Here is a 144,179-nt window from a genome sequence, read left to right on the forward strand (position 1 = left end):
CAGAGATACACGCAGAGACAGAGATACACGCAGAGACAGAGATACACGCAGAGACAGAGATACACGCAGAGACAGAGATACACGCAGAGACAGAGATACACGCAGAGACAGAGATACACGCAGAGACAGAGATACACGCAGAGACAGAGATACACGCAGAGACAGAGATACACGCAGAGACAGAGATACACGCAGAGACAGAGATACACGCAGAGACAGAGATACACGCAGAGACAGAGATACACGCAGAGACAGAGATACACGCAGAGACAGAGATACACGCAGAGACAGAGATACACGCAGAGACAGAGATACACGCAGAGACAGAGATACACGCAGAGACAGAGATACACGCAGAGACAGAGATACACGCAGAGACAGAGATACACGCAGAGACAGAGATACACGTAGAGACAGAGATATACGTAGAGACAGAGATATACGCAGAGACAGAGATATACGCAGAGACAGAGATATACGCAGAGACAGAGATATGCGCAGAGACAGAGATATACGCAGAGACAGAGATATACGCAGAGACAGAGATATACGCAGAGACAGAGATATACGCAGAGACAGAGATATACGCAGAGACAGAGATATACGCAGAGACAGAGATATACGCAGAGACAGAGATATACGCAGAGACAGAGATATACGCAGAGACAGAGATATACGCAGAGACAGATATATACAGAGATACAGATATATACAGAGAGACAGATATATACAGAGAGACAGATATATACAGAGAGACAGAGATAGATACAGACACAGGTAGATACAGATAGTTTCCTAGCTGAGTTACAGCTTTCAATATGTCGAGGATGGTTCGTGTAGCACGTCAACAGTAAGTATTGTCACGTGGTAGTGACGGTGAAGAAAGCAGCAATACGGTGGAATACAAAACTAGCTTTTATTGGGCGAACCTGTGCCCACAAAAACAGGTTACACTTATAGCACAACGATAGCGGCGAACATGGTCGGCGATCGTCGGAAATCTGATCAGCGGGTCAAGCGCGTCGGCTTTTAAAGAACAGTCGTCGAATGTTCCAGACTAATCGTTCGGACCCGCGTGCCTTCCACAAAGTTCTACACCATTCGCGTCAGGCGTCAGGCGGAGTCCCAGTTGTTGAATGTCGCGATTCGTTCGTAGGTCTCCAGCCATGATTCCGGGTCTTCAGTCACTGCTCCATGGAAGGTTGGTGGGTCCCGAGGTTGTTGTAGGACAACGGGGGACGCTGGGGCAGCCATTGGGGTTGTCTTGACCACGATCTTCTTTGTCGTCTCATGTAGAAGTCCGTGCTCGGGGGGCAGTCCTTGCAGTCTGCGGCTAGCACGCTGGTCTTGGACGATGTTGGTTCTGTCCTCGGGCTTCGGGCTTGGATCGCGGCTTTGCGGGGGCGTTCGGTACATGAACGCACAAGCACCTCCACCAGATGTCACGTGGTAGTGACGGTGAAGAAAGCAGCAATACGATGGAATACAAAACTATCTTTTATTGGGCGAACCTGTGCCCACAAAAACAGGTTACACTTATAGCACAACGATAGCGGCGAACACGGTCGGCGATCGTCGGAAATCTGATCAGCGGGTCAAGCGCGTCGGCTTTTAAAGAACAGTCGTCGAATGTTCCAGACTAATCGTTCGGGCCCGCGTGCCTTCCACAAAGTTCTACACCATTCGCGTCAGGTGATGAAATCAGCTAACATAAGGTTCGGCGACAACAGACAGCGGATAGAAGCATCGATAACTTTCCAGAAACTTCGGATACATGCAGGCGCGTCCCACGCTGTGCGATTACATTTGTTAGGCGGCGAAACGTGGTTGCCCGATAAAGATAAGTACACGTGTCAGTATGTTTCTCCTGGTATAAATACGGACTGCTTTGATTTGCCCTGGAGCCAGCTTCTAGAGATAGTGAGAGTTTGCCTCTTGAGTGAATTGAGGTTGCCTGTAGCAGCGACGGGGATGTAGATGATTGTGGACGCTTGCTGTGAGCGCGGCTTATTGTACGTAAGCTCACTCAGGCATGAAGTCCAACGAAGTTTCCTCTTCAACCGGTGGTTTGTGGCCTCGGTGTGTCCACCATCGGATTCCATGTCGTCCACGTCAGAGCAGCTCGATGACTTTGGCAGAGTCACGTTCAGATGGTCGGGCGGTGCAGATCGACTAGCAGCTTGGAGGCCAGCCCCCAACCTTGGCGGCAGAGGGGGCGGTACATCCGTCATTGCTTTTGATACTGTACCCGCCACGGAGGCGTCGATACACACAAATTTAACTGAAAAACTAGAGCGAAGCAGGAATATGGGTTTAGTTTGGTTTGGCGCCTACGGATATGTCTCAACCCATTAGGGGTGATCGGCCATGAACCGGGCGGCAGTAGGTAAAAAGCGAACAATACTTCAACAGAATTTTGTGATTTAAATATGATACTAAATGAATAATAATCCTTCCTTAATAATCCTTAAGGGAAGCGTAGCAGGGGGCGGCAGAAAGTTAGGTGAGCGGATGAGATTAAGAATTTAGCAGGGACAACATGGCACCATTAGTAGATGACCGGGGTAGTTGGAGAAGTATGGGAGATGCCTTTGCCCTGCAGTGGGCGTAACCAGGATGATGATGAATAATCGTTAATATGAATTTTCAAGCTAGATTGCAGCAGCTCATCAAGACCTCATCTTCTCCGTCTTCCCTCATCGTGTTCTTCGCGTGGGTAGTAATGTTGCAAAGTTATGAGATAATGGCTATAACATATTTTTGTTACATGCAGTTTTAGCAAGTGGCTCCGTATGCTGACGAGCGGAAAGACGTTTCACGTAAAAAAAAAAAGGAATAAAGAACTTCTCGAAATTTCCCACCCAAAACTACTGACGTATGCAAGTTCTCTCAGAACGTGAAAGTAGTTTCACTATGCAGGCAGAATGGTATTCTTGATTGAAATATATACCCGTATCGCGGCTGGAGAGAAGAACCTGACTGACGCCCTGCCTTCTAACCGCTGTCAGGATTGGGGGCTCAATCCCATCGCTCGTGATCCGTTGTCAAGATTGGAGTCAGGCATGAATTAGAAGGTAGCTGGCCCATGCCGTCGTCCAACTTATCCACGCTGAGGACGTTGATGAAGGGAAGGACTGCTTCTCATCGAGAACGAGGAATAAGGGTTTATTTACAATATTTACATGCAGTTCATCAGTCTAGCATGAATTCGAGAGAAAGTACGTCAGTCTAACACGACTGCTTGAGAGAGTGTATCATTCTAACATGACTGCTTAAGAAAGTGTGTCGAGCATCCGCACAACAGCGGTTTATAAACACTCGGTCCCCCTTTGAGTCCAAGGGGACGGAAACGTTCGTCCAGTCATTGTAAACACGCCGCCTCTCTCCGGGACGGCTTACACGCACACACAGGTTCACGGTCCGGTCCGGAACCGACGTCACACGGACTTCGTAGAACTCGGAGCTGAACCTCGCAGCTGAACCTCGCAGCGCGGCCGGGTAGCCATTGTCCTGCGTCTTGGTCGGCGCGTGGGAAAGGGTCCCCGACGACGTTCCCGCGGCAACTCCCACGCTCGCGGCCGACCCGGTTGGCGGTGTAGTGTTGCGGCACAAAGCCTGCTTCGTCGAACTCATTCAGTCACAACGGCGACGAGGCTAGAGCGTAACGGTGGCGTTCCTTGAAAGTTGACGCCGCCGTCGTCGCAACTGGCTGGCAACACTTGCACCTCAGCTGGGCCGTTCTTAACACCGCCGCCTACTGCCCTTCTGCTTTTAATTCGGCTCTGCACTCATCTAAGATGTGCCGGAAGAAATGGCATGCCTACGCAAGGCTCAATATTGCAACAAAAGAATAAGGCGGAGTTGCCAACGGCGACACCAATCAAACCACCCCAACAACGGGGGAACCCTAACACACTGAGACAAACGACACACGAAGCAGGACCACGGCAACTCCTGATCCGAGCGTAATTACCCCGTTTGGTCGACGACCAGATGCCCACGGAGTCTGTGAGACGGCCTGAGTTGAGCGCATCCGTGGGGAACAAATGCCGAGCTTCGAGAAGTAGTTGCGGCCGGTGGGCAACCAAGATGTATAACTGCCCCGCGAGCGTAGAATCTCTCCTGGCTTCCGCAAACGAATTTATACTCTCGCCGTTCGGGGCTCCAACGCTATGCGAGGAAAAGAAAAAAAAAAGGAACCAGAAAGCTCGCCTTCGCGCATAGTATTCGCTTCAATCGTTTACCGGTAAAGATTACGCTTGCATGAGCGCTGCAGTTGCCGGGGAGCGGTGACTGCAGTCCAGAACTCACCCACCACCACAAAATAGTCTGGGGCCCGGGACACTCCGAATTAGAGGGCAACAAGAAGGCGGGTGCATTAGCTCGTGAACTTAGCAACCAAGCAGCGCAAACCGTCCCTCAGTCGCACTGCCCATACCAATATTACTTAGGGAAATACTGGCCCTCCAACGTTTCTCGCGTCAAAAATACGCTCCTCCTCACAAGACCCTAATTGGGGAGGAAGCAAAAGATTTAAGTACAGACGGACACGTATCCGAATTTTTAAAATTACATGCCATTCAGAATGATCGTGCGAGCCTTCCTTCTCTGAGGGAGGATGATGAGGAATTGATGGTTCATAACTAATTTCTTATAATTATTTTTGGCCGTGATGGATTTGGCCACCAGCGTTGCAACGCGGGAATATTCCGAATTGTATAACTTCTAATAGCCTAGAAATTTGACGGGCGTTTCCCTACTCCCTGCTTCTTGTAGGCATATTACGTCGGGAGGCATTGGTGAAATTTGGATATATCTCTGGAGGGGCGCCGCGCATTTATGAAACGTGCGGCAGTTCCACTGCAAGATATCTAGATCTTCAGAATTATGTGCCTTATTAGTTGCCACCTCCGATACCCTAGTTGTCCGTAACGTCTGGCGCGTTTGTGGTGCGGCGATATGCCAACGATGTCGGGTTTTCTGCAGGGCTAGCGCTGATGCGTTTTCTCGCCTCGCTCCTAATGCTGGTTAGGGAGTCGTGTACAAGTATGGTGCAAGAATATCACTAACAGCAGCAGACTGAAGTGGCCTTCCACACTACACACTGCTTTCACCACTTCATCTGCCTTCATGCACGAAATAACAAGTCCTTTTATGCAAATAGTATTGTCGAAAATCTTTAATCTAATTTCTTGTGTTCCCTCCCCTTATGTAATATCACGCAAGGGTTTTTTTAAGGAAATAAAATGAAAATGATACAATAAGAAGATTAACACCCATAGGAATCTTAAACGGGCGCTTTTAAAATCCACACCAACTGTTGTACCCTTCAAAGTGCTCCTCGCTAACGATCGTGTCTACAAAGTATTACACCGCTATGCGCGCCGAAAACAGCTGACATTTGTAACCAAACGCCGTGCGCCCTTCTTGCAGCCACCGCGCTCCCAGTCGGAGCGGCGACATCAATCGCACAAGTGCGCCTTGTAAGAGTTGGGGTCGGGCATGAAATAAGTGGTAGCTTGCCCATGCCGTTGTCCGACTCATCCACGCTGAGGACGTTGTTGAAGGGAGGGACTTGTTCTCATCGAGAACGAGGAATATGGGATTTATTTACAATATCTACATGAAGGGTAGAGAACGTTACATTTAATCAGTCCAGCATGACCAAAAGAGAAAGCACACCAAGCAGCCCGAAACAGCGGCTTAAAAACCCTCTGTCCTCCGTAGATCCCTAGGTGAGGGAAAACTGCCGTTCAACCTTCGTCAAATGGGAGCGTCCAAAGTCACCGTAGTCGACCCGCCTTTGAGGGGGAGGGTTCACACACTAACTTCCGCACTTTGGTTTCACTGAACACACCGAGGGGAGTGGGTCGTCGTAGAAAGGGGTTGATACGCTTGACCCGAGCAGGCGCCTCTTGATTTCAGAGCTGACCCCGCAGCTAGCTGCCGCGTCCGTCTATTGACTGTGACGACCTCCGGGGCCCGTGAGAATAGCACCGCAAAACACCCTTTTCCAGGAGCTCTCTTGCTCCAAGTAGACAGTGAAGTCGACAGCGAATCAACCAACAATACACGGTCCGCCGGACGTGGCTAGACTCGCTGGCACCGGGAAAGGTTCAAAGGTCGCTTCTCCGAAATCGCTACTTCCGCAGGTCGATCGAAACAATTGTAGCGGGCCGTGAAAGGTTTGCAGTTCAGTACCCCTGCAGGCCGATCGTAACAGCTCCTCCATGGCCCGGAAAATCTCGACTGGCCAGTGCTGATAACCGCTGGCAGGCAGAGAATGGCTGGTGGCAAGGGGGGGGGGGGGATGCTTTGGCTTGCAGCGACCAACTGTGAAATGATGACACCGCCCCAAAACATCCAACAAGGACAGGCAACTGCAAAGCGAACCCCACAACACGGCGCTGCGCCGAGATGACGTATCTTGGATCTCACTTTAGACCCGCTAGGCTTCAAAGAAAACATAAGTGCAGAAACAACAAATCCTGCATTTCGCTACGCCAATTTTTAAAGGAATTTCGTGCTGACAAATTCAGCAATGATGGATGAAGTCCTGCTAAATGAGAGGGGATCTTCTTGGCTCAACAAAATTATCAATAACAACCCCAAAATTTAGGCTGGATCCCTAAACGCAGAATTCAAATTAGCCTACTCAAACCATCCGCATTGCTATGCAACTTTCCCTTCTTATATCTAACGGAGAAGTTGTACTCTTGAAGAGTGAGGCTCCATCGGAGCAAGCGGCCATTTGTGTGTGACATTTGATTGAGCCACGTCAGAGGACAGTGGTCGGTCTCGAAGATGAACCTTGCTCCGTACAAGTAACACGGCAACTTCTGGGCTGCCAAAGCTAAACAAGCACATTCCTTCTCTGAAGCGCTGTAGGCTTCCTCTCTTACAGTTAGCTTACGGCTGGCATAGAAGATAGGATGTTCCTCATTATCGTCGCCAACCTGACTAAGTACCACGCCCATACCACTGTCGCTTGCGTCGCACTGAACTATGAATTCCTTTTTGTAGTCTGGCGCGCGAAGCACAGGATGAGAAACTAATAGCGTTTTCAAACCTTAGAAAGCGTTCTCTTTGTCCTTATCCCAGTGCACGCTATTCGATGCTCCCTTTCGGAGGACGTCCATTAAAGGACTTGCTATTTGCGAGTAATTCGGAATGTACCGTTCATAGTAACCGACAAGTCCCAAAAATGAACGAAAAAGCACGAACTTGGCAGTAGAAAGGATAATCAGCGATGCTCCCATTGTGTACCAACCCTTAATAGCCACATGAGATATGATATTGCTTCCTCGCCCGCCAGCTTGACTCACCTGAAAAGCGAAATCCACCTGTTTGCTAGACATATAGCAATGAGCAAGGCAGATTTTGCGAAATGCATCAAGAAAAGCAAGCTTGTGCGCCTGATCGCTGTGTTTGTCTCTTAAAGAAACGCGAATACTAAAGCTGCAGTATTTTCACGGCTCGTGAAAAGCTCGCATGATTGCACACAAAGCACCGATGCAACGGGCGCAATAGCTCAGTGCCTCGGAGCATCTCGGAAGTAACTGAACGCTCATGTATGTTTCACACTTTCGGACATGATATCTCGAAACTGATGCCCCGGAATCTTATTTCCAATCGATGCGTCTTGCAATGCCACCGGCTACAACTCGCAAATTGCAATATATGGTGTAAAGTAAAAATAAGAAAATAATTTGCGATTTTTTGTTAATAATTTGAAAATGTAATTCGATTTCCTGTACTAGCTATGTCCGCCTCTTCGAGAAATCCAACTCAAGAAGAAGAATTGGGCTACTTGCCACAGGCGATTTTTCGAACTTCCGTGAAACTAGATATAGACATATACGCCACTTAGGGTAAACACTGAATTGTAGCCGTTTCGATACTATACACACATACTCGCAAAACCGCTCGATTTCGAAGTTTTTATTGCGCTTTTCGTCTTGCACATGTGCAGCAGATTTGTCTTCATGCAAACCAACCCCAAAATTGAATGTAGTGGAGGACTCCGTGGTGGAGGACTCCAGAAATTCCGACCACCTGGGGTTCTTTAACGTGCACCTAAATCTAAGTACACGGGTGTTTTCGCCCCCATCGAAATGCGGCCGCCGTGGCCGGGATTCGATCCCGCGACCTCGTGCTCAGCAGCCCAACACCATAGCCACTGAGCAACCATGGCGGGTCCCAAAATTGAGAACGCAAACGCACGCATATAAAAAGGCAACGCTGCGACCCAAGCGCCATTTGCAGAGTGCAGGACAGGGTTTTTGCAAGCAAGCGCAGCTTACGCCACGAGCCATCATTTGCTTCTGGCAATCGCTACATTCAAAATAGATTCACGTGGGTCGCGAAGAAAGAGGTCCAGAACCAATTGTGATCGACATCCAGAAGAAGGGTGGTCGTCGTTTTGATTAAAGCATGACTAAGGCGAGAACAAACACTGTCAATAAAAATACATTCTTTAAATAAAAGAATGCAATGTTGATTTCACGCAAACAAAATGTGTTTCGTAATCAGTTCTCTTAGGTCAGGTGCTCAATTTATCAGTTATAAAGTGTATCTATTCCTTAGTGCGTCCTGGATAAAAGGCGTTTGCGTTGTATGAGTAGCAATGCTGTGCACTCTTGTGGTATTCGCAAAGGCACGCTCGCAAACTTCGTCTACTACAATATGCCGCCTCCCATGTTTCCGTGTTTTGGCCCTCCATGTGTTCTGTGAATTGTGGTTGTGCCAATTTACCGATTGATAAGTGCAATATTTGAGGTGGTGTTTGCGAGGTTGCTTTCATTGCTCTTCACGTGTTGTGTTAAGGCTAATGAGGTGTAAAGGCTGAACAAGTGTCCACTTTCGCTTCCTTCGCGCGGCAGCGGTGGTCGACGGGCTGAGCGGCCCTTGCGACGATGAGGTCAAACCCAAACACCGAATGCTTTCGTCCATATGCAAAGAAGCGGTGCTTTGTAGAAGGTCGCGATAGGATGCGACACCTGTAGGGTCGGTGTTTGGATGCATCGATTTTCCTGTTGAACAGGTGATCTCCACTCAACCGTTCATCAGAATGAGTATGCATTTACCATGCACTGCCTAGTGGAATGCCAAATCGCGTCTATTTCCAGAACATATTAATTATACTGCGTTAATCGCAGACCTATATCGCGCCATTGACAACAAAAAGTGACGTCAAATTTTTCTACTTTTTTGCGTTGCTCTTGACGCCCAATGCCCCATTGTTAACGCGCAATAATTCTGCGAACAACTCACACCCTTTCTTGTAACTCCGCATTTGTGGGCTCTGACGCTTGACAAGCACAAGTTTTCTTGTTGGACCCCATGTACTTTCAATTGTTCTGATTGCGTGTCGTGCAATGTAAAATACCCATTTGATGTCGCATGGAACGATGCGAAGTATTATATGTACCGCACATCTACACACGAGAATAATAAAACTACGAAGGTTTATGCGCAAAAGGAATACAAGTTAGTAGAAGGTGGAAGAATATATTTATTATCTTAATCACCAAAGAAGTAGAAATTTTAATATTTCTTTATATGAAATGATCTAATAAGCCACAAAATACACACAAAACTCCTAATTTCGCCACACACGAAGTGTAGCGGCCCACACCTGGGCGTGTCGCGCCTACGTGTCTGCAATCAATCTCTACTCATGTGGCCTTCCTCGCCACACCTGAGGCATCCTCGTCGTCCTCCACAGTGAGCAGTGGGACAGTCTCGGCTCATGTGGCCTTCTTGGTTGCACTCGTCTGTTCGGCCGGTGGTGCTTCTCGCTGATCTGCCACGCTCCCTATGGCCGACGTCCCCGTAGATGGTAGGGAGCTCCCCCTCATGTGGGTTTGCCTCACGCAAGCAGACCGCTCCAGCCTCCAAGGCGCCTGCGTTGGGAAGCTCCTTGCGCCAGGCAAATCCCACGGCGCCCCAACCTGCGCCTTTATAGTCGCCGTTGTCAGAGCAGCCATCCGCACAGCAGCCCAGCAAGAGACACGAGAAATTGTGATGGTAATGGAGGCCCATCCGTTGCCTGACTACTTACCACAAGGCCGCTGGGCGGTTGCTGCTTCCATTCCAATGTTGGCTCCGCGCCCACAGCTTAGCCCCGAGAAACCGGCCGTGAAACTGATCCGAATGTCAGCCATGACCAAGTGTTCTTCACGTCGAAGCCCTCTTCTTCTTCTTTCCTATACTTGCGAGCACCACGTGCTTCTATAACTGCTCTAATTTCTCCTGCAAGTATTACGAAATGAACGCCTAGGGTTGTGGAATTCTATGGGCTTTTGGTGGTCATTTTCTATGTTGAAGTTTCTGAAGCTGATGGTGAACGCTATTCTGGTCGTATGTTGTGTCTAGAAAAAATATATCTACTTAGATTATTGGCACTTAGCTTGCCAGCTTGCTTTCAGAATGCAACAGAAGTAGTGATTTACTGCTGAAGGCCGAAGGTTCTTGTTACTGCGAATAATTTACGAGATAATTCTTGAATAACCAACCCTTCCTTAGCCGGAAGTTACATTGCGCATCAAATTATTGATTTCCCTCGGCAACGACGACGAAAAAGAAACTTGAGACGAGCGGGAGCTGCAAATGTGTCAAAAATAGAAATAAAAAGCTGCGCGTGCAGGAGATAAGCAAAGCACAATACGCAAATATCTCAGCACGAGGCACGTGCTGCCCTCACGCGCTTTGCGAACGCAAACCAAAGGCGGTGCACTTGCTTAAATTAGACGAAAACATAAGTTCAAGCAGTAGAATCGGCGTGGCGTACCGCCCACTTAATTTGTGACTTGATCAGGAAACAAAGATGCGTGTTAGTTCGATGCCGTTTTGATGATGTTATCAACCAAAAGCGGTGAATGCGCCAGTTCTCGTAAAATATTGCCGGGCTTCGTTGACTCCCCGATTCAGTTCAATGAATTACTGCGGCCAGCAATTGGAGCCCTGACTTGTGGATGCGTCCATCGAGTGTGATGTGCAATCTAGAGAAGGAGTCCCAGTAATCGTATAAAGCGTTGAGGGAACTCCAGCTCCACAAGAATAATCCCTCGAAATTACTGGAGAATGCTAAGAGACACTGTCACTGGTTAGAAGGCGCGTTGTCATAAATGCGACGCCACGTACGGAAATGTATGGGGTGATTATTTTGAAGTTTTACGAAATTTTTAAGAAGTTCCTGTTCCAAAAAGAAACAATTCAAATGTAATTAGAACATAATTCTAGTCCTTCAGCTGGATTATTCAGAGAGGCGGAAATTACTTACAAGAGAAATCGAAACACATATTCAACTAATTAAAAAAACTCAATTGTTAATTACTTTACAGGACCGAGGGCAATTTACGAATTCCAGCCGGTGAGTTCGCAAGGCGTATCCACTTGAAATGAAATTCCAGACTGACACCCCGGTGATATGCGCCCTGAAATTCACCGTAAAAATGCGCTGTTGATGTACTTCTTTTTTAATAAAGTATTCTCCTATGCTTAGAAGCACAACAGTAACTGAACGCTCATGTATTTCGTCCCACACTTTAGGAAATATCTCGAAACTGGGGTCCTGGAAATTAATTTCAAATGAATGCGTCGTGCAATCTCACCGGATACAATTCGTAAATTGCAATGTGCCGTAAAGTAATTAAGTTAATTAGTGAATTTTCGTTAATTCGCTGAATGTTTTTCGATTTATCATGCTAGTAATGTCCGTCTTTTCGAATAATCCAACTCAAGGACAAGAATTGTGCTACCTGCCACAGGTGATTTTTAAAAATCCCGTAAAACTACACATTCTTAGACATACGCTACTTACGGTCAACGCCTAATTATACTTGCTGTGATAACATACACATGCCCGCACACCGGCTGTATTTCGAATTTTTTATTGCGAATTTCATCGTGCACTTGTGCTGCACATTTACCTTCACGCAAACCAACGACAAAATTCAGAACGCAAACGCGCGCATATGAAAAGGCAACGAAGCGGCTGGCCGCTGCCTCTGCGAACCAAGCGCCATTTGTCTACTGAATGGTTTTGAACTTTCCTAGCTTGAATTTATGCAACAAAATTATGGATTTTTAAATCCATTATCTGAACGCATAAGTAAAGTCTGCCCGACTCTTGGCCAATCCCCGTGAGTGGGTATGCGCCAAACTCATCAAGGTCATCATCATCAGCATCGTCATCATCATAATTTGCAGACTGCGGGACAGGGTGTTTACAATGAAGCACAGCTACCGCCGCGAGCCATAATTGGCTTTTGATAATCGCAACATTCCAATTTATTCACGTGGCTCTCGAAAAGACCAATCGAGAACCAACTGTCATCGACATCAACCAGGAGGGTGGTTGGTGCTTTGCATAACTCGGACGGGAACAAACGCAGTCAATAAAAAAACAGGCATTAATTAAAAGAATGCCATGTCTATTTCATGCAAAAAAAATTTGTTTCGTGATGAATTTTCTAAAGTGTGGTGCTTACTTTATTACATATAGATTGTATCTATTCTTCAGTGCCTCCTGGAAAAAAAGCGTTGACGTTGTATGAGTAGCAATGCTGTGAACTCTTGTGGTGTTCGCAAAAGCGCGCTCGCAAACTTCGTCTACTGCAATGTGGCTCCTCGCATGTTTTCGTGTTTTGGCCCTCCATGTATTCTCTAAATTCTGTTGGTGCCAGTTTAACAAATGAGAAGTGCAACATTTGCGCTGGTGTTTGCGAGGTTGGCTTCATTGCTAATGAATCGTTAAGGCTGACCACGTGTCCACTTTAGTTTCCTACGTGCGTCTGCGCTGGCCGACGGGCTGAGCGTCCCTCGGGACGATGCGCCCAGAACCCAACAACGAATACTTTCGTCGTTACGGAAAGAAGCCGTGCTTCGTGGAAGGATGCGATAGGATGCGACACCCGCACGGTCGGTGTGCCGCTGCATCGCTTTCCCTGCTAAACAGGTGACCTCGACTTCAACCGCTCATCAAAGTGTGTGCAGTTACCACTGCCTATAGTGGAGAGCCTAATCGCATCGAGTTGCAAGACATATTAAACATACTGCATTAATCGCAGTCGTATATCACGCCATTGACTACAAAAAGTGACAATTTTTCTTTCCTTTTCCTTTTTTTCGTCGTTACTCATGACACCGAATGCCCCATTCTTAACGAGCCATAATTGTGCGAACAACACGCATCCTTCACTGAAACTTCGCATTTGTGTGCTTCGCCGCTTGACAAGCGCACGATTTCTTGTTGGATCCCATGTAATTTCACTAGTTCCGATTGCGTTCCATGTAATGTAAGTTACCCGTTTGATGTCGCATGGAACGATGCGAAGAACTACACGCGTGCCGCACATATACGCACGAAAATATTAAAACTACGAAAGCGACCACAGAAAAGGAATTCAAGATAGTGGAAAGTATAAGAATATATTTATCAACATCATCTAAGAGTAGAAATTTACAACTGATTAAATCAGCTATTATATATGTCACAAAATACACGCAAAACTCCTAATTTCGCCACACACGAAGCGCAGCGGCCCAAATCTTGGTGTGTCCCGCCCAAATGTCTGCAGATCAATCTCTGCTCATGTGGCCTTCCTCGCCACACTTGAGGCATCCTCGTAGTCTTCCAGAGTCAGCAGCGGGACAGTCCCGGCTCATGTGCCCTTCTTGGTTGCACTTGACGCAGGTTCCACCGGTGGTGCTTCTCGCCGATTTGCGACGCTCCCAATGGCGGACGCCCCCATAGATGGTAGGGAGTTCCCCCTTCTGTGGGGTTGCCTCACCCCAGCGGTCTGCTCCAGTCGCCAAGACGGCTCCGTTGTGAAGGTTCTTGCGCCAGGTAAATCCCATGGCGTGCCAACCTGCGCCCTTATAGTCGCCTTTGTCAGAGCAGCCAGCCGCACAGCACCCGAGCAGGAGACACCAGAAATTGTGATGGTAATGGAGGCCCATCTGTTGCCTGACTACTCACCACAAGGCCGCCTGGCGGTTGCTGCTACACAGGCTCCGCGCCCACGACCTAGCCCAAAGGAACCGGCAGTGAAACTACTCACGACTTCAGCCATCATGCGTTCGATCTTCTCACAGATTTTTTTGTTTGCCCTCTGCCACTGGCTCATACCCACTATGGGGGATTGGCCAAGATGCGGATGGAATTAGAAGGCGATTAGTAGTTCTGAGAAAACGACTGAGATAATCGAGAGAGAAGCAAGAGAATAGAAAATAACATATAATTATAAATTCAACTATAAAATTTTTTGAAACAACTAATAAACTCTTCAATGGCTTGGCAAGCATCCTTGTGACGTTGCCTAAGAGAGGAGGCGCCGATAGGAAGAATTTCAGAAATTGTGAAATTCACTCCAACTTTCTAAATGATGTTTCTAAAGACTTTTCCTCGCATGTCTAAATCTTATTCAACATTAGAAAAAAAAGTCAATTGTGTCATCTTCACCACAGAACGGACACAACGGGGAGGGAGCCAGACCAGCCATGTGTTGATACGATTTTAAGGAAGATATTCGACACCACAATGGAGTGAAAGTTACCTCAGGTTTACGAGTTCTAAAGAAATTTCTGCGCCAAGGAAATAGTTGGTTTTAATACTCTGCGAAATTACTTATAGCAGGGTTTAAAAAGTAAAGCATGATAGCATATCATGATGTCGTGAATGTCTTCTTTCTCTGCTTTCGAACACCACGTGCATCTATTACTGACCGAGTTTCTCCTGCCAGAGTTGTCGAATATTGTGAACTTTCAGTGCCATTTTCGATGTTGAAGTTCGTGCAGCTGATAGTCATAGCTAAAAGGAAATATATTTACTTCGATTGTGACACTTACCTCGCCTGCCCACATTAAAAAGGCAGCAGTAGTTACTGTATTACTGCTGGCGACATAAGTTCGTGTTACCGCTCAGAGTTCACAGGTTGAATTCCTTAATAACTGACTCTCTTGCAGCCAGATTTGCATTGCACATCAGGTTTTTTTTACTGTCCAGAGTGAAGATGACGATACAGAAACATGATAAGAGCGGGTGCGTGTGCAAAATAGAGAGAAGAGCTGTCCGTTCACGAGAGAAGTAAACCACAATGAGAAGATAATTCAACACGAGGCATGACGAACGCGGCAAAAGGTGGCGCACACACTCGAATTAGCGGGAATCAAAATGCACGAGATCGAATTGCCCCGGCATAACGTCTATATGTTCTGGTCTTCATTAGAGAACATGAAGAAAAAAGAAGTTTATGGCGTGATCACAAAACAAAGATGCATGTATGTTTAATACCGTTGTGATGACGTCAGGTACAGTATTCTTATCAACGAAAACAGCAGAGGCGCGAGCACTCGTGAAGAAAATTTCCGGCTACGGCGACGTTTGGATTCTATTCGGTGAATTACTGCGAGCAGAAATTTAGGTCCTGACTTCTGGTTTCGTTCAGATAATCTAATCTGCGATCTAGAGAAGCAGCCCCGGTGCTCGAGTTCGTATGAAGCACTGAGATAATTCCAGCTCCGCAGAAAAAAAAAAATCCTGGAAGCTCCTTGAGAAAGCTAAGAGGCACCCCCTCATGTTGAAGAAGCATGCAGCAACAGACGCATATCTGTGCGCAGTGCAACATATTTGCGATCAGAAGGTGCGAGAGGTTGCCAAACGCCTCTCGAGGTGGCCTTCACATAGTCCACTTCTCGGTCATCCCCTTTTGTGGATATGCGCCACTCATACATGAAAATCAACTGAACCCAAATCAAATAACCGCGCCTCGATCAACGCACACCGTCTGGCTGTGCGCGACTGAACACGTTGTGGACAACGCACAAGCTGAAGCCGACCAAAAAGAAAAAAAACACGGCATTGACATTTGTCAGCTTTGTATGCAAATATTTTGTCCGACTGCGCAGCGCACATTAAAGAGGGTGTTCTATCAGCACCCTATTTCAATGTTCTTTGGAGGAGGTTTCAGAAAAAAACATAGCACCCCTACAATCAGCAAAAAATGAAAATCTGTAAAACAGTGTATATATAGTCTCCGCACACGGACAAGAATGGCAAATCTTAATCACGGCTCCTAACCTCTCATCTCGAACAAGCTTATTGCCTTTAAGAAGTCCCTCTTAATTAACACCCTCTGTGATACGTTTACACTATTTTGTCTGCACAGTTTCTGGCAAAGTACGATATGCGAAAGGTATGCCGAAAGCCCGTGACCGAAAAAAATCACTTTTTAGAAACTGTAGCGTAGGCATTGTTTAATTTGTACGTGGATTAGCTGTGAGTGGACCATTTACTGCAAACTGCAACTACTTACGCCTATTACGAACTCCAATTAATTACACCCGTTGGAATCTATGTTGGAATCTGTAAAGCGACTCTTTCGTGAAGCGGTTAGTTTAATACCATAAAAGTTATTTTAATAACTAATTTAAAGTACCATAATAGCGTACAATTGTCGCTATTATCATCCTTCGCAACATGTAATTTCATCCGAAGTGTGTTTTTTATGCCTCGCACAGCTCACAAATTAACTTAAATGTCGTACAGCGTTTATGTTTATACACTACACTGTTCGCAAGCTATGCCGAAATGCAAGCAGCAATTCATGCGAATGTACACTGTGAGATGTGGACGCAGTGATATCCGGCGGACAAAGGGCATGTTTGATGTTTGTAGAGAGAATTCAGTATGGTGATTCAGGAGAGTTGTATGCTGAGAGAAGTACGACGCAAAAGACAGTACGCACCAATCGTCTGAAAGTGCTACTTGTCACTGGCAGAGAGAATACGTGTGATGATGGCCTTTTGGTTATATGTACGCATTGGGCTGTGTTTGGAAACCGAGGTTCGAACCCATAATTGATGACGTAACCTTTTTTTATGTGTGTGTGTGCGTGCGCGGGCGTGCGCGTGTGGTATTCGGCAAGACAGTAGCAGCAGCACAAAAAGAAAGCTTCACTTTAGAAGCCTACAAGATGGATGCCAATTAAGATGGAAGGTTGCGACAGTTGTGGTGTGGATAAACTACATCTTACGTTAATTAAGAATAAGTCCGGTATCTTTACCGGCACTGTTTTATCCTTAGCATACCAAGTATCAGAGGACGTTAGCTGGGCATTTAAAGTCGGAGAGCATTGTTCCTTGGCTGCGGAAAACATGTATATTTGGCAATGCACTTTGTTAAATGATTCGCTTCTTCGGCGCAGGCATATCTAAGCCCTAAGATTAATTCGGTCAGGTTGGAGCTCGCAGGGTCTGCACGGTGCAGGCTAATCACGTCGAACGAAACACAGGAACAAAGAGAAGAAAGGGGAGGCCGCCAAAGACTGGCTTTTCGTGTGTTCTTTTTGTTGCGCTGCAGCAGGCTGCTCCGAGACAACAGAATGCTAAGTCGCGACGCGTGCGCTGGTATTTTCGCACGCACTCGCGAACCTTGGTGCTCTGCGCGAATGAATGTGACAAAATGCGTTCATTGTTTACGGCCAGGCCAGCGGAGACCCGTGGCAACCGAGCAGCAATCAAATACGGCGCCATACGTGGCTTCTTTGCCCCGCGCTTAACGAACGGGTTGGGAGCCGCCGAGGTAAGAATGGCGCAAGTTGGGAGCCCGGCGTTTCTTTCCTGCGTCGGTGGCTCCGGAGTATTGGGAGCGCCCGCGCTCGGAACAATTGCTGCGCGGCTTGTGCCACAGGGACAAAAGAATGGTTGTGTGTGCGCGCGCCGCCGTATCCCGGCCCATGCAGGAAGCGGGAAAGACGTGTGGCTGCCCGCGAACAAAGCAGGGCCCTCCGCAGAGACCTTGAGCGCAGCGTCGGACTCGAATGTTCCTTTTGTTTGCACGGCACACACTCATTTCTCGGCATCCAGCAGGAAGGTACGAGTTCTCTCCTGGCGTGTCTTAAAACCCATTCACGCAGTTAGATCCGAGCCCGACACACACAAAATTTGCCCCGCTGGTTTTCCATGGCTATCCAGGATCCAACGTCGCCGCCGGCAGCCACAGGATAATTTGCTATAAGCAGTTACTGTGTTTCTGCAAACGCTCGCGTCAATCTTGTGCTGCCTCACGATATGCGAGTGCTTTCACGGGAGAAAATCTCGGATTCCAACTTTTATTCAAGCGAAGCTTGTATTGCCTCACTCGTGTCGGTGTTGCCGTACGAAAAAACTCACGCCGCACGAAAATAAGAATTGCTTGTCGGGCTGCGGATTCCAGCCACCGACCTCCGGTTTGCGAGACCGCCACGCCAACCGATTCAGCCACTTTCGTTTCATCGTAACCTCCCTTGAATGCGGTGTTTTATACGCATGAAGAAGTAGACGCAGTTCTAGGCGCGAGCCAATCGCAGGCGTCCCCTTCCTCCGGAGGGGGGACAGGGTGTGATCGCGTCTTCGCTCGCCTTGCGCCTGCCGTTTCCCGCCAGTTCATGCCCGGCAGTCAGATGGGAGGCCGAGTTTGGTTCGTTCTGCCGAAGTGCTGGCTGGCATTGAAGGAACGGCAGCGGGAGCGGGCCGCGCGTTGGGCCGAAGTACACGGGGCGTTTGATGAATGCCTCTGGGAAGCGTTTTTACAATTGCTAGTAGGTACAGCGCGGCGTGGCGTTTCTCACGGCGCTCGATGTTTCTGCGCAGGCGCGAGTAATAGCGTGCGAGAGAGAAAATCTGGGGGCCTTTGCTCCTTGAATATGTGAGTCTGCCTAGGTACTACGGAGGAGGTTTCTTAACGCGTGTTGTATGTGTTCGTCCCCTATGCGTGCCGGCATTGCGGAGTGCGGTCCAGTTTGTTTGAATTGAATAGATATAATTACCTCCAGCCACGAACTTGCGACGCTAAACCGCGCCCCGCGACTTCTGCCGGCACGCCTATGGACAAACCCATACAACACGCGTGAAGAAACTCCTCCGTAGTGCCTAGGCAGAGTCGTATATTCTAGCAGCAAAAGTTCCCACATTTCCTCTTTCGCACCCGCTCTTACTCGCGCATGCGCGCAAACGTCCGTCGTCTCCACAAGTGCCACGCCCCGCTGTACGTATACTAGGAATTGTAAATACGCCTCCGGGAACGCGCTCGAGAAAGGGCTCGTCGCCGACGTGCCGACCTTGCCGTGAGGGAGCGCGAAACCGAAGCGTTACGACAACGAAGAGCTGCGGATCCCGAGCTTCGCTTGCACCCCTCTTCACAGTATAGTGGAAGGGCGGTCAATGTTTTTTTTTTTTTTTTCGGAATACAGCGTGATCACATGAGTCACTACCTTCCTTTCAATTCCCGTCAGAAAATACCTAAAGGCGTCTCTTTTCTAAACGCTGAAGCCCGACTACATAGTATATTCTATTTATTATATCCCAGAGACTTTGCAGTATTACAGAGGGGACCAGACGCATGACACCAACGACAACAGCTATTGTGACTACAGAGTAATGCACGCCGGAGAAACATCGATAAACGCGCACTCACGCTCACACTCTCATTCACACTCTACCCGCCGTGGTTGCTCAGTGGCTATGGTGTTTGGCTGCTGAGCACGAGGTCGCGGGATCGAATCCCGGCCTCGGCGGCCGCATTTCGATGGGGGCGAAATGCGAAAACACCCGTGTACTTAGATTTAGGTGCACGTTAAAGAACCCCAGGTGGTCGAAATTTCCGGAGTCCTCCACTGCGGCGTGCCTGATAATCAGAAAGTGGTTTTGGCACGTAAAACCCCATAATTTAATTTTAATTCACACTCTGACACGCTCACATGTAGATCCCGCACCGGGATCAGCAGCTGGATCGGGTTTAGCAGCGCAACGCCAAAGCCACTACGCCACCACGGTGGATAATATTCAGAACAAATTATGTTAGTTATGATGATTCTGAAAGTAGACGAATCAGTGGCACAGGCAGATGAATGCGGGAGGTGATCTCTCCTTTCTCTTCTTTTTTTTCTCTTCTTCTTCTTTCTTTCTCTCTTTTTCTTTCCTTTTTTTTTTTCTTTTTGCAGGACTTGAGCAAAGCATGCCGCCGGCTATCAAGCTAGGCGAGATGTGTCGTCGATTGGGCGCATGAATTACTGAACCGAACTGCAGCTGTTCCGAGGCGTGCTCGACATGGCAATAACTATATAAGCCTCGTACATGGACACATCTGCCCATGGTTGCAGCTTTTCCAATTGACGTGCCTGACGAGATATAAGTGGATGAAAAGAGAAAAGAAGTATATGCACAGGTGGTCTTACTTGACAACGGAATAGTGCGAGACGAGGAAGGCGGTGCAGCAAGAAATTCAAAAACAAAGTATAATTACTACATAGCAGTCATATTCAGAACAAGACAAGTATACAGGACTATGCAGTGATTATATCATTCTTAAATTGATGTAAGACATTAAAAGAAGTGTCGGGCTCGCAATTGTGTCCAGCGTTTTCCAGTCTATACTTCCTTTGCACCTTATGCATTTGAGTCTTTGCTTGCGCTAATGGTGTGAGATGTGAGATGAAGAGAAATGCTTACGTAGCAGGGAGACAGACGTGTAGGTGAAGGCATAGTGTAAGACAGTTACGTTAATGAGGATTTGATTGAAAAGCATTCACGTTTTTACACACTTAAAGATACTGTTTTACCTACAGTATTCGGATCTCACGTGTATTGTACGAAATAGGCTAGCAATTTGTGGTTTCCAAATTTTGACAGTTTATCCCAAAGTTTTGGACAAACTGTATACAGCATATTCGGTTTACTGTTCTCACTTGGTTTTTGACAGTTGAAGTCGGTTCGTGCATATATACAAGTAAATACGACCTTTGATGCCTAATACTGATCTCAAGATGCATTTACACACACGTGCACCCGCACGCACGCACACCCGCACACACGAAAGCGGCGAAATTGAAGATGCTCCATTCTATATATTTCAATCGCCTAAATCTGAAGTAACGATCACCTTGAGAAGGACACAAATATCCTCCTTTTGTAGTGTCGATTTCTGAGTGGAATTCAGTTCCTGAAAATATATCGCGCTTCTAAGACCCGGTGTGTAAATTTTAAAACGTTCAAACTACCCTGTTGCTCAGTTTTACTGTGGTTTTGGATGTTATTTTATTGTACTGTTATACAGGTGTTCTAGCTGTTGGTGTTATTTTATTGTTTATATTCTATGTGTTTCCATCTGGTAACACATTTCCCTGTCCTGCTTGGGCCTGGGCTTGCGCCGGTCTGCAGTATGTATGAATAAAAAATAAAAGTCGAGTGTTTGTTACGTTAGAGACGTATGTCGAAGCACAACAATGAAACAAAAGAAAACAAAGTGCAAAGCTTTACACACTTGAATGCTCAGAAAGTGCACATTGCCTTCAAATCTCAACACGAACGCCGAAACTCGGCTTTCTGTCTATCAAATTATTGATTTTCTTATTCAGGGCTTCAGTTATATCCTTTGTTTTTCTTGGCGTCAATTGCAATGAAACTCCATAGGTGTTTTCTTTAGTAATCAACTATTGAAGTCCGCCAACGAAATCGAATGTTTCTGGGCAACAAACGATCAGGTGACCCGCTGCGCGGTATAGCCCAGGGCCAGTGGCTATGGCGTTGCGCCGCTGAGCTCGAGGTATGGGGAACCAGCGCTGGCCATGAGGCACTACGACAGTTTTAGTGTGCAACTAAAATAGGCTAACACCGTCCGGCAGGGAGGCTACCAGGATGGCACAACATTTCAACGATAGCACACGCGCGCCTGTATCAACGTTTGCTTAGCCTGATGCGTCCAGCCAAGTTCTGTCCGTGGCCATGCGCGTTACATCGATCCCATGCGCTGCTACGTCCTATAGCACGTCGATGTGAGGAGCCGTGAAAAGTGTCTCGAGATGATTGGCGAAATCGCTGACACGAAATCGCAGCGTGTGCTAGTGAAAACTGTGTCCACCGCTCGCATAGGATGCGTGTCAAACCTTTATTGAATTATGGGGCTGTACGTAATTACATTAATTTTATACCTGCATGTATACATTGCGAAGATACATTCGGGGTCTGCACCACGTTTCGCTGCGTAGTAAAGACGCTCTTGTCCCGCGCGACGCTTCTTTCGGGCCTGGGTATCCTCGACGCTGAGTGCGCACTTAGGAGCCATTTTGCTGGCGCGTTTTTACGTGCTCCTTCTGCATACGAGGCCAGCACGCTGTTGAGACGCCAGCTCCAAGCGCTCTCTTCAGGCTTGGAACGATTGTAATGTTTACACTATCACAGCCCGGCACGCGACCTCCACATGCGTTCGAACGCTGACGTGGATCGGTATAATGCTTTGCCTAACAGGTTCGATCAGTTCGAGCAAGCACAGAGTTCAAGAAAGGCATTTAACAGGCGCGCGTATCGTCTTCTTTCCGTCGTAGCCTATAAGCAGCTGTCGTCGGCAGATCTAGTATAGGCAGCTGAAACAGCCGCAGCACCATCTGGCCAGCGCCCGCGGCGCCCATACGGCATCCATGCCTCATAATCAGGTCGTGGTTTTGGCACGTAAAGCCCCAGAATTTATATTACAGCGAAGATGTATAGACTTGGATCTTGGAATTTCTCCGTCGACAGAAAGCATATGCTACGAATTGAAGCGCAAAGTGCCTGTCTCCATTGGAATTACGCATGCGAGACACACCCCAGCATTCGTTTTAATAGAGAAAAGCACAAAACAAATGTCAAAACCAAATAATAGATAAGGCGCGTTAGAACAATGCGAAGCACGTAGCGTTCACCGCATGCGTTTCCCAGTAGAGATTACGTTTGCATAACCTGCACTTGTCGGGAGAGAGAGAGGGGGGGGAGGTCAAGCAGACTAGCGTCCGGTTTACTACCCTACACTGGGGGAAGAGAAAGGGGAAACCGAAAGAGGAAAGCGAGATAGAGGGAATACTGTGTGTGCACGCAGCAAAGCGCTTTGAAATCAGTCAAGTCCAAGCAAGTGCAAGCGGCAACTGTAGCATACGATGCAGGGAGTGACGTCACTACACTTTCATATGCAAAATAATTTGCGTAGCAACTGTTTTTCCATGTGTTGTGATAGTGCTATGGGAAGGTCACACGTAGAGCTCTCGAAGAGCAGGGTGATCATGATGAGCGGCGACGGGAACAGCAACGTCAATATGCACAACAGCGTCGTTCTCAGGCTAGGCATGACGCAGCGGTTCCTACATGTACAATTAAAGCAGTCCACGTACGCACAGTTAGGACGCCTGAAGAGCAGCGCGAATACGATGAGCGCCGAAGGGAACAGAAACGTCAATATGCACAACGACGTCGTGCCCATTTAATTTTCTTGCTGTCAGTTATTTCATGTAGTGCATTGCTCAATCGTTTAAGGCTACGTCGCATCGGTCTATGGGATCAGGTGATGCCCCAGCTTCGCTGGCAAATCAGCTTCACAGCGTAGATTGGAGCCCAATTTTTTTAATTTAGCGATCAAGGGTTGCCGCTGCAATTCATGCTTAAGTATGACTTTCCTTCTGAACATGCAAGTATGCAATCGCCAATGATTTCAGGACACTCGACAACTTGAAAGCAGTAAATAGGGAAAGCTCGTTTCTTACATTCTCAGCGTTGCCTTATCGCTCGATTCCACGAAACGTGAACGATATGAAAGGCGAAATACTAGTTGCGCCTGAGGCAACCACGATGAACGTCAGCAGAACGGCGAACGTCACACTATCGGAAGATAGAAGGTCAGAAGAAAGTCGGGAGGCGAGAAAGCGCTCGGAAGAGCGTGACGCCCGACCTTTACACACGATTACGAAGTGTTTTTCACATGTGCGCGCGCGCTGAAAAATTAACGGGACACTGATGCTCGTATTCGAAGCCATGGAGTGTCATCGTGAACTGAAATGACTCCCATGGGTGTTTATGTGGTTATAAGTACCACCCTTATACCGAAAATAATAGTTGAAACAGCCTTTTTCGATTTTTATGCTATGGATACATACCCTTACCAAGTATGTTACTCGCAACATTACGCTGATTAATATCTTTGGATGAAATTAGAAATGTTGGCAATTCTTGTGTCGCCAGATTCTACCCCTTTATTAAACGTTTCTATATATATATATAATTATTTGAAGTGGGACACCCTGCATGCAAAGCGCGATGTCTGCTCTTTCGAGTGCATTATTTCTCGATTCCAGGTACAAAGGCCTCCAAAATGAGGAACCGGGCGCCAGGAGGGGGTCAATCCGTAGATTTATATATTATGCTCCAACGACATCTCACTCATGGTTGATAAAAACAGGATGGGCATTAGCCAGACTGTAGCAGCGCGGCACTCCGCACACAGTTCAATGTCCAGCCACCTGTCACGCGTATCTCTGCAAGGCCCAGCTGGGATATCACTTTAACGCATTGAAATGATGGAAGGCCCACGATTCCAAATACACCCATTTCAGCACAATTTGCGAAGTAATAAATAATAATAACCAATGCATGAAAGGCTCACCCAGAAGCTCGGAACGTATATCTCAAACTGCAGGAAATACAGTAACAGCTGAAGGAAGTTGCTTCCACGAGAAAATGCCATCTCCTTCATCTTTTATTGACAAAAAATAGGGTGTTTCGATATCTAAAAGTACAGAAGTGGACATAATAAATTAATAATTCTCATGATGTCTTGCGGTTTATCGGTGCTTATTTTGTCGTATGCAATTACTGGCATATGAAAGGAAGCAAGCTGTTTCTAACAAGCCCACGTGGCTCACATTCTTTTCGTAAGTCGGGAATTTCTGTGCACTGCCCAATATATTCCACTCGAACACGCACATATAACGTCTTGGTCCACACGTCAGTCGTAAGCAAAGCTATTCTAAAAAAAATATTTGGAGATTTTGTTCTGTTTCGAGGTTTACGACCGCAAGCGAGCGCATGTGATAAATGTTGCACAAGGTGAACAGGTTCAGCAAACGTATTCTTTCACTATGGCGGTCCGGGTAAACCACGACTGTCAGGATTGGGGGCTCAATCCCATCGCTCGAGATCCGTTGCCAAGATTGGAGTCCGGCATGAATTCGAAGGTAGCTGGCCCATGCCGTCGTCCAACTTAAACACGCTGAGGACGTTGATGAAGGGAAGAACTGCTTCTCATCGAGAATGAGCAAAATGGGTTTATTTACAGAAATTAAATCAGTCTAACATGACTGCTTAAGAAAAAGAGTGTCAGTCCAACATGACTGCTCAAGAGAAAGTGTGTCAGTCCAACCTGACTGCACGAGAGAAGTGTGTCGAGCCTCCGCCCAACAGCCGTTTTTAAACGCTCGGTCCTTCGGCGATACAAGGCCGCGAATGTTCGTTTCGTCATCGCAAAACTAGCCGCCTCCCGCGACAAGGTGACGCACACACACACGCAAACACACAGGTGCGAAGGACTGGAGCCGACGACCGAGGGGAGTCGTTCCGGGAAGCTCGGAGACATCCTGGGTAGCTCGTTGTCCCGCCGCGGCTTGCTCATGCGTAGCGAAATCAGGTTCGCACTGCGGACCTCGGGTACAATAGTTCGTCCGTCGAACCCGTTTCGTCACAACGGCGATGGGGCTGGTGTATGGGGGCGGTTTTCAGCACAAAGCCCGCTTCTTCGAACGCAGTCTTGCTGCAGCGACGGAGAGTGGGGGATGCGCGCCTTGTCCCCCAGTCGTAATTGGGTGGCAATTTTTTCTTGCAGCTCGCCATTCTTAACACGACCAACTCGCCCAAGCCTCTACCCTAATACGCGTGCAAACAAAGCTGGAAGGCATAGCTTGGCGCTGCGTGCACGCGGCCTTGCGCTGGTATGCATTTACTGCACTTTAGGCAAACAGCTTTTCTGGTGCACCACTGTTCATACTGCGTGAGCTTTTCGCGCAAGTTTCGGTTGACTTTTACTCGCACGTTATATCGTCACGCTGTAGTGACGATGAAGAATCGAGCGCTGCCGAAATTGCGAGTTATGAATCTAACTGATCTATCTCTTTATTGGGCACACTTGTGCCCAACAACGATAGCGGCGAGCACAGTCGTCGACCATTAAATCGAAATTCACGGGTCAAGTTCGTCGGCCATTTATACGTGTATCGCCGTATGTTCCCCACAATATTGTTGTTCGCGTGCATTCTAGAATGTACACACAATACTTCTTGCGTTGCGCGCGCAATCCACTAGAGGACTCCGCTTTACGAATCGGCAACAACATTCGAGAAATTTCGTATACAGCAGGTGCATCTTGCGCTGAGCGATAACGTCATATCAGTAATAATCCGGTTGAAAAACGGCCACTGGTGAAAAGTAAAACAACTTACGGGCGTTACAATATGCTCGTGCAGCTTTCTATACAAATGACGCGATGACGACTAACACTGGGATTATATACTTTCGGAAGGTGTCATGGCACATTTTTAGTTTGTTCGTCTGGAATACGTGGCCGAGACACTTGTCCCGATTCTCTATCTCTTGAAAAAATCGCTCGGTTTCGGGATATATGGTGTGACCTTTTAGCTTTCGGCTCTATCATTGCTATATCTATCAGTATTTCTACACAGCACTCGATGTTTGCACGGAACTCATCCGCCAGGCATCATTGCCTGACCAATTGGGCATGTATTCATTTGGCAGGCTCATTTTGAGTCTCATGATTACCACTGAGTAGACGTGCTATACAGCGTTAACAGGTTTCAATTCTACACCTGCAACATGTGCCGGTCTTCAAGAAATTGATTTAGCTCACTTGCGAATCTTATTAAGTGCACGATTGATGAGTACTTATGTTTCGCACGTTTTATCCGCCTATGAGCATAAAACATCTACAAAGTAGCACTGGCACAGCCTGCGTAATTTAATAAAATATATATTATTGTTGCTGCTCTTGGTAGAAGTATAGATGAATGCGCAGTATACTATATCAGACGAATTACCGAGGCCAATATCCTTAAGATTTACTTATGGCCGCAGGCTTCCTACTTCTCAGTTGTAAGCACCGGCTAGTAAAATATTTGCCAAATCGATCAAAACCGAACGGTAACATGTGTTTGGTCATCCGCATATGACCCCGATGATGTACTCCAAATTATAGCGACGCCGCGTTGCCATCACCGGCCGCTGTGCATGTGAACGCACGCAAGCATTTGTGCTCTTTTCTGCGGGCTGCAGTTGTGGAGTGCTTAAAGTGCTCGGCGGTTATCAAAATATTGTTGTATCCTCGAGAATGTTGCTGATGTACTATACTCCTCTTGACGCACTTCGTATACCTCTGATCCCTCTCCCCCCTCTTCTATTATTTTCGAAGCGATTCAAAGGTGCGCATGTCAGCATGAAGTCTTACTTAACGAAATTCGACCCAAGGGAAAATTTATACCAGTCACTTTTTTTCGAGACCGAAACGTTAATTTCTTCTTGCGCCCAGTTGCATTGAAATTCCTATACCTGACTTGGCGGAAGATGGCACTTTAGAAGAAGGCATTATTAATTGTACTCATCGCACTTTCTTTGCCGAATGCTTCGTTTGTAGAAAGAAGGTCATTGTGCTTGAGACGCATTTCTGTGGTAGGCGAAAGCGTGCATGATGACCGTGTCATCTCCCTTTCCTGCACGCGATCACCTCGGGAACAGAGAAAGTCCGAGAAAAATTCGACGCGTACCGCCCGATCATTTTTGACACTCTCCTCAAACGGAGGCCACAATTCGTCGTGTGCATTGTAGGGCCTGTGTACTGTATTATTCTGTTGTTCCGCAGAGTGACCTTAGAAGTATACGTCTAACCGGAAAGTGGCTATAGCGCGCATCCTGGCAAACACGCGCTTTATACTGCGTATATGTGCGCTGTCTGCTCAGTGTTTGCGCGACAGGTTTTGCGATAAACCTAAAGCCAAAAAAAAAAAAAACTTAGTCCATTTGTCATAAGCGACGGCATAGTAAGGTGAAGATGCGCTCCGTTATCGAGATATAGTTCTTTTTAGCGACGTAACAAAATAAAAAGTGCAGAATGCGAACAATTGTGCTGAAAGATTGATCATTGAATTGATAGTCAAACCTGCTGGTGGTGCTGATGACATTCTCATCTATCTCCTGTAGTCCTGCACTGAAGTTGTGGCACACTATCTTGTAGTTACATGGATTTAGTTAATGTAAGTTCCAAACAAAATTGATGCCTTACTTTGCTGTATACGCCCGACAAGTGGCTCGGTGGTTATGACGTTCCACTGCTGCTTATCTAACAAGGTTGCGGGTTTGAATCCCGGTCAGGCGGATACACACCAATGTCGGTGGAATGCAAAGGCACCTAAGTACTGAAATTGTAATTCCAAATGGTCACTTATGATCACGAGCCTTCCACTGCGGCAACACTGGTATGCGGAACTTTGTTATCACCAACATCGTCAGCACCTTTTCAACGCATTTATGACGTTGTCCTGAACCGATAACTGATTTCATATGGTGATCACATTCAAGTAAACTTATGTTCGAAAGAGAATTAAACGAACTAACTTTCCTTGCATGGACTATTGAGAAGAGTCTCTTTTATTATTATTAAATGTGTGTGCAGGAGAGGTTGGCATCATGAGTGACGCCAGCTATTCCTTCTCTTAGGCAAACAGTAATTATACAGAAATTGGCCGGCTAAAAGAAACAAACGAGAGAAAAAATGAGACAGTACGTAACAGAGATAGGCCGGCTAAAACCGACACAAAAATGAGATACAGTATCAGCATAACAGATAAATATACCGAAAGCGCTAACGTAGAGTTCAGATAAAGTTGAAATTGACGCGTGGTACGTCACCCGAGTCACCTCTGTTGACTTTTAAAGTGCTGCACACAAGTGTTGCTCCACGTCCGTCCGCGTGCTGTTGAACGACTGTCATGGGACGAGTAGCGTAGCCAGCACCACATCAGGGCGCCATCACCCGTTGTATTTATTTATTTAAAAAGAAACAGACACGCCGCCGAAGATCTCATGATTTTTGTTCATATATTCTGATCTCCTCAGTAACACAACCATTGGTCGCGATACCGCTATGGCCCACTCGCGTCCTCAGTGATCCGCTGCGAAGTTCCACCATCGCTACGATGGTGGAACTTCGCCAGTAAATGGAAACACCGCGAGTCCACGCGGCTGCCTCCACCTCACGGGCGCTCCTCGGTCACTTGGTTTCAGCGGGACCGACGCGTCGAACGTACGACGTGCCCGCGCGAAAGCCGGGAATCCCCCCCCCCCCCCTCCAGGACGCGCAGTCTCGCACGTGTATCGTCCGCCCGCTACATCGGGGTCAAGCAGGCCCGCCGAGCGCGGGTCCCGCCGGAGAGCTCCAGTCCCGGAGGAACATTGCGCTGAGCGCGAGCCGCACCGGCGGCGTGAAAAAAACAGCAAACGTCACCGCCGCGGCCCCCGCGGCATCCCGTCTGACGGGTCCTCTCACCAACCTAGATTTCCCTCGCCCCACCGCCACTCATGGTCGAGCGCGACGGCCGCACTTGGCCCGTGCAGTCAGAGTTCCGCGCTCGTGCCTCGGCCACACCGGTGACCGTGCCTGGCCCAGGACGTGTTTCGCGTGCGCCGCTGCCCACCACTACTGCGCTTCGCCCAACGGCATGCTTGAAGCGCGATAGCGCTGACAGACCCACTTGTTCCTCAGCGCCGCACCAACCGCCACCCTGACGCGCAAAGGGAACCGGAGAACCGCAGGTGAGCTGCCGTCCAGGACAGCGTTTCGCTACGTGCGCGTTTGACGGCGCCCGCAAAGTGGCTGGTCTGTAGTATGGCTATAGCTTAAGGGAAACGAGAACCCTTAAGGTATAACCGTTGTTTCCACTCGAACGGCACTTTACGAGAGTGCGTCTGCCTTTTTTTTTCCGTCACGTTTCTATGCAACCCTTCCCTTCGTGTTGACGCGGCAGTCGACCAACCATCATTAGCCGAACTTTATCGGATTACGCGCACCCGAGGTGGTTTCCGCACTGATCCAATGCGTTTACAGCTACATGAATCGTACTGCGCAGGATACTGGCGACTTTCCTGCTACGACGATCTAACCGCGTATTGTAACCGAAGCCTATGTGTCGCTGAGCATTCGCTTGTCAGAGGACTTTTGATTGCACGCAGCCGCGCGCGCAACCATGTTTGATTGCGCAAATATTTTTCAACTGTGGAAAGAGCGCACGAGATGATGGACAACCATTGGAAACTGTACGCACTTGTACTCAAAACATTTGCGGCGCTGTCGAGACGCATTAACATACCGAGGCAGGGAGTCAATAACGACAGTGCCGTACGCACGAGGAAGCTGTGAGTGCATTGATTCGTCTCATTAGGCCAGCAGTATGCAGCGTGGGTCGTTCACCTCCCGTCAGTGACCACGAATTCACCCGGCTGCACGTATGTCGCGCGCCGTGCGTGAGAGCGGACTTGAGGGGGCCGGCTTATGTATACACCACTTCTGAAAGTTCACAGGCTATATTTTTTTTTTTTTTTTTTTTTGCCGAAAGAGTAGTGTTTGTGCGTGCGAGCCAGATTAGCCGAAAGTCTGCGAAAGACCGATGTTTCACGTAGCCACTCCTGTATCCCGTCGGCACCACGCTTATTGTATGAGGAATTCTGTTTCGAGGCTAAGTGTGTGCGCTCTCACGAGCGCGTCGAACGGTGATAACGGGAAGCACTGGCGATCGCGCAGCGGTCCGAGCAGAATGGCGAGGTACCTCCTTGCCCTCCCGCCTCTCCATCCTCTATTTTCGGCGCTTACGGCATGTACAGTGGAGCACGAATTGCGCCAAATAAAAGGGGTCATTCGCCCCGACGACTCTTGGCTCCGGCACGAGCCTACGCTCGACTCGCAGCCCCCTGATTCCTGCTCCATTTCCCTGACCCTCCCGTGGTGCGTGCTCGACATCGATAAAGGCCCCCGGGCAGAGAGAACAGTAGGGCTTCCCTTCCTGATCTCACCCCGTGACCACATGCGTTTACGGCACGCCGCTACGGCAGAGGCATACGGCCGAGAATCACGAGCTGGTTTTGGTTTCCCACAGTGGCACGTGCGTGTTCCTGGGTCGCTACTCCGGGAGCCACGTTTGCAGTATCGTCATCGGCGCATTGATGCTGATGATTGCGTACAAGTGCGTGTCGTTCATATAAATTATTGGGGCTCGCTATGAGGGCGTACAACCTTTGTTAATTTCTTTTCGAAAAAAGAAAGATACCCTTCTCTAAAAGGTGCAGTTCCTTACATAGTCGTGGACTCAATCGGCGGTAAAGTGTACACGAGTAAATGTCGAATTAAAGCAGCGAACAAGAGAAAGGAAAATATGCTATATTTGCAGAAATTGAATCTATTTTCCATCCGTTATACACTGTGAACCACGAACAGGACCAGCAAAACTCGAGAATCCAATCATTGACGCACCACTCGAGGCACACGTATCGTATAACTGCACCACAATGGCGCACCACTGAATGCATATATAAGATAAACGCAACTACTGGTGTCCTACACAATTCAAAAGGTAAATGTAAAAGAAAACTGCATTGCGCTGCATTCCACGGAAAAATGGCGTGAGATCAGTAAGCGGTTTTTTTTTTTTTAGTGTGCGATTTAGATGCCAATATTTGCCTATGATGAGGCAGTGAGTACCGGACAGATGGGGTAAACTGCGTAGTCATCACAAGCGAACACGTGGAAGCTCGACACTGGTGAGCCTTCATGTAACTTCGAAATACAATGCCACTGGCTGTTGAGGAAGAGAAGATAATCAGGCACAAAAACACACAGCAATTAATCCTTTTTAGGATATCTGAATACGGCTCACATTCAAATAACGCCGCCTCGCCTAATATACATAGAAATAGTTGACATACATACATACATACACACACACATACATACACATACATACATACACACACACACATATATATATATATATAGCTATATATACGTGCAAAAAGTATGTTGGGAAGGAAAAGCAGACGACGTTAGGAACGCGGAGAACGAAATACTTGGAGAAATTTTCGAGAATCCATGGGCTAGCAAGAAGCTTGTTGGTGAGATGAAGGGGTCCAAGTGATAGGGTGAGGAAAGGATGGAGCAAAGTACAATTTGGATTGGATGCATACACCCGAAGGCCTAGAAGTTTACAAAGGAATGGAAGGAAACAAAAATGAGAGTGGCACAGGCGAAAACCAAAACATGGAGAAATGCACAATAATATGGAAACAAGTGAAAGGAGGAAGAAAGTTTGTAGAAGCGTGAAGGACCTCCCTCGGATGAAGCAGATTGAGAGAGCTCAAGGAAGGGCATATAGAAACCCTGAAGATGCACAAGATAACAAAGACTTCTCAACGCAGAGTAATTCAGTATGAATTGTCTAATGCACTAATTACGCGGCAGAGTGGGAGGGGAGACCGTTTATTATACAGCGCCGCCATTGAGCGCCTTCTGGCTTCTCCTTACCGATAACTGATGACGTGCTGAGTAAATGCAGAAAGACATTGTTTTCACTTTCTGAGGGGAATTGTTATTCGCCAGTAATGCAACGCATTCAACCGATAGCGCAAACGGAACGTTAGGGCTAGTGACCATTTACACGCGGCCCAACACGATGGGGCAGATCGAATGCTATGGGCCCGTGGCCGTTTTCAGATGGAGCGTTACCAGAGTGCGCGTCCTATATTTTTCTTCTGTTTTTCTTGTAATAGCAGATCAATCTTGCAGCTTCAATAATGTGTAATCCGTTGTGACGGTGGTTATATGCGCGAGCAGTATGTGGATAACATTGATTTCAGTGCCATTAAATAAGGAACTCTTTTCCTCACTGCCTTAAAGTTTTGCGCCCGAGGTGCTTTGGTGTCTTGCTCTTCAACGAAAGTACCGTCAGTTAAATATATTTCGTTATGCTTTATGTGCTCAGAACAGGCTTAACGCCTTTTTAATTCATATGCTTGCCACGATACAGGACAATGTGTTTGCACGGCAGACGTTCTCGGTTTATTATCATGACTGCATGCGCAGGCGATTGCGATTACACGAGCCCTGACTAGTTGTCTGCTCCTGTTGATAAAATGCGGAATTCCGGGCGAGAAATGTTCGTTAATAAGCACGACCATGTGGCGACGTCAGAGTGCACACGAGGACACTCAACCGTTCCTCACTTATAATCGCGACTGTTCATATCGGAAGCTAAATATCTGTTTTGCAAGGCTGAGTAGCACAGTCCGTAAAAAATAATCCTTCGTCTGTGACAGATAATTATTTGCTAAAACGAACCACCTGCACAACACGCGAACTCGTGTTTCTCCTTATTAGTGCTGCAGACTATACACTGATATTGCATAGTGTCGAAACATACTTTTTCAAGTGTGCCACGCCACACATAGCTTCGCATGTGCAACGTATTAGCATACACAGTCAATAAAATTTGTACAAGCACGTTACCCTTTTGTGGCGATTCAGGCATTCGGTCGCACTAAGAAGGCGTTGTATGGCGTCGGAGCTGGTAGCGGCATATCTTTTGCGCTCCGCAAACGGTCTATGTGGTAGCACTGACGAAGAACGGAAATGCAGCTGGACCAGACGGAACTTCAGTAGAAGCCTCAAATACTACAGAAGATGGTGTAAACGTATTGTGCGACATCGTGACCGAGATTAACGAACATCTCAAAAATAATAGTAGGGAATTCTTCCAATCTTCAGGGACGACAATCAGGACTGCAGGGATTAGGTTGGCGTAAGTCTGATCAGGATGCATCAAGTTCATGTCGCTTGAGGCCGAGGAAGATTTCAAATGGATCGTGGGCAGAAAGCATGCGAAGAGAGATCGCTATCTTAGCCCAAAAGTTTATATTCATATCTGGAAAGTCCACTACCGATACAATCATAGGCATAAGTGATAGAAAAGTTCAGCTAAAATCCAGCAGCAAGATCTACGTTGTCTTCACTGGATTAAAGAAAGCCTATGACTAAGTGCCAATAGGCAGTTGGTCTGAAAGTGCATTACAAAGAACGTCCCAGAGAAGTACGTACTGCTGTTCATAAAATTAGCAAGAAATAAGGACAAATGTTGGCAACCTCTTCGGGGAAAGTGAAAGCTTCGGACTACCAAATGAGCTGCAAATTGTTTCGGCAGACCGGATTTTCTGGCGGAACATCGTGGAGAAGCACCTTTGAACCATCCCTTATTTGTGCCGAGGGAGAACGTTATGAATACACTAATCAACTTGCCAAAAGAGTGCGGCTTAACGTTGCCCGTGTTTCTACGCACCGTGTCCTTTCCGGCGGTTCGACGCATACACAAACACGCATCTGCTCTGGTGAGTCCATAAAGTAAACTAGGCTGCGTTCGTTCTCTCGCGAGTACTGGGTCAGAGGTCCCGGCTCACCCGTTGTGGGGGCGCCGTGACTGGTGACCCATTGACTGCACAGAACATTCTTCCGCCTGTCAGCGATGCAAGTCGCCTTTCTCTCGTGTCTGCCGCACGTGCGTCCTTTCGCCTGGCGACTACCCTTCCCTTTTTTCGCCTCGGGCTCAATCTGCGCTCCTGTCACACACGCATATACGTACATGCACACACAGTTACCCCTCTCCACCGCTCACCTGCGCCGGCGGCAGATCTGCCGACTTCCTGGGTCACGTTTACCGTCGCTATAAGGTGCATGGCGTTCAACGTCTTCGCACCCTCCGTCCTGTTACGCGCACGCGCAAGACCTCTAAGCTTTGCAGGTGAAAGGACGTTTGGAAAGGGATGCGCGCATCGAAGGTCTGACCGACACTGCGCGCACCTATCTGCTGTCTCCAGAGCAGGTAACACAGGAATGAGGTTTCAGAGAGTGAAAATGTGGGAAATGTATTTCATGACCTTCGAGGGATGACACCCTGACAAGCACAGTCCTTTTGCCTATCCTACCTTCTGGACTATCGCCTCCCACTCCTCTTTGATAGACCCCCGATATTCGTCCTATCGCTCCCTTCAGGATGTGTGGAATGGGAATATTTTGTCGGCATAGGCGCCAAGAAAAGCATTTTGTTTCACTCTGGGCGCAATATTATGAAGCGCAAGACAGCCTGGTGGCGTCGCGCTGATTGGCGAACATCTCTCTCTCTCTCTCTCTCTCTATTGCTCCTTTCTTTTTATTTACTTGAATTTTGCACGAATTAACTGCGGCCGTTCCATATACTTCCATAATTTTGCGCGGCGTGCGTCAGTGTGCGAGTTCAAGTACCTTAAAGCACCGGGAAAAGCAACTCAGGTACCGCAACCACCTGCAGTACTCCCTTGCCTTTCCGACAAAGTTAACTGGCTTGCGAAGCAAGTTCGGCGCGGCTCGACATCCAATCAGGAACCAATATAGTAGCACGAGTTTTCCTCGCCTAGCTTCCTTTTCCAAGTTTTCCTCTCTGCTCCACATCCGCTACCGACGGATTTCCCCCTTGGCTTTCTTTGCGATTGGCGAACCAGATCCCGCGGCCGGCGCGCGCTGGAAGTGTTATTTAGGTCTACGGAAGCTGCGTGCTGTATACGGAAGCGAGCTGCTATTAGCAAGGGTGGCACTAAACACATCTCGACCACTGCATTTCGGCCGAGCGTCTTTTTCGAGGCAATCGCCTCAACTGCGTCTTTCAAAAAGGGTCTGGTGCACTGCCAAGACTGCAGGTATGACTATTCGCATTTTTAAACGTCGGCTTCCTCATTTTCTTCTATGTGAGTGTTTCACGTAACTTGAACCAAACATTATAAAAAATAGGGACATCGTAGGCGAATGCGACCAACGGCATATTGTTCGCAGCCAATTTGAGTTACCAAGGATATTTCTTGTAGCGCGCATGTATATACGTCAGCATCTTCGTTGTGAAGATGTATAAAGCTGCCACGGTCGCAAATGACAAGTGATAGGCCGGCGCTGAAAGCTGATGGAAACACTTCGATACGCTTTTGTTTCCTTCCATATAATTTATTTACCCATAAGCGTTTCATAAGGGTGTTTATGAGCCATAAACATCCTGGGGTGTTACTTGCGTAGGTTTTTTTTCCTTTCGCCCCCACCGAAATGCGCCTGCCGAGGCTACAGGATCGAACACGCGACATGGAGCTCTGCAGCAAAGCAACGCCAACGACTTGAGAACGCTGCTTCCCGGGTGCATAATTGCTCAAAGTGTTATACCCCGCGGACTTTGTACTGCACTAGAGATAACCTCGTTGAGACTTGGCTGTGTGCGTTGTAAACACGCGTCTGCGACATTTCCAAATGCAACTCATGTCTCGAAGCGACCATTTATAGGAGCACGCATAATCGAACCTAGTAGCTAACTGCACACGCCAAAGAATATTTCTCAAAACTAGTGCGAACGCTATTCCCTACGTTGCGCCGACCGTCGCTGAGCCATTTTCTTTAGCGTCGCCGTGGAGCGAAGAAAAACGAAAGTTCTCCCGCCCACTGTCACTGCGATTCGAACTCATGCGTCAATGTGCATCTGCAGGAGCCGGACGCGATAACAACTTGATAATTAGTGCGAGGTTTCGGCCCCTCCTCACATAGACTCGTAGAGTGGAGTCGTATCTGTGCACGCATTCCGAAAGCCACAACAGGCAGTAGTGCAGCGGACGAAGTTGTTTGCATCGCAAAGATCTTCTCAAGAACAACTTTTCGAGGCCACGGCAACAACAAAAATTATGAGGTTAAACGTCCCAAAAACTGGCACAGCGGTTTGCGAGAGTGTTCGCGAGAGTGGTTTGCGTAGTGGGGAACATTGTATTACTTTTGACCACTTTATACCACGCGCGCAAAGCACCGTACATGCACGAGCGTTTTTGCATTTCGCCCCCATTGAAATACGACTGCCGCGGCCAGTAACCGAACCCGCGACCACGTGCACAGCGTCATAACCACTGAGAGACCGCTGCGAATAACAATCAACACCACAATCAACAACAAGAAAGAAAAAGAATCAGAATCGGATGAATCGTGATCTGCAGTGACCACAGGATGGTAAGAACTCGAATTAGCCTAGACTTGAGGAGGGAACGAAAGAAACTGGTACACAAGAAGCCAATCAATGAGTTAGCGGTAAGAGGGAAACTAGAGGAATTCCGGATCAAACTACAGAACAGGTATTCGGCTTTAACTCAGGAAGAGGACCTTAGTGTTGAAGCAATGAACGACAATCTCATGGGCATCATTAAGGAGTGCGCAATAGAAGTCGGTGGTAACGCCGTTAGACAGGAAACCAGTAAGCTATCGCAGGAGACGAAAGATCTGATCAAGAAACGCCAATGTATGAAAGCCTCTAATCCTACAGCTAGAATAGAACTGGCAGAACTTTCTAAGTTAATCAACAAGCGTAAGACAGCGGACATCAGGAACTATAATATGGATAGAATTGAACAGGCTCTCAGGAACGGAGGAAGCCTAAAAACAGTGAAGAAGAAACTAGGAATAGGCAAGAATAAGATGTGTGCCTTAAGAGACAAAGCCGGCAATATCGTTACTAATATGGACGAGATAGTTCAAGTAGCTGAGGAGTTCTATAGAGATTTATACAGTACCAGTGGCACCCACGACGATAGTGGAAGAGAGAATAGCCTAGAGGAATTCGAAATCCCACAGGTAACGCCAGAAGAAGTAAAGAAAGCCTTAGGAGCTATGCAAAGGGGGAAGGCAGCTGGGGAGGATCAGGTAACAGCAGATTTGTTGAAGGATGGTGGTCAGATTGTTCTAGAGAAACTGGCCACCCTGTATACGCAATGCCTCATAACCTCGAGCGTACCGGAATCTTGGAAGAACGCTAACATAATCCTAATCCATAAGAAAGGGGACGCCAAAGACTTGAAAAATTATAGACCGATCAGCTTACTGTCCGTTGCCTACAAAGTATTTACTAAGGTAATCGCAAATAGAATCAGGAACACCTTAGACTTCTGTCAACCAAAGGACCAGGCAGGATTCCGTAAAGGCTACTCAACAATAGACCATATTCACACTATCAATCAAGTGATAGAGAAATGTGCAGAATATAACCAACCCTTATATATAGCTTTCATTGATTACGAGAAAGCGTTTGATTCAGTCGAAACCCCAGCAGTCATGGAGGCATTACGGAATCAGGGTGTAGATGAGCCATATGTAAAAATACTGGAAGATATCTATAGCGGCTCCACAGCCACCGTAGTCCTCCACAAAGAAAGCAACAAAATCCCTATAAAGAAAGGCGTCAGACAGGGAGATACGATATCTCCAATGCTATTCACAGCATGTTTACAGGAGGTATTCAGAGGCCTGGAGTGGGAAGAATTGGGGATAAAAGTTGATGGAGAATACCTTAGCAACTTGCGATTCGCTGATTATATTGCCTTGCTTAGTAACTCAGGAGACCAATTGCAATGCATGCTCACTGACTTGGAGAGGCAAAGCAGAAGGGTGGGTCTGAAAATTAATCTGCAGAAAACTAAAGTACTGTTTAACGGTCTCGGAAGAGAACAGCAGTTTACGATAGGTAGCGAAACACTGGAAGTGGTAAGGGAATACATCTACTTAGGGCAGGTAGTGACCACGGATCCGGATCATGAGACTGAAATAACCAGAAGAATAAGAATGGGTTGGGGTGCGTTTGGCAGGCATTCTCAAATCATGAACAGTAGGTTGCCACTATCCCTCAAAAGGAAAGTGTACAACAGCTGTGTGTTACCAGTACTCACATATGGGGCAGAAACCTGGAGGCTTACGAAAAGGGTTCTGCTGAAATTGAGAACGACGCAACGAGCTATGGAAAGAAGAATGATGGGTGTAACGTTAAGGGATAAGAAAAGAGCAGATTGGGTGAGGCAACAAACGCGGGTAAACGACATCTTAGTTGAAATCAAGAAAAAGAATGGGCATGGGCCGGACATGTAATGAGGAGGGAAGATAACCGATGGTCACTAAGAGCTACGGACTGGATTCCAAGAGAAGGGAAGCGTAGCAGGGGGCGGCAGAGAGTTAGGTGGGCAGATGACATTAAGACGTTTGCAGGGACAACATGGCCACAATTAGTACATGACCGGGGTAGTTGGAGAAGTATGGGAGAGGCCTTTGCCCTGCAGTGGGCGTAACTAGGCTGATGATGATGATGATTATTATTATTATTATTATTATTATTATTATTATTATTTGAAGTTTTCTTCAATATACATGAAATGTTATAATTAAACATGTCTCCCTGGGCAATACTGAATAAATCATTTTTAAACCTTTAGTCAAATGAGCAGCAAAGATCGAATCTAAGCCGGCGCTTTTCATTTCCTCTTCATATTTGCGTTTCCAAATATTGTAATATTTTTCCCCGAGAATACAGTTGCTAGGTGTCAAGAAACGCATCTTTCCCTGCTATTACAAATAAAATAGTATTATTAAAAAACGAAAGCACGGATAAAATTTCGCGCCACTTGCGACCCAGTCTAATTTCAGTCCTTGCTCTGATAAAGATAGGCAACTGCAAATTAAACCTGCATATATACGTGGAGCCATGGGCGTGCATACGTTGGCCGGGGCGGGTATGGCAAGAAGTGTGTAGCGACCATCCGTCTCTACGTTGTCCCCGCTTCGCGGAAATCGAGTTTACCTTGCCTTGTCTCGCCGTGGGGGTCATTGCCCCCTGGTCTTTTTTGGAACCGAAGCGGCTGCCCGACTAGGCGCCACCACTGCCACTGGGTAAACCTGCTTTTACTTTTGAGTAAAGCCAGTCGACTATCCGTTCTCAACCTATCAAAACGTGTATTCCTTGCTTCCGCTAAACCGAGCTCCCAACAAGTGTATACGTTGCTTGAACATGTATAGCCTCTGCGGCGCTCTGGTACTACTCCGATGAATGAGGTCGCACACAGTAGAATCAGAGCATCCCTCCCTGCAAACAAGAGTTTGAAGCATCCTGCTAGAACTTCGGAACACCGAGAGCACCACAGTATACTGTACTGATCGGGAACAGCATAGCCATCTCGGATGCTATGCCGCAGCTCGCATGCTGATAATGGCAATTAAGAGAGAATGTACTACATCCGAAGGTAGGCTCCACGCATCCTTCCGTGCATTGTGAGTTGCATTTGTCAGCCGAGTTTTCATGACGTGATGGTCCTTGGCAAAAGAAAAGATAAAATAGTGTATATAGAAGGGGAGACCCTCGTCGAGCTGTACCTCAGCTTTTAGTCATGTCTCCTCTTTTCAGGATAAAAAGAAATACAAGCTATTGAATAGCTGCATCTGGGATTCACTGATGGACTCAAGTCTTCAATGCGCAGGCGCTCTCGTTTCAAGATTCTGCTGCATTTAAGGTATTCAATTATGCAGTGTGTGCAAGTTACCGCAAAAGACTTCGAAATGTATATATAGAAACTGCGAAACAGCTCAAATATTTCGCTGCCGAGCAGTTCGTAAGCCACTCAACATGCCCCTCAAGTACGGAATTGCTCTTGTCACCAAGCCTGCCTACATTTACCATATATATATTCGAGCCTTACCAGTTTTTTTTTAATACTCTTCCGGCCACTTTGTAAATCAGGTATTGAAGGATCCGTGGTAACATTGCGAGCAGCTTCCATCGCGTTGCTCTTTCCTGCCGGAGTAGGCTACACGGTGAGTCGGCTCATAGCCACTCTGTAGATACATCGGTGGCAAAAATGATCGCGTGGAAAATGCGCTACAGGTATCCGCAAAACAAAAGAGAAGTTGTTGTGCGCGATTAATACACTTTAGGGTGCGACTGAGCGCGCTCCGTGTCTGTTATCTGGAGTACGGCCACTCCGACCACGCCAATTTGAGCACACAGCGAAGACATTCGACGGTAAGAGAACACTGCACTGGGGGAAGCGACGGTGATAGTGTAGATATGTTTCGATGCCACCTCGTGTAAAAAGGCTTGGAGACAATGAATACCATTTCCACTGTTCCCGAACAATAGCCTTTGGTCCATGGCGAACAGCAGCACGTGGTTATCTATATATAGTTGCCGTCTGATTTCGGAAAGTATCTCTGCGCAGTCTTTCCGTGCTATTGAGTGCCAGAAGTTAAGTGTAAAATTTTCGTTGTTCGTTTTCATTTCATCCAACGCGTTAAGCACTCATTCCTACGATCAGTTTATTCACCACGTCGCTAAATACAAATGAAAGGTACAGAAATTTAAGGCGCCGTGTATGCTTTACCTTTAGTGCGTATGACTACGACGAATTTCAATTTCCCACTTTTAGTTGCAAAACAGGAAAGTATAGAGGCACACCGTATTTTGCTGGGGCGAGACGCACGTATACGGGCTGTTAAAATCCGTGAACGTACTAACCGAATACCGCGTTAAACCGGATGCGTGAACTGCAGCAATAACGCAGGCATAGTGACGTCTTGTGACGATTCGTCCAACCACAACGCGTTGTATGCAGACTGAATATGTATGCAGACATGGTTTCGTGCTACGTGGGTGTTCATGTTGCAGAAAAAAATAAAAGTAGAGGGGGGTGAATGTCAACTTTTTCTAATATGAATCGAATGCAAATAATAAGTACCGAATCGAGTACCGAATTATCAAACGCAGGAGCTTTTAGATAAACCAAAAATATTTATGCCAGTATAATAAGGTACCACGTATGTACTGCATGATCAGTGAAAAAAAAAATAGACAACTGTCGGGGACAATTAGGATCACTTTTTACTCGCATCACTAATCGTAAATAATTAAAAGAACTGCACGAATATCCTCTGAACATCTTTAGAACCTGGTTGCTAACAAGATTTCCCAGAATGAAAGATTGCTGTACGACTATAGCTTTCCTGAAACGCTAAATAAATGGTGGTTGAAAAAAGATAAGAAGTTGTGGAGAAAAAAAAACGAGAACCCTGCCGTAGACACAAGTAAAGTGACCCGTTGCAAAAGGAAGACATCACTGGTTGTAGCGTAAAAGATAAAACTGCTACGTGGCTACACTGGAAGAAACGCTAAATTAAAGATTTCAAGCAAAAATTACAGGTTCTCATGTGGCCTTCCTTTCACGAAAGCCCCCTCTATGGTTGCTTAGTGGCCTTGGCGTTGCGCTGTTACGGCCGAGGACGCTGGATCGAATCCCGGCCACGGCTTCGATAGAGGCGAAATGAAAAAAAAAAAAAAAAAGACGCCCGTGTACCGTGCCTGGGGTGGTCGAAATTGCTTTGGGTGCTCATAATCATACCTTGGTCTTGGCACGTAGAATCCCAGAATTTGATCTTTTATTTTGTCGCGAAATCGAAAACAAAGCTTGCATATTACCCATTTTCTTTCCGCATTGCTTCAAAAACTTCGGCGTTGTTTCCTTTCGGATAACTTATGATACCTCATTTAGAAGACGGATAAAAGTAACCCGTCTTTAACAGTCGGTTGTTGCGAAATGTTTGGCTAGTTTAGATCTTCGAAAATACCGAATAGATCATCTTCAAATACGAGTACGAATAGAGTGTATAACATTCGATTCTTAATCGAAATCACCCCTATTTAGGAGGGCTGCATGTTAACGATTACGCCGCTGCCGACATGTTTTATACCGGCAGCTATAAGTCGAATTATTATCCCTCAAGAGAAAAGTGTACAACAGCTGTGTCTTACCAGTACTCACGTACGGGGCAGAAACCTGGAGGCTTACGAAAATGGTTCTACTTAAATTGAGGATGACGCAACGAGCTATGGAAAGAACAATGATAGGTGTAACGTTAAGGGATAAGAAAAGAGCGGATTGGGTGAGGGAACAAACGCGAGTTAATGATATCTTAGTTGAAATCAAGAAAAATAAATGGGCATGGGCAGGACATGTAATGAGGAGGGATCGAAGATAACCGATGGTCATTAAGGGTTACGGACTGGATTCCAAGGGAAGGGAAGCGTAGCAGTGGGCGGCAGAAAGTTAGGCTGGCGGATGAGATTAAGAAGTTTGCAGGGACAACATGGCCACAATTAGTACATAACCGGGGAAGTTGGAGAAGTATGGGAGAGGCCTTTGCCCTTCAGTGGGCTTAACCAGGCTGATGATGATGATGATGATGATGATGATAATAATAATAATAATAAGTAGAATACGGTTGGTTACTGAAATAATAGCTCTGTGTCCTCTGTGGTTAAGCTTTTCGCAATGCTGCAACTATATACGGTACCTTTTCTCTGCTTTTTGCAGTATTGCCAGTATTGACTAACGCAAGTAAAATAAGCCTACGTACTATTCAAAGCCTTCAGGCTGAGGCGCTCAGGATTTGTCTAGGTACCTGCCGTGGTTGCTCAGTGGCTATGGTGTTGGGCTGCTGAAAACGAGGTCGCGGGATCGAATCCCGGCCACGGCGGCCGCATTTCGATGGGGGCGAAATGCGAAAACACCCGTGTACTTAGATTTAGGTGCACGTTAAAGAACCCCAGGTGGTCGAAATTTCCGGAGTCCTCCACTACGGCGTGCCTCATAATCAGAGAGTGGTTTTGGCACGTAAAACCCCATAATTAGGATTTGTCTAGGTCTTCCTCGAAGTGCGCAACGGCGGCATCTATTGCAATCGCCATTATAGTTGAAGCACTAAGAGTGCACGTAAGGCACCTTGCCCGCACTCCTTGCCACCATATAGTCTCTCTACCTGCGGAGAGACCACGCTCCTCGTTCTGCCGAACGGTATCCGCACATCGTGAGCCTATACCATCTTGCTTCACCCCTTCCGCGATACCTTTGACTCCTCTTTGATGCCTCATTGAGCCAAAGATCAACCTGACAATACCTGACGTCTGGAAAAAAAGCAGATATGTCATCGCCAGCTCTTAAACGGCTTACCTTACTCCTATTAAATGAGAAGTACCGGTATTACACCCACATATACACTGACGGCTCCGTCCTGTCGACGAGCTCTACCGCAGCTGTCGTCATTCTAGCCAAAGCCACCAACGTCGACGGCACTAGAACTCGCAGCGCTTCGAGTCACACTACACTTTATTAATGACGAACCAGCACACAAATGGTCGATTTTCAGCGACTCGAAGACGGCACTACAGTGCTTATTGTCAGCCTTACGGCGCGGTCCGCATGAACAGTTGGTATTTGAAATCACACAAGCCGTACACCGCCTGACTGAGAAAGGAAATGAAATAATTTTTCAGTGGCTACCAAGTCGCTGTGGCATCATCTGCAATGAACGTGCCGATCAAGCAGCTCGTTCAGCTCATGCAGAAGACAACCGCCTATCGATCCCGCTGTCTAAGACAGATGCTGCAAGGGTGCTCCGCTTACTTGCACGCCAATGCACTACGTCAGAGTGGAATGAACCGCATTTTATGCACGCCCGTTTATGCACCCTGGATCCAACCTTAAGCCTCCGAATTCTACCACGACTTCCCCGAAGAGACGCGACCCTTTTGTGTAGGCTATGGTTGGGCGTCGCGTTTACCAATGCGTATACGCGTTCCGCATAGGGATGGCCGACACCGCAGCATGTGGCGATTGCGGCGACGCGGAAACGATTCGTCACGTTCTTTGCCAGTGCCCGCAGTACAGTGTGCAGAGACAATCGCTTTCCGTCGTGCTGAACCGGTTGCACGACCAGCCTCTGCCGGAAGAAAGAATTCTGAAACATCGACGCGCGCCTCAACATCGCATCAGAAAGCCGTGCAAGCGCTACTGCGCTTCTCGAGATCGACCGGCCTGTGTGAACGTCTGTGATTGGAACGCCTTTTCTGTTACCGTTTCCTTTTTCTTTTTCTTCCTTTTTCGTTCCTTTTTAGTCTCCTCTCCCTCTTTGTCGTTTCTACAACCCCTATATGCCCCACCCCAGTGCAGGGTAGCAAACAGGAAACTCGCCTCTGTATGGTTAACCTCCCTCCCTCTCTCTCTGCGCTCTTTTAAACCGTTATTCCGCAAAGAGCAATGCGTATACAGACACGCTAAAACTCCCCACTGCGTAACCGGTCTTATCCAACAGGACGTCCATCTTTAAGCGCAGTCCACATTTCGTTTCCCATAGCCACTAACGCGGAACCTTGTGCGCGCTGTATACTACGTATATGCACGTGCGCTGGATGGCGTGCATGATCTCTGAATGCCAGGAGGCAAGCTGTTTCGACTTTCAGCGCTTGTAGAGTGATCTATTGTTTCGGTTTCAGTTGCTCTGTACGTAGGTATGGCGTTCTGCTCCTGAGCCCGAGGTCGCGGGTTCGATTCACTGCAGAGGCTGCTGCGTTCTGATAGAAACGCTCGTCTAAATAGGTTTAGTTTAGATTTAGAGTGGGACGCAAACAAACACCCGCCGTGGTTGCTCAGTGGCTATGGTGTTGGCCTGCTAAGCACGAGGTCGCGGGATCGAATCCCGGCCACGGCGGCCGCATTTCGATAGGGGCGCTACCGGCGCCTCCGCTGTGCGTTTAATGTTGGTCGGGGTGGTATCCGATGGATGGATGGTGTGAGCGTCCCCTTTGGAACGGGACAGTGAGTTGCGCCACCAAGCTCTTGCTGTTATACTGCCTAATGTCCTACCTAGGTTAGAGAAGAAACGGAAAGAAAGCCACTACGAGTTCCCATACTTTTCTGACCCCCTATTGTGAACTTTGTTTTTGTACGTCTGCGTTTTTTGTCGTTACCCTGCTTTTCTTCCACCAATCTTCCAATCGCCGTTTACTAATCTATTTTGCGGACATGCTTACTTTCCCCCTGCTCTCGCTGAACCCAAGGACTTCAAGGAGGTCATGGTGCCTTAATCGACCGCTGGGGAGATATCTTCACATTCTAATAAAACATGCTCCGTCGTTTCCCTATAGCTTTACCGCAGCAAGTACATGCTTCTTCTTCCTTCTTATATCTCGCTTTATAGGTGCGCGTTCTAAGGCATCCTGATCTCACTTCAAAAAGTAATGAGCTTCCCTTTGAGTTATCATAAATTGTTTCTTTCCTGAATTCGTTTTTTCCCTCTTAAGTAGTTACTCATGGCAGATTTCTTTTCCATTGCCGCCACCCATGAAATTATTTCAGTCTCTGATTTTCCTCTTGATCCGACTCCTCCAGCGCCCTCTGGAGTTCCCTATAACGAGGCCAGTCGGTTAACTGAGTGATTCCAATAGTTCTCCGTATGCTGGGCGTGGAAAGCGCTATTCGGATTATGTCGTGATGGCTACCCATGTTTTCGTCTAGGGAAGCCCACTGTGTGTCTCTGACGTTAATTGTAAATGCGCTTTCGGGCGCCGTGTGTCTTGTGACGCTGTTACCCGTGTGTGTCGGTTTGCCGATTTGATTGATTGCCCGTTAGCCCAAGGCCTTGGCGGTGCCTCTAGTCGGAACCCTTTGAGCGACGTTTTCGCGTATCCCCATCCCAGACAACGCAAAGGCATCCTCAATAAGTATCTGTGGTGTCAGCATCAGGACATTCGTACATCCTGAGCATGTCCTGCACTAATCCTAAAGGGCTCCTTATCAAGTCCATTTGTCCGTCCCAAGTAGATACTGAGAACATACCAGGTACATAGTTCGAGGTCCATTTTAGGATGATGTCAGGACGTGTTTCAATGCACTATTGTTTGGTACTGTAATTATAGGGCATTTCATTATTTACGAATTGAGTTAATATACTATGCATATTGCAAGATAATATGCATCTGCAATATGCCCTTATTGTAGGGCTCCGTTTGGATACTTGTGCGCGTTCATGTGCTCTTAAATCTCAGAAATTTTGCGTCTTTGTTTCTTGCCACAATTAAAAAGCAGTGCGATATCAAATGAACTATATATAGGTACAGTGCCACCTATATGCACGTACAATAACATAACCTTCGAGATCTGCTTTTGGTACTTCAAGAGAACCGTCGGTGGCAGGTGCGCTTTGGACACAACGACCAATAATAACGTAATAATAACATAATAATAATAATAATAATAATAATAATAATAATAATAATAATAATAATAATAATAATAATAATAATAATAATAATAATAATAATAATAAATAACGTTTAAAGCAAAATATAGGCTACAAATAAACGTTTGTTTGGTTGAAGTGCGTCATTTGTGTTTAGTTTTTGGTTATAGTCGATTTCGTTCGGCCAAGCATGAAGCTCCAAATTAAACACACCTGGAAGCAACGTCCTGCTGAGGATGTTGCTGGCATGTTTGTGAAGTTAGGGTCGCGATAAGTCCGGCAGTAGATGTTGTGTTTAAAACACAATTTCATCGTGGGTATGGTGCTGTGGACGTCCTCAGTACGTCCCATAAAAAGCTAGGACGTTCGGATCTTTCCGGGAGGTCCACGGGATGTGAGTATGTGAGTTGCGTTAAAGTCATCCACTATCACCGTCTTATCCCTGGTGCCCGTTAAATCTTTTGTTGCCGAGAGAACTTGGGGTAGGCTGGCCCTTTGCTTTTTGGTGAACTGTACACGTTTGTGATTATTGTGTGTGCCTTATGTATACTTCGTTTCTTTGGAATCATACTGATAACTATGGAATTAGTATCTGCCTGAATGTGTGCAAGTGTTAATAATTGAGCGTTTATGGACTTGCTCACCAGCGTAGCGACCTTCGAATTTCGAGGATCGCTCAGAGTGTAGGATCCCTGCAGTTTGGCCGGCTTGGCTCCTACCTCGTGCAGACATATCACGTCCGGAGTGATTCCGGAGTTTTTGATCAACTGTCGGACCGCGCTGCCGCTTTCCTGGCGAAGGAGCGGCAGTTCCATTGCCAGATCTCCAATTGTTCTGAATTTGGTATTCGTTGTGATTTCTTAGCGTGATTAGCCATGTTGTGCACACTTATTTTAAGCCCGTGACGTTTCCGTGTCCGAGCCGTCGGATTCTGTTATACGCTGTAGCTTAAGTTATATTTTGCAGAACCCGCTCCAATAGATATTGCCTGTTTTTTGGTCGGAACAACCTTTAAGCTGTTCCGTCGCAAATGTATTATGTTTTTCGACATCGTTCGTTCACTGCAATTCCGTTTTGCTTTTGTTTAACTAACGTCATCATTCCGTGCATGAATATTTTCAGGTTTTCCGTGATCGTCTTTTGGATTTGCGCTGCCGTTGTCTGCGCGTTATTTGAAGTTGGGTTTGTCGGAGACTCCGCGGAGACCGAGTTTACATTTACCGCCGCCTTCGTGTTAGCTCTTTCTTTAAATTGACGCGCCGCTTCCAGCTGTTGTATTTTGCTATTGGGGCGCGTCTCTAACTCTGACATTTGTTTCTCTATAGTGATTTTCTTTTGCGTTCTTCTAAGAGTTGGTCTCTTAGTCGCGCGTTTTCCTTTTCCATTTTCAGAACACGTTTATCATTTTCGCTAGTATTCTGTTTCGGTGCAGTGGGAGAAACAAGCCTCGACTAACTCACCTGCTGCTTTTTTAGGCAATGGTGCTTATATATAGGTGCACACTACGCATGTGGTGCGTAGTGTGTGGGGTTCAATCTATCTGGAAGCCCGTAAAGCTATTTAAGAGTGTGTGTCACTACATGAAATAATCCTGTATAACTCGCCGAATTTCAAACTCGGAACATACCGTATGTATATTATTCCATGAACTGGCAGAGCAAATGAAGTTCCACTACTGTTGAAATGACGAAATGCTCTTAGTTCTCTTGCTGGTTGTCTGACTTCTTCAGTATCAACTAGGGAGGTTCGTAAGCGAATTCTTACAAAACGTCGTGATCGAAAACCATAGATAACTTTGTGATAGCGATAATCGCACTGCGTCTAGCTTCCCTGAAGGTTAGAATGAGCGATATCGAAAAAAATATTCCTGTATAGTGCGCACCTCTGGTATACATATAGTCCGCGGAGTGTTGTAAATCCAGCATTTCTGCAAACAAAACTGCCTTCGATAATGTGAGTATGGAATAAATGGGTTCGCCGGACGCTCCTGACGACGCGCTGTCGATTCACTGTGCAAATTCCCCGAACAGCAGCCGCTACGCCGAGTAGTAATGTTCTGGATACGCTTACAGCGAATTTACATGCATAGCCCAAACCAGTGAATAACCTGTCCCAAACACTGGCTGCCTTTGTAAGGCGCCTTCGAGGAAAACTCGAACTCGCTCTTCATACTTTGAGCAGGAAAACCTGCCGCGAAGGGACCTGCTGCTTCAAGGAAGTTTCCTGTTCTTTGTCTGGACGTGTTTCGGCGCTGCTATGTGAAGCGGGTGCTGGCTGTGGCTCGTTGCAGCGCGTTCAACTTCGACACTACTGCGATAGCGCCGTCGCTTCGTTTGCTTTACACGTGGCTCAAGCTGCCGAGCCCAGTGCTCCACTTGAAGCCTGCCGGTACCAGTGCCCCGTGTCGACAGCCAGGCGTGCCGACGCGATTTTTCTGCTTTTCTCCTGCAAATTTAGTTGCATAAAATCTTGCCTGAGTATCGTGCGATGGAAAGAAAATGGAGATCTGTTAGCGCCTTAATTGTTGGGCTAGAAGTATTACACGATGACACAGCACAATATGACAGAAGAAAACCAGTGGTGGGTGTGGTCTAGTAACGTTGGGTGTGGTGACGCGTATGCGCTTCGGTATGCCTAGAGGTAACGGTGTTAGAAAAAAGTGCTGAGTGATCGTCCATCGGTGATTAGGAACAGGTTTGTGCCTGCACGCTCTCCGAAAAATTAGCTGCCAGCGTAGTCTGCTTTCGCAACTTGGTTTCGAGCAGCATTAGATTCAATGTTGAAAAAAAAAAGGAAATTGTCACACGCTCCTTTAATTAAAGTGTGTTGTAAACAGAAACATGAAGGAAACTGAAACTCGTGCATAAAACGAAAACATGACAAACACCAGTATACGGCAGAGTGCAAGTTACCATGCATGTCACGTGGCCACCTGCTCTTTCTCTCGTTTCATCTGCTGTCGGCAGTTGTCGGTCTCCAAGGCAACGTAGTCCCTCTTTCCTCTATTCGCTCCGCCCAGCAGCGATCATCATCATTGTGCCGTGGCAGCTTGGTAGAGTACTAAAATTCCGGAGACGTTTTCACAACTCGCCCGTCTAGGATGGATGGATGGATGGATGGATGGATGGATGTTATGAGCGTCCCCTTTGGAACGGGGCGGTGGGTTGCACCACCAAGCTCTTGCTACTATGCTGCTTAATATCCTACCTAGGTTAACCAATGAAAAAAGAAAAACAAACAAACACTATGAACTACCACGTCCAAATTTTCTGATCCCCTATTGCGAACTGTGCTTTTGTACGTCTCCGTCTTTTGTCGTTTCCCTACTTTTCTTCCACCAATCCTCCAATCGCCTCTTACTAATGTCTATTGCGGACCTGTTTGCTTTACCACTGCTCCCGCTGAGCCCAAGGGCTTCAAGGAGGCCAGTGGTGCCTAAATCGACCGCTAATTCTAATAAAATATGCTCCGTCGTTTCCCTAGCTTTACCGCAGCAAGCACATGCTTCTTCTTCCTTCTTATATCTCGCTTTATAGGTGCGTGTTCTAAGGCATCCCGATCTCGCTTCGAAAAGTAATGAGCTTCCCTTTGAGTTATCATAAATGGTTTCTTTCCTGATTTCGTTTTTATGCGTTGCATATTGCAATCACTCAGTTCAGCCCTTGGGCGAGGCCGGGCAGCCACCATTGACCTTTAGCGCAACCACGTAACGTGACGTCACGACAGCCTGAGGAAAAGCTGGGCCCCAACTCGCGCGCAATATGCAACGCATTCTTCGCTTAACCAAGCTAAGCCTGGCCATTTTTTCCCTCTTAAGTAGTTACTCATGGCAGGTTTCTTTTCCATTGCCGCCACTCATGAGATTAATTCAGCCTCTCTGACTTTCCGCTTGACCTTCTTTAGGGTCAGGCTTCTGCACCGCCACCATGACCGCCACCTTCATCGACGTCACACGTCACGTGCGCGGCAATCTAACGTTTTTTTTTATTGTTGTTCATTGTGTAAGTTCTTCTATACGTGGCGTTGTTCAAAACCCCTTTATAGAGTTACTGCATATACTCCTTATTGTATTGCTCTCAAGGGGAGCATATACAATAACCCTACCCCTTTATAGGGTGCCTCGATGCCCGCCATTCTTCGTCCTGCGTCAGATGCTTCGGGAACAGACGAACTGTTTTTTTTTATTTGTACTTACCGTCAGATGAGGCGAAGCACAAACTTTTGATTACCCCGCCGTGATACGCAAAATGGGCGCCCATTCCCAGAAAGCACTTGCCTGAAGTCATTTGGTCTGGAGCAATCGCACTGTCTTTTTTTTAAAATTAATTACTGTTATTATTCTTGTGCGCGGCTGCTAAAGAACTTTGTTCTGTATTCATATTATTGTGGCATGTTTAAGTGCATATTCTGTAGTGCTTAAATTTAGTTATTCGTTTCGTTGCAATGTGTACTCGATGGGCCATGTGTGCAACGATTGGTTCATCGTGCATGCGGAGTAGACAGATCTATGTTCCAGTAATTGATTTTCCAAGGTTAACCCAGTTGGAGCGTTAAAAAATAACTTGATTAAATGAATTATGTCACCGACTTACCCGTCATATGAGAGAAGCATGCATTTGCTTTAGATAAGAATGTGACAGTCTTTCGTTTCTATAGCACGAAAGTTATTTATAAGTGATAAGCGAAAAAATTTATACCGCTCTACGCAGTATCATTAACACACTACCTGTGCCCAAATTGTCCGCGCCGTCTACGCAAGCAGGCACAGCGAGTCACGCGCAACTAGTGCGAATGCTCAAACTCACGGCCTTCAGGTTTCTCTTTCATTAGCGATTAAGGTCAATCCGAATCAAACGTTTAGATCATATATTTGGGATAACAGTCGAATTCAAATATGCAATTGTGAATGACTGTGTAGCCGCGCTCGGTGTGAATTTAGTTCTACCTGTATCGAGGTAGTCCGTGGCAGCGGTATGAATCACCTTCCCGGATTAGTGCACTCGCCCGACTTTCTTCTTGACGAATGAACTGCGAATTGCACGTTGGCAGCAACCAGTGATCGTTCTAGCTGTTTCAGCTCTTTGTCCGATTGTAAGCAGCAAGACCAAATGTCATCGACATGATTCAAGTCCTGCAAGTGTCTTATAAAAATTAGTGCCTGAACATCAGCAGTATTGCTAATTGTAGACACGCCAATGCCATTTGCACTAAGTTAATAAACGAACAGGTCGCACGTGGACCAAAGCAAATGAGCCTGCGCGAGAAGGCGCGCCCGGGAAACAGTGGTCTAGCCAAGCAAAGGGGAAAAAAAAAAAAGCTGCCGCGCACATGACGCGTGACGTGGCTAAAGGTGGTGGAAGAAATGGGGTTAACCGAGGGGCCCGATTTTTATTGATCGTGTCATGAGAAGCCAACAAACAAAGACACCAAGGACAACGTAGGGGAAATTACTTGTATTTACTAACTGAATTATAGAAATGATAAATTAATGGCAATGAAAGTGCATGAAAAAACAACTTGCCGCAGGTGGGGAACTGTCCCACGTCTTCGCATTATGCGTTAGCATCGCACACGAAACTTCGCTGGTCATCCTTCTTCACAGTGTGGAAGGGTACCGAGTTCTGTTTTGTTGTTGTTAAGCATCTACTGGACAAAAAATTTCACACAGCTTACGGGCCAAAGATTAGCATGTATAATAGCTACCTAAAACTGTTTTCGGCGCCTGAGTGCGCTGACCGCAATAAAGGCAGCGTTCTGTTACGCGAGGAAAACGGAAACATGAATGTTGCACTGCAGTTTTTTTCTTCTTTTTCTATAAGAATACTTGTAAATCAGCACAGGGCGCCGTATGTGGCTGATATTTTTTGTTTGAAGCTGCAAGCAGGACGCTCACGTCTTCTTTTTTTTTTTTTTTTTTCGTCTGCGTTACGCAAGACCTACTGATGAAAAACTATATGCGCATAAATACACACGAGAGATACATACTGCTTGAAGGACAAGAAAAATATTTCTTCTCCAAAGGGAACCGTACAATAACATAGAATGAAAGCCCACACCGGGACCGCAATGCACGCGCAGTCACCGAGTGGCACTAAAAATAAATAAAATGAAATAAAGAAGCGAAAGAAAGGAATGTATTCATAAGGCATAAACACATGTCATATCCAGTTATAAGCACTATTCGAGCGGCCCGGTCTGATCGTAAGAAGCAGCGCGCGAAGCAGTACGAACTACCGAGCCGAGCAGAATCGCCAGCAGTTTCCAACGGCGCGACCTCGATGCGGCCCAATCCACTTCGATCGCAGCGCCGCCACAGCATTTTTCGTCGTTGCGCGCCTCACTGCAAAGCATGCGCCGCCCGGCCGCTTGCGCCACTCAACTGTATAGTAGTAGACTCGTTTCCGCCAAGATGGCGGCGACCGCGTTTGGGTTGGTATGGCGCTCCTGCTCGTTTCACGGTAGCCGCTTGAGTGAGGCAAGTTTCGCTTTAGGAAACTTCAGGACATCTCGACCAAACAGCTGGCTTTACGTATCTGCATACAGCAGTAGGTTTACGGCAATGCAAGTGAGACAAGCAACTAACCTTCGTGGCTCGAAGAACTCCGGCACGATATCAGGTGCGCTGTGTGTCAGCTGTTTTCAGTGGCGTGTTTTGTCAGTTGTACAGAGCGTTCAGGTAAGACCGTCGCTTTAGATATATTTAAAGCGCAGACTGCTGCTTTGGAATGTGCTCTTGTGAAATAAATTTGAACATTGTTCGTGACCTTGACCCACCTCTTGTCATTCTTGAAGCGAAACGACCGTTGACAGTCGATTATTTTGTGCAGTACTAAAGTAGCGGTAACTACAGTATGTGTAAGCACTGTATGATGAACAGGTTGAGTTATTCTCCGGACAAAGTTTGTAGGTTGGCTAGAATGTTGCTTCATGTCTGAACATTCGCGGTGGCTGCATTTCAATGGGGGTGAAAAGAAAAAATGAGCACGTTATATGCACGTTGAAGAGCCTGAGGTTGTCAAAATTAACCCGGAGCATCCCACTACGGCGTCCTCGCGCAGTTTCCGAACGTTGACCCCCGCGCCCCCCGGTTTTTTTTTTTTAACTTGTGAGCATTGCTTCGTGTGCCGTTACGGTCAGAATCGAAACATTTTACATCGCCGTGCATAGGCGGGCTATGTGACGGCCCATAAATTGCACAGGATGCAAATGACTCTGTGGAAAGTTCACGAGCGACAAAGAAGTGCATGACGCACGTGATACGCTTGCGTTCTGCATTCCCACTAATCGTATCACCCACTTTTCTTGAGCGTCGAGTGGTGCACCTCTCTGTTCTGCGTAGTCTTATACTGTGCGAAAGGCTCCGGTTTCAAGTGCAGACTCCAAGGGTTGGAAGCATCCGCCCCACCCTCTCCGAGTCCCAGCAGAGTAATTGTCGTTATGTCACTGATGGGAAGATATGTGTTCAAGTTCAGGGCGCGCCTATGTTTTAGAGTATGAATAACAAAAAATACATTTTTTTCTCTTTTACTTGGAGAAGACTGGCTTCAGTTTTTATGTCAGTTCATAACTGTGAATTATTGAAACACTTGCAGTAGACATGTAATTAAGATTTGTGTGCTTTATTCCATTGCAGCCATGTCAGCACCTCCATGGAAGGAGGCAGCCAGCCTCATTGTAATAAGCCGTGCTCCATTACGAGATGTGGTGGGAAAAGACTTGGCAACAGCCATGATGGCCACCGTATGGAACAACCAGACTGAGCGTGTGTCACGCTGCGACTACCGTGTGCTGATGGTCAAGCGGTCAAGTCTGAGCTCATTCATGGCCAACGCTTACGTGTACCCAGGTGGCCTCTGTGAGCCATGTGACTTCTCATCTGATTGGTGGGAGGTGTTTGCCGCAGTGGGTGCCACAAAAGAAGCTCTTCTCAGGGATGTCTGCAACCGGGCTAAGGGTCCACGACCTCCAATGATTACCAAGCCCATGACATTATCGCACAATCAGCTCAGTTCTGAAGACCATTTGCCAGGTGACTTGGCTTATCGTATCTCGGCCATTCGGGAGACATTCGAGGAAACAGGGGTCCTGCTGCTCACACAAGCTGCTCCTGTTCGTGGCGAGGCTGTTCTGGCCGAGTGTTTGAGCGAAGGCGTTGACACAACACTGTGGCGACAGCGGTTGCGAGAAGATCCAGTGAACCTGTTGCGCATGTGCCGTGAAAATCGTCTCTGTCCTAATGTCTGGGCCCTGCATGAATGGTGGGACTGGTTGACACCCATCTCGGTGGGCCACCGACGTTATGACACCATGTTCTACATCTGCTGCATGGATAAGCAGCCACAGGTGGTGCTCGACCAGAGTGAAGTGATTACACTGAAGGTAAGAGGTATTAGGCATTTGTAGTGGCCACTTCAATTGTTTGTTTAGCATGGATGGCTACAACAAGATATATGTTCTTCTAGTCCTTGTTTTCTGTTGCAACGTCAAGTTCCTACATTCTCTTCATTAGATCTGTTATTGAATATGTGACCCTTCTCAGTTTCACATTCTTACTAACCAACAGAGGCTTTCAAAGCAGTTAAGCACAAGTATTGAGGCGTGAGTAAAGGCTGTACATACTCCAATCTTACAATATTGAGGTAGTAGTGCAGTGGTATGTCAGCAAGAGCTGGGTGTAGAAATGTTTTATATTCAACAACTATGTACATGTATTTGTTTTAGTGTAGGGCAGCTACTAACACAGGTATTGTGCAAGCATCTGTGTCTTGGGATGGGGAACAGTGCCAGTAGGGAAGCACAGTTGGTTGAAAGTAGACACAGGTGATAAAAGTACTGTTTTCTATTGATTGTTTGGCAGTGCTAACTAATAAAAGAGGAAAATACGATAAGTGTGAAGTGGTGAAGATATTGAGTGAATAGAAAACTGAAATCTGCATTGGATGGCTGTGCAAGTGACATTGAAAACTGTGGCCACAAAATATTCACATTGGCAAAGCAAACTAGAACCATACATCTTGCTTGAGCAGATAAATAAGCCTTCAAAATAAATTTGTGGGAGGCCCTATGATTTTACATGTAGGGTGTGGAAACCATTCTTTTTACGCATCATAGAAGAGTACAGTATCTGATGCTTGGAGGGCATCATTGAAAACAGCTTATTGCCTTGCAGTTGTCACTAACATTTTTCGTTTTTGTGCCTGACACATCTTGCATTACTTCGATGACTTTGTGGTAACACTCTTCAGCCATGGTGACATCTTTGCAGTCCTGCTGAAATACGAGCAATTTTAAATAGCCATGGTCATTATGAAGAACATTAAGAGGAAGTGCTTTAATAGATTATTATTGGTGGATTACTGTTTTAGAACTGCTCCTGAAATCGGAACGGATGCCTTACAACTGGAGACATGGCTCACACTCCAATTTCATGCTCTAAACTGTGGCACCAGTGAGGCCTCTGATGTATAAAGTGTTGCTGTATTTTTGCATTTTTAGGCCTTAGTTGTGCAGGAAGAGTGTGCGAAAGTGGCTCAAATCGATTCTTTCATTTACAGATTTGATGTAATTATTTTTGTTATTAAACATTTATTCCAGGTATCTGACCAAGACTGCTGTTAGCCTCACTCAAATGTTACAAGTCTGATGTCACAAATAATTGGTGTGGAAATTTCACAGTGGTAAAAAGTATCTTCAGATTTTGATGGACCAGCCATCGTGGCTATAATGTATGCGATTTTTGAGTGGTTTTCTCACCTGTCTATTCCTTTCGTCATTTTTTGGCATAATACACTTCTTCCCACAGTAAAAATGACCTATATGGTATTGTAAGAACATAATCTACCTAACTAGCTTAACTGTGATTACTGTACCTAAGTCATCCTTTAATGTAAATGTTCTGGGTGCCACAGAGGCTAACACATTTGAATCTCTTGCCAACATATCCAAGAGACATGTATTCTGGTTTTATTAAATGTTCAGTTGGTAGCCCTTTGTCAATATCATACATATGTCACATAGGGCTGGGTGTTGAATAAAAACTCCATTATTGGAAAGGGTGGAGCGTCACACCGTTCTGTAATCTATGTGAGCGCAGTCAGTGGTTACAACGGCCTCCTGTTAGGGGATCCTGTCAGTAGCTCCTCAGGATCAAAGTTTGTTGTCTGTTTGTCTGTCCATTAATCGGTGCCTTTTAATTGATTAATTCGATTTGTGAATTCACGTGCAGAAGAAACAAAAAGATCAAAGGATGTGGCCTGTCGTAACAATGCACTTCAAAGAAAGAAAAAGCTGTTCTATTTGAATTGACAGTTACCTTTATTATTACTGGAACGAGACTCCATGCAAATGGACATTCAAGCATGTCAGACTTAGTCAAACACAATCACAGGTCCAGCTGCGGAGGCAAAGAACCTTGTTAACATTCACTGGCAGTAGAGTTCCTTTGCTTAGAACAAGGATAGGAAAGAGGAATGGGAAAACTAACATTTCCACAGATTTTGCCACAATTGCAGCGCACATGTGCGAGTGCAGTTGGAACTCATTCCCTTGTGTGATATTTGTTGAGCCAGAGAAGTAAAAGCATCAATGCCAGCATTTACCAGATTTTGGCCATGTGTGTTTAACCAATCAATTGCAATAAAAAATTTAGTTGTGATTAGAGCTTTAATCAGGTAATCAGATGGTTGATCAATGAATTGCCCAGCCCTTATCTCACATTTTAATTTGGTTGTGCTGGGGATATTCCAGAGATGTCATACTTTGCACTGCACAAGTTACACCATGTCGTACTAATTACTAATTCAGTCTAGAAACATTGCATATATACCATGTGCATGGTTGTTCAGGCATGTGAATGTATTTCATAAAGTCAGCAGACTATGCTGCATGTCTGATTGCCCATTGTGAAAGTCGCAAGAAAAGGCAGACAGAGGTCTTCTTACCTCATAAATTTTGAAAAAAATTGTCGATATCACAGTTGTCCCTTCTGCTCCAGTTTTATCTATTTTGGTGTTTTGGGAATACATATATCAAAATTGGTGCTTGCATCTTTGTTCTTAGTACATGGTCATGATCATGCATTGACTAGCTTCTGTTTTGCAGTTGGCACATGTGCTGTGAAGTTATTAATGATTGTGGCACTTTGGTTAATTAGCTAATTGCACATTATGAGCATATGCAAGTACCAGTGGCCGTTTTACTCAATCTTTATTGGTCTGCGATGGAATAGTAGCACCACCACGCCTTTTCTTCTCCACATTTTCATTGTGCGGAAGTTCGTTTGGTGACCCATTTACACTTCATTTCATTGCTGTCTGAGGCCATACGGGGCGCTTCCGGTAACTCGAGTGTGAAACCCTTGCGGTCGTTCGTCACAGCTGCCACTAATAATAACGCCCCTTAATCAACGCGCCTCCGAATTCTTGGTCGGCGGAAAATGTCACCACCGACCACGTTGGTGCATGCGTCGTCACATGGTGTGGCGCCGGCCGGCCTGTTTCATTTCGCTCTTCCCCCTCCCCCTTTCCTTCAGTGGTGCACCCCTGAGGGCATGCTTCAAGACTACTCTACCGGGGCGGTGTTCCTGGCGCCGCCGCAGGTCTACGAAACCTCGCGGTTGCTGAACATGACAAGTTTCGCGGAGCTGAGCCAGTTCGCCTGTCACAGGGCCACCGAAGGCTGCGAGCAGTGGATGCCCGTCATCGCCTCGGCCAGCGATGGCGCTGTGTCCCTACTACCAGGTCAGTCACAGCACGCGCTCGAGCCCTGCCCCCTGTAAGGTGCCTCGATGCCAGCATCGCTTTACAGCGGAGACGCGTGCTTTCGAAGCACCCTAGCTCCTGGAGCCCGTCAACGATCGCGTCCCTCTTCGCCCCCCCCGTAGCTACCGCCAGCGAGCACGCATCTTTTTCAAAGAAACCGGAGAAATAGAGGCGCGGCGATTGACCTCGCTTTCCAAAGCAGACTTCCGCAAACCTGCACACGGGCGCACCGCGCGCAAACACGGCAGAAAGAAAAAATTCCGTAGGCAACCATCGGCAGCATTCTTCTTGAGGCGTCTGGCGGGCCTGCGCCGCGGTGGGCGGCCCCGTTTCCTTGACCTTGTTTGGATGGCGTGGCTCTTTTGTTTCGGTTTTAATTCGTATCGGAGCCACGAACCCCCGCCCCCCGCTCTCCTCCATCTGCCTGGCTTGCAGGGCAGCCGACTCGCTGTCGCGCTCGGGTCTGCGTTGCACTCTGCTTAGCGGCGGCCGTGTCCTCACTCTCAACTAAGCTGCGTTCGCATCGCCTGCGCGAAATGGTTCAGGGCCCACTGAACTGTGCAGGAAAATGCCCATTTCGCGTGCTGAGATTGTTCACTGCGTTTTTCCCAAATGCGAACTTGTTTAAAGGCCGTTTCGCATGGTGCGATTTCCATTGCATACCGAAGGAAATCTCAATCTCACTGCGTCTGAATTCCGCCATGTTGGTCGCTCGTCGTAGCGATCGCTACGATTTTTGTCCGCAAAAAAAAAAAAAAAAAAAAAAAAGCTTTCAAAATTGCGTCGAGAGCTATTTCGCGGTTTGTTTTGGTTATGATGGTTGGAAAATGTCAGTCATTCGGCAAATCCAGGGTACTTGTGGGGAGCCGCGGATTTCGGTATCTTGTACGTACCATCAGCACCATTACGTAAAATAAGGGCAAATAAAAACTTGTACTTCATATTCCATTCCCCCATTTCTACGCGTTTGTTGTCATACGTAGCAAATTAAGTACATTGCCAATAGAATTCCGGTGATTATACTCCGGTTAATTCGATTTTTGGTTAACTTGATCCCAACCGAATGTTCTGGCTGGCGCCCATACATATTTATGGGCCCCAAATTTCGTTATTTCGATCCTAAACTTGGCATTTGCCGGATACCTCGAACTTGACCAGTCAGCACGCACACGGAGTTCAGTGGACAGTGAAACGTTAACACACTTTATCTCCCGTCAAAAAGGCCCATTTTCGGCCTTGCCTAGGAGGATTTTCAAGCAATAACCGTAGCTTGCAATGTCTGATTGTGGTTTTACCCGATTCTAGCGCGCATTTTCTTTTTCCGAGAAAATTTGGCCGGAAGTTGCCTGCGTGGTGCAATCGGACACGAAACCAAAACCGTCTTCGCTGCGTTCGTATGCTTTTCCGCATAACGCTAATGTATTGCGGCAAAGCTATCCTTTTGATATCGTGCGGCGAAGCTGCCTTTAAGAAACCAGCCGCCATTTCGCAACACATATTAGACCCTTTCCCATTTTCTTACTTAAAAACGCTGGTGCGCATTAACTTTCTTTGTCTAGCAGCTTTAATGTCATTTCTTGGTTAGTTTTCTTACTTTTGACAATAGAAAGTGGGTGCACATTTGATTCGGGGGCGTGTTAGGGCAAATATGGCCAAATGAATCAGCGGTGTGTTCTGGCATTTTTTGTGCATCTTGTTTAACTTGATCAATTCTGTAAGTCCCGTCAGGATCGAATTAACGCAAACCTAATGTACTGTGAGGTATCGCCCACCAGACAAAACAGCCTTCGCATGTCATCAGAATATTGATTTGTTACGTACATGCTACTCACAATATAGAAATGCCGTAGTTGTAGCATGGTGCCTTTCGTACGTATTATGGTTAAACTATGCACATAGAACAATTTAAATTGCAACCTCCGCCAAATACTGTATCAAAAGCATATAGCATGACAGCATAGTACACAATGTTTCGATGTTGCGCCATATACGTGACTATTTAGTTGCATTCTCTTCAATTTCTTTTCTGACGTTTCATTTTCCCAGTAAATTAAACATGTTATTTAAAGACACACTAAAGAGAAACGCTGAATTAGTTTAGATTCATAAATTATTCTTCAAGAACTCTACTTTCGTAGATTTCGCAGTAATAGGTTATTTGAGGAGAAAGTGATGGTCAAAATTTCATTTTTGAATACGTATCAAATATGAATTACCAAATTGAATATCAGATAGTCAAATACAGGCGCATATATTTACAGCAGGAATAGTTATTTCAATATATTTAGGTACCACACCTGCCCTGATTAGTGCAAAAAAGGCAGCTAAACATAAGATCACTAATTTTCATTAAAGGAACTGCACAAATAGCCTCTCAACATCTCTAGGGCCTCATTGCAAACAAGCTTTCCAAAGATGCTAAATAAATGGTTTCTGAAAAAAGATGAGAAGATTTGGGGAAAAAGGAAACTAGCTCAAAGGACCTGTGGGTGGCAAGCACATGTAAAAGGGCTCAATGAGAGCAAAACATCACTGATTGTAGTGTAAAGATAAAACTGCTACTTGACTAGACTGTCAAAGAAAAAGAACTAAATGCCAGACAAGGAAAAATAATAGGTTGTCATGCAGGCTTCCGCCACAATACCTAAAAAAAAAGCTTGCATTGCCAAATTTGTTTCTGCATTGCTTCAGAATCTTGTCATTGTCTGAGGTCGGATAATCTGTGGTACTTTGTTTAACAGATGAAAAACAGTAACAAGACCTTCACAGTTGACTGTTGTGAAATATTCGATCAGTTTCAAATATTCAAAAATATTGAATTGTTTCTTTTCAAATATGAATATTTTATTCATACTTAAAATTTTGAATATTTGCCCACCCCTAGTTAAAATCCATGATGTCATGGCAATCTGGTGCAGGAATTTCAAGGCAGTCGCACCACCAGTCTTTTGTGTTTCTTTTCTGACTTGCCAAGCACCATCATGTGGTAAGAGTAGCATTTTCAGTATTGTAGAAGAGTAATTTACTAACACAGCTGAAACCATTTTTCTTTCGTGTTCATTTAAAGGCTTTTTTACCTCTGCTATAAGACGCAACTGCCCATTAAGAACTTGCATATCAAACAGCATACTATATCATGACACATTTTACTCGGTAGCATATTTAATGCTGCGACTTAGAAGAAACAGTATTTTCAATCAGCTATTAATGAAGTGTTAATGCACAATAGCTATCATTTTAATCTATTTGTTTCTTTTATCTAATTGATTATAATTTTTTCATGCACAGAAACACCAATAGACTTTCAATATTTTGTGTAATCTTACTGAATATGCTTACTGCCCCTATATTAATCCTTACTTTAATAGGTAAATACCACAGTTATACAACCAGACACATCTACATTTGCATTTTTATGTGTATTATTATTGAATCTGATGAACTGACATAACAGTGTTGCTGGAGCTACTTGCTGTGAACTATATTCTTGTTCACAAGTTGTGCAAACAGCTATTAACATCTACCATATCATCTCACACTCTATTTCAGTAACTGCTGTTGTGCGTTCCAAAATGAACGTAGAACTTCAAAGCACGGATCACTACAAAATGCATGTTATTTGCTTCTAAAGTGAACAGTATTGTCACACTGCATGACAGAGCCGAAGGAAGAGTAAATAGAGGTGTGCGCGAGGAACTGGCCATGGCCTGTTGGCCTTGCATGACTGTCCTGTCCCTTGCTCTATACTAACCATCCATCATCTTGTAAATAAACCCATCCCATACGTAACAATTTTGGTGGAGGTGCTAGGTAGATCACACTGTACGATTGGGCTATACTACCCGTTCGACGCAGCAAACGGTTGGCTGGGCTACCACCCGGAGACACTGACATGAGTGATCTGGACAGAGGTGACGTTCATGAGGAAACCGCGGAAGGAAGCATTCGCCCAAGGCAAGCTGGCTACTGGGCTCTTCATCGAAAAGCACACACATTCTCAGGCAAAGTGAATGAGGACGTTGAAGACTGGTTGAGACACTGTCAGTGGGTGAGCCGCCACAATGAATAGAGCCTATCTGCACAGCTCTCTAACATTGTCTTTTTCTTTGCCGGAACTGCCCTTATGTGGTTCGACAATAACAAGGACTCGCTTACAACTTGGGACAGCTTCGTCAAAGAGATAAAGAAATGCTTTGATTCATTTTCGAAAAAGAAAAGGGCTCAGCAGACACTTTCACGAGTGCAGTTACCAGGAGAGATGTGCACTACCTACGTTGAGGAAATCCTGAAGCTTTGTGGAATTGTGAACGCAAGTGAGGTCGGACGAGGACAATGTTGGACACTTACTCAAGGGAATTGCCAAAGATGTACACAATTTCTTTTATCTCCAAGGGAGACCTCACTACCCCTTCCGACCAGGTTCAAGGCTCTCAAAACGCCGCATTCTTCCCATGTTTGGTCGGCTGGACAACATGACCAACATAGCAAGTGTGGACGTATCTGCCTCTAACGACCTTGCTGCTTTAGTACAATGAGCCGTCAGAGATGAGTTGGCTCATTTTCAAGGTCCAGATGCCAACTGCGTGTGCCACCAATGCTCTGTTGAAGAGCGCTACTGTGAGGCACCTGTAGCTTGGCCACAATCTGCCAACAGTGACCATCCCCTTTACGACAACACCCATGTCCAGAGCACCATGGTCCAACCACAGCCTACGAGTTTTGAACGTCGACGTGACACAGCCACGATGTACCTCCCGTCAACAACACGCCTTGGAGATCTGTGCCCAACTTCAATTAATATCGCAGGCCACCTGTTTGCTACAGCTGTGGGGCGCGGGGACCCATCGTGAGGTATTATCGCCGTCTTACACAACATGCTCCCCGAGATTGTGCATATTCACCCCGCATGCAAAAAGATGCATCTTGGCAACCATTTGTCCTATTTTGTCAGCTGCATTGAGAGTACACGCCAAGGAATGACTCTCCAGTATGTGACAGCAGCCTGACACCGCCGCTGACCCAGACACTTCGATTGCCATCTCTGCGTCGCCTGCTTGCCTACGCCACCTCAGCCTGGGAAACTAGCTGGCGTGACCGATGGAGGCGACGTCGCGGGACAGTTACTTTTTCAAATGCCTCTGCCCATCTTCATGTTAAAGAACAAAGTGTATTTTTGTGTCTATGGTGTAAATACTGTGACTTTGGTAGGTACTGGTGCTTCCATGTCTGTGATGCGTCCTTCTTTCAAGAATCTCCTATGACTGAAAGTGATGTTTGCTTGGGACGGAAATACCATGTTTCGCGGAGTTTGCAGTGAGCTGTTAAGTCCTGTGCGAGTATGTTCAGTTGTGATAACCGCTTGTGGTAAGGCATTTCGAACTCGCATGCGCCACCGCATGACATAATTCTTGGTATTGACTTTTTACGGGAGTGTGGGGCAACATTAGGCTGCAGGGCTGGTGAAATGTCACTCAGCAGCTATGTCAGAACACCAGCGCTCAACAACGTTCCATCCGATTGTCAAGAAATATTTTCCGTGTCCACTCATGTAAGTGTGCCTGCGCAGATGGTAATGTTCGTCCCTGTGACCTCGTCGCACACCCGTGCTGGTTTTTGCTGTGGAATAATTGAACCCGAATACATCAACACTATAAACAAGAATGTACTTGTCCCTTGCTCACTTATCGAAGTTGTAGAAGGTTGTGCTCATGTGTGAATGGTGAATGTGTCCTCCGAGTCAGCTATTTTGTCTGCAGGACTGAAAGTAGCATATTTTGAAGAAGATGGTGTTGTAAGCATTCGTGCAGTTGCTACTTCCACGGAAGCAAGCTTGTCACTAAGTGACCACTCTTCGAAATTTAAGAGCATGATTAATAAATCGCTCTCCTCCTCCTACCAACAAATGCTCCAAGAGCTCCTTGCCTGGTTTGCTTCAATGTTCGACTTTGCACAAGAGCATCTACATTCACCACCGCACTCCCGTATACACAACCGGATCAACACTGGAACAGCGTTGCCAATACGACAGAAGCCGTACTGCGTTTCATCAGCCGAGCGCAAAGCGATTGCTGAACAAGTTAGACACTCCACAGAAAGGCATCATCCAGGAGTCCAGTTGTCCGTGGGCGGCTCCAATTATATTGGTCAAGAAGGAAGATAATTCATGGAGATTCTGCGTCGAGACTACAGGCGCCTAAATGCAGTGACAAAGAAGGATGTGTATACTCTCCCACGTATAGATGATGTCCTTGACTGTTTACATTCGGCCTCATACTTCTCAGGCTACTGGCAGATACCTATGCACCGCCCAGACAAGGAGAAGACTGCCTTCGTAATGCCGGATAGACTCTGCGAGTTTAAAGTAATGCCTTTTGGTTTGTGTAATGCTCCGGCAACATTCGAACTATTCATGGACACGATTCTGCGCGGGCTTCGATGGGAAATATGCATGTGTTACCTGGACGACATGGTCATTTACAGCAAGACATTTCACGAGCACAGCCAATGGCTGGTAGTTGACCTTGACTGCATACGGTAAGCTGGATTGATGTTAAACTCCAAAAAGTGCCACTTTGGCGAGCGTCAAACACTTGTTTTGGGTTTCCTTGTCAACAAAGGCATCCCCCCAGACCCACAGAAGCTTGCAGCTTGCAGCCGTTCATGACTTCCACCAGCTGAAGACCGCGAAAGACCTCTGCAGTTTCCTGGGATTCATACTTTCGCCATTATATCAAGGATTTTGCATGCGTAGCTTATCTGCTTACGGCACTCCTTCACAAGGGAATACCGTTTACATGGGCTACTGTGTGTGAATCTGCGTCAACTAAAATTTCTGCTCACCTCAGCTCCAATTTTGCGCCACTTTGATCTTGAGGCCCCAACTGAGCTTCACACCAATGCTAGTGGTCTGGGCATTGGAGCAGTACTCGTACAGATACATGGTAGATGACAAGTAACTGCATACATAAGCCGTACTATTACAAGGCGGAGAGGAATTATACCGTAACCGAGTTGGAATGCCTTGCAGTAGTCTTCGTCGCCCACGAGTTTCGACCATACTTGTATGGCCGCCACTTTACGATAGTGACAGACCACTATTCTCTTTGCTGGTTGGTTGGGCTAAGCGATTTATCTAGCTAATTAGCTTGGCAGTCATTACGGCTTCAAGAATATGGCTTTTCTATCACATACAAAAGTGGTCGCTGTCACTCCGATGCTGACTGTTTATCTCGCTTTTCGTCGGCAAGCATGCGAGATGTGGATGATGACTTAGATGAATACCTCCTCCCGAACAATTTCATTATGTCACCCCACCTTCAAGCGTGAGCAACAGCATGACCCTTCCATTAGACCTATTCATGATGCTGCTCGGTCATCAGCACGAGGCTCACTTTTCATTATTGCTGAGTTTACTATATAAGATGAATTATTCTGCTGACTGCACTCCACTTCTCCTCATGGTTCCCCAGACATTGAGACCTATGGTCCTTCAGGCCATGCACGATGGCATAACGTCAGGCCACCTTCGTTTTGCTCAGACGCTCCACCGACTGCGCCAGCGTTTCTTTTGGCCCAAACTCTGGAAGGCTGAGAAGCAGCATGTTTCTATCCGTGCAATTAACCAACGCCATAAGCAATTAACGACACCTCCTGCGGGTGCCCTGCAGTCAGTTAAGTCGCCGACCTTGTCATTTGAAAAAGTTGGGGTCGACTTGTTGGGTCCCTTCCCAAAGTCTACTACCGTACATCACTGGATTATTGTGTGTGGACTATTTGACCTGGTACACTGAGACGGCGGCACTTGCTTCAGCTACAGCAGCTGACAGCTAGCAGCAGCTACAGCAGCTGGGATTGAAGTAACCGAAAAATCTAATTAATCGGAGTTGAATTAACGGAAGTCTACTGTATTAGCTTCAAAACTTCCCTTTGGAGCACTTACATGTTTAAGGGACACTAAAGGCAAATATTAAGTCAAGCTATAGTGGTAGATAAGTGCTCGAGAAAGTCAAAGGCACCAATATTATCGCATGTTTGCCTTTTGCGAGAACACTGTAGCGCCATCTGTCGGGTGCCGTTTTACGCACCAACGGCAATAAAGTGCACAATGATGGCATATGCAACGTCACCACTCCCCACTTGGGGCGGGTGATTTGAATTGCACTTAAGGTATGTGGACCCCTCAGACACAATTTTCTCGTGAACTAATAAGGCATGAAACAAGTGCAGCGAGATTTCTGGAATGGTATCTTAAAACTCCACAACGACTTAGTATTTGCCTTTAGTGTCCCTTTAACATTCAGAAAATTTCTGCTTTTCATGGAACATTCAGTGCATTAAGTAATGACCTTTCAGCTTTTTGCCAGTTTAATGACCTTTAAGTTTTTTGCCAAACAGACGCACAGCGCTCCAAATGATTAGGTACATGTAAGTCTGTCCTGTGCTAGTTTTTCCTTTTGTGTCCTTCAAGCATTCAGAAAGGCCCTTTCACAGGTGATGACCTCTACCCTGAAGAGCCAGACTACTTTGGCCGAGGCCCTGGTCCTGAATACCCATTCAGCCTCGAGGAGCTGCGCAAGCGCTGCCAGAACCTCCACCGTATGGAGGTGCAGGGCCCCCTGTGCACAGCCTATTCCAACATTGAGCCTCCCAGAGGTCACCTACAGCCACAGACCTTCGAGGGCCCGGCATCTATGGTGCCATCCATGCTTTGACAGGCTGCTTGGCAAAGTGAGCTTGACTCACTGCTGCTGTGTACATTGTTTTGCTCAAGCGGCTGGGCTGCACAGGGAACTCCGCATTGCTGCCAATTTTGCAATGATGCCTTGTCTTGTAGCGCATAGTGCATGATGCCTGGCTTGGCTGTCCAGTTCAGGTCTCAAATGACTGTTAGGTGTTTAGTGGCAAAGCTTTGTTACACTGAGCTTTAATCACTTTTTAGAAAAGGCCCTCTTCCTTTCATTTTGCATAGGCACATGGCAGGCCAAAATATCAGCCAACGATCTTTTTCAACAGCATATGTAACTTGATCAGCAGAATCACTCTAGGTGTTTCTTGAGTACAAAAATGCCTCAATTTAGGAGAATGGGTGCGAGTCAGATAACTTGGGTGAGGAGTTACTGTCCTAACCTTGGCTCTTTGGCTTTGCTGTGATTTCTTAGCTTGTCAGGTGGCTCAAAACTGGTGTCCTGTTTGTTAAGCCTTTTTTCCTGAAAATATTGAATGCTTGCTGCGCATCCCACATTGCTAATAGATGGTTTGGTGAAACTGTGAGTGAAAATGCTTTATGTGAAGCAGTTTCACATTTCAGTTAAAAGTGGATCTCTGTGCAGTTTAGCAGTGCTTAGTGTTTAAATGGTGCAAAGTAACTGTACCCTACAATTCTTGGGTCTTATTTTGATGTTTTCATTTTTTTCATGGAATGTGCATTTTTGTGGTGGCGATAGATTGAACTTTTATTTTGCTGTGAATTGCTTTTGTCCTATCATTTGAAAAATAGTTTTAGTGCTGATTCTTTAAGAGTATATTTTGGCCCACTGATTTCCATTCACTTTGCTCTCTTAGTTGTAGCTATCGTGTGGCTGCTCATTTGGTCTCAGATTGTAAATGTCTTGAAATCAGACATACACCACTGTGCACAGACATATCTACTTTATTTCAGTGTGAGAAGTTGTGGTCCTTGAAAGGTTGTTCGCTTGAATGCAGGGCAAATGTGCTGCCTAAAGGTATGGAATGTCAAATTTCTGATCCCATTTTCCACCACGATCCTGCAGTATTCAGAATGGTGTTACTGTTCTTTCGTAGAGTGGTTTCTGTACTTACCTGGTATCTCCATTGTGTTGAGGAATTCAGGCTTTCTCAAGCACTCTATGTTTTGATGCTGCAGTGTCTTGTATATGTGTGACCGCAAGTGCCTAAAATGTGAAGATGAAAAGAGTTTGCACAAGATACAGATAGGAGATATTATGCATCTGAATAATTATATTTCTCTTCCATTCTTCACTTTATCTTCCTGTAAAATGATTCCCAAGGCAATCAAGAATGCTGTTCAATGAAGTATTGAATGAAGCCTCTTACTTGTTCCATGTATCTTCACTCTCCCATACTTCATAAACTGCATATGTGATTATGTCCTTGTAGAAGCGAACAGACACGCTGAAAAAGAAGTTTCATTTTGCCAGACAATAGACAGCTGTGACAAGATTTGCCTTACAAGAGACATCCAGTGCAGGTGGCCGTCTTTTCGGCATAAGTTTTCAGTGACTCCTTGTAGTTGTCCAACTGCCCTTCCTCCACTGGCATTGTTTGCTGCACTAGGAATAACTGTGCACATTGCAGAGGGAACATATAGTGTCTCTTAATCCTGTGATACATGAGCAAGACTGAAGTGGTTGTTATGTAGTATTCTACATAGTTGCCTTTAGTAGGCATTGTTACAATGTTGGAGAGCTGGTGACTTTTGGCTTACCAAGCTTTCCTCTGTGATGTCCAGTTCGTCGTTTTGTGGCTTTTGAAATCTGGGCTGAAAAAGTCCATACCAAGCACATATTCTTTTAATGTAATTTATCTTGCAGCTTCAACAAGAAAACACTGAAACGCATATTTTAGTTAGACATTTGTGCAGCTGACTATAATTCTTTGGTCATTAATCTCATGAGGCTGAGGAACTCATTTACTTTTTTGAATTGTCTTTTTGCCTACAGCTGTTGCATTGATGAGCAGGCATTGCATAATATTATGGAACAAGAAAAGCAATAGTCTTAGCCTTGAGAATGTTGATTACGAGTCCAAAATTGGCATACTATGTGCCCAGCTCAAGAATGTGAGTGACCTAACATTTACTGTACTGCTTTTTCAAGATGGTGCTCTGCTGCATCTGTGCTGCTGTTGAGGCAGCATATGTACAAGAGAACCTGTAAACCTGGTTTGCGAGCTTTTCTACAATTGCCTCCAACTTCTTGATTTGAGCATTCAAGTCATGACTGGAATCTGAAAATAAAAATAGAAAGATTTGAGTCAAATACATGGGCCTAGATTGCAGGTTCTTCTCTCAAAGGAAGTGCAATATCATACCTTCTAAATGAAGTGATGTTTGTGTCACCACCTGTTTTCGTAGTCTGACAGGGAGGAGGCGACTAGGGCAAGGCTTGTAAACTTGGAGGCTTTTGGGACCAACTGCAGCCTGAAAATTGCTGTTGCACATTTACAGCCGCTTGTTTAATAAAAGTTCTACACAAAGCTTGCATAGTAATTATTGTTTTTGAAGACACTCACTGAGTAAACAGCACAAGAGTACAGTATTGACTCTTTTAACTCCACATGCACTTCAGGAGGGTTTTCCATTTTTAAAATGTGTGTTTTCAGTGTACGGCATCAAAGCAGTACTGCTGTGTCTTGTATGCACGCAATACATGGAATTTTAGCCACCCGACTGGTATTCACACTTCAGTGACTACAAATGCTGCTCAGGTGTCTCGTTTCCAGTTCTTAAGTGCAAGGGAAAGAATGATACTTTGTTGAATCTGTTGCATCAAATGCATCAGATACGTTATGTTGCAGCTGTTACAAAATGGAATTTCTATATTTGAGATTGGTTGAGTTTCCTAGCAGCTGACTCCTATTGCAAGTTATCTAGCCATCTCTCAAAATTTGTATTCATTACATTTCACTAAAGAGAATGTTTCCCCACCTGAGTGCTAAAGTTTCTCAAAAACCTCGAACAGCCAATGGCATGCATTGTGGTGGAATTTTGATATTACAGCTGATACAGATCTTGCAAGAATACGTGTATTGTGAAAGTGCTATCCAAAATTCCTAGATTTTATTTCAGGATGATGTGAATGCTCTTGTAGGTCACTTGGACAACATGAACCTCTGGAAATTTTTTTAGCACAGTTCCAAATATAACGAAGTGCTTTCTCCGGCAGTTGTGGAAAATATTTCAGTGGCGATAATAATGAAGTGCAAAACTATTTTAAACAGTGGCATTCGCCAATTTCGAAGTAGTAGTGAATTTTATTAGTGCTTCCTGAACCGATCTAGCCACATACCTATTAAATGCAAGAACATTCGAGACCAGAGCCCTCCACCATACGGTGCTTTTCATAACTCGGATGTAGCTTCGTTACTTGAAACCGCGCAACTATTGGCCATTTGTTGTATATCGCGCACATCTGACAAAATCCCGCTTATCTTCTCTGCGCCGTCATCAAGAATGTTTGACTTTGCGAAAACGCATGACAATAAATGTGGTAAACAATTTATTTTTACCAAGTTTGCAAGATATGGCTAACTTGTCCGCTTAAAAAAATCAGATATCGTATAGGGCGTTATCCCTAAACAACAATCATCTGTCTTGCTTGTGTTTGCTTTCTACTGCGAAGCTGTATACCGTCCAAGGAAATTTTCATGTCGTTGGCGTGGTAAGCAAAAAACTCCCCATACGTGGGCCTATCCCGAAGATAGTGCAATACCGGCCCGACCCGCGGCGGAGGTGAAGCAGGCGATAAGCACTCCCATACGTGGGCCATTCAAGTTAGTGCAATGCCGGGCCGACCCGCGGCGGAGGTGCAGTTCGCCATTAAGGGGCCCACGTACACAGCTTCACTGGTCATCCTTCACAGAGTGGAAGGGCACCGAGTTTTTTGAAACAACTGCGCCCGCTACTTTACTGTCACGAATGCTATGTCACGCTGATAACGTGGTTACCATTTGTCACCTTGAAGTTTCGGGCGCGCAGCGTTAAGCAAAGGCTCGCTAGGTGACGTACTACTGTTCGGGGACAAGTGCCAAAGGGGGCAAACGAGTGCAGTGCATAGGATGGAACGCCCGAGTTTCTCGTTTTCCCCAAATAGCCCTCATAAGTGTGCGCGTTGCAGCGTCGAAAAACATAAGAAGATATCGCTGTCGTATATGGTAGCTTCTAGCGACGCCCACTTCGGTACCTTCGCCGCTTGCGCTACATGCCATGAGGTCTCCAGAGACTGAATTACACAGTTTACCAATATATCTGTTTGGTATTTCAATTCAGTGGCACTTTTATATTGTACGAGATCTGTGTTGCTTCATGCTCTGTGCACTGGTCGCTCGTGCCTGCCTCCTGCGGCCGACTACGAAACAAACAAAAAAACTTGCTAACCATATGGGAGCGGGACTGCGTAGAGCCTCGTCGCCATCGTCGCTGCTGTCACTTCCGTCGATGAGTGGGATGCCCTCTTCCTGTAGCCTTTTCTGGGAGGCATCCAGCGCTGCGGTCAGCTTGGAAAGTTGATACACCGTCTCTCTCACCAAGAATCTCGACACGAACTGCTCCTGAATGCTGCTGGAATCGTATGCCTGCGACGTTCATCGCCACAAAAAGAAGCATTAGCTACAACATACGAACGAGCAATAGTGAGGAGAGGTGAACAGGAGTCGCGACAACATCTATTTTCATTATTATATATATATATATATATATATATATATATATATATAGATGAGGCCATAAAGGAAGACTGAATGGTTTGATTCAATAATGAATGTTTCTAAGGCGATGCATACATTCTTGTGCGAGTGCCCAAGCAGACACGCTCCTAAAGACAGCAGTACCGGAATGTTCAATGGCCGGCCGAGCTTTCGCACTGTAATTACCAGTGTCATTTTTCTCAGGGAGGAGAAACGAGTGGAATCGGATGCGAGTGTTCCAGTTAGTAGCGTTCAGTTGTTTCGAATGAGTTGCAAAAATGGCACAAAGGAGAAATTGCCAGACCAGGTCAGTGCACGTATAAATTTAGGGGTGTGACTCGACAACGCAGTCTCGTTAATGTCACTTCCGTCTGTCTGGTTTTGCAAAATTTCCTGCTCCAAGGGAATTGCAAGTGGTGTAGTTACGAGGACGATGTTAGATTTGATTTTGATGTTAAAAGGATGTATCTTCTAAACCTGGCAGACGTGATAAAATCCGTCGTTGGAAGAAGGTAAGCACAGGGCCGCTGATAGAAGCTTTGGTCAAGCTGTCTGCCGCTTCATTCATAAATATGCCTTTGTGCCCAGGTACCCTTATTAACCGTAAACTCCCCAAATGTCTTGGAGCCAGTGAGTACAAAGTTTTCGATATATGCAACTCGCCGGGAGCAGTAAGTGAGGGGCACATCGATAAAGAGTCTGATTATTACCGCGGTTGTCCTGGAAGCTTGTAGCTTACGCAAAGCTAGGACAACAGCTAGGAATATTGGAGTGAAGTCGGGAAGCCGATAGAAAAATACCAATCCAATGATGAGAAAATTCCAACTCTGGAATTTTCCTCACTCTGCGAAGCATCTGTTGCAGTAATTGCGTTTGTGCGGAGCTGATTCAAGTGGTCCTGGAGTAAGCCGTTAAGAATATGCGAGGGAAGCTTCTTTGCATTGTTTGGGTATAGGTCATTAAAAGTAATAACCAATGAATTTGAGATACTGTTTTCCGTGATTACATAATTTATATGTACATCTAATGGACTCAATAACGATTGTGTTATAATCACTTGTGGCGTGTGAAACCGAGGCCATGAGACTAAAAAAAAAGATAAAATTGGGCTGCTTGATTGATAAAGATTGACTGAGACGTTCTTAATGGGGTATTCATAGAACCTTATGAATGTTTGAACAGTGAGTATTTTAAACCTCACTTCAAGGGAAGGTAATCGTGATTCCTTGTAGAGCACAGCGTTGGTTACAAAGTTTGGTAGCCCCAGACATAAGCGAAGCGCTTCCCGTTCCCGCAAAACTAGTGGACGCAGCTGCTCTGCAAGAACTCAGCAGTCTACGTTACGAACTATTCAGGTAATCCAATATCCTGCATCCTCTTTATTAATATGGGCTATTCCACACTATCCTAGCTTTAGAAATGTCTAGTGTAACTAGAGCTGCACATTGTTTTCGGTAACGAGCCAATTGAATTCGGCTCTCTATAGGTCGACGTGTGCGCACCAAATTGACATCCCTGGTCTAAATCCAATTTGGCAGGGGCTCAATAATTCTCTTGTGGTCACAAACTTAATCATACGTGCGTTTAATATTTTTTCTATTAATTTTACCAAATTTGATCTTAGAGAAATATGCCGAATATTGTCTAGGACATACCCTTTGGTTTGGTCTTGCAGCAGAGGAATCACCTTCGCAATTCTCCACACAAGAGGGAACCATGCATATTGTATAGAGTAATTTACGGCATTTAACAAGCCGTTAGGAGCCAAGTCAAAGAGAAGTTTAGTCGTCTTAGTAGTGAGTCCATCGGGACTTGGGGCTGCAGAAACATGAAACGGCTTGGGACAATTTTGACATAAAAATCTCTTCCAAATCTTGTGATGCACGTGCCCTGTCTCTGAGGAGAGGAGCGAAGAGAGGTACCGAATCGGGACTCCAACCCTCTCGCAATTACATCAAGAGAGTCAGCTTTTTCACTGGTGGTTAAAAGTATTGACTCCAAGTTCAGGGGGCGCGAATCATTTTTGGGCATCTTAAAAACCGAAGTAATGCACGCTTATTAATTGATTTTGAAGGAAATTCGAAATGGCGCACATTGTAATCGTCTTTTGCCTTAGATACCTTTCTTTTAAATGTTCCAGCAATAAATTTATAGTTGCTCCTGTTTTTCGTGGACTCGTTGTGCATCAGTTGTTTCCATGCAGCTTTACGTTGCTTGTAGTCCCGCGAGCGATCGTCATACCACCAATTTGTAGATGCGGTGTCTTTGCGTGCCTTTAACTGAAAACTCTGACCTTTTGCGCGAAGTATCAATGATTGAGCAAATATCCTGAGCTTTCATGGGGAATTTTCAATTGATTTGAAAGTGGTGTGCATGCATTTTTAAATGTATATGATAATCCACAAAAGAGTGCATTCGAGCCTCCACGGTGGACTGCGGACGTATCACTTCAAATACAACTGGAAAATGATCACTGTTTGTCCCAACATCCACCGTTTCCCATGCGGATATGGAAAGACCTGTACCCGGAAATGTAAGATCCAGCGCAGATCTAAACTGTCCGCGAAGAAATGTAACTGAACCCGAATTTTGACACGAAAAGTTATTAATTGTTACCCAGTCCCATAGACGCTTTCCACACTGTTCTTATTTGGATCCCCACGATACATGATGTGAGTTGAAGTCTCCAGCCAATACTATCTCTTTACCGCATTTTGCCAAAACTGAGTCTAGTGGGCGTGTATCCTGGACACCCGCAGGAAAGTATATATTGACCAACGAGAAAGGCCTACTGCCAGGGAGAATAATTTCTACTACCTGCCGTGGTTGCTTAGCGGCTATGGTGTTGGGCTGCTAAGCACGAGGTCGCGGGATTGAATCCCGGCCACAGCGGCCGCATTTCGATGGAGGCAAAATGCGATAACACCTGTGTACTTAGATTTAAGTGCACATTAAAGAACACCAGGTGGTCTGAATTTCCGGAGTCCCTCACTACGGCGTGCCTCATAATCAGAAAGTGGGTTTGGCTCGTAAAACCCCATAATTAAGTTTTTTTATATAATTTCCATTGCTAGAATTTCACATTTTGGAGTCATCAGCTGGAATGATATATTTGCCCTGTGGCTAAACTTGCTTGAGTCCATAATTAACAAGCCCCTACCTCTGGCGGGCGATCTAGGCGAAAGGACCTAAAATTGCGCAAACGAAATAGTTTTTCAGAGGTTACCCAATTTCTTGCAGTAAAATAACATCTGGAGAAATTTGAGAAGATAGAACGTTTAAATCAGTAGAAGCAGCGAATATTGATCAGCAGTTCCACTGCAGCACCCTCATCTACCTTCCAGTGATGAGAGCACCGCAGAGACCACAGCCTCCTCCGAAATATCACATTTCGGGTTGACTTCAGACAGGATTTTCTTAGATTTACTAACTGAGTGAGAAGTGGTAGCCTCCAGGGGAGAACATCTCCTTTTCTGTGCCTTCACGTCAATTTCCATGTTTGAGGTACTCTGATAATCAGAGTTGTCTGGGCTAGTAGCGAGACCTTGTTTGAGGAACCTGGAACAGGCATAACTTGCTTTATGTGAGTTACGCAATTTCCACATCTTCCTGAGAGGATGGTGAACCTGCATTCACGTCAGAGTTTATTGGCTGAGCAGTAGCAGACGGTAATAATTGTGCTAACTGTGAGGATACCAGTCCATTAAAGCATTCCGTGACGCTTTCTACAATGCGCTCCATAATTTTAGCCAGGACTTTTCAATAGCTTGTGCGATTACCTCTGACAGGCTTCCATCAACGACAGCCTAGTGTCGTGCTGTCACACTCGCATAACCATGGATTCTTCCCTTTATCGCCGCAATGGCCTCTTGGCGTGAGCAACGCCTTTTGTCCATAACTTCCAATATTTGGACTTCTTGAGTTCTAGCAGGGCAGTTTGAACAATCAGCCTTGTGGGCTCCACCGCAGAGGCAGCACGAGTCCTACTGAGCCGAGCAGTCACTAGCGGAATGGCTCCCGCCGCAGGCGCAACAACGAAGGCTGGGTTTACAACCACCCGTGCTATGACCATAGCGCCAACAATTGTGACATTGTAATGGACGCGAGGCAAGCGGGTCCACTCTGAAGATTAGAGCCCATGCTTTTATCTCAGTAGGGCAAGATGTACCTGTGAACGTGGCAATTACTGACTCAGTAGGAACACGTGTATTGTCCTCCATTCTGTTGCACCGTTAAACAGCAATTACCCCAGCCGCGGAGAGCTTTTCTAGAGTCTTTGCCGGACTTAAATTGAGAGTCCACACCACGAACTATTCCTTTAATGCAGGCAAGATGCGGGGGGATGAAGGCACTCACTTGCATCGATCCAAATGATGAGTATACTTAAGTAGGTCATACACGCATGCCTTGTCGCGAACGGCAAACAATTCCACCTCTGCCAAACTGTCGTACATCAGTGATGTGCAAGTAGTGATGCGTGGCCGCCTGAAGTTCCGCCTGCACTGCCTTCTGGTTGTTGAGCCGGATGGCTCCTCCATGCAAAGGCACCAGCGCCACAGGAATGCTGCACACCCGACTACGAAAGAAAGCTTCAAGAGGCATTTGATCAGGTGGTAGGGAGGCCGACCAAGGCGGAGATTCTTTCGACATTTGTAGCACTATCTCCGTATCAGACAATTAAATTTCTCTTAAAACACTGTTTGGCACGTACAAAACTGGATGAAATATCAAAAACCCCGAGAGCTCACGATGCGATCCGAACCAGGGAAACCAGGAGCGTCTAACCCGAACGGGCGGCATAAGCACGACGGATCCCTTGCCGGCTCTAGGGTTCTTCCTTGCAAGACGTAGGCTTTATTTGAATGTTCAAGTGACAGCTGTGCCTGTCTGCTTGCTTATTTTGTTTGTGGCTCTTGTTTCAACAGTAACGCCCAATAGGGCGATGAAGGATTCTAAATAAATAAAATAAATAAAAAATTATCATAATTCGTGCATGGAAGACAGTGGCGCATGGCTTCTCCGCTGAAAGGAGAGAGCGACAACGTGCAAACGATGGCAATCAACCCTTATTCCGACTGTGACGGGTGTCCCGCACGCAGTGGTCGGAATGCTGCTACAATTGCTCCAATCTGCTGCATTCCGTTAAACATCCATGCTACAAATGAGAGAAATTGCTCCAAAGTTGCTCCAAGACGAGCCGCGCTGCGCCATTCAGTCTCGGAGGACACTGCGAAGAGGAGTTGAGGTCAGTGCCACGTGGCTGTCGTCACTACCCTATGCAAAGAGTGCCATGCGTTCCCTGCCATTCATAAAGCTAAATGAGCCAAAGGGTCACTAAGCTAATTCATTCCAGTTCGCGCTCGTACGTGTTCACGGTACGCCATATTCACGGGTTGTGCGTAGTTTAGGATGAAGTAATGTTGTGCCTAGTGCGTGCTCGGTCAACTTCGCATTGCCGGCGTGTCCCGCATCTGTACTTCGTACAGGCCGCGTAGCCTTATGGGAGAGGAGTTTGTTAACCGACGATGCGAACTTCATGTTGTTGCAGTATTTATGCTAGTAATTTTTATTTTGTGATTCTCTTCTCTATCGTGTGGTTTACTGCTTCTAAAAGGGGTGCATGATACCCTTCTTGCAGCCCTGGGACTACAGGAGTAATAATACATGCAAGTGAGTTTTTTTTTTTTTTTTTTCATTGCTATATCAATGATATGGCCACTCCAAGCTAATTTTCGGTTTCTGCGTGAGGTTTCTTATAAAATGCAGAAAGATCCTATTGAGCCCTGCTCGCTATGCGTGTGCTGGGGCTGCGAGGAAAAGCTACAAGCGTGTGTTGTTAAGGATGGTGGCTGTAATTTATGCAGCCTATAAAACCGAACGTTGCTTTGTGTAACTGCGTAATACTTTGTTATCGCTATCAGTGATATCACATCAACTTTTCATGTGCTGTACAGCGTTATGTATACATGCTGTAGTCATGAAAGACATCTTTTTTTACGACAGCAAAGTACTGTGTGTCGTATATTGTCTTTTGGGCTGTGAAATTATAAATTCTTTGCTGCTGACTGAGAGCTATATTTTTTAGTTATGTCAGCATTACAGACTTTTGCAAATCAGTTCGGTTCGTTTCTTCTGTGTAGTGTTATTTTTATTTGTCTTCTGTGTAGTGTTTGCTGCTCATCAAGAAGCACTGTATTGCACTCCTGTTGTCCGTTTGGCACAGCTCTAATGCCAAGCTAGCGTTACTTAATTCTAGTTATTTAAATTTGTATTATATCTGTAGCAAATGCAAGAAACATGGCTTTTGTCATTTGATTTTCTTGTTGCGGCAACCTGCTACTAAACTTAGGGCAGCTGCTACAAAATGTTAGTTTTCCAGCTAGAATATTTACTCCAAAACACATTTAGTCACTGCCATCAATGCGCACGTTATTAAAGCCAAGCGAAGCTTTCTTTTGTCTAACCGAAAACTACTGTTTCGTATCCAACGGTTGATCGGTCAGTATCTCGCCGAATTATATACATATATTGTTTAGGTGTTTATTCGATCGGACTATAGGAGCAGCGCAGCGGCGACAGTCTAGGCAGAGCAAGGACTCCGCGCTCGAGCGGCATTCACGAGTAAAAGCGCTGCAGAGAACGACCCACTATATCGTTCCCCCCAATCCTTCTCTGCAATTACCCCGGTAACGAAAAGGGAGCCACCCGGCGACCTAACAGCTTGTCAGTATGAGTGGGTCATAGTAGGTCTTGAGGCGGTCGACAATGTCTTGTCCACGACAGTACATGTGCGAAGACGGTTCAACGGGCTCGATCACGTAGTTGACCACAGATGTGCGTTCGACGACACGGTAGGGGCCTTCATACTTTGGCAGTAGTTTCGACGAGAGGCCAGGTGCAGTGGAAGGGACCGAAAGCCACACAAGCGCTCCGGGGAGGAACGTGGGCGCAGCAGTGGTGTCACTGCGAACGCTCTTCTGCGCTCTTGGTCATTTGAAGTAAGGGCCCGCGCGAGATCGCGACTCTCTTCGGCATGTCTGGCTGTCGCAGAAATAGGCGCACACTCAGATGCACCCGGCTTGTACGGAAGGATTGTGTCGATTGTGTGCGACGGGTGCCGACCGTACGATAAGAAAAAGGGTGAAAAGCCAGTGGTGCTCTGAGTGGCGATTGTAATCGTAGGTTGCGAAGGGCAGAATGGCATCACAATTTGTGTGGTCGAGCGTGTCGCCAAGCGTACGGTTAAAGCGTTCTGTGAGGCCATTGGTCTGCGAATGGTAAGCAGTAGTTGTGCGGTGCACGACGTGGCACTCTTTGAGGATGGCTTCGGCCACTTCCGACAAGAAGACAAACCCACGATCGCTGAGCAACTCCTGTGGTGGACCGTGACGCAGTATGAATCGGCGAAGCAGGAAGGAGGCAACATCGCGCGCTGTAGCCGCTGGGAGGGCGGCAGTTTCGGCGTATCGTATAAGGTGGTCAACAGCCACGATGGCCCAGCGGTTACCATCAGCTGTTAGGGGAAGTGGCCCATACAAATCGATGCCGACGCACCCGAACGGCCGGGTAGGGCAAGGTAACGGTTGCAGACCGGCTGACGAGAGGCACGGTGAATATTTCTGGCGCTGACAATCGGGGCACGTAGCTGTACATCCTGCGCCAGTAGTAACGCTGTCGAATGCGCTGGTATGTTTTAAATACTCCCGAGTGCGCACACTGGGTCAGAGTCGAATGACGCGCATATTTCAGAACGTAGTCTTCTGGGTACTACTAGCAACCACTGGCGGCCATCGGCGGTATAATTGCGTCGGTCGAGTAGGTCGTCGCGAATGGCGAAACGGTGGACTTGACGACGCAACGCGCGAGTGGTTGGTTGTGCTGATGGATCGGAGAGCAAGTCCATCAGCGAGGTGATCCAGTGGTCCTTGCACTGTTCGGAAGCGATGGTGCGAAGGTCTATGGAATAAACGGCAAGTTGGGGATACGGAGCAGCAGGAATTTTCGTCTGGCAAGGGAGAGAGCGCGAGGGGGCGTCGGCGTCAGAGTGCTCGCGGCCGCTACGGTAAGCACGCGAATGTCGTAGTCCTGCCGGCGAAGTGCCCAACGGGCAAGGCGGCTTGAGAGGTCCTTGTCCTTCAGTGACAACATACAAAGTACGTGGTGGTCCGTGACGACGTCAAATGGGCGGCCATACAAATACGGTCGGAACTTGGTAAGATGATCGCCAAACATTCTTTCTCCGTCACGGTGTAGTTACTCTCGGCTTTCGTAATAAGCGTGCGACTTGCATAAGCCACAACATATTCAGAAAACCAGTGTTTACGCTGTGCAAGGACTGCGCCGAGGCCAACACCGCTGGCATTAGTGTGCACTACTGTAGGCGCTGTCGGGTCGTAGTGACACAAAATTCGAGGTGACGTCAGCAAACGTCGCAAGATTTCGAACGCCTCGTCGCACTCTGACGACCACGAAGTTAGGGGCCCGCTGCTTCCAAGGAGCTTCTTCAGGGGCAATATGATGGTGGCGAAGTTTTGGATGAAGCGTCTAATGTAGAAACACAGACCTACAAAACTGCGCAGGTCTTTGACTTATGCAGGTTGAGGGAATTCGGCAACGGCCCGAAGTTTGGTTGGATCAGGGAGAATTCAACCCTTGGAGACGACGTAGCCTAGTATGGTCCGCTGCCACGCTGCAAATCGGCACTTTTTTAAATTTAGTTGTAGGCTGGCGTTTCTCAAGCACTTCGAAACACGCCGGAGGCGTTGAAGGTGCGTAGGGAAATCCGGAGCGAAAGCGAAGACAACGACGTCGTTAAGGTAGCACAAGCATGTATGCCATCTAAAGTTGCGCAGAATGATATCCATCATGCGCTCAATGGTTGCGGGCGCATTACAAAGTCGAAATGGCATGACGTTAAATTCGTACAAGCCGTCGGCGTGACAAAAGCTGTATTCGGTCGATCGTCGTTTGCCATGGGTACCTGCCGATACCCTGAGCGTAGATCGAGAGCAGAAAAGAATTCGGCTCTTTGTAGGCTGTCAATGGCGTCGTCAATTCGTGGTAGCAGGCAAACGTCCTTGCGAGTAATCTTGCGGAGGCGCCGAAAGTCCTCACAGAACCGTCTTTTTTCGCAACAAGGACGACAGGTGATATACCCATGGGCTGTTCGAAGGTCGAATCACTTCGCGTCGAAGCATGTCGTAGACTTGCTCGTTAATTACACGACGTTCTGCGGGAGACACGCGGTATAGGCGTGGCCGCAGTGGCGGTTGGGAGCCAGTGTCGATGCGATGCGTAACAGTGGACGTCCGGCCCAGGGAAGGTTGCCCGACGTCGAAAGAAGAACGAGATTCTTCTAACAGGCACAGAAACTGGGAACGTTGGGCCGGCGTAAGGTTATCAGCAATGGAGGAACCAAATACATCACAGGGTGACGGGGCAGACGTAGACAGAGCACTGAGCGTACTGTAAGTGGCGCAGTGCGTGTCATCGGGCACGTTCATAACTTGTGCGGCTTCAATGTCTTCCACGCTGCCAAGACATTCGCCTCGCAGCAGCATCACAGTGCAGACAACTACCTGCAGCGGAAATCATTCTGTGCTGTTGTCTGTGAATGACTTTTCACATTGCGGAAATAGTTCGCCACCTCTGTCCGCAACACAACGGCAACATCAAGTTGCTGACCCTATCACAATGCACTAGCAGAAACAGTTCAGAAACATGTACCTGCCAGTAATCGCCAGCAACTTGTTTGCCGATCATCTGAAAACAACTTGTCACAGCACAAAAATGGGTTTACGGCAGCGACGTACGAACTTCTTTTCTAGTGGGGGAGGGGGGCCAGCGCCTTTTCTCTCTCTTCTTATATATATATATATATATATATATATATATATATATATATATATATATATATATATATATAGTGTTTGTGTCAGTGTTTGTTGGCTTCTTATGATATAACTATATATATATATATATATATATATATATATATATATATATAAATATATATATATATATATATATATATATATATATATATATATATATATAGTTATATCATAAGAAGCCAACAAACACTGACACCAAGGACAACATAGGGGAAATTACTTGTGCTTAGTAAATGAAATAAAGAAACGATAAATTAATGGAAATTAAAGTGGATGAAAAAAACAACTTGCTGCAGGTGGGAACCGAACACACAACCTTCGCATTTCGCGTGCGATGCTCTACCCAAGAAAGTGGATGGCAAACGCCGCCGCTGTAGCTCAATTGATAGAGCATCGCACGCAAAATGCGAAGGTTGTGGGTTCAGTTCCCACCTGCGGCAAGTTGTTTTTTCATCCACTTTAATTTCCATTAATTTATCGTTTCTTTATTTCATTTGCTAAGCACAAGTAATTTCTCCTATGCCCCTATGCTGTCCTTGGTGTCAGTGTTTGTTGGCTTCTTATGATATGACTAATAAAAATCGGGCCCCCCTCGGTTAACCCCCTTTCTTCTCATATATATATATATATATCATAATCAGCCTATTTTATGTCCACTGCAGGACGAAGGCCTCTCCCGGCGATCTCCAATTACCCCTGTCCTTCGCCAACCAATTCTAACTAGCGCCTGCGAACTTCCTAATTTCATAGCCCCACCTAGGCTTCTGCCTAGTTCGACTGCGCTTACCCTTCTCTTGGCACCCATTCTGTAACCCTAATGGTCCACCGGTTATCTAACCTACGCAGTGCATGACCTGCCGAACTCCATTTTCTTTCTCTTAATGTCAATTGGAATATCGGCTATCCCCGTTTGCTCTCTGATCCACGCCGCTCTCTTCCTGCCTCTTTAATGTTACTCCTTTCTTCGTTCCATCGTTCTTTGCGCGGTCCTTAACTTGTTTTCGAGTTTCTTCGTCAGTCTCCAAGTTTCTGCGCCATATGTTAGCACCGGTAGAATGCACTAATTGTGTACCTTTTTTTAAATGATAATAGTACGTTTCCAGCAATATCTGACAATGTCTGCCGTATGCGCTCCAACCAATTGTCATTCTGTAAATTTCTTTCTCATGATCAGGGTCCCCTGTGAGTAATTGACCTAGGTAAACGTACTCCTTCACAGACTCTAGACGCTGACTGGCGATCCTGAACTCTTGGTCCCTTGCCCGGCTGTCATGATTATATTTGTCTTCTGCATGTTGATCTTCAACCCCACTCTTACACTCTCTCTGTTAGAGTTCTCAATCATTTATTGTAACTCGTCTCCAGTGTTGCTAAACAGAACAATGTCATCAGCAAACCGAAGGCTACTGAGATATTCGCCGTCGATCCTTACTCCTAAGCCTTCCCAGTTTAATAGCTTGAATACTTCTTCCAGCACGCAGTGAATAGCATTGGAGAGATTGTGTCTCCTCGCTTTACCCCTTTCTTTGTGGGTATCGTCCTACTTTTCTTGTGGAGGATTAAGGTAGCTGTGGAATCTGTAGATATTTTCCAAGATATTTACGTATGCCTCCTGTAGTCCTTGATTAGGTAATGCCTCTATGACTACTGGTATCTCTGCTGAATCAAATGCCTTTTCGTAATCTATAAAAGCCATATAGAGAGACTGATTGTGCTCCGCGGATTTCTCGGTTACCTGATTGATGACATGGATGTGATCCATTGTAGAGTGTCCTTCGTGAAGCCAGCCTGTTCCCTTGGTTGACTGAAGTCTAGAGTTGCCCTTATTCTATTCGAAATTATCTTGGTGAATATTTTATATAATACTGGAAGTAAGCTAATGGGCCTATAATTTTTCAATTCTTTAACGTCGCCCTTTTTGTGGATTAGTATAACGCTCGCATTCTTTCAGTTACCTGGGACCTTTGAAGTCACGATACAGTTCGTATAAAGGGCCGCCAGTTTTTCAAGCATTATGTCGCCTCCATCTTTGATTGAATCGACTGTTATTCCATCTTCTCCTACCACTTTTCCCCGTTTCGTGTCTTGTAAGGCCCTTATACTTCATCGCTTGTTACAGAAGGAGCCTCTGTGACCTGTTCATTACTACTTCGAATGGAGGTATCGTGGTTGCTCTGGGTCCCGGCCACGGCGGCCGCATTTCGATGGGGGCGAAATGCGAAAAAACACCCGTGTACTTAGATTTAGGTGCACGTTAAAGAACCCCAGGTGGTCAAAATTTCCAGAGTCCTCCACTACGGCGTGCCTCATAATCAGAAAGTGGTTTTGGTACGTAAAACCCCATGATTTAATTTTTTTTTTTGCTCTGGGTATTGCACAGATGAGTATATAATTCTTCCGTTTCTTTTATTATATCTTCTATATTGCTGATGATATTACCATGCTCATCTTTCACTGCAATACATCTTGGTTTGTCCTATGCCAAGTTTCTTCCTGAATGATTTCATGCTGCGCAATTTTTTTTTTACTGCTTCCTCAGTCTTCCTCACGTTATTTCGAATATCCCTTATTTTCTCCTTGTTGATCAGTTTTGACAGTTCCGCGATTTCTATCTCATCTCTTGAGTTGGACACTTTTATTCTTTGTCGTTTCTTTATTAGGTCCTTTGTTATTTAGGAATGCTTGTAGCTACTCTTTGCCTTGGTGCCTTACCTCCCACTTCACTTGCTGCTTATGAAGCCAGCCTAGTTACGGTTTCATTCATTACCTCTATATCATATTCATCTCTCTGTTCTAAGGCTGCGTATTTGTTTGCAAGTAGCAGCCTGAATCGCTCTGCTTTTACTTTTACTGCACCTAGGATGGCCTGTTTCTTCTTGACCAATTTTACTCTTCCTCTCTTTAAATTGAGATGAATCCTAGACCTCACTAACCTATGATCATTGCACTTTACCCTACCTAACACTTCTACATCCTGCACTATGCTGGGATCGGTAGAAAGTATGAAATCTATTTCATTTTTTGTTTCACCATTAGGGCTTTTTCAGGTCCACTTTCTGTTGCTACGCTTCCTGAAAAAGGTGTTCATTATTAGCACCTTGTTCCTTTCCGCGAATTCTGCCAGCATCTCTCCTCTAGTGTTCCAAGAATCGACGCCATAGTTGCCAATTTCTTGTTTACCAGTCTGATTTCCCCGCACTTTTGCATTTTAGTCGCCCATGATTACAGTCGACTGTGTTTGCACTTTTCTTATGGCTAATTCAACATATTCATAAAACTGATCTGTTTCATCATCATCATAACTGGAGGTTGGAGCGCAGGCTTGTACTACCTTTATTCTATACCTCTTATTAAGTTTAATTACTACTACTGCTACCCGCTCATTAATGCTGTAGAATTCGTCAATGTTGCCCGCTATGTCCTTATGGATTAGGAATCCTACTCCGAACTGCTTCTTATCTGGTAGTCCTCTATAGCAGAGGACGTGGCCGTTAGTCAGCATTGTATAAGCTTCCCCAGTTCTTCTAACCTCACAAAGGCCAATAATATCGCACCCAATGCCTGATAATTTCTCAAAAAGTCCCGCTAAGCTAGCTTATTCGCTCGAGAAAGTTCAGGTGTTATACGTTGCGAGGGTCAGTTTCAATCGGCGGCCTGTCCTGATACAGAGATTCTTAGCACCCTCTGCTGCGTTACAGGTCAGACCACCACCTTGGTCAGGTGCTCCGCAGCTGCTGGGGACTGAGAGCCATTGGTTGATCGAATGAGTCATCTGGGAGGGAGTGGCGGAATATTGCACCAGGGAGGCCAGTTCCTGTTCTGGTGAGGGAGTGTCTTTTGTTGAAGCTTAGTGGGTCTTCATAATTTTGTTGTACCTGGATTAGTATAGGCGCACTGGCTGTCGGCATCTTTTGCCGGTGTCAGGCGCCACTCCAAGCCTGGAGATGTAGTGTACTGAAGGAGGTGAATTCGAGTCTACCACCTTCAAATAAAAAAAGAAAAGAAAAGAAAAACCGAGGATTCGAACTTCTGACCGGTAAGCGAACAACCGAGATAGCTCAGTCAGATAATCCTGTACGCGGCGAGGCGGCCTTATCTAGGAGAAGTCCAGCCCAGGAGATCGTACAAGTCTAATATCTCCATTGAAAGCACAATATAGCATTATCTCAATGTTGCTAACATCGTGGTTCCGGAATCTCACGTACGCATGCGGTCATGACCGCGGCTAGGTACACGATATATTTTCGGCGAATTTGAACAGCATTTAAAACGCGTTTGGAAAAAAGAAGGTTTCAGCGCTTACCGGGAAACCACGAGTCGCGTATGCACGAAGATACGCCCATCAGCTTACTGTCGCGTCTGCCTGCCACTGGCACCGAAGAGGTCTTTCAAAAAAACTAGACGTCAACGAACCGTAAATGCTACTCCCCGTCTTGTGCGCCGCCGAAGATTGAGCCATCGGGTGTGATGGGCAAATCCTAAGATTGGCGGTACGGGCCGCCAGAACTAAAGTCCCTAGAAAAGCTCATAAAGGGACTTTAGCCAGAACATTGTGGTTCTGAGCAGCGCGTAAAACAGGAGACCTTGACAGCGTCCTTTTTGCAGCGGTTATACGATCCCTCCTTTAAGTTACAGCATCGTGTCTATACACACACACACGCATATATATATATATATGCGTGAAAATAGAAACCGTGGATCTCGATTGTTAATCATGACCCTATAAAGCCAACAGACAATGAAGCCAAGGAAAGCATCGGGGAAATTAGCTGTGGTTGAAATTGCAATTTAGAACATAATAAAGAAAAGGGAATTGAAAGTGGACGATAACTTGCTGCCCGTAGGAGCCGAACCCACAACCTCCTCATTACGCGTGCGTTGCACTACCGATTATGCTACGGCGACGGCTATCATTCCGTCCACTTCGGTATTTATGTTTACTAGATCTAGCCCTGTTAGTGTTTAGTGTTAGCCAACGCCACTTAGAGCCATATTGGGCGGACACCCAAGTTAGTGGACGGATTCATGGCCTCCGAGACTGCGCGCTGGCAGATTTTGCTCCGGCCGTCATATTCGGCGCCCCCCCCCCCCCCAAAAAAAAAAAAAAAATCAATGCCATTTCATTCTATGAAGTTGGATGACCAGCGAAGCTGCGTATGTGGGCCCCTTAATGACGGACTGTCCATTGCCGTGCGTCAACGCCGTATGCACATAAATGGAAAGCGAGGCGCGATTAGTTGCTCCTCCACGATGTTGAGCCTCGGAAGATGACGAGGCACTGGGGTGTATACATACCCATGTATCGTTGCGAAACACGACACGGCACCTTTTACTAACGAATCCCGGCACGTAGAACAGACACGCACCTCACCGCACTCCGAGGGCAACCACATGCTTCAATCTAGCCAAGGCGATCGTGCGTTACTCGGCGTCACGCAATGTAGTAATGGTTGTGAGGTGACTCGAAAACCACAAGCGGTCACGCACGACACAGGCTACACAAAATTGGTTCCCCACAAACTCCCTCTGAAACCTGGTCGTTACTCCGGTGAAACGTTCCAAGTTTGCGGGATCGGGGCCACATGGACGGTCCGCATTTCTTTCGGCCTCGCGGTCCTTGCGGGCAGCAGACCGCCACCACGGGAGAGCGGAAGGAAAGCAAAGGAGAAACGCAAGCGCTGGGAACGCCGACAAAGAGAGGGCGGTGCGATCGTAGACATGGCCGATGCGGGTCAAAATATAGTATCTGTTCTTATCAGCTTAATATCTGATACGGGTTGTATTTGGACTTAAGATATTAAACTTATTTTTGCAAGTTGGCAGAGTGCTTAAAGCCTGCTTCACCTCTGCCGCGAGTCGGCCAGGTACTGCACTACCTTCGGGATCGGCCAACGTAAAGGAATAAATTCTCGACACTGAGGTGCAACGCAATGTTTTCCAGAACATAGCCATATGCAGCTTCGCTGTAATGTAATTTGGCGCGTGCCCGGCCGCCCCTGGATGGCACTGTTAGCCGAGGGCTCCTAGGGTGCCTCGATACCACGCTTCTCCGTACAGGGTGGTGACACGTCCGGTCGCGCCCTCATATTGCGTCGGAACACTAAAGGCGCGCTATGACGGCAACGAGAATTTAGGTTCTGTGCTCGCTGCCAGTGTAAAAAGTTGTATTTTTCGCAGTTTGTACGATTACGTGCATTGCAACATTCACATCTAACCTTTCAAACTGAGGTGGAACGCTTACAGTAAAGCAATACTAGAATAAGTTTAGAACCAGCAGATCACTAATCGTTCTTACCGCGCTTTCGCTTACGCTAACAAATTTGTTTCAGAAACAAAGTTGATACATGTGGTGTATGTTTAAGGTTTTAGAGGTTGTCCTTCGTAAAGGCTGACGCAGCTTTTAACCCTAAAACTATAGCTTTGTAATGTCCTGAAAGTTTATACGGCAAAACAAGGTGAATAAATACGGCAGCGTTACCACTAACAGAAGGTACTGTATTCACCAAGGTAGGAGTAATGCGTGATAAACGTAAGAATGATTAAGAGAACGTGGCCGAGAACAGTCTTACATGAGCACAGACACACTGTAAGCGTCAAAAAGCAAGCTCGAGGTCGCGGTTTCGATCCCCGCCGCGGTCCTACCGAACTTCACCTGTAGTCCTACCGAACTTCAAAGGGTGCAAAATGCAACAAGCGCTCGCGTACTTAGATTTAAGTGCACGTTAACGAACCTCAGGTGGTCACACTTATTTCGAAGTCCCTCCCTGCGCCTAATAATCAGATCATGGTATCGTCACGTAAAACCACACAAGAAGAAAAGAAGAAAATGAACTTTAATGAAAAGAATGGTCCGGTAGTTTTGGTTGTGGTGGCCTAAGGTGGCGGCTCAAAGCTCTTGGACTCGGGCGGCCTCTTCGGCTTATTATTTATTTAATAAGTGAAAAGCAATTGCAAGGTACAATGTACGACCTATAAACACTGATAAATGAACACGGTCATTGCAGCCATCTAGCCCAAAGCAGAGGCCCGTGCGTTCGGCTAGTGAAAATTTTCTGCCTCTAGTATTTCCTGCCTGTATAACTATATAGTGCCTAAATGTTTTCCTGAAGAACACATTTGCCTTAATTACATTCTGTTATACAATGACCCATAGATGAGCACAGCAGTTTGAGAAAGAGTAGCACAGTGACACATCTCGCCAAAAGAAACGGAATGCTTATTGCCAAAATATATGCATGTCACTTGAGAAAAACCAGAAGACAGCCTCGAAACCGAGATGTAGTTCAAAGCAATTCACCAACACCTTGACCTGCTTTAAACAGGAGGTCATGCACATGGGAGCTTTGCCAAAGCAAAGCTCAAGTTATATGCCTTTTATAGACATAAAGCCAAATCATTCCACATTTACAGCTGCGCCGGTTTTACTTCCATATTCCATCCCTCTCGTTATACCTGATTGGTATAATCAGTGCAAGTATATATGCAGAGCCACAACAAGACAAATCTCCCCAAAGGACATTTTCCTAACATTTGGATGGCCAGTGCATGCGATTGTTCAAAATGACACATTGGTTTTGAGCAGGCTTCTCATCACCTTGACTAAATGACTTAGACAGCAAACGCCTAGTGCGTCAGAAAATTTCCTGAAGACTGTTTAACACGAAGACACAAATTCAAGCATCATGGCTTAGATGAACGAGGTTCTTGTCGACTTTCTTCTGCGTTCTGGGTCGCGGGGAAATTTAAGACATAGGTGCCATTCTTCCGTTGAGCCGGTCCACAAAGGTGCGCAGAAAACGGGCATGACAGAGTATTCTTAGCGATCAAAGTGTCACTCGACTTTCAACTAAGATTGCGAGCCCGAAAAGCCAACTTGGCGAACAGGGGCCAGCACTGCATAAATTACAAACACCAGGCAACGCGACCGCGCCGCACTGACAAATGCGCGCACATGTACGGCCGCGTCAACAGCTCCGACACAATATGGCGGAGATGCGGCGCGGCCCTGGATCCTGAACGGCGGGAAGCAGCGCTGACATCGAAGGCACCCTTGGCACCCTAGGCACTCTGACTCCGGAGTAAAAATTGCCGCGCAGCTGGCCGCTCGAGGCACTTCGCGTGTGTTCGTGGGCTTCACTTCTCTGCTTGGAAAAACAATTTTAGAAAGCTGCATCGGGAGTTTTTCATGCTGCTGTACAATTTTCGCATTGACAGTTTTCATCTTATTATATTGTTTGAGACGCTGAATGTTTAAGACTAATTATGTAATTAGGCGGAATTCAAAAAATTATCCGAGTATCTCCAAGCGACGGCAAGCAACATTACCTTGGTTCGGTCCAGAACATGGCATTTACATATTTTTAACGTTTGGCTCAAGTTACGCGGGACACCTTATGCAGGATGTTTCCCGTAACTTCAACCAAGGATTTTAATAGAGTGGTTAGCCGCAGCTGAATGAAACCAACGGCATATGGTTTGCCGTCATGTGGCGCTTCTTAGAGTATGTTTATATTGCGCTTAATTAGTTAATTAACTAAGATGAATTATGCAGTATTTTTAATACTCAAATTGCGGCCAAGTGCATTTCTTGCCTTATAGAGGGGATTCAGAAACGACCGATCCAATCTTTTGTAGCAGCGTATGTGGTGCGTGGTGATTTCTTTCGGCGGTTAAAGAAATCCCGCGAAATGTGATATAAGACCACGTGACTTCGCTCGTGCACTTTGTATTGCTGCGCTCTCAACCGCCCAGTTGGTATTCAGTTGCAAACATCACTTGCAAACATTGCAAACATCAATTGCATCACTTCTGTTGCAAACACCGTCTTTAAGCACCTAAAAAGTCACCACGCAGCGTGTACGTGGCCACAAACAATTCGATCTTTCGTTTCTGAATCCCCTCTACAACGCAACGAAACGCACTTGGCCCCTAAAGTGAAGATTAAGCATTTTGTAGAATTGATCGTAGTTAATGAACTAATTAAGCGCAATATAAAAAAAATGCCACGAAAATATATATATATATATATATATATATTAGCGCATACGAAGGAATAACATTTATACATGGTCATTGCGGGGATGTCCAAAGGATATCCAGTGGATATATTATTTTCGTAATTGGCAGCAGGCACAGGCATGAATAATGGCTCGATTTATCGCAATGTTTGGCGCACTGATGCTGTTGCGCATATGCATGCACGCGTTATTACGTTAGCAGATACTTGGCTGTCAACGGTGAGCACAAAAAAAAAGAAAACAAAAGGCTGACCTTCTCCATTTGTTGCAGCCCCTTTGTAACAGTCACGCTAAGGTCCTCGAGAGCAGCCAGAAGTCCTGGAAATGTCCCCATGTGCTGCCACACGAAGGCGCTGAGCTCACCAGCATCTATAAAGCTAAACCGAGGGTGCCCATCGATCAATCGCCGATCACTGCAACCTCTTCTGCTTCGTTCAGTGCGGCTGATTACGTTCACAATATACAACTGCACGCCACATAGCTTTTTTTTTAGCTGCACCAATTCTTTTAAATATTGTCTATGGCAAATAGCACAATTTCAACCCTTGATTTAAATTACTTGATGAGGCGGCCAATACTTCTACGAGAAATCAAAATGTTCAATTTTAACTTTTTAATTAATTACTTTACCGCACCTATTTAAATCTACGAATTATAGTAGGTGAGTTCGCAAGGTGTATCCACTTGTAACGAATTCTATGAACAGGTGCAGTTCTGATATATTAATTTTCAGTGTCCGTCGAAGTGCATTGGTGTGACCACAATCCTGGTCCAGATAAATAAACATGGCACTTTTGTATGCTTCTATTAGTAAAAGAAAAAATAAACGCTGTTTTGCGCATGGATGTGATTGTTTACGCGGTTTCGATGCTGTCCAGGAAGGTCATTATGAGCAATGTTCTTTCACCGTCAAGCCTCACTGTACGCTCGCGTTTATTTAAATTGACTATTTCTTACCCTGTTCTGTGAATGTTGATTTCATCAAAAAGTTGACAGAGTTCATCTTCCGTGAGTATAGCATCCCAGAAGAAATTGAGGAATTCTTCTTTTGCAAGTACGCCGTCTCCTATACAGGAAAGCAGGAAAAAATAAAATGTGGGTGGTTGAGTTCAGGAATCCCTGTGGTCGTTGAGGCGAGTACCCAGCAATCCAAGACAAAGTGCGTGCTGACATGCGCGTAATCTAATCGTGTCACCCAGACCGAGGGCTGGGACAGTGCGCTGTTATAGCGAATCGAATATGGTACGATCGTATATACGATGTACGATGCGTAGGGCACGCATCTATGTATACACACATCCCTCCTTTGTTAATCTAATCGTGTCACCCAGACCGAGGGCTGGGACAGTGCGCTGTTATAGCGAATCGAATATGGTACGATCGTATATACGATGTACGATGCGTAGGGCACGCATCTATGTATACACACATCCCTCCTTTGTTTTAAAGGCTAAAGAACAGCAAGATAGAGATGCCCCATTGCTAAAGATGATGCAAAGTTTTACAAAGCCTTACCATATATGCAAGCTGTGTGTCAGATGGTGCAGTCACACAACATTCCTTCATTTCGTCTGCATTGGCCACTTCACACACATAAATTGAAACGCATGATCAAATAGTCCGACAGAAAAAGCGCACCGCGTGGGACGATGCTTTTTCCACACCGCTGAATATGTGCGAGCTGACTGGATCCAAGCTGCCAATTAGAGGCCGAATATTCTGAACAAGGGTCTGGATCCAAAGCTAGTTGGTTCGGCATCATTTTCCTTAAGGCAGGTCAAGCGCACAAAGACACGGACGGCGAAAAGAAGAAAGACAAAGCGCTACTTCCGACTAATTTTATTTTCAAGAACCCCCGTATATAGACATTCACAATTCAAGTCAGGGTGCCTGCGTCACAACCGATAACTATATCGCTAACTGCGTGAGATGATTCCCTACCGCGCACGCTCATACCTACGCTTGTCTGCAGGACGCTATGATTACAATATAAAAACATGAACCGATAAAAGGTGTTGACCAAAAGATCGCCAAATGATAAAATGACGAGTATAAAAAGCTAGGAAGCGCTATAATGGTGCTGTGAACAAAATACCATGGGACACTGAAACCACTGCAACCCAAGGCACCAAAGGTTAGTCAGTCAGGAAAGAGGACAGAACGAAAGGCGGGGGAGCAAAGAAGAGCGCATAGTCTGAGAATGTTGTGCTCTCCAATTCGTAGTGTCGTAGATAATCAAGTACTTTTTTCTATAGCGACACGGAAGGCGCACTGGTGCAACTCGGGCCAAGCCGATCAATGCACTATGCTTCGAAATTTTCTCGGACGAACTGTTCCCTATATCTTCCGATTATGACACTCTCCATGGTCTAAAAGTGGGGAACACCCATGTGTACATGTGGTGCAGTGCAAGGCCATATTGCTGCCCGACTTATGCTTTAAGTTGTTGTCGTGTTCTCGTAGGCGATCATTGGATGTACGCCCCGAGGTCGAAAAACGCCTTCATCCATCTGACCCCAACCACTCCAAATCGGTCAACGTGTCATTGCACTCACCGCTATGAAAAATGCACTCACGATGAGGTCATGCCCTCATCGAGTGGCACAGAGCCTTGCTTCGCAAGTCAAGCGATTGAGAGAAGCAAGTTTCCTTCATTTTCTTTCATTGTGAATACCTGCTGCGTCAACTCCGAAATAACAGTGTTGCGCCACCAAAGAAAAACGACAGGGCGAAAACCACCGTCATCCCTTATGTGCACCTAGTATCACATAGAATCAAGAAGGCTGCGGGACGTGCCGAAGTTAAGGTCGTGTTTTCAGCCCCCAATAAACTGGGTAGTTTTGTGCGAGCGCGTGAATGTGAGTGTCGAATGACCTAAACCCTGCAGCAAAAATCATGTCAGAATCTATGTGACATGCAAGTGTGGCGTCGTTTACAAAATACCTCTCTCTTGCGGACGTGTTTACATATACCAATGACCACCTACGCGAACACGACAACTTAAAGCATAAATCGGGCAGCAATATGGCCTTCCATTGCATCACATGTACACATAGGTGTTCCCCACTTTTAGACCAGACTGTCATAATCGGAAGACATAGAGAATAGTTCGTTCGAGAAAATTTCGGAGCATCGTATACAGCGATCGGCTTGTCCCGAGTTGCGTCAGCGCCCCTTCCGGTCGCTCTCGAAAAAAAGAACTTGACTATCTACAACACGAAGAGTTGGAGAGCACCACATTCTCTGATCCCTCTTCTTTGCTCCCCCGCCTTTCTTTCTTTCCTCTTTCCTTAGTGACTAACTTTAGGTGCCTTGGGTTTACGACTGTTTCAGTGTCTTATTGTATTTTGTTCAAGTCTGCATTATAGCGCTTCTTAGCTTTTTATATTCGTCACTTTGTCCCTTGACAATCTTTTGGTCAACAATCTTTTGGCGGTTCATGTTTTCATACTGTAATCACACCGTCCTGCAGACAAGCGTGGATATGAGCATGCGCGGTGGGGCATCATCGCACGCAGTTAGCTATCTAGTTATCATTGGGTGTGACGCATGCACTCTGACTCGAATGGTGAATGTGTGTATATATATATATATATATATATATATATATATATATATATATATATATACGGAGGTTCTTGCAAATAAAATTAGTTGGGAAGTAGCGCCTTGTCTGTGTTCTCTTGCCGTCCGTGTCTTTGTGCGCTTGACCTGCCTTAAGGAAATTGATGCCGAATATTCTTTCGCGTCACATATCTCACGAAGGTATTGAACTCGCCCTTGTGAACTGCCGTTTGCACATTCCTCTTTCCTCACGGTTGTGTGGGGCACGCATTCACTTACCGTTGGTGTCAGCACGGTTCAGGACCTGCGCAAAGACAAAAATGCTTTGCTCACGAAAATATGAGCGCAGCGATCACCGCGCTCTATATTATAGTTCGACCGCAGATTGGCGATCAAACGCTCGCGCACTGCTGACCCACAGTCGCGCTGCCGGGAGGGGTCACTCACGTTGAGAAGGACCGACGTCCCCTTCTGGAGGTTGAGAAAAGGGCTGCTGATGTCGACCATGGTTTCTTTCGCACGCGCGTGCTGGTCTCCCCCGCAGCGCAACACAGCGGCGGAAGCAGCCGGCGGCCGCACTGCAAACCGGAACGCGGGCACGGCCGGCTCGCGGCGATGTATTTTTGGCACGCGCGCCGCAGGGACCACGCGTGTTATGTAGGTGAAGTACGGAGACGCCCTCCCTGCGGGTTACGTGTTGGGAAACAATTAACAGTCGCGGTCCGACTGACTGACTGCCCGACTAACGGCGCTGTGCCGCTTCCGCCCTGCGTGTAGTGATTCGAGCGTCGACAACGTGGAGGTACAGCAGTCTGGGTTTCAGGCAATGTTTACATGCCGTCCGTTATCTGGCATCACACAGCATAGAAAGTGGCTCCTGGGTTACCGTGCACCCGATAGCTGCAATGACAGGCTTGCAAAATGTATAAGAGTGCGAAATCCATATACGAATTCTATACATATCTACATTGTATGGAACTCTATATATGCTCACATCATCAGCGCAAACTCGTTTTGAAATCACATCATCAGCGCAAGCACGTGTTGTCGATCAGTTGCTCGCGTTTCCATTTGTGTGATAGCACAAATAAGGGTGGCAGCGTAGAGGCGGAGCCTAGGGTTACTGTACACAAGACTTCCGGTTCAAATCCCCGTCCAAGTTCCTGCATTTTCAAACTTAAAGTGGTGCCTGAATCCGGCACAAAGAAAAAAAAAGAAACAGTTACTGCCGCGACCCAGAGGGGCCATACTATATATAGTCCAGGTAAGAAGGCCCACTGAGCTACTGAAAAGGCATTCCCTCGCAGAACGGTAACTAGCGATACTTGCACAGCAAATAGCCACTACCTCACTCACGGATCTCGCTATTAACTCTTGGCACTCATTTATTTAGCACGAGCACGGCGGCGGTCCCACGTAATGCGCAGTAGAAGGTGCTAAGGATCTTTGAACCCGAACAGGCCGCGACAGGAAACAAAACCTCGCAACGTTCAACGCGCGAAACCATTCAGTGAAGCCAGTTTAGCAGCACAATTCTCGAGAAATGTTCAGGTGTTACCTGGTATTTCATAAGGATGAGCGAGGTTAAGAAAACTGAAGCGGCATATACAGTGCTGACTAATAGGCACGCCTTCTCATCATCTTCATGATAAGAGATAAAAGAGAGTAGTATTTCAATTACATGCAACGGGAAAAGTACAATGAGGAACAGCTGACCAACGGGGTACCAGTTGGAACGTGGGAAGCATGATATCAGCAAGAAAGAGGCCTGACATAGGAAGGAGCAAGATTTATGCAGTCAAAGGCAAACAGGGCAAGTCGTCCGCAATTTCAATGATATATTGGGAATAGCAAACGAATTCTACACTGAACTGAACAACACCTATAAGATAGCCATGCCATCATAATTAGACGTAATGTTAGAAAACAAATTTCAGTTCCGTGTGTAATTAAATATTCAGATACACGGGTTTCCGGAGGTATGTCCTGGAGAAAGGCGGCAAAAGAGGATGGGACAATAGTTGATCTGATAAAAGGTGGTGAGCATGTATTGGGAAGTTCGTCTCAAGGGTACGTGAGACTTGAAAAAAAATGCCAGCATAGTATTATTCCATGAGAAAACACACGTTCAAGATTTAAAGAATTGTAGGCCGATTATGGCGGACAGGCCGCCATTGGAATATGAACCTGGCAACGTTTAACGCTAGAACGTTATCTAGTGAGGCGAGTCTAGCAGTGCTATTGGAGGAATTAGAGGGCAGTAAATGGGATATAATAGGGCTCAGTGAAGTTAGGAGGCCAAAAGAAGCATATACAGTGCTAAAAAGCGGGCACGTCCTGTGCTACCGGGGCTTAGCAGAGAGACGAGAACTAGGAGTCGGATTCCTGATTAATAAGAACATAGCTGGTAACATGCAGGAATTCTATAGCATTAACGAGAGGGTGGCATGTCTTGTTGTGAAACTTAATAAGAGGTACAAAATGAAGGTTGTACAGGTCTACGCCCCTACATGTAGTCATGATGACCAGGAAGTCGAAAGCTTCTATGAAGACGTGGAATCGGCGATGGGTAAAGTCAAAACAAAATACAGTATACTGATGGGCGATTTCAATGCCAGGGTAGGCAAGAAGCAGGCCGGAGACAAGGCAGTGGGGGAATATGGCATAGGCTCTAGGAATAGCAGAGGAGAGTTATTAGTAGAGTTTGCAGAACAGAATAACATGCGGATAATGAATACCTTTTTCCGCAAGCGGGTTAGCCGAAAGTGGACGTGGAGGAGCCCGAATGGTGAGACTAGAAATGAAATTGACTTTATACTCTGCGCGAACCCTGGCATCATACTTGATGTAGACGTGCTCGGCAAGGTGCGCTGCAGTGACCATAGGATGGTAAGAACTCGAATTAGCCTTGACTTGAGGAGGGAACGGAAGAAACTGGTACATAAGAAACCAATCAATGAGTTAGCGGTAAGAGGGAAACTAGAGGAATTCCGGATCAAGCTACAGAACAGGTATTCGGCTTTAACCCAGGAAGAGGACCATAGTGTTGAAGCAATGAACGACAATCTTATGGGCATCATTAAGCAGTGCGCAATAGTAGTCGGTGGTAACGCCGTTAAACAGGAAACCAGTAAGCTATTGCAGGAGACGAAAGACCTGATCAAGAAACGCCAATGTATGAAAGCCTCTAACCCTACAGCTAGAATAGAACTGGCAGAACTTTCTAAGTTAATCAACAAGCGTAAGACAGCGGACATAAGGAACTATAATATGGATAGAATTGAACAGGCTCTCAGGAACGGAGGAAGCCTAAAAGCAGTAAAGAAGAAACTAGGAATAGGCAAGAATCAGATGTGTGCGTTAAGAGACAAAGCCGGCAATATCGTTACTAATATGGATGAGATAGTTCAAGTGGCTGAAGAGTTTTATAGAGATTTATACAGTACCAGTAACACCCACGACGATAAAGTGAGGGAGAATAGTCTAGAGGAACTTGAAATCCCACAAGTAACACCGGAAGAGGTAAAGAACGCCTTGGGAGCTATGCAAAGGGGGAAGGCAGCTGGGGAGGATCAGGTAACAGCAGATTTGTTGAAGGATGGTGGGCAGATTGTTCTAGAAAAACTGGCCACCCTGTATATGCAATGCCCCGTGGCTTCGAGCGTACCGGAATCTTGGAAGAACGCCAACATAATCTTAATCCATAAGAAAGGGGACGCCAAAGACTTGAAAAATTATAGACCGATCAGCTTACTGTCCGTTGCCTACAAAATATTTACTAAGGTAATCGCAAATAGAATAAGGAACACCTTAGACTTCTGTCAACTAAACGACCAGGCAGGAATTCATAAAGGGTACTCAACAATAGACCATATTCACACTATCAATCAGGTGATAGAGAAATGTGCGGAATATAACCAACCCTTATAAATCGATTTCATTGATTACGAGAAAGCGCTTGATTCAGTCGAAACCTCAGCAGTCATGGAGGCATTGCGGAATCAGGGTGTAGATGAGCCGTATGTAAAAATACTGAAAGATATCTATAGCGGCTCCACAGCCACCATAGTCCTCCATAAAGAAAGCAACAAAATCTCAATAAAGAAGGGCGTCAGGCAGGGAGATACAATCTCTCTCTCCAATGCTATTCACAGCGTATTTACAGGAGGTACTCAGAGACCTGGATTGGGAAGAATTGGGGATAAGAGTTAATGAGAATACCTTAGTAACTTGCGATTCGCTGATGATATTGCCTTGCTTAGTAACTCAGGGAACCAATTGCAATGCATGCTCACTGGCCTGGAGAGGCAAAGCAGAAGGGTGGGTCTAAAAATTAATCTGCAGAAAACTAAAGTAATGTTTAACAGTCTCAGAAGAGAACAGCAGTTTACGATAGGTAGCGAGGCACTGGAAGTGGTAAGGGAATGCATCTACTTAGGGCAAGTAGCGACCGCGGATCCGGATCATGAGACTGAAATAATCAGAAGAATAAGAATGGGCTGGGGTGCGTTCGGCAGGCATTCTCAGATCATGAACAGCAGGTTGCCACTATCCCTCAAGAGGAAAGTGTATAACAGCTGTGTCTTACCAGTACTCACCTACGGGGCAGAAACCTGGAGGCTTACGAAAAGGGTTCTGCTGAAATTGAGGACGACGCAACGAGCTAGGGAAAGAAGAATGATAGGTGTAACGTTAAGGGATAAGAAAAGAGCAGATTGGGTGAGGGAACAAACGCGGGTAAATGACATCTTAGTTGAAATCAAGAAAAAGAAATGGGCATGGGCCGGACATGTAATGAGGAGGGAAGATAACCGATGGTCATTAAGGGTTACGGACTGGATTCCAAGGGAAGGGAAGCGTAGTAGGGGGCGGCAGAAAGTTAGGTGGGCGGATGACATTAAGACGTTTGCAGGGACAACATGGCCACAATTAGTACATGACAAGGGTTGTTGGAGAAGTATGGGAGAGGCCTTTGCCCTGCAGTGGGCGTAACTAGGCTGATGATGATGATGATGATGATGAGGCCGATTATCTTTCGCTAGGTATTATGCAAAATACTCACTCCTGTCATTTCGCATAGAATCAAGGCTACAATAACAGAAGAGCAAAGAAAGCCGTGATGAACTAGGTCCAGATACTCGAAAATTATTAAGATGTAGCAATTTCAGAGCTAAAGGAGCGTTATTCAAGTCTTGTGTCCACAGAACCCTGAGCAGTTTCCAAGCCCAGTTAGGAAAATCCAAGGCGGCAGGTTACCATGATAAAATAATCAAGGCAGCGTGCCGTAGATTAATCCTTGTGGTAAAGACCGATGTGAGGACAGCGAAGAAGAAAAAGGACCAATACAGGCTCCGGAAGACCGCAGTAATTCCATCAGAGCACAAATTGTCTCACGAAGTAAAGAACGTGGGCAGCAGGCATGGGGCTACGAACAGTATTTTGTGCTCCAGATTCAAAGCTCTGCACTTCAGTGCATACAAAAAAAGTGAAAGCTCCACAGGATGTGGCAGTAGCGGGTGTGGCGTCAGGCACGTGTACCAGTACGTCACATCAAAGGTTGGTGCAGTCCACAAATTTCCTCTGAACTGGGGAAAAAATTACATCGGCAAAGGTTGTGGCTGTGCAAACAAGAGGTTGTAAAAGTATGAGCAGTCGTTGTAGGAACTGCTTGCATCAGATTTACTGACGCATTTCTGTCCACATCGTCACCTCTAATAAACCTCTTTCTCTCCCGTTCCCTTCATTTTGGCGCAAATTAGCAGGTGCCTCATGCCGACCTATTTTTCTCTTTAGCTGAGCACTGCTGTGTATGCTGATACAACCTGTTTTCGAAGACCAATTCTTTCCTGGGAAAGAAAAATCACGGTGATTGTCGAGCCTATTTCACATGAGAAAACTTGGGGTTAAGCGTCTCAGCCAGCTATCATTATAATGCGCATATCGGACAAAGAATTTGCATACCTTCGACTCACTTGTCACACGAGTGATTAACTATTCATCTTGTCAACAGCTTTACTCTGTATTTTTCTTTTGCTCAAGACTGTTCACAAATATTTGGGCAAGTGTGGTCTGTTTCTGCAACGACTGTTTCAGATTGTGAAAAGTATGAGTTTCTTGACGAAATGATTTAAGGCAAATTTTTTGCCGACCAAGATACACAGTGGCGGCCGCTGCCAACATAATTTGCGCGATAATGGTCAATACAATTAACTATTCGCAAGATTTGACTAATTTATTGTTAATTGTGAAAATTTTCTGTACATGTAACTGCAACAATAAAGTCAACCAGCTGTTATGATCGACTTGTCGGGTGTGAGAGGGGTTCAGGCGGGCTTCCCCACGTCGACATGATTGCCCTCTTCTCCGAATCGACGACACGCTTTTCCCCGAGCTGACACAAAAGGATGCAAGGCAAACCAAAAGACAAGAAGGCGCCCTCCCGCTCTCCACAAGCTGGCACGAAAGGATGGACGGCGAAAAGCACTACTACTCCACAGGCTACGGAAGAAGACGGTGACGACGACAAGACTGCCAGTGGTTATTTAATAGGGGTGTCGCACGGTGCACTTCTGATCACGATCAAGCCCGATCCGGATCAAATTTCTCGGTCCGGATTGGTTCCTCTACGCAACCTGCACGAGCGAACCAATCGCGGTCGAGAATTTCGATCTGGATCGGGCATAATCGCGATCGAAAGTGTCCGTGTGACACCGGTATAAGGCCGTGCTAGCCCACGTGTTAGAGGAGACCGCTCGAGATCAGATGAGAGTCACATCCATTGGAGTTCGTGAGTTCGAGTTCGTGAGCAGCTGATTCCTTCCACGTGGTCTCCTCTCTGAATGTCTGGATATGGCGCGGGTTCTTGAGGATTCCAGTCAGGTGTCCATACGTTTGGTGAGCTGCCCTCGTGGCTTTTTTTTTTGTGTTTGTTTTTCCTACGCTTAGCTGAGGCTTTTAACTTTTACACTCGTCTTCACTTCTGCTAGGCGCGTGCGCCACGTGGCTCCTTCGCGGCTTCGTCCGCTGACTTTCTTCGGTCGTGTTCCGAAAGGCGCGACCAATGTTGACGTTTGTAAGGCGCTTGTGCAGCGCTTTTCGCAGTCCGAATTGAAGTCGGTTTAGGATTTTGGTGCGGGTAGTTTTGCCGTGACGTTCAAGAATAAGGCCGCGTTTGATCGCTTCTCAGCTGATCCCACATTGAAAGTTCGCCATGTCGAGGTTCGTTTTGAGTACCGAGGTGCCTGTGTGAAGATTGTGAGGGTTTTTGGCTACCCCGCGGATCTTCCAGACCAAGCTCTTGTCACCGAGCTGGAGGTCTTTGGTAGGATCCAAGGGATCTCCGAAGAGTGCGTGCCGGGGTTCTCTGGCATCGGTACAGGGAAGCGGAGCATTCGGATGGAGATGGCGCGGCCCGTTCCTAACCTTCGTGCAGGAGAGCTGGTCGTGCAGTTTGAGTATGAGGGAGTCGTTCGGTTGTGCCGTAGGTGTAATTAACCTGGAAGGTCACCACGCCACCGTGTGCTACACGCCGAAGTGAACGCGCTGCGAGCAGTTCGACCACGTGGCCTGCGAAGCGGCGTACGTACGATGCTGCGGTGACCACGCCGTCTCGGCGTGTGGCATCCGCACCTACTCGTCAGTAGCCGCGTGGCCAGAACAGCATCCACCTTCAGCAGTGGAGGTGGTTGCGTCGCCGGTAGATAGCACAGCATCCGACTTGGAGGACGGGGACAGCCGGTCTTCTTTGAGCGTGGTAGACACCGCCGAGGGCGGCGACGATTCCGTGGATTCCGACGAGCGCACTCTCCTGCCTGACACTTCAACGTGCCGAGAGGAAGTGGGCGAAACGGTTGACGCGACTGTCGCTGCTGCGCCCGTAGTTGTTGCGGCGCCCGCTGCGCCGGCTGCGGCCTCTGGCAAGCCGGAGCCGCTGACTGGCGCAACTGACGGAGTTCCTTGGACACTGAAGGTGAGCAAGAAGCGTCAAAAACAGCGCAGTATGTGCGCTGTCTCGGCTGCCGGAGACGCGGCGGGCGTCGGACTCGGATGGTGGCTTGTGGTTGGTGACGCGTCGGACGGTGGCCCCCTTGGCTCGGATCCTGGCGCTCCTGATTTCAAGCGCAGTGCTGTGGAACCTTCAGATTCAGACTCGGACGCTGACGTCCCTTCGGACAGTGAGAGTACTTCTCAGCGTCCGAAGAGATCGGAAGCGACTGCTCCGAAATGTAAGGTACCATGTACGCTTCTCCTTATGAGGGGTCTCCAATCTCGGAGACTACCTCATAGGCAGTTCTAGCTTTTGTAACTTATTCGGCTAGTATTACTCAGTACTAGCCAATTCTTTCTTTCTTTCTTTCTTTCTTTCTTTCTTTCTTTCTTTCTTTAGCTTTCAGCTAAATTTCTCTCAACCAATATGGCTCCATCTCTTACTATATCTTCTTTCAATTGTAAAGGTTTGCCTCGAGCTTCCAGACAGTTAGAGGTTGTCAACTTAGCTAAATAAAAATGGGAAAATATTCTTGTACTCCAAGAAACTTATGTCCATAGGTTAGGTCAGATCCGCCACTTTGACAGAATTTTTCACACCAGGTCTTTCTGAAGTTATGGCGAGTCGAGCTGCCGAAGTACGGCCATAATTTTGATGCTGGATTTTAGTGGCCTTGTTCTTCTTTATTCCAGGGATGCCGAGGCTCGTATCCTGTCAGTGGATCTTGATTGGGGCATTCGAATTGTTAATGTCTACGCTCCAAACAAGGCTAGAGGTCAGAGAGAGTTTTTCGGTGCATTAAATCCATACTTGGTAGGCCCCTCTCGGCTTATTCTATGGGAGATTTCAACTGTGTGTTAGAGCAGGAACTCCAAAATTCAAAGATACGGCTGGAAATGCTGTACTGCGAGAGCTCGTCGATGGGCTCGGATTGGTCGATGCTTGGTGCATGCTTCGCCCTGGACAGTCAGGAATGAATTGGACAGGAAGGGGCTTGCAGAGCCGCATCGATCGTTTTTACGTCTCATGGTCACTGGCTTCCAGTATGCATTCTTCATGGTTGGTTCCTTCTGCTCTTAGCGACCACTGCTTCCTAATTCTGCGGTTTGCCGATTCGAACATAGCCTCGCAAGGGCATGGATTTAGAACATGGCGTCTAAATCCACGGCTCCTAAAGGGCAGGCAGGCAACCGCAGAGGTATCATCCATTCTTTTTCGATCGCTGCACAACAAAGAGAATCTAGATGGTATAGAATGGGATGAAGTGAAGGCCAGTGTCCGCGAGTGCTTCAGGCCTTAGAACAAGCGTCGAGTGCGCGAGGAGCGCGAGGAGATTAAAATCGTCTCTGACGCGATCCTCCCGTTCTCGAAGCCACTGTCCTGCGGGCCTGGTGTTACTCCGGCGCTGGTCTCACTCCGAAAGCAACTTCGGATTGTCTTGCAGCGACACTGGGATGGTTTGAGAGTAACAACCCGAGCAGAGCAGTGGGAAACGGAAGCGTGGTGCAGCACAAATGTCCTACGTAAGCATCTTTCAAGGAAGAGCACAACTCTCTCTTCCCTAGTAGATCCAAGTGATGGAAGCATAGTCGATTCACCAGATGGAGTTCTTGCACTGGCGCGGCAGTCTTACATGACCTTGTATGCCGAACCAGTTGCCACTCCAGCTGTCTTTCCATTCGTTTCACCAGCTGAGCCGCCGGAAGTCTGTGACTCAGCCATAGTCGAGGACGAGCAATTAAGAAAAACTATGGGGTTTTACGTGCCAAAACCACTTTCTGATAATGAGGCACGCCGTAGTGGGGGACTCCGGAAATTTAGACCACCTGAAGTTCTTTAACGTACACCTAAATCTAAGTACACTGGTGTCTTCACATTTCGCCCCCATCGAAATGCGGCCGCCCTGGCCGGGATTCGATCCCGCGACCTCGTGCTCAGCAGCCCAACACCATAGCCACTGAGCAACACGGCGGGCCAGTTCGTGCTTCTTCTTGTCGAGTACTCATACCAAGTTTGGTTGGCACGCTGTGATGCGGTTTTCGGGGAACGGGCGCCGGGCCTTCACGAAGTGCTTGCGAAAGCACGGAAGGAGGTCTTGTTCCATCTCACCCGGGAGCGGCATCACTTGGGGGACAAGGAGTTTCTCAAAGTGTGGGCTCGTCCTGCCGTGATTTTTGATGAGTTAGGTGGAAAGCTCTCCATTAAGTTATGATGCATGCTCCTAAGGTCGCTCGACTTGGCCGTGTGTGCCAGTCGATCCATGGGGTTTTGTTTGGCTCAGTGGAACCCAGAGCCGGAACCGGTCGCGACGCACCCTCTTGTGGTCGCGCTACTGCGCGGATCGCTTTGGCGGTCTCCATAGTTGTATGCCTTCACTTCTTTTGTGTTAAGACAGTCTGAGGGTCTCTCAGGCTCGTGTCCTGTAAGACCGACATGGATGTTTGTGTGTTGAATGCAGTAACTCAGTTGTGCTGCACCACAGCAGCGCCCTTGTCCGGGAAGGACCGTCGGCCCGAACCAACGCCCCCCGCCCAGTCAATCCGGGTAGAGGGGGAGTATCGAGGTCAATGTAGCGAATGATTTTTGGTTGATGAGCACATGTAAGCTCTGGGAAGCGGCACCTCCGGGTGCCAAGTCCTGTTCCCACTGACAACGGCACCAATGAAGTGAATACAGTCTTTTCTACTTTTTTTTCATCCTCACTATGCCCGGCTTCGTCGTCGTTTCCCGATTCCTGCGGTGAAGGCTTACCTCACCCTGTCGAGATTATATAACGGAACTTAAAGCATTTTGCTAGAAACTTTCGGCATCTGTTTCGAGCAATACAGGGATCAAAGTATGCCGTAAAATGCATTATTGTTCCAGTTAGCAGTTTTCCGCGCTACATTCTTTTACAGTGAGGAAACACAATAATTTCAGTAACAATACATTTCACTGCATATTTGTCAATGTAATGCAGAATTAGTTCACTGTGAAATGCGAACAATTAGTAAAATTTCTTCATTAATTATAATATTGGCGATTCGCGCTCAAATTTGAATGCCCGCCGCTGCTGTGAATCCGTTCAGTGAAAATTAGACTTTTTATGTAATAATTTTAAGCAACCCTTTGGTACTTGTGGTCGTAGACACGCTGCATGCTTAGCCTTCGTGGATATTAGTAGTGCGTACGCCAACGTAACATCGAAATTTTACAGAGAAGTCAGAGATGCAGAAACAGCATGTTGGAAAGGCGCGACGAAGATAAAGCGAGCTATGGAACTATATCGAATATCAAAGCAGGAGATCAAAAGATAAACGGTTTATGATAATTTAAGGGGCAGTGTACTCTTGTTTGAAGCCATAAGCATAGTATCCGAGAGCGCACAGCTTCAAAGAAAGTTAGCCGATGACGACTATTCATGTGTAGCGAGTGCAAGTGGCAGAGAAACTATTCAGCACGTTTTGTTTGCATGACGCAGTATCCACTTGAAATTTAATAAGGACTTTGTTACCCTGCCCGAGGCATTGCATTTTAAAGATGGTGAAAGGTGAATTCATGAAAGGTGAATGAATTTGCGGCGAAGTGTAGTGAAAGACGGCTGGAGGAATTCAGGGCATATGAAGGCAGATATCATGCAGAACGAAAAGATATTAGTTCTTTAAGGCAACAAAAAATTGTTAACACGAACAACAGATTTTAAGTACCCAGGACAAACGCCGCACTAAATAAAAATAACGAACTTGTTGGCACTGGTAATCGTCCACTTCAAACAGGAAGCTCATCAAATCCATCCGTCCGTCCAGCTGGCGCAATTGTTAGGGCGCTTCGAGTGCGCCGACCCCTGTTGTTAGGGTGCCTCTGTGCGCTGCTCCTTGCACTCTTATAATCTCGGCGAGGACCGGCCGTTTTTGCAAGGCAGTTCACTCGCTTTCCTCGCAATGTTTGAACGAAGTAGATTGGCACTCGATCGTACTATACTGAACATTATTCTTCGTCCGCGTTTCTACTGGTCATTTTGCTATCCGGGTGTAAAAGCTCCAAAGTTTTGTCCCAATTGCGTTGTGTGCATGGTCGTATACGCTTTTTGCCGATTGTTTTATGTTCTTATTAGATTTTTCAGCCCCATCTTATCTATTTTTCTTCGGTGTTTCTGTTGGCCAAATATGCCTCCCCTATCCTTATCCAATAAGTTTTCGCAGTCATTTTAAACAATGTACTTTTTAGCTTTGCAGCATATTGTAGTCTGCATTGCGTGATTTACGACCACGTTTTTCTGTTCTGTTATAAAGCCACCACTGAGATGCGTGCAGCATGCGTTTCAGAAAAATCAAGATAAGAAAAAAAAAGAATTCGTGATTATGCTCCGTGCAATTTTACCTCTGGACTTTGTATATCAAGTTCACAAAATGGAACTGATACACCACGAAAAAACTGCTGTTCTCGATTCTTTGTATACTGATTGCGCTCACCTTTGTATATTGTTTTTTTTTTTTATTAATATTGTTCTGTTCTGGTTGAAATTTGTGCGCGTAAATAAGAGTGTCTGGGTGCAATAAAATTCATTTTTTAAGCAGCACTCATCCTGTGTTGTGTATTCCTGTGTCTCCTTACTCCTGGTTTCATTGCACTAGCACTTTTTTTGTGATACATATGTTATGTTGGGGTTAAAAAAAGAAAAGAAGTTAACCAAAGTACCCCAGCCCGTGCCTTTTTTGTGATACAATGAGAAGGAAAATTACAACTGCGTGGCTGTCGCCAGTACGATTCTTTCACACAGTGTAAATTATCGTGCAGAAATTTTTTATCTGCCAACTGCGTCGATTTGCTTATTGTGGGCTGAGCCTGTTTTTAACATGTACACGAGCTTGAGGCATGTGATTTAGAGGCTTACCACATATGATGAATACGTTATAAAATAGGGTATGGTATTCACTGCGCATTTAATTGATTCATTTTCAATATGGATAGCGTAGTGCTTAATATACAACCCAATAGGACGCCATTTTCTTCGACAAAGATGAGCGAGAGCATTGTGCTTAACCGCACCTGAAACATTTGGTTTAACATAAGGTCAGCCAGAACCAAGCCATTCTGCCGCGGATTCCTAGGTCTGATAGGTCACGTAAAATCCTATAGATCTCCATGTAGTGTCGAATGCCATTTCCAGGTCAAAAAAGACCGATAGACCGTATAGTTTATAAAGAGGCTTCGTGTATTCTGTGTTCCAGACCGACAAGATGATTCATTCTTCAGAAGCCCTTCTTGTAGCCATACTGATGAATGTCTAGTGCCTTCTTTGTTTGCGAGAATGAATGTCAGGCTATTATTTACTGTGTTGTCATACGTACGACTTCGCCAGACAATTCGTAGAGAGCCAGGGACCAGAGAGGGAGTAGTCTCCCATTAAAGCCCCTCCATGCATACACGTTCTCGCCGACCAGGCGGCGATGGCGTGCGCCATTTTGCTCCATCGCTGTGCGGTAAAGCCACAAATTGCGCGCGCAGAAGCCGAACTTTGAACAGCCTCTATGCGCTTCTGCCACCATGCATTTCTTGCCTACTTTGGAATCTATCTATCTATCTATCTATCTATCTATCTATCTATCTATCTATCTATCTATCTATCTATCTATCTATCTATCTATCTATCTATCTATCTATCTATCTATCTATCTATCTATCTATCTATCTATCTATCTATCTATCTGTCTGTCTGTCTGTCTGTCTGTCTGTCTGTCTGTCTGTCTATCTATCTATCTATCTATCTATCTATCTATCTATCTATCTATCTATCTATCTATCTATCTATCTATCTATCTATCTATCTATCTATCTATCTATCTATCTATCTATCTATCTATTGATCCATCGATCGATCGATCTGTGTTCTTATGCCGTCGTGATGCCGTGATACCCTGCAGCTAGAATAGAACTGGCATTACTGTCCAAGTTAATAAGTGTAAGATAGCTGACATAAGTAAGCATAATATGGATAGAATTGAGCATGCTCTCAGGAACGGAGGAAGCCTAAAATCAGTGAAGAAGAAACTAGGAATAGGCAAGAATTAGATGTATGCGTTAAGAGAAAAAGCCGGCAATATCATTACTAATATGGATAAGATAGTTCAAGTGGCTGAGGAGTTCTATAGAGATTTATATAGTACCAGTGGCACCCACAACGATAATGGAAGCGGGAATAGTCTAGAGGAATTTGACATACCACAAGTAACGCCGGAAAAAGTAAAGAAAGCCTTTGGAGCTATGCAAAGGGGGAAGGCAGCTGGGGAGGATCAGGTAACAGCAGATTTGTTGAAGGATGGTGGGCAGATTGTTCTAGAAAAACTGGCCACCCTGTATATGCAATGCCCCGTGGCTTCGAGCGTACCGGAATCTTGGAAGAACGCCAACATAATCTTAATCCATAAGAAAGGGGACGCCAAAGGCTTGAAAAATTATAGACCGATCAGCTTACTGTCCGTTGCCTACAAAATATTTACTAAGGTAATCGCAAATAGAATAAGGAACACCTTAGACTTCTGTCAACTAAAGGACCAGGCAGGAATTCATAAAGGGTACTCAACAATAGACCATATTCACACTATCAATCAGGTGATAGAGAAATGTGCGGAATATAACCAACCCTTATAAATCGATTTCATTGATTACGAGAAAGCGCTTGATTCAGTCGAAACCTCAGCAGTCATGGAGGCATTGCGGAATCAGGGTGTAGATGAGCCGTATGTAAAAATACTGAAAGATATCTATAGCGGCTCCACAGCCACCATAGTCCTCCATAAAGAAAGCAACAAAATCTCAATAAAGAAGGGCGTCAGGCAGGGAGATACAATCTCTCTCTCCAATGCTATTCACAGCGTATTTACAGGAGGTACTCAGAGACCTGGATTGGGAAGAATTGGGGATAAGAGTTAATGAGAATACCTTAGTAACTTGCGATTCGCTGATGATATTGCCTTGCTTAGTAACTCAGGGAACCAATTGCAATGCATGCTCACTGGCCTGGAGAGGCAAAGCAGAAGGGTGGGTCTAAAAATTAATCTGCAGAAAACTAAAGTAATGTTTAACAGTCTCAGAAGAGAACAGCAGTTTACGATAGGTAGCGAGGCACTGGAAGTGGTAAGGGAATGCATCTACTTAGGGCAGGTAGCGACCGCGGATCCGGATCATGAGACTGAAATAATCAGAAGAATAAGAATGGGCTGGGGTGCGTTCGGCAGGCATTCTCAGATCATGAACAGCAGGTGGCCATTATCCGTCTAGAGAAAAGTGTATAACAGCTGTGTCTTACCAGTACTCACCTGCAAGGCAGAAACCTGGAGACTTACGAAAAGGGTTCTACTTAAATTGAGGATGACGCAACGAGCTATGGAAAGAATAACGATGGGTGTAACGTTAAGGGGGGTTAGAAGAGAGTATATTGGGTGAGGTAACGAGTGCGAGCTAATGACATCTTAGTTGAAATCAAGAAAAAGAAATGGGCATGGGCATGGCATGTAATGAGGAGGGAAGATAACCGATGGTAATTAAGGATTAAGGACCGGATTCCAAGAGAAGGGAAGCGTAGCAGGGGGCGGCAGAAAGTTAGGTGGGCGGATGAGATTAAGAAGTTTGCAGGGATAACATGGCCACAATTAGTACATGACCGGGGTAGTTGGGGAAGTATGGGAGAGACCTTTGCCCTGCAGTGGGCGTAGCCAAGCTGCTGCTGCTGCTGCTGATGAACCCGTAGTGCTTGCTTCTTTAGCTAAATTACCTTCAACTGGATTTAATCATGATCCGTATGTCATGACTGCATGGAATGACTGGATATTTATGAAATGAATTACACGAATGTCATTATCTAGTCTTCTACGCCATATAGTGTTTCTACCTTTAACTATTTTGTAACGATGCTAATAAAACAACGATATTTAATAAGTGCGAACTGGTGCCCACAAGTAAAAGTCACTGCGGTCGTTGTTGTTGTTGTTGTAGCCTGCGATGCGTGTGGCTCCTACCCACCGGCAGTCGCGTTCTCAAACTGGCCTTGAATCGTCTTCCTTTTTCTTCTCGCATGACACGTCGTGCGCGTGGCGCATGCGAGCCGGGTCCAACCAGCTACCCGTGCCACGAAGATCGCTACCTGTTGCTCAACAACACCACGGTACGGCGTGCACAGTGTCCAATACGAAGGGCGCGCAACTTAAATGTGACCAAGTTGTCGCGGCAATATCATATCAGGATATGTATGACATACATGCATGACGTGCATGCGCCTGGCATAACATGCATATCATCACATGAATGACATGCATGTTACGACATGAATGACATTACATGTATTATCATGTTATTTATGTCACCTCATTTATATTGTGTCATGCATTGCTAGCCTAATTGGGTGACTAAATGTGTGCTTGTGGTCGTGCATTCATGACATGCCAAGTCGATCATGTCATTCGTGTGATTGCATGTGTACATCCAGGGAAAACACGGGGAATGCGGGAGATGGAAATTCAAGACGACGAGCAAAACGTGAACAAAGTGAATGCAGGAGCCAACGTTTCGACAAGTGGACTTGTCTTCTTCAAGGCGACGTACGCTTTCCTCGCCACAGTATATATAGGTGGGGTTCTTCTAAACGGGAGAGGGTGTGAGGCGGGAGGGTGCGGAAACGAGGGAAGGTGTGTTAGCGTGTCAAATTGAGAGCAAAGGAACGCTGTGCACAAGGTCAAAGCCGGGGCCACCCACCCGCACCCCGGTCTGTCAGCGCACGCGTGTTAGCCGGCGTGTCAAGGGCGTCTGACACGCCGGCTGAAAAAAAAAAAAAGGAAATGGAAAGGGAAAAAAAGGGGTTGGGGTGGGGGATACGCCAAGAAATCAAACTAAGTGTTGTTGCCTATAGCTTGAAGTTTAGCATAGCGAATAGATTCTAAAGCTCCCTTTGAAACGTTTATGCCTATTGGTTGCAATGTCGTAACTTATGGATAAGGTATGATTCTCTGTATTTTCTTTCTCGTTCAGAACGGAAATTTGACTGTAAGATGTAGAGCTTAAGTTCATCAAAGTTATGACCTGGTTGGTTGAAATGCTCGGCGACGTCTTTGGGAAGCTTTTTAGCTGTGTCCGCGCGATGTCCGTTTAATCTGACGTTCATTGATTGTCCTGTTTCACCGATATATTGTTTCTTGCAGAAGGAACATTCAAGCATATAAATCACATCCGAACTTGTAAAAGTGAAGCTAGATTTGACTTCATGTGTATAACTATTTGCGGTGCTCTTAATTTTAATGTCACTTTGAAGGTGCCTGCAGGTTTTGCACCTAGGGCGACAACATGCGTTTATTACGGGGGAATGCCGTTGGCTGACTTTTGCGTGCACTAACATGTCTTTAAAGTTCCTGTTTCGGCGATAGGTAAACCTAGGTACATCAGGGAACGCTTTTCGCAGACGCTCGTTACTTGATAATATTGGGCGGGATTTTCTTAGGATGTTGTTTATGTTTGGGAGTGCATTAGAATATTTTGTTATAAAGGCCGGCGGTCTGTCAGATTATAGTGTGGGCTGTCTCTTCGCCAATTCCGACTGTCTCTCCAATCTTGACGCGGCATCATAAGCTCTATGGAGAGCAACTTGGGGATAGTTCCTTTCTGCTAGCGTTGTTTTAAGGTCATTTAGGTGGTGGATATAATCGTGGTCTTCGCTTCAGATTCTTATACGTTTCGCTTGTCCGACAAAAATTCCTTGCTTGCAATGTCGCGGGTGATGACTGTTGTAGTCTAAATATTGCCAATTCGGCCAATCGGCCAATTTTTGGCCGATCCCCCTGTGGTATATTAAATATAAATGGAGGAACCACTGCAGGCGAAGGAGCGCAATCTATACAGATGAGAGACGTAGTTCTGTCCGTCTTCTTGCGTTCCTTGAAAGTATTGTGCAGAGAGCACGCATGTCACATTACCTGTGCCCTTCAACAAAACGACGTCTCACTGTTCCCGAGCAGGCTTTTACGTCGTGTTTCCGCATTTGAGCAAGTTTGAATTTCTAAACACACATGGTTCCTTCAGCTTTCTCCGGCAAATTTCTTTGTGCCGAACAAGCGCGACGAGCACAATGCGACAATTTTAGCATTGAGTTACGTACGCAATGAATGAAAGGGCGGGTAATGTGTCGGTGGTCCGCTTACGTCGAGCGAAAAAAAAAAAAAAAGACGTGCAAGCTTTTGTTATAGAGAAACAAGATGCACTTGAATCCTGGAAGAGATCATGACCGCTGTACCGTTGTGCCTTTCAATCGATGCTTTATTGCCAGCTGCGGGCTCGTCTGGGTCGGCAAGGGCATAACGCCCACTTTTCAGGCCTTGTTGATGCGCTCCTTCAGCTCGGTCAGCTGATCGGCGATGGCCTGTGGCAGCGAGCGCCCTACTTGCTCGTCGAAGAAAGTCTTGATGTCGCGGCATTCCTTGAGCCAGAATTCTTTGTCCACGCGCATCAACTCCGCCATGTTGATCGACTCGGTCAGGCCGGTCAGGTTCAGTGCATCGTCGGTAGGCACGTAACCCAGGAAGGTCTCCTGAAAGTGGTAGCCTAGGCTGTTCATGCGATTCCCTTCGCTGTCCTGCAGTTCCTCCGATATCCAAACTGGGTTTATGCATCTGAAGTCTTAACAAGTACAAAGCGGAAGGCGCAAACTTTGGGCTGGCATGCAACTATAGCCTTTTAAGGCGAAGCTTTCTTTGCCTATTATCATTCCGGGTTCCACATCCTTCGGTGCTGTCTCGCCGATTAAACAGACTATGTGTCTAATGACAAAATAATTACTAAAGGAAACATAGCGCTCAACCCCTTGCACGAATGATCTACAGCAAATGGAATTACTGTGAATTACTATGAATGGATTACTTAATGAATTACTAAAGAATTAACACCAGGAAGACTAAATCTTTTGTGCACTGAACAAAAGAAGTCTGTAAGTAACAAACTTCACCTTCAGCACCACCACATAGAAATTGTAGCTAGCTTTAAATCTTTAGTAGTAGTCTTCGATTCGTACATGAGATGGAGTGAACACGTGTCCTATCTAACAGGGAAAGTATGTTGTTCAATTGGTTTCTTATCCAACTGCCGCTTTGAATTCCCACCAAAATGAAAGCTTACGATTTATCATGCCATATTTCATACCTAAATTAAGTTTTGTCACCTTGTCTGGGGTACCACACGTAAGACTAACACCAACCACCCATTAACACTCCATACGAAAGCAATAAGAATCATTGCTGGCGCTGCATCCACAGCACACAAAATGGATTCCTACAAATACAACGTTTTACGCATAGATCTCACTTTTGAATACCGTCTACTTTATAACCTAAGATATTATCCGCAATACGTTTGTTACTTTGTGAAAACAATCGCCAAGCTAAAATCCAAGGAGAAGCGTGTCGCAGCACGATATATACAGAGGAGTGGACAATACCCCGTACGGGTACCAATTACGGGGAGCAAGGTTTAGCTTATTCTGTCTAACACATTAAATATACACAAGAAAGAACAATACAAACATTCTTACATTGCCCCGAAAGCACTTTAAGGTTCACTTTCAGTTCACTAGCAGTGTGATTTTGTAGTGGAGTTATTTCATCTTGTAACAATTAACTAACATTTAGCATGGGTATACCAAAGTACATTTCTGCCTGTACAAACTGTCTTCATATAGCTTGTGCTTTCTGTGTAAACATGCCGATCGTGATCTCATTTATGCGATGGATACAGAGTTGATTTTCTTTTAAAGAGCGCCGGTATACTCGCGATGTGCTGCCTTGCCTGTTGTCTGGCCTGGCAACACTTTCAAGCCACGTTCGTGGTTTTCAGTTGGGGTCCGTTTGCATGGATTGTCATGCGAAGAAAGTAATTAATTAATTAATAATCAATTGGTTGATTGATTGATTTATTGATTAATTTGTTACTTGATTGATTGATTGATTGATTGATTGATTGATTGATTGATTGATTGATTGATTGATTGATTGATTGATACAGCACTGAATATTGACAGACAAAATAGTGCCAGTGAGCACAATTGCGTTTTGCATAATAAAACATTAAATTACGGCATAAATCATCTACATATATGTCAGTCCATATAGGAATCGCTAAATCACACAGACCCTAATAGAAGAGCGCATCATATTTAATGGCATTGATATTCTTAAATTTTCTATAGTTGTCCTACGCCGTTCTTGGGCAGCTCGCGAAGACGGATGCTCCGGCTTTTACGTATATCACGGAATTGTGACAGACAAAGTAGTGCCAGTGAGCGCATCTCTGTTCTGCATAAGAAAACAACAAATCGTGGCATAAAACCTGTGCATATAATGTAAACTGAGAGATATCACTAAAGCACACACACATCTTAATGGAACAGCGCATGAAATTTAACGACTTCACTGATTTTATTAAATTTTTTATACCTGGCTTATCCCATTCTTGGCCCATTGATTGTTATGTGTCATTGCGTACATGTGCACATCCTTGAACCAGTTTTCCCAAGCAGCGGGTTGGGAGGTGCGACAAAAGGGAAACGAATGCCCCTCGCCTGGTGTCCCACATTTTCTGCACATGAGAGGGGCCACGCAACGATCCTCCCCGCCGGCAACTTTTCATGATCCTCGTTCATATCTATAACGATGATACGGACCAAGCTCCACATGAAGTATATATGTTCTCTCTCTCTCTTTCTGTTGATATTGTGTCTTTCCAAGTTATCAGACCCATCGAGATGAAACTCGGTAGAATAAAATTAAATGTCTTGGAGAATTAGTTTGGAAAACTTTCAATGCGATGCATTCATAGGATTACTCCCAGGGCTTTCTTTGTACATTAGGCGTACGACCGGGTAACTTTCAATCGCACGATGAAAAATTACCATGACCGATGGTCATGGATGAAAAATTACCATGAGCCTGATGCTGTACCCATTTGGCTACAAACGCACACATGACAGCACAAGAACCTTAAAAGCACTTACATCGTGCAAGCTATAGCGGTTTGAGACGCTTGACGCGCCTGCCAAGTCGCTTAGCAACAAGTGATTATATTTAACGCGTTTTTAGTAATCTTAACGAAAACCTTACCTTATTGTAGTCTTAGCGACGTTTTTATTGACCTTTTTAGTGGCGTAAGGAGCCAGTAAATTACTCTGGTAAAAGTCCTCAAGGGGCTTTGTCTGTGTTCAATGTCCTGCCACATTTTTTTTTTTGTCAAAGAGGGATGTATGCGCTTTCAATTGTCGCTATTTCTAAATACATACTGAAAAGCTTATTTCTGAGCCATCTGAGTGCATCAAAGCTGCTTTTAAAGAAAAAGCGCTCTTGAGAACTGATACCGTTTAAAGAAATCGGGAGCTGTTTTCCCTTTTTCAGATTCTGACCATTGACTCGCCACCGCAGAATTTCTAGGGATATAGTTTTTAAAGTAATAACGAAGACGTCAGGGAACAATTAAAACATAAAAAAGGCAACATCACGAGCAAGTCATCATCATTTAGCCACTTTTCACTAAAGATGGAGTATTTTCGGCCGGGACCTGGTGACTTTGTCCAAGTAAAAGTTACTAACATTGCTTCGTCTGAGACCCTATGCGATATTGCACCATCATCATGATCGCAACTAAAGTCGGCCGCAGAAAGGACGGGCCCGGCATTTTTAAGGGTGTAGATACTCAGAGGGCGCCGCAGGAAATTATCACATTTCTGCTTATTGGGGTTCTGAACACTTGGTCGAAAACTAAAACGCTTGTCCTCTCCTAACTACTATGGGTATATCAATAGGAAAAGTTGTAGGAATTAAGCGTGAATTTTGGGGAACATGTAGGATGAATTTCAAAATTGTAAGCGCATTAGAGGACGTAAGAAATATGCAGAACGCCGTCCGTCGTAGCCCTTAAAAACAGTGAGTATACCCTTTTCATCACTCTAAAGCTAGCTTTCCCGCGAAGCAGTTTGCCAAGCTCATGGCGACATAGAGATTTTTGCACTCAGCGCGTACGAGCAGTTTGCTTGTCTGACGTCAATGGGAAATGCACACGTGGTTGTCGTGATGCAACCGCGCGCAAGAAGACAGGCCTCAGCATGTGCAGCTATAGCACTTCATGCTGTGCTGCTGGGTTGCGCTTGGCAGACAAGGACAGAGTGAGGCACACAAAGACACATACGGCAGCGCTCTAGCAGTTGACGTGTATTGCTAAACGTCAGTTGCTACAAAGTGTTCTCGTATGCGTTTTTGCATGTGTTCCTCCCACTCCGTCCTTGTCAGCCAAGCGCAACCCAGCAGCACAGCATGAATTACCAGCTCTCCCAAGAAGCAGCACTCTTACAGCACGTCGTTTTCATTTCGCCGCTGTCGCCATTAGTTGGGCAAATATGCAATGCAGAGAAATACGCTCCGAGAAGCGCTCGTCCTGTGTCCTTCTTTTTCTGTTGCCGTCGTTTTCTGCGCTGATTCAAATAATGCACATATACGGGAGACCCTCTACACTTGAAATATGTCGTTGAACTTATAGATTCTAAGTTCAAACGTGTTAATTTGAAAGCGTTAATTTTAAACAGTTCTACGTTCAACGCCGCGGCGCTGGCGCAAGAGCTGTTGTTTGGCGCGGCTTGCGGAGGTGAGGAGCTGGGTGTATGAGAGCTGTAAAAAAGTTTCACAGGAACCGGAAACGGGCCCGCTTTGCTGGAAATAAACGCTACAAGGAGCAACCACGCGCCGCGGCCTCTTTGTCTTAAACTCTGTTTCTTCGGAGTTTGGGTTGTGAAGGTCGCGTTAGTCTGTAGTCTTTGTTTTGTTTTGTTTTCTTTCTTTTTTTGCCACAGGGAGATCTTGTCTGTCAACTGTGCATTTGTTCAAGATATGGACTGTTGTACATGCCCTGGCTATGTTGACTTCACCGTCGACGCGGCGAAGAATCCAGTCCAGGACCCGGCAGTTCTCGCCAAAGCCTGGCCATAGGAACTTGCCGTCGGGGCCTTTGCGGAACCAGTTGACGTGATAGATCCTGGGAAGCTGGTTGCCTTCTTCTTTGGCGAAGCTCAGCCAGTGGGTCAAGTAGTCGCCGAAGTTGTATCCGAAGAAAGGTCGCATCCCGAACGGGTCGTGCATGATGATTTTGCCTGGCAACAATGCACACAGATAAGGTTGGTAAACTGAATTGAATTCTGGGGTTTTCTGCGTGACTAAACCACGATTTGATTATGAGGCACGCCGTATTAATTTTGACCACCAGAAGATCTTTAACCTGTCCCCAATGCACGGGACAACGGCGTTTTTGCATTTCGCCCCCTTTTCAAAGTCTTGTTCCCTCTAGCAACCTAAAATAAATTAAATGAACGGAGGGAAAAGCCCCCATCGAAATGTGGCCGCCGCGGCCGGGATTCGATCCCGCGACCTCGTGCTTATAGCAGCGCAACACCATAGCCTCCAAGCCCCCGCGGCGGGTACAGATAACGTTGTCAAAATCGCGTAAGCAGACCATCTTGTCAGTCAACACTGCATTTTGTGTACGTCATGCATCTTAGTACTTGGGCCCTGCCACGTACCTTTGTGCTCGGCAGCTGCCGTAGTTTCGGACCGCATGCACGCACCAAGGAAAACGCCGTGGCTCCAGTTGAAGGCTTCGAACACCAGGGGCACCCCTGAAAAGTTTAAGAATACCGTGGGGTTTTGTCAATAGTTACTGTGGAACGCTGCGTGCAAAAAAAAAAAAATTCACCACGGTTACGAGTGAGCAACGCGAATGTTTAAGCGTTAGGGGACTGTGGTGCGGGCTAGGCGTTTTCGCGCGTGATCTCGAGCTCGCCTAATCGCTTGAGGGTTTGAAAGTCCATGACGATCATCAGTGTATAAGGAATGTTCTAAAGCGTTTTGATTCAAAGTACTACGCTTTCATCCGACGCTCGAGTGCTCGCCGACTTTGTAAGCATACACTTGCCACGCCGGGCGCGCAGCGGGCGGCGCCAGCGGCGCGAATCTGAACAACGCCTTAAAGAAACCATTGCAAACTGGGTTTGATTTCTAAGTGAGCGCAGTGTCACTGACAACTGTCCGGCTTTACTTCGTTGGTATACGCTAAATTGGTTGCCTCCGCTATTTAGCACCAATTTTTCTTTCTTTCCCTCTATGGCAATAAGTGAACTCCTTACTGCGGCGCTGCAGCAGATACACCCATTGTTTCTTTCATTTTTCTTGGTGGCTACTGTGTTGGCAACGTTCCCACAAGAATATTGTTAACGCGGAGGGTTTCGGCGGAAGAGCGCCCACTTCTGCGAACGGAATGAGACGCCAAGGGAGGCCCGCTCCAGGCTAACTCTGTCGATCGCGAGAGAGTCGGAGAATACTGCACCTTCGGGCCTGCGGCCTCCGAATATGATAGCAGAGATAGGCACGCCTTTGGGGTCCTCCCAGGCCGGGTCGATGATGGGGCACTGGCCAGCCGGGGTGCAGAAACGCGCATTCGGGTGCGCGGCCGTTTTGGACTTTTCACCGGGCTTCCAGTTGGGCTCGCCCTTCCATGACTTGATGCTCACATCGGGCGGCGGCATTTCCAGGCCCTCCCACCAGACCCCACCGTCGCTCGTCTCGGCAACGTTCGTGAAGATGGTGTTGGTCTGTATGGTCATCATGGCGTTCGGATTGGTCTTCATCGACGTTCCTGCGCGAGTCAACGGCCCGAGCAACGAGATGCTCGTAACGTCCTGGTGGCACGCGCTGTCATGGCCCGGTCGATGGCCAGCGAGGGCAGCGCGCGTTGTAGGGTTGGTTTTTTATACCGCAAAACCAACACAAGCTATATGATGCACCAATCGCAATGTAAGATTCTATAATGAGAAACGTTTGACGAAATAATTTTTTTTTATTTTACATTCATTAAAAAAACCTGCTGCCTCTAAAAACTCAAAAACATCGTCAGGAGATCAGTGTGTTTTCCGATAAGATAAAAGAGAAATGAAGTGCCGGAAGTGTTTTGTGAAGACCGTGGAAATTATTCCGTCTTTTAGTTCTCCAACGCCGGACACGTTATTAAAATGTGGTTGTCGGTAAGAGGTTGCTGGCATCGATTACGCATAGGTATTTCTTCACTTCTTGGTTAAAAATTAGGAGTCGGGTGCTTTATGTGAACGCAACATAAGATCACTTCCATAAAACGTTCCTGGTGTCGAGGTGTCCCTCTTCGTTGAGTATAGGTTTGGTGATTTGTAGCTTGATATTTAATTTCTATAGCCTCATTCCTCTGGCCACTTTTGGATGAACGTTGTGCGAACCACTCAGATTTAGTCCTTGAACGGTATTTTCCTTTCCCTCACTCTTTCATGGCCCAGCATTAATGCGCAGCTGCCTGCTCTTTTTTTCAATTCCAGGAAGAAAAACGTGGCTCGGAAACCAAGAGGACCTTACGTTACCATCCATGATTTTCAGTTTTGCGCAACATTCTCAAAATGTTGCCTAGAAGAGATTCACGTTCTGACTTTGTATGGAGGACCTTTTGTGCGCTTAATGACTTTGTGCACACAATCAGTGTGTCGGAACGGAACGAAAAGAAAAACGAAAAACGAGAAAAAAAACGATATTTTTTACCGAAACGGCAACGTAACCGAAACTGAGTTCATAAGAGTGCACTTGTTGGGCTAGTGGATATATGATTAGAATGCTCGCAAACTTGAAAAAGGGAGAAATTGAGAGGCAGTCATAGACAAAGGCGACAGGAAGGTATCTGGACCTTCCAGGAAGGTGGTCAGCCACCTCCCTGCCTCTTCCTCTATGTCTGGTTCTCGATTTCCCCCTTTTTCAAGTTTGCTGGCATTCTCCTAGTGTAACCGAAACGTTATTTATTATTTTGTTTCGGAGTGAAACCGAAATCTTTTTTTATCGGTTTTCAGTTCAAGGGGAAAGTCGGCAATCCGAAACAATCGATGTCAGGCAACGCCAGCATTAGCCCGTATCTCAGGGGTCCGCATACGGCCCCGGCGGTCGCATTTCGATGGGGGCTAAGTGTATACTTAGATTTAGGTGCCCGTTAAAAGAACCCCAGTTGGTCCAAATTTCCGGAGTCCCCCACTACGGCGTCCCTCGGAATCAAAAAGTGCTTTTAGCACGTGAAACCCCATAATGTAATTATTTAGGGGTCCGCATAAGCGTGTATCTCAGGCGGGGATAGTGCGAGCGATAGCCGGTCGAGTGATCCGCTAATCTATATTCTCGGTGCACTAGCAGATCGGCATCGCAGCAAAACCCAGGGCTTGCGCGCTGAAGAGCTTATTGTTTCGTTTTCTACGGGTACGACGCTTTGTCCCCGAAGTTTTATCGTTCCTTTACGTTTGTTTAAGTTCGCTTTATCGGAACGGCGGTCTCGCATTTCGGCGATGGATGACAAGCTGCTTCTAAGATCATACGCTCAGTGCCTTGTCTCAAGGCACTGAGCACAATCTTAGAATTTAGAATTCACTTATTGAGAAAAATAAGTACTATCTTTTTATCGTTACATTGCTTCGATTTTTTTTTCATGCGAAATAAAACTGTTATAAACCGCTACGGTTCATTTTTTTCTTTTTCGTTCCGGAGCTGAACCGGAACGGAACTTTTTTTCAGCTGGATCCAAAATAAAACCAGAACTAATAACATTTCGTTGCGACATCCTTTACAGAATCGCATTCTTGTCACTTTTTTCCACAGGGGCTATATAGAACCAGGGCGTGTGCTTCAGCTGTAAAGACCGAAGCAAACTGTGGCAATCTAACACAACTTCCCCAGTGTTTAGACGTGATTGCACTTTCGACAAGTTCGTTTGTCTTTGTCCTTTCAGTATAAATTTTACGTTAGTTATATTTTCCTTATCATGCTAGATAATCTTGTATTCCCGTGGCGCTCCTTTCTCTCTCTCTCTCTCTTGTGATGTGTGAGGGTAAAATCGTAAGAAGGTGCAAACAAATCTCTCTTCTAAGAAGTTGGACAACATATGCAAATAACTGACGTGGCTACATCCTAATAAGTACAGTTCCTTGCTTCTTGCTGCTGTGAGGACTAATTAAGGAGTGAAAGCGAGGGCGTTGACACCGCGATTTATTTTCAATGGGGGCCATGCTTGGCTTCGCGCGTCTTGTTGATTACAGCTCGGCAACTCAATCAAGTAAAATAATCTTGACGTAACGATTTGCCGTAAGCAGGTCAACTGTATTTTGTTTCCTCTATTACATGCCTTAAATTTTGAAGACAGTGAGCTGAAATTGGTAAGCGTAAGCAAAAACGTAGGTATTTTATTATATGCTTCTGCATCCACTGAGATTGAGTACGAAACGTACATTGCTTGGAGGACTATAGCACTTTAAAAATGACTTTAATACCGAGGTTCGCGAATAATATTAAAGCTCAATTCATAACCCTTGTGGTCCTCTAACTATATATCACGAGCTACAGTTGTCACACGCGCCACTATAACTAATGGGTTCGCGAATATAAAGCTTCGTTCACAGGACGCGTCTGTCGTCGTCTCACACGGATGTCACATAGTGGCCGCTCCAGATATGAATGCGAGTGAGCAGTGTTTCGACTGATTTGGTACTGCAGGAGAGTCGCGGTGTTTGTGGTGGCAGAGGCACCACAAACACCGCGACACCGCGATACCGCGATATATATATATATATATATATATATGTGCGAATTTCTTGTCTTGAGTTAAGCACGCTAATTTCTTGTTTAATCATCGTGTCACCACATTGTGCTGCAGCATCACCCTTTTCTCCAACTAACGCGATATACGTGCATCTGGTGAAATGCCGTTTCCTTATTTCATTACCTTCATTGTCACTGTGCGCCAGATAGCAAATCATTTGTTTCTCGTCTACAAGCTCCTCAGTTGACTAGACATGCGCCATTTCGAATGGCATTGCTTGCTTTCATAATGCAATGTAAATAGGCCTCACTTTTAAAGAAAACGGACTCCACACAAACCCCGTATTTTACTCTTTTTTCTCAGGAATGTGAAAGAAATTGATATTAGATTGAATATTCAACGTTCATTTTTCTCGAATATTTGTATATTCGATTCCGAAAGTTCACTTTTAGAAAAGCCCGGGTAACACGAGTTCACTGCCTGCTTTAAAAACGCAGTCAGGCGTTTTGTAGCGGACAGTGCGTTCACTTCGCGGTGTATATATACAGTCTTTCAGTCAGGGTTCTACCCGAATCCATGAACCTGTATCCCCCTATTCCAAGCCTGTATTCCTCCAGAGAAGCGTGGAGCGCAGTTAACATTGGCCAATTTCTTCGCTAATAATAATGATTAGTTCTTAAACATAGTTGTCAACACGCTAGTTAAGAACGTACTGCCTTACTAGCTATGCACAACTAGTAAAGACAGTGAACGGCGCATCAGCTCGCAACGCAACGCCAGACTGGCGTTAAGCGGTGCTGCTGCTGCCGATGGTGGGTCGATTCGTATTGGGGTCCCCACGGTAAAAGCTACAGGCAGTGCAGGGTGACATGGGTTGGGCCTCTTTTCAGGTCGGAGAATTGCAGAGTAAAATTAATTTTCAAGAAAGACTCGGGAACGTGGAATGAAAAGAAATGGGCGGCTTAAGTGCACAAAATACATGTATCTCAGAGTGTGTACACGGGATTGAGGAAGACGTCAAGAAAGTTGGCAACCAACTACAGGTTTATTATAAGTGTAAATATAAAACTCGGAGTCATCACAAAAGAAACTGAGAGAAACAGAGACGGTAAATTGGGTGCAAACAAAAATGTTCGTGGATATTTACAAAATACGGCAAGAAAGAAATCGGGAGGCCAAATCTGTACGACAACAGAAAGGGCAGCGCCTTCCTATTTGAGGCCTGAGGACAAAATCATGCAGGAGTAAATATTCGAAACAGGATGAATCATGTGTCTGCTGCAGCAAAATTACGTACAAGGATACAAATGCAATATATTCACCCAGACAGGACCGTAGGGAACGTCCACCTTCCAGAAGCCCTGGGGCTCAAAGCTGATGATAGCGTTAAGTGGTCAGCGTCCGAGATAAGCAAGATACGCTTTGATCGAGTATTGGTGGACAAAAAAGCACAGAAGAAATGGAACCGGCGTTGTTATAGGTATATACGCAACTTTACGATACAGAGCTACATGGTTTTAATGAAAACAAAGAATGAAAAGTAAAGATAGGCAAAATGCTCAAGCAGGCTATGTGAATATTTTTCTACGCCCCATTTCAAAAGGAGTGCCATTAGAAATCACAATCGCCTTTCGATCGGGGTGGTGACAAATATACACCATGCTTGCGTGAGGTAATTACACAGCTTCACTGTATCTATTGCAATCGCTGACGCAACGTCTAGGGCTTTCACGCTCCTTGCTGGTGCCGCACCGTGCATTGCGTAGTTTCGCTGCTTGAGGACGTGAGTGACCTAGCAGGCTGCTCGTTCCGCCCAAATTATACCTTCTTGTTATAACGAAGATCGATTTGCGCGTGCTAATTGTTCTTAAAATGCGTGCCATGCATGTCTTAACAGGTGTGTGCGCATGCGCGCATACGGTCCAACTAACGTAACATTCTACGTGCATCTGGGGACATGTTCCCTTATTTAATTTCTGCTGTTGTCGCTAGATAACTGGCGCACCATGACCAGGCGCTGATTTGCGACAAGCAAGCTCAGCTTAACAAGAGTCCTGTGTTAGAATTTCACAGTCCACATAGTACTATTGAGAGCTAATACAACTTTATGTGACCCAAACTTTATTTACTCCATACATAGCACAAGCCATGAGAGCCCATTGGTAGGGATCGTCCTTCGTTATCATTTTTAGCGCCTTAAAGACCATACATTTTACTTGGGTTTCACATGAGGCGACTGGTAATGTCAGGTTACTGCAATAATGACTAGATGGCGGTCTTGAAGTTTGCGGGTTTGCTATGCGTGAGACAGGGTTCAAAGACATCATTCCAGTCCTTGGCCGTTTGAGAAACGAGCATGAGGTGGGTACATATTAAAGGGCTTTGTGTCAACTTAGACACGCTGCGATATTGTGTCTAGCGTTTTGAGATATTTCCCATCCTTATTTCCCTTAATACTGTCGATCCGGTAAGTCCGTGTTTTGTTTTGCATGACCCACTTACAGTCATCGTGCACCGCCTGGTTGCGCTATTCAACTGTTTCAGCAAGCGTACAAACTGTCGCGACTTCCTTCCCTCATAATTGCCGATACGAAATACTGGTCACTGAAAACATGTCAGAAAAACACTCTTGTTCGATTCTGTGCGCAAACTCTACGAGTAGTTTCATTCGATTCATTAATTCCCACGCAGATTGCACGTTCGCGCACTTCTGCTGAGTCTTGGCAAAACGACACCCGACATGTATGCATGTATGCTAGTGGTCGGCAATGCGTATTCAATTTTATGAAAATGTTTAAAATAAACATGACTTGATTTCCTCGAGGCTAGATTATTAATAGCGTGAAAAGGCGCGGACAGAAAGAAAGCAATCAAGGACACAAGTGCTAGTCCCCCCTTATTTTTTGTTATGCATGTCTTTTCGCGCTGTTGGCCAACTATGAGACTACGGATGCATGCTAACTCGCCTGGCCGACAACATTTTTGCCCGTCTTGTTCGCTTCGTCCCTTTATGTCAATACTTTCGTTCCAGCGCGGCCACTGTGACAAAGGTGACTTGAACACTGCGCCAGCTATAGCCGATGTGCGCACAGAGAGTCGGTTCGTTCGGCGAAACCATCGCTTCCTCCGTACCACTTACCCGGGCAGACACCGAAGAAGCCGTTTTCAGGGTTCACTGCGCGCATGACGCCGTTCTCGTCAAAGTAGAGCCAGGCGATGTCGTCGCCGACGCACTCGGCGCGGTAACCCGGCAGCGTCGGTGTTATCATGGCCAGGTTGGTTTTGCCGCAAGCGCTCGGAAACGCGCCCACGACGTATGACTTGTTGCCAGAAGGAGTCGTTAGGCCAAGGATCTGCGAGCGCCACCGGCAACGGTCTCGGCTTTCGTGTCCCAAGGTGTGCTCGGCCGCATGCTCGGCAATTATGCGGCAAAGCTAGCTTTAACGCGGTAAATGCACGAAGCGGAAATGCTCGACGTCGCGCGTTTTATTGCGATAGCAATTATACGGACACTACAAGCGCATTTCTGCCATCGGCGTCGCCGTGAGGTTCCGTATAAAGGGCGATAAAACCGCCGCCGCGAGGCGTGTGCTGTATCTGGGAACCGTGTGCTTACCGGGTGGCCGCGCGCACCCGCCCGGACCGCTGAATCTTGAAAGCCATCTGCGACGAGGACAAGGTCCGCCGTGGGTAGGGAGGAGGGTGTTCTACTCTGGGCGGCCGCGCGTGAGCGCTCGTGCCGCTGCATCTTGAAAGCAGCTATCTGAGACGGGCACAGAGTCCGCCACGCGCTGTGTTTTCGTGGCTTAGTTCGCGTTGATGGCAGAGGCAGCCCAAGTTAAATTCGCTCGCTTCTGCTGCCGCGCTTGCTAACTCCAGCGTTCTGACATAGAATTTCCGCGGTCGTTCAGTGAGACGCGTTCGTATTTGCTTGTGCACGCGTTACACCATGTTTGTTAATTTAGTTAGTATGCATATGTTTACAAGGATATACGGCCGATAAATCTACTATTCTTACTTCGTATAGCTGCCCAGTAATTTGCTAGAGAAATCAATTTTTCGCCTTTCAGCCGAAACTACAGCTCTTTTTACTGCTTCCTTGTGATGTTTGGCGCCTTTCATGGTGGGAAAGAAATGCGACTGATTATTGAATTGCATACAACAGAAAGGTTTCAAAATATTTGCGCTCAGCACGTGCAAGATCGACTTTCACCGTATCCCTCGCGTACATAGTCACCTAATCAACACCTTGTACATACATTTAGCAGCATCGGCAAAAAAATTGCGGTATTACGCAAGATATTAATCTAATTAGCAACACCTGTGTTAGCTCTTTTGAAAATACTCCATCCGGCTCTGAATGGAGCTATAACAGCCCGCGCCTTACCAGCATGTGTTCGGCGAGCCAGCCTTCGCGTCTCCCCAGATTGCAGCCGATGCGCAGGGCGAAGCATTTTTTCGCGAGCAGAGAGTTTCCACCGTAGCCGCTCCCGAAAGAAACAATTTCATTGTCGTGCGGTATATGCGATATGATGGTCTTGTCGGGATTGCAAGGCCAGTTGTTGACCAAGGGCTCTGCGAGAATAATTGAAACACTCGGACTCAAAACACTTGGAAGGGTGTTGTTGTGCTTCACTGAACCACAACGCGCACAAAGAGCCGCACTTTTATGTATTCAGGCACATCAATATGCACTTCCGCCGCTTGTAGGCACCGAACGTAACCTCAAAGAAGACAACCCCGAATTCAAGCTGATGTTGCATATGAAAATTAATTAATTAATTAATTAATTCGTCGTTCGTTTATTAATAAATAAATAAATACATAAATAAATAACTAAATAAATAATCAATTAATTCATTTGTTTGTTTGTTTGTTTGTTTGTTTGTTTGTTTGTTTGTTTGTTTGTTTGTTTGTTTGTTTGTTTGTTTGTTTGTTTGTTTGTTTGTTTGTTTGTTTGTTTGTTTGTTTGTTTGTTTAAATCCACTGGACAAAACGTTTCGACTTCTTTGAATCGCAGTCAGACTCTTCCCTAGTTATATTTAATACGCGCGTGAAGTTTTCGAACAACGCCATTCATTATGCGTTTTATGCTGCAAGTTCATTCATAGAAAGGGCTGGCGCCGCATACATACAGCTTTTGAATATACACGTGAGTAGTTATATTTTACACGATTACTTGCGTGGCTGTAATGATCGTAATAACCGTAATTTCACTGTCCCGGCGACACAAAAAGTGAAGTACAAGAGAACAGTAAGAACACAAGCTCCGCACGAAATACTACCCGCTTTATTACTTGAAATCTAGACCAACCTGCCGCTGTGAATAATAACAAATTCTATAGTTTTTACGTCTCAAAATATACACAGTGCGGCAGTGACGATTGTTCGAGTCTCCAGATTATTTGTGAGATTATTATCAAATAACCCAAGATTATTTAATGTGCACCCAAAACAATAGTGTATACACGCACATTCTTTCATTCGTCGGAATGCAGTCGCCGCTGCCGAGAATCGAAGCCGAGCCACAGCCACTGTGGCCATCGCGGTGGGTATATGTGTACGCTGGGCGATCATTTCTAAGTTTTTACGGATGTTTTTTTTTTTTTTTTTTTTTTTTTAATCGCCAGTTCCAGATAACATAATTCTATAGTGCTTGAGCTGGACGATTCAGGGAGGCGGACATTACTTGCAAGATAAATCGAAACACATATTCAACTAATTAAGAAAAATCGCTAACTTCTGAACTAATTAATTTGCGGTCACATATCACAATTTACTAATTATAGGCGGTGAGTTTGCAAGACGTATCCACTTTGAATGAATTTTCCAGACAGAGTGGCGGCAGTTTGGAGATACGCGCGACCAAACTCGCCGTGAAAAATGCGCTGTTCTACTTACTTACCTACCCATCCCGGTGGCTTGGCGGCTGTGGTGTTGCGCTGCTAATGCACGAGGTTGCCGGATTAAATCCCGGGCGCGGCGGACGCATTTCGGTGGAGGCGAAACGCAACAAAAAAAGAAAAAAAAAAGAAAAAGAACGCCAGTGTCCCGTGCGGCCAAAATTAATCCGGAGTCCACCACTACAACGTGCCTCGTTATCAAATCATGGTTTTCGGCACGTAAAACCTCAGAGTTCAATTCTTCCACTTACTTTTTTTTTACCCTAACGCTCTTTTATGCATTGAAAAACAAAAGTATAACGGGAACGCCCTTTTATTTTTTTTCCCACACATTGGGAAATAATAATCTCGAGACAGGTGTCATTCTGGAAATTAATTCCAAGTGAATACGTCTTGCAAACTCACCGGCTAAAGTTTTGCATTACAATATGCGCCGTAATGTAAATAATTAATAAGTTAGTGAATTTTCGCTAATTAATTGAATATGTGTTTTAATTTCTCGTGCTAGTAATGTCCGCCTCTTGGAAATATTCCGCTCAAGGACAAGAATTATGCTATCGGTCACAGGCGAGTTTTAAAAATCCTGTATATCTGAAAAGTGACCACCTCGTTATTATAATATAAGCTAACAAACATTGACACCAAGGACAACATAGGGGGAATTACTTGTACTTACTGAATGAATTAAAGAAATGATAAATTAATGGAAATGAAAGAGGGATAAAAAACAAGTTGCCGCAGCAGATGGGTAACGATCCCACGTCTTCGCATTACGCGTGCGATGCTCTACCATTTGAGCTACCGCGGCGCCGTTTTCCCATCCACTTTCTTGGGTATTTGTTTCCTACTAGATCCCTGGGAGTGTTAGCTAGCGCCACCACTCACAAAGCTTGGCGGCGGATGTGGAACATCCTTTCTGCCACAGGCGTCATGAGTACGTGATCTTTTTGGGTGAAGGCGACTGGTCTATACACCCGCGCAATTTAATTCAATTTTACTAGTACAAGTAATCTGCCCTATGTTTTCCTTGGTGCCAATGTTTGTTGGCTTCTTATGATATGCTTAATAAAAATCGGGCCCCTCGGTTAACCCCCTTTCTTCTCGTTCACCCCGTGTATATTAGTAAGCACTGTGTTTTGTAACTATCATTTGGCAATGACGTTGGCTACTCCACCTTGCACCTCATGTGAAGTGCATTCAATCAATCAATCGAGTCCGCAACGCGGCGCACCTTTGAGAGGCAGCGGTCGGCCTACGCTGTGGACGCACTTGACGAACTCTTTGTCCTTGGTGGCAGCTAGTGCCTTGGCGCCCATGCGGGTCATGATGCGCATGCTGGCCACCACGTACGGCGAGTCCGTCACCTGGATGCCTAGTCGCGACAGCGGCGACTCCACAGGGCACATGCTGAACGGAATCACGAACATGGTGCGTCCTGCGTGCCGCACCACGCAATTTAACATCTGCCGCGTGCGTGCTGGCCGCTCATTCTTCCACGCGGTTGTCATTGAAAGCGGCACGCTACCGTTTTCATATCGACGAGGTCGCAAGTCTAGTCGAGCATATATACTTAATTTCGTGGCAGAAGTTGCCAGGGCAAACCGCACGTGTCTAGAACCGCTGCTGGAGCATATGTGCTAGGGAAGCCGTGCTCCAAAACCGGGAGTTCATGAATAGACCGGGATTTCTCTTCGCTCTCCTTTCTTAGCCCGTGCCTATATCCCCCTCCTAAAAAGCACACGAAAACAAGCACAAAGATAGTTCTGCGGGTGAACACAACGCGAGTGCAGTGCGGTGAGCCGGAGCACGTAACTGGCCTGGTAATGTTAGTTGGCCAACTAGCCCGATTCGTCACCGTGTGGCCTAAAATCTTGTGAAAGAGACGGTTTACAATCGTCCGCTGCTGTCACGAACGCAAGGTTGGGTCAAGAAGGGAAGCACACCTTTCATGCATCCGGGCATGCACTCGGAAAGAATTTTGCGCAGCTCCTCGGGGGCGATCCAGTTTGCGAGGATGCCCTTGACACCAGGTGCTGGTATCGGCGAGGTCTCCTCCTGGCGCGCTGTGGCGATGCACGTGCGCCCTTCGACGCGTGCCACGTCTCGGGGATCCGTCCGGACCAGGTAGCTGCAAGGCCGCGGCACGTGTGTACGCGCATGCAGTTCCTTTGCGCTTCGCAAGCTTTATCTCAGCAGTCTGACGTTGAATTTTTTATTCACTTCACGCGGAAGCGGTAACGTATTATCGGAGACCATAAAGGCCGCCATGCAGAGGTTTATACCAACACGATGCTCTGGCTGAAGAATTCCGTTATGAACACTTGTAAAACGGCGTCTTTCATGTTACGCTACTAGTCGTGCCATAATGTCTATCCGGCGATAGCGGCGCATAAAATTGGGCGCATACACTCGTGCAAGTCGCTGTTAAGCAAACTAACCTCAGCAACGCTTTAAACCTTTGTCCGTGGCGTAATTTGCATATGAACATTAAAAAGCACATTGATGTCATGAAACACTGTTTTGCTGAAACCATTACGCTACAACGTCTAGGCCTCCGCGCGATAATATAGCCTCGATTACCCGCGTTTACATAGCGACAAGGTGTACTTTTAGAGCAAGCGTATCAATAAAAAATGATGTTTTCCACAGGAACGCTCTCAGTGGTTCTATTATGCAGTCATACTTCTTTTTTCTTCTTTTAGTTGCAACTAGCGTACAGGTTGAACCTCTGGCACAACTCGTGGTCGAGCAACACGATTCTATATACAGTCAACCACATCGAATATATATGTCGTCCTTAATTATATGTGGCTGATACTGTCTATGTAGCACGCTGTAAATGATAGTAAACTTTTCTGAGCGTCGTACTATCTGCGTAAACTGAAACGCGTACTAGTGAAAATGAACTATAATAAAGGCGTACATAAATTTTAACGCTCGGCCCTATGTGTGACAACTGGTGTGGACCATTATCGAACGCGTAATTCTGGCACTATACGGAACATGTGCCAGCTCCGCTACCGGCTACGTAGCGGAGCTCCTCCACACTTTGAGGTCGCGCAGTTCTGGCCCTAGCCATTACCGCACCTCATCGGACGCGTAATTCTGGCACTACTAGTGCCAGAATTACGCGTCCGATGACGGTGGCACGATGATTGTCCTGAACGTCTGGATGAGCTCCGCTGCGTAGCCGGTAGCTCAATGCTCCGTAGTGGCCACTGCGCAGCATTGAGCTACCGGCTACGCAGGCGCTCCTCCACACGTTGAGGTGAACCGTCGTGCCCCCATCATTGGACAGGCTGGCGGACCGCCTTCTGTTTGAGCTCCTTTTTTTTTACGTTCTCGTGAACCGATTGGTATAGGCGCACAACTTGAAAGATATATAGACGCGTATAGACCTGCGCGCGTGTAAGCTGAAGCAGACGCGTAGCCAGACGCCTCTCTACGCTCCGCATGGGCTGGGCTTTAGCACTTGATTTTTAGGTTGACAGAAAGCAACGGATGCGACGAGGCATCCGTGTGAGAAACCGCGTCGGAAGCGGGGCCAGGCGACGCACCAGTTAGCCTGCTTCTTCAGTGGCACGGTGAGGCCGAGCTTGACCATGAAGGCTATGATGACCTCATTCTCCTGGATACTGCCGTCGCAGACGTACACGCTTGCTGGCTGGCACAAGCGGCGTTGCTCCTCAACGAAGTGCCGCACCTTTTTCGGCAAATCGGTCACATCGTGGCCCTTCCAGAGTGCCGGCGGCTTGAACACCCAGTCGTCGTCCGAAGGGGCGGCCGGCTTCGGCGGCTCGGGCGTGGGAGCGGCCGGTTCTGGTGTCTTTGTCACTTCCTGCGCCTATAACCGTGCGCTCGCATGCATGGGCTGTAACGACACTCATGTTCCGGCCACAAGGGAGTCCATAATACTCACCGCAGCGACATAAGGTAACGTCACACGAAATGTGATTGAACACCATTGGAACGCCCTCTTCATACTATAGCGAAACACACAAACCAATGTCCAGGGGTACTGTCATTAACGAGATTACGCATGAAAGAATGAGAATGTAAGACATGTTGCCAGCTGTACATGGGGTAACTACATATAGCTATGGTTCGAATGAAGGCGTGGTTCAGCAAGTTCCTCGCTCCCGTGGTCTATACGCTTAGAGCTGAGCACATCGCGCCCACGTGTACTTAATATCACTGCGTATTTTTGAAATCTGTCGTTATGAAAGTTGTAAGGCACGTATACGTAAGCCTGCATCTTGAGCTCACGGTTACACGAAAGCGTAACAGCTCGTAACTCCGAGCTGCCAGAAAGAAATAGAAGCGTGCTGCACTCACCGCCATGTCGGCTGGGCAGCGGACGTGCTGTTGCGGTCCTTACGCCTCACTCAAGTCGGAACAGCGGCTGCCCAGCGCGACCCTTGCCCTAGCCGACACGCACCGCTCGCGCTGGAGGCACTTCTTCCTCTTCCCTCCTTCCTCGTGCAGAAGCACGCTCGGCTGCGGCACTTCCCGGGCCATTTGATTTACTACAAGAACGTTCTCGTCCGCGTGCAGGCGCATTCTCGACGCACCAGACGCTGTCACTGCTTGTGTGTTCCTAACATCACGACAGTGTCATTTGGTAGAATTGGTCAGCGACTCGGCGGCAGAGGTTATATAAGCGGCTGCAGTATTCTGCTATAGTGAGCTCGAGTTCTCTTTCTGACCACGGTGGCCGCTTTCCGATGGAGGTAGAATGCGAAAAAAAGAAAAAAGAAACTTAAGCAGACTATATCAAAGGCGGACAAAATTAATCCATAGCTTTTGTGACGTAGTAGGTACACTGTACACACAACAAAAAAAAAGTTGACTCGCCATCCCGGTTCTGCGAAAATCGATGCTATTGGATCTTGCCGTTGAGTGCGGGAGTTGGCCGACGTTGAAGAGGATTTTGAGAGGAAACGGAAGGTTTATTTACATTATTTACAGTAACAACACAAAGTAATTAACAATCATAAAGTCATTGACGGCCTGCAGCAAATCGGACGCTGCGGCCCGTGGCAAGAAGAACGAAAAAATGAATGAAGAAAGGAATGCTTGTCTCTGCTCCCTGTCTCTCGCTTTTAACCCCTTCGATGTCTCGGGGTCAGGTCATTTTCGGCCAATCGTCGAGCCCGCTCAAGTGTCGTCATTTTCCTCCAATGGTAGGCGCCCGTGCAAGTGCCGTCACATTCGGATAATGGAGACGCTCCAAGGTCTCCACTGTCGGACGGGTGACTTTTCACCGGTGTTGCCTCCTGGTCTGCAAGTGCTCAGCTGGAGGAAACGGGTTGTTTTCGAGTGACCTTTCAGAGCTGCAAATCAGCTTCGCTCGGGACCAAGATTACCTGGAACCATGCCAGGCTCCCGTTGCACTTTCTAGAAGAGTCAAGCAGGGGGTGGAGACAATAGCTCCACATGTGGCGCACGAGGTGGGGGTCGCCAACTTGTCTGGACGTGCGACGCCTGGGTTGGGGCCGCCATCTTGTCTGACAGGTCCGGGAACGTGTTAGGCGCGCTTCTGCGCACCTTAATTGGGTGCTACGGCGATTCGATGTGGTCTGGTGAACTCGAAGGATGCCAGGAAAAGGGTCCGTATCTAACAGCTCCTCCTCGCCCCGGAAGTTCGGAATGGCCGGTGAACTCAATTCGCTGGTCATGAGGAACGCTGATGGAACATGTAGTGTACTGGTGACGAGCCTCGTGTGATGAATATCGGGATCCCGGGCCCTGGAGAACGTACGTAAAAGAAACGAAACAACATAGCGCTGCACCTCGTGCAAGCGCAGGCTCTTCATCCCTGACTCGCCAGGTTATTACTATGTCAAATGAACCCTGTTTCCCCCCCCCCCAATTTTGATAAAGCAGTCCCAACCACCTTTACCCGAACATAACTTAAGCAGCTGAACTTCCCGAACTGCCTGTTCTTACCCTATTGCAGTGGCGTACTTATCGCACGTACTGGAGCCACTGAACAGTCTGGTCAACTCCACAGGTACGGAATCACAATCGCGCTAGCTTTGTGGTGCCTATTCAGAACGCGTACTTGCGTCGTACGCAAACGTTTCCTGACGCTTACTCACGTTTCTTCCTCTAGTCCATACAGGACAAGTACCTTAAACGAACATCTAAACTTGCGTAACTTACGCACTCCGCAGAACCCTTAAAAAAATGCGTCTTCTAATAACTAGTTCCACGCACGCTTACTAGAGAAGTCAGAACGCGGCCGTCCTCAACACACACGATCAACCCAGTCATAAACATTCTGCTTCCTTCCGTCCGCACAGGACACGCGCTAATGGAACTAAGAACGCTTCTCAGTGCAAATTATGCACTTACTGAAAACCTACGCGCTATATATTACCTTAAAAACTTCGAAAACACTTCTAAGAATAAAGAAAGTTAACTAATACACACGCGCGTTACCACAGACATCTCACCGATAACTTTGGCGCTTCAGTTTACTCACAAAAGAAAGCCAATCTACACATTAATTAACACCTCGCGAAACTAAAGGTTTACATAAAACGCATCTTTCAAATCTCGGAGGGAGAGAGAGAGAGAAGTAAACTTTATTGCTAGACCAGGCTTCTTGAGCCCAAAGGTGGGTGGCCTCCTCAGCCGAGGTAGCCATGGCTCGCTGCCACCGCCCGAGACCTGTTCACCAACCGTAGCTGGCTGTCAGGGTCTTGCGTCACCAGCAGAGCCTCCCACTGGTCTTCCGCTTCTTCCTCTGAATCCACTTCTTCCTGCATGTTATCGCCTGTTGGTGATGATGACGGTGGTATTTCGCGGTTATTCCTGCACTCCAGCACCATATGGCGCAAAGTGTTGGGCGTGTCCGGCGGGCAGAACTTGCAGTCTCGCCCGTAGGTGTCCGGATACATGGCGTGCAGCAGTGTTCCATGCGGGTAGGTTCCAGCCTGGAGTCTTCTCCAGGTTACCGCTTGTTCCCTACTCATCGTCTTATGCGCGGGCGGGTAGCGACGCCTCTGCTTCCTATAGTGCGCCAGGATATCCGTGTACTTCTTGGATATCCGTTCATCATCCTCGTTACAGTCGTTGGTCCGTGTTCTCTGCGTGTCGGAGATGGCTCGGCGTGCATGATCTCGAGCCGTGGCGTGCACCGCCTGGTTCCCCGCGAGAGATTCGTGTCCCGGCGTCCAGAGGATTTGTGCTGTTTCTATCTCTGTTTTGGTCAAGACCTGATGTGCTGCCTTTCCGATCCTTCCGTTCACATACCTTCCGCATGCTTCTCGCGAGTCCGTCACCATGATAACCAGGGTCTTCTTGCACGTTGCGATGGCCAGGGCTATGCACAGCTCTTCCGCTGTGCTCGCGTCCTTGGCACGTAATGGATGTGGCTGTAAGTTCTTCACCCTTCTCTTCGACCACGCTGATTGCAAATCGGTCGTTTGTTCTGTACGCAGCTGCGTCCATGTATCTCACATTTTCTTCTTTGCTGTTGGTGCGTTCCACTATGTGCTTGAGCGCCTGTATTCTCGCCTGTCTCCTTTCCTTGTCGAACTCGGGATGCATGTTTCTGGGAATGGTACTTGTCTGTAGCTTGTCTCTGATCTCGTGTGGAATACACTGAGGTAGGTGCCTCTCATCTTCGACTTAATTGGTAGCCCAGATCATGGAGCAGGGCTCTTCCCGTTTTTGTTAGCTTTAGTCTCTCCAGTTGGTTGACGTTGTGCACTTCCACGAGCTCTTCCCACGTGTTGTGAACTCCCATTTTGAGTAGTTTCACCGTGGAAGTGGAGGGGGACAGGCCCAACGCAATTTTGTAGGATTTTGTGATGAGGGCGTTTACTTTGTCTCGTTGACTGTTCATGTCAACGTATGGGGTCCCGTAGGTGACGATGCTCGTGAGCAGCACTTGTATTATTCTTGTGCAGTCTTCCTCCTTCAGTCCGTGCCTTTTGCTCGTCACTCTTTTGATAAGGTGGGTTAATTATTTGTTGCACTGTTCTCTGAATTTTTTCCAACTCTGCTCCCCCGGCCCCATCCTTTTGAATCAGGAGTCCGAGGATGCAGAGCGTCGTTACCTGCGGAATCATGATGCCTCCCACCTTTACTTCCGGGTCTGGTATCTGCTGCGGTTGTCGGCCTCTTGTGCGCTTTCTTAGCACCAAGAGCTCTGACTTTTCTGGTGCGCACGTCAGTCCAAAATCCTTCCAGGTACCTCTCCGTTGTGTCAACCGCTTCTTGCAGAGCGTCTTGCTGTTTACCTGTCGACCCTCCCGTAGTCCAGATGGTGAGGTCGTCAGCATATATTCCGTGACCAATCCCTTCTATTTGCTTCAGTTGTTTGGGTAGCGAGCTCATCGCCAGATTGAATAGCATCGACGAAATGACGGAGCCTTGTGGCATTCCCTTTCGCGGTATGTTGAATTTCTCAGAGCGTAAGCTGCCTATCCCCACTGTGGCTGTCCGTCCTTTCAGAAAAGCTTTGATGTAATTATATATATTTTTCCCGCAGTTATATACATTGAGGTGTTGCAGTATGGCTTCGTGTGACACGTTGTCGAAAGCCCCTTTGACGTCAAGTGCTAGGATGGCTCTTTTGCTGTGCGTGTCCAGTTTGTCGATGACTTTTTCTTTTATCTGCAGTAACGCGTCTTGCGTGGACAGGCGAGCTGTAAATCCAAACATGGTGTTTGGGACGTGTCCGTTGTCTTCGAGATGTTCGATCATGCGGTTGTGCACCATGTGCTCATAGAGTTTTCCAGCACGTGAGGTGAGGAATATAGGTCGAAGGTTCTGCACACTGATGGGCTTGTTGGGTTTAGGTATCATGGTCACCTCGGCATGTTTCCATTCCGGTGGTACTTTACCGTGTTCCCAGCACTCGTTGATGTATTGTAAGAGTGCGTGTACAGAGGGTCCGTCAAGGTTCCGGAGTGTCTTGTTTATTCTGTCGTACTCCGGCGCCGTGTTCCGGGTGAGCTTGCTCGAGGCCCTCTCGATTTCTGCTTCTGTGAAGGGCCGATCCAGTTCTATATTTGGGTTGCCTCGGTACTCGTCAAAGTGCGAATCTACAGTTATGTTCCGCTCTGTACCGAGGAACTTCTCCTTCACTTCTTTGATGATGTCTTCCTCTTTCCCCGGGTGCATGGTTGTGTATGAGTCTCTGCACTTTCTGTTTTGCGGCGTTCTTGTTCTCCTTCTTTGATAGGGGAGTCTTGAGTACCGCCCAAGTGCGCTTGCTGCTTAAGGTCCCTTGAGGCTTGTTACATGTTTTGCGCCAGTTCTGTCTTTGAAGTTGTTCAGAGTACTGTTGCGTTTCCTTGATCAGCTTAGAGATTCGAATTTTGAGTTTCCGGTTGCACTTATTACGTTGCCAGCGTTTCGCGGGTCCCCTCCGCGCCTCCCACAGGTGGAGTAAGTGGTGGTCGACCACAGGGGTGTCTTGCGACAGTTGGATTGTCCTCGTATGCCTCTCGGCTCTTTCCACGACTCCTCTGATCCATATTTCTATGTCGTCTATCGTCGCATTAATGGCGCTATCGTCTTTGCAAAAGGCCTGCCAGTCCGTGATCTTGGCTTTTCCGATCTTCATCGTCGCTTTGTGGTGCGGGATGATCGTGTGCACTATATAATTGTCGCTACCCTGATTCTCGTCCATGCAGCTACACTCATACTGTCCATGTACGAATGTGAGGTTGGGGCTTGTGTTTCTAGATACACCGTTGCCGATGCGCGTGGGTGTCTGTGGGTCATTGAGTAGCGTGAGGAGGTGTTGGGCTACGTTGTGCACACCTTCTCCTTTTTTCTTGAGGCCGCATATGCCCAGGCCACATGGGAAGCATTAAAATCACCAACGACTATCAGTCCGTTACCCTTGCTCAGCTTCTTCACTTCTCGCATTAGCTTGTCTAGATCCTTTAGGTGGTCCTTTGGCGGGCTGTACACGTTTAGCACAAAGAGGCTTTGCTGCTGTTTTTTTCTCGGGTACGATTTCGACGAGGGTGTGTTCGATGCGGTGTTGGTCGTGTCGTTGAGCGTTGATAGCTTTCTTGGTCAGGATTGCTGTCCTCGTCTTACCGTCGGTGACGTGAGTGAGGTAACCACTGATCTTGAAGTCTTCAGCTTCGGTTTCTTGTAAGGCTATAATATCTGGGTCGAACTGCGTGCAGAATTGTACAAGGTTGCTTCTATTACTTCGGATATAATGACAGTTCCATTGCCAAATTTTGAGCCGTGGGTGTTGCTTATAGTCATCTTTCTCTTTAGTTAGCCTCGCCATCTCGTTCGCCTAGGGTATGCATGATCTTGGCTTCTCTCGCAGGGTACCTAGGCTTCTTGCGAGTATTATCTCTTTCTTCGAGCATGTGGATGCGGTGACTGAAACTTTCTCCCGATTGTGTCATTTTGTTGTGTAGGGCCTGAATCTGGTTCCCATTTGGTTCTTGAGAGATTGGAATCCAGTCTGTATCATCTGGGTTACCGTGTTTTGCATAACCTGTGTTACCGTGGACATTGTGGTTCCCATCATGACGGTCACGCTGGCGTTGATTCGGTCTTCAAGTGTCTTGAGGTCGTTCTGGGTTATCACCGCTTGGTTCGACAGTGTTTCTGGCTCTGGTCGTGTTGCTGAGGATGGCGTTGGGGGGGGGGGGGGGTGGATGGTGGCCGCGGTAGTGGTGTTTGCGATTGCTGGCCCTGTTCTCTCCGTAGTTCTATTTCTCGCATGAGGTATTCGAGTTTCTGTGCTAGCTTCCTTCTCTTGTGTCTTCTTCTTTTGCTGTTCTAGGTCTCGCTTCAATTCATCGTTCTGTCTTCAGAGAATCATTATCTTGTCTTCGTACCTCGAGTGTATTGTGGTTTGAACGCCATTATTTTCCCTCGACGTATGATTGCGCCCTGTGATGACGTTGGTCCAGCTTACCTTGCGCTAGGTGTTGTCGTGTTCCTCGCCCGTTACCGTTATCTGGGGGACGCTCTGTTCTCTTTCCCTCGATCTCGATCCCGACTTGGATCTGGATCTTTTTGTCTGTTCGGTCTTATTCAGTGACTGTGGCGATGGCGACATGGTCATCATGTGCTCGTTGTCTTTGGTAGTTACTACGCTGGCCTAGTACCAGAAGCTTCTCTGACTCTCAACGGTGGCGGGGCCGGTTTCAGCTTCCTTCGACAGTCTCTACTCGCCGTTTCATGGGGCATTCCGCAGAGCTTACATTTCGGCTCGCATTGGTGGTTGTTTGGATCAGCGTTGTGTTCTCCGCAGTTGTCACATAGTTCGTCGTTTGGATTAGGGCAGACGTCTTGTCTGTGTCCTATCTCCCCGCAAGATCTGCAGTACTGGACTGACTTTCTGTAGGATCTGCAGTGGGTGAACGTACATCCAACTTTAACGTAGGACGGCACGTGCGGGCCCTTGAATGTGATCACTGCCGACGTCGATCTTCCCAGCATTCTAGCGTGCAGGATTTTGCACTTGTTGGCCGTTGTTAGTAGATCTACTAGTTGCTCGTCGGTGGTGCCTTCCCCTATTCCGAGAACAACGCCACGACAGTGCCCGGAATTGGCTTGAGGTACGGTGCGACTTCGTACAATGCGTGTCCTATTTCGATGCTTGTTATTTCCGCTAGTTTAAGTGCGCAGTCCTCTTCTTCGGTACTTGCCAGAATTAAGTTTTGTTGCCACTGTGTCTGTATGATCACTTTGGCGTAGAGCTCCTGGGGTGTGACTCCGCATGCTAGGGCTAATCCTCTTGCTATCACGTACTCCGTCTTTCCAGTTTGATACTTTCACACCGGCTTTAGGTCTGTACACAATCTTGTAATGGTTTTCTGGTAGCGGTGGAGTCGTTGGCCAGCGAGGACGTGGCTTGCTTGCGTTGGTTTGGCCGCATGACTTTTGAGGAGCTTGTTGCCGTTTTCCATCATTCGTGTTCTACCCCTTGCTGTGTTCGTATGAGAACTCCTTCTGCGTATTCGACGTTGCGATGGATTCTTTCTTCTTCTGATGTCGCGCTAGTAGCATCACCCACGGACCGGTCTTGCATAGTGTTTTTCCGCTGTTGCTGTCGAACGTCGGCTCCGTGTCGTTCATCTCTGCTTCATTATTGTTATTCCTGCTATGGAGTTCGTTCGATCAACTTCCATAATGCTTGGTTGCGGCTACGTTTGAAGAGAGAAAAACATTTAAAAAAACGTTGTCGGGCGGCCCGGCGTGCACGTGGATCTCGAGGCACGAGGCGCGTGGCCCCGCACAGCCCGGCTCGGCAATCGTGGGTATAGGCTTATTGTACAAGCGTCATTCAAAACACACAAAATCCTTCTCCACTTCCGGCGGCGTTTCCTCTACTTTCTTTCTAAACAAAAAAATTTTGATCCACAAATACTTTCACAAGCAACGGTTAAATTTGTTAATTTTATATTTTCCTTCCCGTTTGACTGTTGCCTTGGCTTTCTGCCTTAGTAGATCGCTTAATTTCTCAACTCCTTGTGTCTCTTGTTTCCAGTTGACAATTTTGTACGAAACGTGCTGTAGAATTAGCGAAAAACCAGAAGAGGTAACGGGGACGGTCATATTGCTTATGGTTTTAACGGTTATGGCAGCGTCTGGTGATGAACGCTGTCTCGGATTATTTTATTTTCCACCTTATCTAATCCATTTAGCGGGTATATGGTTCCGAGGAACTGCCAGTGTCGCGGCCAGGCGTCACTCGAGGAAATAATGAAGCAAAAGGAAAGGTTAACCGCAACTGTCGTTTTCTCTGGCCACAACTCGTTCCACGAGCATACAGACCAGCTGACTACGAACGGAATCCTTTTCCTGGTTCCTAGATCAGTCTAAACAAAGAAGGTTGGACTAACGAAGCAACAACGTCGCGCGGGATCGTTTAATAGATAGTAACAACTGAACTTATCTCGAGTCAATCGCGTGGGCACCCAATCGATGAGAAAACTGGCCTTCACACCGCAGGAGATGCCGATAACTACCGCCATCCAAAAGCAATCATTCCACTCTGTGAAGATAGAATGGCAGCAAGAGCTGACGAAAGTCAAAGCTTTAAAACGAAGAGCAAAGTGCTTCGCCTCCGCCGCGGATGGACACGAAGGTAGTGCAATGCGGGCTGACCCGCGGCAAAGGTGAAGCAGGCGTTAAGCACTTGCCATACGTGGACCGATCCCGAAGATAGTGCAATACCGGGCCCACCCGCCGCGGAGGTGAAGCAGGCGTTGAGCGCTCCCACATACGTGGGTCAATCCCTCAGATTTCGAAGGGCGCGTTACAGGTTCCCGAGCCCACAGGGGTATGTGCCATTCAGCTTGGACTCTTTTTGCACTATCGCCAGGATCGGTCCACATGATCCTTTTTTAGTTGACGGACGCCAAAAAACTACGGAAGGTTAGTAATATTGTTGCGGGAAGAAAGCAGGCCCACGAGTGTAAAATAACGTATATTTACAAATGATGGATATGGCGTTCAGGCAACTGCCAGACTTCGTCTTTCTCTAGTCCAATTCAACTTCTTCCTTCACTTCACCGTAAGATCACCATCCCGGCGGGGTAGCTCCGTCCCGGTGCAAGTTATACAGCCTCACTTAATGGGGGGACATAGGGCTTGAACCTGGTGACGTGAACAACATCGCTGGTTACGTTGGGAGGCACTGAAGGCTGACCGACTGGGGCGATCTCGTATGTCACGTCGGACAGTTGGCGTTGTTACGTTTCGCCTACGACGCGCGGTATAGCCGGCGCGGATGCAACGGACGCCGGGGCTTCGTTCAAAGCGGCGGACATTTTGGCCCGTTCAGCGCCGCCGATACGCCTCCCCGCCAAGCGCGCCCAGGCATGTTTCGATGCCACGTGTCTTCAAGTGTGCGTGTGTGTGTGTGTGCATGTTGGTGCCCACGCTTGTCAAAGTGCGGCAGCTGGGGAGAGGAGCTCCCCAAGTGTGAAGCGAGGAGGTCTGACCGGCGCCGGCTCGGCGGATGCGTCACTACACTCGTCCCAACGTGTCTCTCAGCCTGTCCGTGCCCAGTCACGTGCGCCTCTATCGAGGCGTTCCCTCTTGCCCTCAACTCCGAGAGTATAAGAGCAGATGCTCCCGGACGCCGAGAGAGGCTCCGATTTCTTCCGTTGAGTTACGTGCTCTCCTGTCTCTCCACTTCGGTCGACCTGACCGCCCGCTCTTTTGCGATGCTAGAATAAACAAGTTGTTCTGTTACCAGCCGACTCATGCTTTGCCGGGACCTTCGGATGCTTCCAGTTGTGCCCCAGGCCGCCAGGCCAACGCTACCCTTGGGGCTTGCGACCCATTTGCAACAACTCGTGCCAGCGGTGCGATTGCAATAACGGGAGTCAGCGCTGAGATTCCAACAGCGTAAGATCTGGTACGGACCAGAAAAACGGGACAGTAGTTTTTCCGACAAGCCGACGCGACGTGAAGGCGTCCAGAGAAGGACAAGGGAACCAGGTGAAAAATGGTGGTCTCGGTGCCGAAGGTCGTAGCGTCGCTTTTGAGGAGCTTGCGAGACTTTGAGGCGATGACGGGCGACATCTCGGGCCTGGGCGGCTAAGTCAATAGCATCGCGAGCGTAACCAGTGCTGGGTGACTGTACTGCGGAAGGTAGCAACGTGTCAAAAGGCAAGGTGGGGTCGCGGCCATACAAAAGGAAAAATGGTGAAAATCCGGCAGTGTCGTGACGGGACGAGTTTTATGCGAAAGTGACGTATGGTAAAGCGACGTCCCAGTCGCGGTGATCGTTGGAAACGTACATGGCGAGCATTTTAGTGAGTGTGCGGTTGAGTCGCTCGGTGAGGCCGTTCGTTTGAGGGTGGTACGCGGTAGCAATCTGATGTTCTGTAGAACAGGAGCGGAGCAGATCATCGACGACCTTCGATAGAAAGTAGCGGCCGCGATCCGTCAGCAACTGGCGAGGGGCGCCGTGGTGCAGGATGACGTCTTTTAGTAAGAAGTCGGCGACATCTGTAGCGCAGCTGGTTGGCAGCGCTCGTGCGATGGCATATCTAGTGGCATAATCGGTTGCTACAGCAATCCATTTGTTTCCTTAGATGGAAATTGGAAACGGGCCAAGGAGGTCGAGGCCCACACCGAAGAAGGGCTCTGTAGGTATATCAATTGGTTGAAGCAAACCAGCGGGAGGCATAGCAGGCGTCTTCCGGCGCTGACACAGGTCGCAAGAAGCGACATAACGGCGCACAGAGCGATAAATGCCGGGCCAGAAGAAGCGGCGCCGCAGGTGGTCGTAAGTACGAGTGACGCCCAGATGTCCAGCAGTAGGAGCGTCATGAAGTTGCTGAAGCACTGCGAGTCGAAGGTGCTTGGGGACGACTAGGAGGAGCTCCGGGCCGTCAGGACGAACGCTGCGACGGTATAAAGTTCCATCGCGCAAGGTGAACATCCGAAGGGACGGGTCATTGGGCGAGGAGCTCAGGCGTTCCATAAGTGTTCGAAGAACAGGATCCTTGCGCTGCTCGTCGCCAATATGGAGGAAGCCGGAGAGGGACAGAACACTGATGTCCGAGTCTGCATCGGTATCGTCCGGTTGATCCACGGGATTGCGGGACAGGCAGTCAGCGTCTTTATGCAGGCGCCCTGACTTATATATAATAGAAGATGTATATTCTTGTAGGCGCAATGCCCAACGTGCAAGTCGTCCAGTTGGGTCCTTCAAAGAGGAGAGCCAGCAGAGGGCGTGATGATCGGTTACAACGCAGAAGCTCCGACCGAAAAGGTACGGTCGAAATTTCGCGACCGCCCATACGAGCGCGAGATATTCACTCTCAGTAATGGAGTAATTTCGCTCGGGCGTGGAAAGAAGGCGGCTAGCGTAAGCGATGACACGGTCTTGGCCCTGTTGACGCTGAGCGAGGACAGCGCCGATGCCATGACCACTCGCGTCAGTTCGTAGTTCAGTGGGCGCAGAAGAGTCAAAGTGTGAGAGAATCGGGGAAGTTGTAAGCCGCTCAATCAGGGTAGAGAAGGCTTTCTCCTGTAGTGGTCCCCACGAGAAAGAGGCGTCTTTCTTAAGAAGGTCAGTGAGAGGGTGAGCGATGTCGGCAAAATTTTTCACAAATCGCCGGAAATAAGAGCATAAGCCCAGAAATCTACGGACATCGTTCGTTGAACAAGGTACAGGAAAATTTCGCACGGCGTGAACTTT

The 144,179-nt window shown here is 46.6% G+C and overlaps 3 protein-coding genes, 1 long non-coding RNA gene, 1 other non-coding gene and 1 pseudogene across 8 annotated transcripts; 3 read left to right on the forward strand and 3 right to left on the reverse strand.

The window, feature by feature from the left end:
* Window positions 1-9,494: 9,494 nt before the first annotated feature.
* On the reverse strand, window positions 9,495-10,249 carry LOC126545436 (uncharacterized). The gene is made up of 2 exons (XR_011892219.1): window positions 10,064-10,249; window positions 9,495-9,959 (listed from the first exon to the last, which is right to left on the reverse strand). It is a non-coding gene; the product is annotated as an uncharacterized lncRNA (long non-coding RNA).
* A 3,331-nt stretch (window positions 10,250-13,580) lies between these two features.
* Window positions 13,581-67,286, forward strand: LOC126547021 (acyl-coenzyme A diphosphatase NUDT19-like). Of its 4 annotated transcripts, none has more exons than XM_055062637.2 (4): window positions 13,581-13,852; window positions 54,447-55,192; window positions 58,344-58,551; window positions 67,063-67,286. In XM_055062637.2, exons 1-4 carry the CDS (start codon window positions 13,741-13,743, stop codon window positions 67,281-67,283), a joined length of 1,287 nt encoding a protein of 428 aa, XP_054918612.2. In that variant the 5' UTR covers window positions 13,581-13,740; the 3' UTR covers window positions 67,284-67,286. The 4 variants fall into 4 exon arrangements, with proteins under 4 accessions (XP_054918612.2, XP_050050795.2, XP_050050796.2 ...); XM_050194838.3 differs by lacking the exon at window positions 13,581-13,852 and adding an exon at window positions 29,442-29,655; XM_050194839.3 differs by lacking the exon at window positions 13,581-13,852 and adding an exon at window positions 53,165-53,489.
* A 1,055-nt stretch (window positions 67,287-68,341) lies between these two features.
* On the reverse strand, window positions 68,342-95,042 carry LOC126547023 (N-terminal EF-hand calcium-binding protein 1-like). The gene is made up of 11 exons (XM_055062638.2): window positions 94,937-95,042; window positions 94,769-94,793; window positions 91,883-91,991; window positions 91,179-91,302; window positions 71,739-71,904; window positions 69,643-69,771; window positions 69,491-69,558; window positions 69,038-69,091; window positions 68,783-68,892; window positions 68,647-68,724; window positions 68,342-68,483 (listed from the first exon to the last, which is right to left on the reverse strand). The coding sequence occupies exons 1-11, from the start codon at window positions 94,994-94,996 to the stop codon at window positions 68,357-68,359; spliced, it is 1,050 nt and encodes a 349-aa protein (XP_054918613.2). The 5' UTR covers window positions 94,997-95,042; the 3' UTR covers window positions 68,342-68,356.
* Window positions 82,276-82,348, forward strand: TRNAL-CAA (transfer RNA leucine (anticodon CAA)). The gene has a single exon. It is a non-coding gene; the product is annotated as a tRNA-Leu (tRNA).
* Window positions 87,627-87,806, forward strand: LOC126531541 (U2 spliceosomal RNA; annotated as a pseudogene).
* A 17,224-nt stretch (window positions 95,043-112,266) lies between the features above and the next one.
* LOC126527659 (phosphoenolpyruvate carboxykinase, cytosolic [GTP]-like) lies at window positions 112,267-132,501 on the reverse strand. Its single transcript, XM_050175478.3, has 10 exons — window positions 132,353-132,501; window positions 131,575-131,861; window positions 129,961-130,145; window positions 129,249-129,452; window positions 126,502-126,689; window positions 125,254-125,467; window positions 118,851-119,159; window positions 118,048-118,143; window positions 117,380-117,621; window positions 112,267-113,028 (listed from the first exon to the last, which is right to left on the reverse strand). Exons 1-10 carry the CDS (start codon window positions 132,356-132,358, stop codon window positions 112,810-112,812), a joined length of 1,950 nt encoding a protein of 649 aa, XP_050031435.2. The 5' UTR covers window positions 132,359-132,501; the 3' UTR covers window positions 112,267-112,809.
* Between the last annotated feature and the right edge of the window lie 11,678 nt (window positions 132,502-144,179).

The sequence above is a fragment of the Dermacentor andersoni genome, chromosome 1 (genome assembly GCF_023375885.2).
Source record: "Dermacentor andersoni chromosome 1, qqDerAnde1_hic_scaffold, whole genome shotgun sequence".
In the NCBI taxonomy this organism is placed as follows: Eukaryota; Metazoa; Arthropoda; class Arachnida; order Ixodida; family Ixodidae; genus Dermacentor; species Dermacentor andersoni.

Coding starts and splice junctions, on each gene's coding strand:
- LOC126547023 (XM_055062638.2), bottom strand. CDS start 94,996: ATGGTCGACATCAGCAGCCCTTTTCTCAACCTCCAGAAGGGGACGTCG. Junction 91,303..91,882: donor ATCAACATTCACAGAACAGG/GTAAGAAATAGT, acceptor CCCTCGGTTTAG/CTTTATAGATGCTGGTGAGC. Junction 71,905..91,178: donor GGCTGCAACAAATGGAGAAG/GTCAGCCTTTTG, acceptor TGAACGTCGCAG/GCATACGATTCCAGCAGCAT.
- LOC126547021 (XM_050194836.3), top strand. CDS start 53,223: ATGGCGGCGACCGCGTTTGGGTTGGTATGGCGCTCCTGCTCGTTTCAC. Junction 53,431..54,446: donor GAACTCCGGCACGATATCAG/GTGCGCTGTGTG, acceptor ATTCCATTGCAG/CCATGTCAGCACCTCCATGG. Junction 58,552..67,062: donor CGCTGTGTCCCTACTACCAG/GTCAGTCACAGC, acceptor GCCCTTTCACAG/GTGATGACCTCTACCCTGAA.
- LOC126527659 (XM_050175478.3), bottom strand. Junction 118,144..118,850: donor CGGAGGCCGCAGGCCCGAAG/GTGCAGTATTCT, acceptor TAAACTTTTCAG/GGGTGCCCCTGGTGTTCGAA. Junction 113,029..117,379: donor GTGAAGTCAACATAGCCAGG/GCATGTACAACA, acceptor TACCACTTTCAG/GAGACCTTCCTGGGTTACGT.